General features: G+C 44.6%; 4 protein-coding genes and 2 long non-coding RNA genes across 7 annotated transcripts; 5 read left to right on the top strand and 1 right to left on the bottom strand.

The window, feature by feature from the left end:
- Window positions 1-1147: 1147 nt before the first annotated feature.
- Window positions 1148-20181, top strand: LOC310685912. The gene is made up of 2 exons (XR_014515598.1): window positions 1148-1283; window positions 19868-20181. It is a non-coding gene; the product is annotated as an uncharacterized lncRNA (long non-coding RNA).
- Window positions 20182-23820: 3639 nt separating this feature from the next.
- Window positions 23821-44612, top strand: LOC310714649 (potassium channel, subfamily K, member 16-like). Its single transcript, XM_083520186.1, has 6 exons — window positions 23821-23968; window positions 29649-29849; window positions 31831-31951; window positions 38220-38383; window positions 40005-40167; window positions 44347-44612. The coding sequence occupies exons 2-6, from the start codon at window positions 29655-29657 to the stop codon at window positions 44505-44507; spliced, it is 804 nt and encodes a 267-aa protein (XP_083376312.1). The 5' UTR covers window positions 23821-23968; window positions 29649-29654; the 3' UTR covers window positions 44508-44612.
- A 984-nt stretch (window positions 44613-45596) lies between these two features.
- On the top strand, window positions 45597-61985 carry LOC310714580 (potassium channel, subfamily K, member 16-like). Its single transcript, XM_083519984.1, has 6 exons — window positions 45597-45878; window positions 50279-50479; window positions 53591-53711; window positions 55186-55349; window positions 59762-59924; window positions 61598-61985. Exons 1-6 carry the CDS (start codon window positions 45795-45797, stop codon window positions 61762-61764), a joined length of 900 nt encoding a protein of 299 aa, XP_083376110.1. The 5' UTR covers window positions 45597-45794; the 3' UTR covers window positions 61765-61985.
- LOC310685828 lies at window positions 48972-59268 on the bottom strand. Of its 2 annotated transcripts, XR_014515558.1 has the most exons (4): window positions 59149-59268; window positions 54708-54760; window positions 50229-50368; window positions 48972-49105 (listed from the first exon to the last, which is right to left on the bottom strand). It is a non-coding gene; the product is annotated as an uncharacterized lncRNA (long non-coding RNA). The 2 variants fall into 2 exon arrangements; XR_014515559.1 differs by lacking the exon at window positions 59149-59268 and having other exon boundaries at window positions 54708-54842.
- Window positions 61986-67673: 5688 nt separating the features above from the next.
- LOC310714656 (potassium channel, subfamily K, member 16-like) lies at window positions 67674-84502 on the top strand. Its single transcript, XM_083520193.1, has 6 exons — window positions 67674-67811; window positions 70489-70689; window positions 71925-72045; window positions 81751-81914; window positions 82441-82603; window positions 84237-84502. Exons 2-6 carry the CDS (start codon window positions 70495-70497, stop codon window positions 84395-84397), a joined length of 804 nt encoding a protein of 267 aa, XP_083376319.1. The 5' UTR covers window positions 67674-67811; window positions 70489-70494; the 3' UTR covers window positions 84398-84502.
- Window positions 84503-96565: 12063 nt separating this feature from the next.
- On the top strand, window positions 96566-105828 carry LOC310714640 (potassium channel, subfamily K, member 16-like). Its single transcript, XM_083520162.1, has 6 exons — window positions 96566-96944; window positions 98460-98660; window positions 100513-100633; window positions 102134-102297; window positions 103256-103418; window positions 105329-105828. The coding sequence occupies exons 2-6, from the start codon at window positions 98466-98468 to the stop codon at window positions 105493-105495; spliced, it is 810 nt and encodes a 269-aa protein (XP_083376288.1). The 5' UTR covers window positions 96566-96944; window positions 98460-98465; the 3' UTR covers window positions 105496-105828.
- The last annotated feature ends 6647 nt before the right edge of the window (window positions 105829-112475 follow it).

Genomic DNA, 112475 nt, shown 5'->3' with positions numbered 1-112475 from the left:
TGCTGCAAGGATGTAATCGGCAGAGTTTCCCCCTTTGAATCACGTTTGCATGTCCTAACACATAACAGGGAAGGGCTGCAGCTCAGTGGTAGAACATCTGCTAGCATGCAGAAGGCCCAGGTTTGATCTGTGGTATCTCTGTTCAGTATAGTAATTTAATTCACTAAAATTGTAAATGCTTGTATGCATCACTATGTGTTTAAATTTTGTTAAGTTGTGGGCGAACATAGCAGATGGCAGATGTCCCGGACCCCGCAGACGATTCGATCCATCAGGGCATCGTCTAAGTCTCGGAACTCGCAGTGCATTGCAGTCTGTCGCAGGGCGGTGGTGTAGTTGTTGATTGACTCCCCCTCTGCCTGGTTCCGGTGGTAGAACGCATGGCGGGCAGCAATCTTGGACGGCTTTGGTGCGTAGTGGTTGCGGAGCTTCTCTTGGATCGTGTCCCACGGTGTTGCCTGGACTGCTGCAGGCACAACCAATGCTCGGGCCGTCTCAAACACCTCAGGCCCACAGAGGCTGAGGAATAGGCCCTGCTTACGCTCCTGTGATACTTGCGTCAGCTCGTTGGCTTGGAGGTAGCAGTCGAACCGAGCGAGGTAGGAGTCCCATGATTCAGAGGCTGGCGCAAACGGCGGTAGAGGCACAAGTGAAGCCATGATTCCGATGCCGGAGAGAAGGGCGATGGATGGACACCGTGCTCTAGCCAGAACAGTCAGCTCTGAATTGGTTCTGTTCAGCGATTTTGCTCAGTGATTCAGCTCTGCTCAGAGGGTGGCTGCATCTAGCTGTGCTCTGATGTCCATCAATCCCACCTTTGTCGCAAGAGTTAAGTTGTGGGCGAACATAGCAGATGACACAGTGATTTCTCCAGAGGAGCTCTTTATTGTAAGCTGGACAGAACTGAACAACAAACACCTCAGCCGGCCTGCTTTTATAGGCAGCCGGCTATCAACATTGTAGCAACAACAACCCAGGGTTTCCCGCCTAAAATAACTAACGTGGACCTGAGTGAAAACTATCTACACTATCCCCCTGCTGGCCCAGGGTGAGAACTTTAGTACATAACAAATTTGATTGGCTGGTAACTGAATTCTAGAGAGTTCTCTAGCAGTTCTGGCTAATGTCGCTCACATGGGAGGTATTTCGTGAAGGAGAGACTCCATTTTACGTGAAACAAGATGACTGTGTTTTAGAATCCATTGTGAACACTGCTACGTTGAATAGAGTGTTAGAGAGCATCTTCTCTGCTTGGAAGAAGGAAAGCAAAGCTGCAGGAGAAAGTAAAAGTGGAAAACTCTCATAGGAGCTGCAAGGCATGGCCTAAAATGCTGAGCTCTGGAAAGAGAGGGAAGTTAGAAGAAGAGACCATAAGCCCATGCTTAGAGAAGCATGTGACTGTAAATATCATGTTTTAATTCATGCAGTGCTTTTTTTCCTAAAAAAAAATAATGTTTAGGGGTAGTCTCATTTTCCTACTCAATGAGGCCAAACTGTAATAATAATAATAATAATAATAATAATAATAATAATAATAATAATTTATTCTCCGCCCATCTGGGCGGCTTCCAACAAAATATTAATAACACAATAAAACATCACAGAGCTGCCTTCAGATGTCTTTTAAAAGTCAAATAGTTGTTGATTTCCTTGACATTTGATGGGAGGGCATTCCACAGGGTGGGCGCCACTACCGAGAAGGCCTCTGTCTGGTTTAGGGGTACGTGTACCCGTGCGTACCCCCATTAAAAAAGCAATGAATTCATCTATAGCTATGTTTCTTCAAGTAAAGTTTTTGAATATTATAGTCTGAGTTTTTGAATATTATAGTCTGGTTTAATTTTCAAAGAAGGCTATCAGTCATATATATATGATTTGAGCTTCTCAGCACTGTTTTTGCTACCCTTACTCCAGCCACCTCCAGGTTGGGCTGGGAATGTCCCCTGTCTGAAATCCTGGAGAGTCTCTGCCAGTCATTGTAGGCAATGCTGAGCTATGTGGATCAGTGGTTTGTCTCAGTAAAGTCAACTTCCTGCGGTCAGTTCTGCTCTGGAGATTTTCCTGCTGCCTCTGCCATCTGACCCAAGGTTGGTGGCAGCTGGCGTGAAGCCTTTCCTCTTGTGGCATCCTCTTTCTAGAAAGCGCATCTCACATTGATGTCCTTTAAGTCCCACCTGAAGACTTCATTTCCTCACTCGTTGAGCGTTATCATCTGGTTTTATTGCCACTTTTATTCCACTCATTTATTGGTGGTTTTATGGCGCTTTTCAAAATTGCACTTCTTTGTTTGCAAAGCATTCCAGGGGAAGGTGGCAAGGATATCTAATCAATTGCTCAATCAATGAAGAGTGTGTGGCACAAGGCAAGGTGCAGGCGATAACTCCTAAGAGCCGAAAGCGGTTTGGCACAGATACAACCTTGGTCTAGTTAGGAAGTACCATGTTTTTTTTGTCTGGCCAAGCAGGTTCAGCAGGATTATGCAACACCACTGAAACCTAAAGATCTTCTCTTATCAGAAGAGATACTGGGATGAATGTACGCTAGGTTACCTAAAGGAAGAATCACCTGCAGGTGCCAGTGTGCCTTCTACAGTACCCATGAAAGGTCTTAAGAAATATTGCTTCAAAAAACCACAATGTATGAGGGACTGTCTGCTCCGTTCCTATTTGCACTTTCTCAGCTTCTTGTACATTGAACATGTGACCCACTCCTTGAAAGATTCCATCAATGGTGTCTCCGAAAAATTCTACACATTACCTGGGAAGACAGGCGAACTAATGCCAGTGTACTGGAAGAAGCAAAGATCACCAGTGTTGAAGCGATGATTCTTCAACATAAACTTCGTTGGACTGGTCATGTTGTGCGGATGCCTGATGATCGTCTTCCAAAGCAACTACTCTATTCTGAACTTAAAAATGGAAAGCGTAATGCTGGTGGTCAACAAAAGGGGTTTAAAGACTCTCTCAAGGCAAATCTAAAAAAAATGTAGTATAAACACTGACAACTGGGAAACACTGGGCTGAGAGTGCTCCAGTTGGAGAACAGCCTTTACCAAAGGTGTCATGGGCATTGAAGATGCTCGAACTCAGGACAAAAGGGAGAAATGCGCCAGGACGAAGGCATGCTTGGGACACCCTCACGATGGTCAACTCCTGCCGGAAACCTATGTCCCCACTGTAGAAGGATGTGTGGATTCAGAATTGGCCTCCACAGTCACTTACGGACTCATTTATGAAAGACAATCTTACTCAGCTATGAGTGATCGCCAAAGAAGAAGAAGACATTGAACATGCCCCCCACTCACATTTCAGACAACCACATTGTGAAATCATAGCCTTAAGATGTGGATTCTGTTGTTGTTGTTGTTATAAAAGTTGGGTGCCTCTCCCTCTCTCTGCCAAGCAGTGGCAAGAGCCCAGGAGGTTCCAGGCACACCCCCAGGGTCTGTGGTCCTTTGGAGAATTGAGACACTGAGGAGACTGTCCTTGCTTTAAGAAATCCCCCCCCACACCTATTTACACCTTCAATCTGCATGGAGGGAGTCCAGCTCTTACAGCATGGTCATTTCAAGAGGGGCTTGTACCCCATAGCAGTACAGTCCAAGGCATCTCTCCCAGCCAGCCTGCCCAAGCTGGACCCCATTATTTGTTCTTGTGATGGCCTGGGACTCGGGCTTGGACTTGGAACCAGAGGAGACTCAGTCTGCACTGGATCCTTTGCCTCAGGTGGCATCTGAACCAAGTCAGGGGCCTGATCCTGAAGAGTCCCAGTCTGCACAGGTTCCCCTGCAACAAGCACCAGCTGGGCCAAGTCAGGGGCCTGAGCCTGCCCTGGCTCCAGATGCGGGGATGACCTTGTTGCCTCCAGCTGGGCCATCACTTACAGCTGCTCCACTACCGGTTGGGTCAGGGGAGGCTGAGGTGGCCCCTGGGTCTAGTAACCCACCAACGTCTCCCAAGCTGCAGAGACTAAGGTCTGAGAGAAGGAGAGACCTGAGTACTCGCAGGAGGAGTGCTCACCTTCGGGCGAAACAGGGAGGTGAGTTGCTGGGGGATCAGGACCGGCCCGACAAAGATAAAAGGCTGTTGGACCCTGTCCCAGGTTGTGGGAGCAACATTGCCGTATACTAGATCCTGCCTGACATCCTGTACCGGTCCTTGCCTTGCCTGGTTTCCTGCCTCGTGTCCTGCCTTGGCCCTGTCGGACTGATTCCCAGCAGAACCTTTGGATTCTGGACCGGTCCTGGACCGCATTTCACGGGTTACCCCCGGGCCAAGCACAGTTCTCCCTTCTACCCAGAACACCTTGCTAGAAACTCTTTTCCCCCCTGTCAACTCACACCCACTTACCCTGGCAACCTTTAACCCCCTGTCTCTGTTCACACCTCAGGGCGAGGGGGGAGAGCAGGTCTCTTGCATTGCCAATGGCCTTCAATGGCCCTGTATTGTTGCTTAATGGCCCTAGCTTGGCCAGGTCATTTTGCATAGGCTAGCCCAGGAATTCATCTGCAACTTCTCTTCTTCCTTCACATCCCAAATAATCAAAATCCTACCATCTTTTAATTTCTAGGGTTTAGGGAGGTTCCCTAACAACATCATCATCATTACCATCATTTATTAGCTACTTGCTGCAAAGGAGACTCTTAGTGAAAAGAATGCATTGCAATACAACCATTGCAGTAGCACAGCAAAAAGCAGCAGAACAGAGTTTTCAGGAAACAGAATATTTATCACCATCGGGTCAAATGCCTGGGGAAAGAGGGAGGTTTTTCCTTGGCACCCAAAGGATGTTAATGATGGGGCCAGGCAGAACACGCTAGGGAGAGAGAGCATTCTCTGCTCACCTACAGATCTTATTTATCAACATGCCTGTGCCTAGGAAGGATGCAGATTCCGTCTCTGTCTGCTGAGATTGGATACTGTTAGTTCTTTGTGTGGGCAGCAGCCTAAGGAGGTTGAAGAAATCTTTGCAGTCCGACTGCAGCATAGGGCAGCTCAGACTACAACTCCCATAAGCTCCAAGCAGTATTCCTGGTGCAAGCCCGCCCTTGTCCACTTGCCATTAGCTTGTTAAAGATTAACCTCGAGAAAGATCAGAGTCCAGGGAAGACAGATTCAAGACCGAGGGCTGTATGCCAGGGTCACAAAATGCACGATCCCCTTTCATGCTAAATTATCATCCTCTTGCCCTTAAGGGGCGCAACGGAGGCAGGTTTGCATTAAGGCAAATAGGCTCCGTCCCAGCAACCTTAGCCAGCTGGCAGCTGCTTGCCTTCTTATTTAGAAACAGTCCAGCGGCTGGCACTGCCTGTTGCCTTCCTCCTCTGTTGCCTTGCTCCCTGTCTGCAATAACACAACTACCTAGGAGGTCCTTTGTTGTTGTTTAGTCGTTTAGTCATGTCCGACTCTTCGTGACCCCCTGGACCAGAGCACGCCGGGCACTCCTGTCTTCCACTGCCTCCCACAGTTTGGTCAAACTCACATTTGTAGCTTCGAGAACACTGTCCAACCATCTCGTCCTCTGCCGTCCCCTTCTCCTTGTGCCCTCCATCTTTCCCAACATCAGGGACTTTTCCAGGGAGTCTTCTCTTCTCATGAGGTGGCCAAAGTATTGGAGCTTCAGCTTCAGGATCTGTCCTTCCAGTGAGCACTCAGGGCTGATTTCCTTCAGAATGGAGAGGTTTGATCTTCTTGCAGTCCATGGGACTCTCAAGAGTCTCCTCCAGCACCATAACCCGTTTAAAACTGAAATGTGAAACCTCTCCCCAGGGAGTTTCTCTCAGTGCCTACAGTAGACACCTTTGGGTGCCAGGGGAAAACGGTCCTCTGCAAATGGGTTTTGGGCTGGCTAACATCTTTTATCCTTTTTAATGTGGTTGTGGGAGGCAGCTTATCGGTTTGTTTTGTTCTTATGATGTATTTTGTGTCTTTATATTGTATAGCTTTGCTGTGAACCACCCTGAGATCTCTGGATGAATGGTAGCATACACATTTAACATAGTTTTCCGTGTATAAGACAAAAAAAATTTTGTTACTAAAATAAAAATTGGGGGTCATCTTATGTGTGGGTAGTGCAGAGCGAGGGACGGGCGATTGTTGGCTGTCTGCGTTGAGCGGACAGATGATTGGTGGCTTTGGCAAGGCATGCAATTGGCAGCTGTGGTCACCCCCCCCCCAAAAAAAGCTCAAGAACTCTGGGCAATCTCCCCCATTAATTTGAAGTCTCAAAAAAATAGGGGTCATCTTATACATGGGGGCGTGTTATACATTACAAATTTTGTAATGCAGTTCTCTGGCTGGGTAATATGTACCAAAATGCCCATTTTAGGATTAAGTGTGCATGACCTAGATGGAGCAGTGATCTCACTCAGTATAAAGCAGCTTTTATCCCTAGATTTCAAAGAGCAAAATAAAACTTCACGTGTTCCCAGCCCTGTTTATACCAGTTTTTCATAACTTCACAATTGAACCGATGTTGGGGGGAGGGAGAGAAAGTAACCCAACAAAGACTTAATTGCCCTTCTTTTTTAGCAATTGAGGGGCGTATGTTGAACTAACCCTTTTCAAATAAAGCTGTGCAGCCCAGTTTCAGCTCCTTTTAGTTCAAACAGCTTGCCTGTTTCCTTTCGAACCAAAATGAAGCGGTTTGGACTTAAAAATATTTGCCGAATTTAGATAAGCAGCTTAAAATAGTCCGAAACCCTCTGTGCATGTGGTTTGTGTGTGAGTGTCATTGTGCACAAAACCGCCCGTAATTTGTTCTGGTCCTGTCAAGGAAAAACACATGGAAGAATAAAATCTGAGCTAGGGGGCTTGAAAATGTGCTTATATTTAATCATTGGAGCAACAGCTGGAGCTTGTTAATCTCTAAGCTGGCTCAACCATTCTTATTATTTTATTTATTTGTTTACAAAACAAGGAAGAACAATGATCGCTTAGACCTAAAGACGTGTTGCGACAAAAAGGAGCCTGGGGCTGCTGCAAGGTGTCATCCAACTGTCTTAGGGACTCCACTCCGAATTTGTGTAGGGCTTACTCCCGAGCCTTTTCTTCTCCCAAAGATATTCCGCAAGGCGGCAGAGGTTTAGGATCAGAGTCTTCCTTCTCCTGGATGGTCTCCCTTCCCAGGTGGACAAGCCCCACCTGCCCCTCACTTCCCTCTACAGCACATGCAGAAACCACCTTCTTGACCATCGGACCATTGGTCTTGTCCACTGGAGCCTGTCTTCACATGAAGGGGAAGCCCCTAGCTCACTGAGGGTTTGAGACCCACCAGCTCCCCTCACCTGGTTTAGCCAGCCAGTCGAAACCATTCCCGGGGTGTGGCCACTGGCACATGTTGACAGCTTCTAGGAGCCACAGGTGAGAGCCAAGTGCAGGGTGGAGACCAAAGATGGAAAGACTACTCCAGAAGGAGCACAGTGTATCACCCACCAGAGGTACTACCCCTCTCTAACACCCCATATAACCAATGTAGAATATACAATATGGAAATCATTTAATACATTGGCTCCCAGTACGTTTCCGAGCACAATTCAAAGTGTTGGTGCTGACCTTTAAAGCCCTAAACGGCCTTGGCCCAGTATACCTGAAGGAGCGTCTCCCCCCCATCGTTCTACCCGGACACTGAGGTCCAGCACCGAGGGCCTTCTGGCAGTTCCCTCACTGCAAGAAGCCAAGTTACAGGGAACCAGGCAGAAGGCCTTCTTGGTAGTGGCGCCTTCCCTGTGGAACGCCCTCCCACCAGATGTCAAAGAGAACAACAACTACCAGGCTTTTAGAAGACATTTGAAGGCAGCCCTGTTTCGGGAAGCTTTTAATGTTTGATGTATTATAGTATTTTAATATTCTTTTGGAAGCCGCCCAGAGTGGCTGGGGAAGCCCAGCCAGATGGGCGGGGTATAAATAATAAATTATTATTATTATATTATTATTATAAATAAAACAGGCTGCCGGTATGGAGGACATCATGGCCCTTGAAATCTTTTGAGCAGGACTCAGGTCCAGAGATTACCAGGTTTGCCTCGGTTGGCCCCTGATGTCAGTGCTCAGACGAGGAGCTTCCTCTCTCTCACACAGTCTACCCATGGTCGCGGGTTCAAGTCCCACATTGGGCAAAAGATTCCCGCATTGCAGGAGGTTGGAGCAGATGGCCCTCGTTGTCCCTTCCAACTCTACAGTTCTGTTATTCTCGTGGCCCCTGAAAGACTAGTGGATGTTGAGGGGCACAAACCTTTGTGTAAAAGCATAGCCCAATGCCCTAATAGATCTGTTACTCTTTCAGGGACCAAAAGAAAACATTGCCGATTTCAATAAAGGGAGGATGATGATGTCTGATGAGGAGGCCAAGGAGGAGGATAGATTATAATATAGATGAGAGGCAGTTTCCCCTCCATTCAGTCTCGCACGTACAATTCATTATGTGCAGAGAGAAAAGAGTCTCCATTGCTCCTTATCAGCTCCTTTCTGTGTGCATGACATTTTAAATGCAGCGTGGGACAAGCATATGTCGAGTGATTGATCTGTTTGTGCTACCTACTACAGATGGCTTCTTCCATTGAACGACTGGCCTATTTTTGGATGCCTGCTTTCCACTCTCTCCCCCTCTGTCTGTGTGTCTCCCTTGTTTCTAGCAAAGAGCTCTTTCCCAGCTAAACAAGACAGGAATAGTTTCCATCCGATCACCCAGGATTGGAAGAGCAGCATGGAGGGGGCTGGAGAGAAGAAAGTAAGAGGGACCCCCCCAGACACAGTTTGCATTTCCTCATGCAGACAGACCCCTTGAGATTTGCAACTTTACATCTTGTCAACAGTTAATTGGTTGAAATTATTCTTGGCGGGGGTGGCGGTGTAGATTTTAACTGGATGTGCCTAGAAGGCCACAGAGAACAAATTATTCCCTATGAATAATTCCTGCAAAACATTACCCCCGCCCCCTAGAACATAGCAAAGATCTGCCCACCCACAAGGCTTGTCTTATTAAAGGAAATCAGAATATGGATGAGTGTGTGAAATATAAGGACCTAGGAAGCTGCCTTGTACAGAGTCAAACCATTGGACCATCTAGTTCAATATTGTCTAAACTGACTCCTTGGAGGCTTTTCACCAGAGGTGGGATGGTCATTTGGCATGGATGCTTTAGTTGAGATTCCTGCATTGCCGGGGGTTGGACTGGATTACCCTTGGGGTCCTTTCTAACTCTACAATTCTGTGATTCCTTGATTCTAAGCAGCTGTCTTATGTGGGAAATGCTGGGTTGGAGGAGCACAGGCACACACCTGGCAGGGGGAGGCAGGAGGGCTATAGCTCCTGGTAGAGAATCTGTTTTGCATGCAGAGGGTCTCAGGTTTAAACACCGCCCCCCAGCATCTCCACCTAGATGCCTACTTGAAACCTGGCAGAGCTGCTGCTAGTCAGTGTGGACAATATTGAGCTATATGGCATGAACTGCAGGAAACTCCATTTGCGTGGCGGTTGCAATTTGAGTCATTGCGTGAATTGTGTGCAATCAGAACACCCATTGAAAAAGCCTGCAAACACCTTGTTCTGCCCCCACTCTGCCCCCTTTTATGACATTTGGGGGTCACTTCCTGGTTCAGTGCGATGCATGTGTGTGGTCACCAGAGATTCCTTCTCACCCACAGGATTGTGGGTGCCCACTGCCGCAATGCAGACGAGTGACATCACATGCACTACATTCTTCAACATCAACTTCGTTGGACTGGTCATGTCGTTCGGATGCCTGATGATCGTCTTCCAAAGCAACTACTCTATTCTGAACTTAAAAATGGAAAGCGTAAGGCTGGTGGTCAACAAAAGAGGTTTAAAGACTCTCTCAAGGCAAATCTAAAAAAATGTAGTACTGTATAAACACCGACAACTGGGAAACACTGGCCTGCGAGTGCTCCAGTTGGAGAACAGCCTTTACCAAAGGTGCAGTGGCGTAGCGTGGGGGGTGCCAGTGTTGAATGGTTTCTTTAAATGTAAAGGTTCATCATTGTTCCACTCCATGTGTATGTCTTTAAGGGGCCAGAGCAAGGGCCAGAGCAAGATAACGAGACCCAGCTTTACAGCTGTGTAACATAGCAGGTGCTGCTGAGTTGTATTTGATTAAGGTGTGTCAGCTTTTGGGTAGAGTATATAAGGAGCAGCATCTAGCTCTCCCATTACCCTGGGGGATGGGTTGGTGGTTGGGTCTGGTTTGGTTTGTTGATGTAAATGGAGTTTTTGTTTTTCTTATTAAAACCTTTAAGTTACTTTGAGTCCTTTCTTTTTAATGCATGATCTCCCCAGCAAGCTCTCTGCAGCGTCACTATACTGCAAAAAGCCAACATCTTTGGTTATGGGCCCAGCTGCTGAGTGGATGACTGCATATTTTTGGACTCTGAGAAAGGTTTGAAAACTCCTTCTCCTGTTAGCGTAGTTTTTGTGGGTCTGGAAGAGTTCCAGAATGGTTGACCGGGTTCCTGAAGCTGAGAAGGCTCTGGTCTTCCCACAGCTGACAGATGAGAACTATAGTTTATGGTCTTTTCGGGTGGAGGCGCTTTTGACCTCTAGAGAAGTATGGACCTATGTAACTGATGACCCTCCTAACCCTGTAACTAATGCTTGGTCGAAAGGAGATGCAAAAGCCAGGGCGATAATTAATTTGGCAGTCAGCGACCAGCAAGTAGTCTATATAAGAAATAAGAAAACTGCCAAAGAAATGTGGGACAGTCTTGCAGCAGTGCATGTTAGAAAAGAGTCAGCGTCTGCATTGAAGTTTTTCAAGCAGTTGTACCAGACGAAGTTGCAGCCTGGTGGAGATTTGGCAGCACACTTGAGACGTCTGGAGGCAATACGCGGTGAGTTAATTCGAAGGGACATGGAGATACCTGATATTCAGTATGTTTTTATCATTCTATGTTCCCTTAATGAGGACTTTGATGGTATAGCTAGCCAGATATCTGCCGTTCCACCAGCACAATTAACTGTGGAAGGGGTAACGGCAAGATTAATGGGTGAGTTGGATAGAAGGGAGGCTTGTGCCATAAGCACTCCTGTTTCCAGAAAGAATGAGGAATGCCATATGCAAACCTGTGGTGATACAACTGCATTTAAAGCTGCAAAGCGTTGCTGGTTCTGCAATAAGCAAGGACATTTTGCAAGGGACTGCAGATCCAAAAGAAAGCAAAGTACTCCCAAGCCTGTTTCTGTTCGTCAATCACGGTCGTCAGCCCAGCAGCCGGCATCGTATAGTAGAGACAGAAACGAGCCGCGAGCTTTTCACGCTCAGACTAAAGATCGTAAAAGAATTAAAGATGCCAAGTGGAAGTCTTTTGTTATCGACTCAGGAGCATCGCAGCACGTCTGCAACGATCGAAGCTTGTTTATTTCTTTCGAAGAGGAAATTGGTAATGTACATTTAGCCAATTCACAAGTCTTGCAGTCGCTTGGCAGGGGTACCGTTAAACTTGACTCTTTAAACATTACAATAGCGAACTGCATTTACTGCCCGTCAGTGGACAATTTATTGTCAGTAAGGTGCTTTGCCCGTCAAGGCATAACTGTGCGTTTCTTAAAGTCTATGTGTGAGTTTTTCGAGGGGAACAAACGTCTATTGTATGCCCGGGAATCTGATGGTTTATATAGACTGTATTTTCGCACCTACTCACAATCGCATATAAATTGCAGAGCAGCACAGTCAAGCCAGGAGTTGAGGAATGTAAGGCCACATTCTGGGTGTGTCCACATGGCGCACAGAATTCTGGGACACCTGAATTTTGCTGATGTAATTAAGACAAAGAATATTGTTGATGGCCTCGACTTAAAACCATGCAAATTCTTTATGCAATGTCTATCCTGTTGCAAGAATAAGATTAAGGTTGCACGCAAGGGTAAGTGCTCAGATAAGAAAGTAACTGAGGCATTTGAGCGTGTACATTGTGATTTAGTTGGGCCACTCCCACCATCATTAGGAGGTTCAAAGTACTGGCTTACTCTGATAGACCAGTATAGTAGATATTGTTGGACTTATGCAATAGCTGAGAAGTCCCAAGCATTTGAGAAGTACAAGGTTTTTTGCAACTGGGTAAAAACGCACTTTAACAAACCTATTAAGAACCTATTTTCTGACCGGGGCGGGGAATTTGTTTCTGAGGATTTTGAGAAATTCCTGGAAGCACAGGGGACTACTCATGAGTTATCTTGCCCCCGAAGTCCCTGGCAAAATGGGCTTGTTGAAGTTGTGCAGCGTGACTTGCAGGCAGGGGTTAAAACTTATCTGCATGATGCTAATCTGCCCAAAGACTTTTGGGCTGAAGCGCTCCATGCCTTTTGTTATGTTAGAAATCGCAGTTATCATTCTGGTTTAGATGTCACCCCCTATGAGAAGCTGTTTAAAAAACGCCCTAATCTGAAATACCTACGCATTTGGGGTTCAGATGTAATTATGCATTATCCCGCTAAGCAGAAATTGGGTGAACGTAGTGTTCAGGGAAAATTAATGGGCTACCAGCAGGGGGCGTACAGAATTTACATACCAGCAACTGGCAAATTTCATATTACCAGAAGCATGATACAAACTGTAAATTGGAATGGGGTTGCTGTTTTCCAAGATACTGATGGTATAAATGATACTGAGGAAGAAGAGGAAGCAGCAGCAGCAGCAGGAGGAAATGGTGATTCTGAATTAATAGAAAAAGACAAAAAGCCTGTTGAATCTGATAATTTGTTTGATGATTTAAAGTCACAGGCACCTGAGGGGAGGTTAGATTCTCTTGAGTTTTCTGACCGTGAGCTTAGCCTACAGGCACCTCTTCAGTCTGACAATGATAATTTACAACCTGAAACTAGTAGTTCACTGAGTCCCATTAAGTCTGAGGAGTCTGACTCTCCTTCCGGACTGAGACGTTCAGATAGAAAGAGGCAGAAGCCACAACATTTTGCAGATGAACATTTTAATACTGTGTATGCCAATAAGGTGGTTTTTGAGCCAAAAAGCTACAGTGATGTTCAGAATTTACCTATGCACCAAGCTGTAAATTGGTATAAAGCTATGAACTCTGAGATAGCTTCTTTAAAAGAGCATAACACTTGGTCTCTTGTACCACAAACCCCAGATATGAGACTTATTGATTCAAAATGGGTTTATAGAGTTAAAATGAATGACAAAAATGAAGTTGTAAGGTACAAGGCAAGACTAGTTGCTAGAGGTTTTCAACAAATTCCAGGCGAAGATTATGATTTGTGCTATTCACCAAGTGTAAAATATGAAACAGTTAAGCTTTTGTTAAAAGATGCATCACAACGTGGACATTCTGTTTATCACCTAGATATAAAAACTGCATATTTGTTTGCAGATTTAAAAGAACAAATTTTTATGCGTGTCCCTGAAGGCATAGACGCTGCTGAAGGTTTGGTATGCAAATTAAATAAATCCCTTTATGGTCTGCACCAAAGTGGAAGGAATTGGCACCAAACTTTAGCAAAAGAATTGCTAGATATTGGTTTTTCACAAGGAAAGGCAGACAATTGTGTGTTTATAAAGGAAAGGGCAAACTCTGTAACAAAAATATGTGTGTATGTAGATGACGTATTAATTTCTACAAAAACTAAACAGGAATATGAACAGGTAGTTTCACAGTTACAGAAGAAGTTTGATGTGGTGGAATTAGGCATAGCTAAAAATTACTTATCCATGCAAATTGAGAAAGGCAAAAATGGATCTTTTCTGGTTCATCAAACTGCAAAAATTGATGATCTAGTTGAAATGCTACGTTTAGAAAATGCAAATGGGAAGGAAACGCCTATGGTGTGTGGTTTCACCTTTACAGGTGAAGATAAGCCATTTCCTAACAAAACTTTGTATCGTTCTGCTATAGGCAAGCTAAATTTCCTTCAAAGAATCTCAAGACCAGATATAACTTATGCTTTTCACTTTTTGGCAAAATTTGTGGAAAAGCCCACTACACAATGTTTCTCTGCTCTTAAGAGAGTGGTAATGTATCTTAAACATACCAAACATTATAGGTTGCAGTTTACAACAAGTATTGACAAAGGTTTTGAAATTTTCTGCGATGCATCTCATGGAGTAGAACAAAATAACTGCAGGGGTGTGTCTGGTATGGTGTTTTGTTACAACGGTTGTCCATTTGAATGGAAGTCCCAGACACAAACCATTATTTGTCTCTCCACAACAGAGAGTGAATTATGTGCATGCGTTCAGGCCACTCGTGATGTAGAATGGTATATGCAATTATTTGCAGACCTACAGATGCAAGTAACACTACCAGTAAAAGTTTACCTTGATTCCCAGAGTGGACTTGCTATCCTGTGTTCAGAGACCAATACGCAGCGCACCAGAGTCTTAAGATTACGTTTAGAATTTGTAAAGAAACTAATTGCTGATGAAATGGTTGTATTTAAATATGTTCCAGGTGACAATCAAATTGCGGACATTTTTACTAAAGCACTTCCAAAGGTTACACATGAAAGACATGTACAAAGTATGCTTTATGTTTTGTTCCACAATGATGAACCGCAGGGGAAATGTTGAATGGTTTCTTTAAATGTAAAGGTTCATCATTGTTCCACTCCATGTGTATGTCTTTAAGGGGCCAGAGCAAGGGCCAGAGCAAGATAACGAGACCCAGCTTTACAGCTGTGTAACATAGCAGGTGCTGCTGAGTTGTATTTGATTAAGGTGTGTCAGCTTTTGGGTAGAGTATATAAGGAGCAGCATCTAGCTCTCCCATTACCCTGGGGGATGGGTTGGTGGTTGGGTCTGGTTTGGTTTGTTGATGTAAATGGAGTTTTTGTTTTTCTTATTAAAACCTTTAAGTTACTTTGAGTCCTTTCTTTTTAATGCATGATCTCCCCAGCAAGCTCTCTGCAGCGTCACTATACTGCAAAAAGCCAACAGCCAGGGGTGCCGGCCGCACCGGGCGCAACATCTGGGGGGGCGCGAGTCCAGAGGGAAGGGACAAGTTCCTTCCTCCGCTGGGCTCCCCGCCGCCACCGCCAGCCTTGCGCCCCTAGCGCGCGCGCGCCCCCCGCCGCCGCTGCAGCTGCGCTCCACTCACTGCTCGCAGGAGGAGCAGCCGCTGCAGCAGCGCCGACGCTGCCACCGACGCCTGGCCGGGCACGGGCAGCCTCCGCACCCCGATGCCGACGCCATCCCCTCGGCCCAGCCACAGGCGGCAGCTGCTTCTGCCGACTGGGAGGGAGGAGAGCTCCAAGGGGCCTCACTGCGCCTAAACCCTCCGAGAGGAAGCCGGCGGGCGGGCGAGGGTCTCCCGGCAGAAGGGGGCGCCGCTGGCTCCGGCTCTCAGCGCTGGCTCTCCGGCTCTCTCTTGACTCATGGCTTCCCGGGGCTGAGAGAAGCAGGCTCAGCCTGGAATAATATTGAGTTGGATAATGGCTGGTGGGAAAGGGGTTAGGCAGGGACCCTCTCCTCTACGCTCTGCTGCCCCCCCCCGCCCTTCAGACTGCTCAGGCCAGGTAGAAACCTCCTTCTACTAAGTAAGACATAGGAAATGCCACTAAAACAATTTTGCTTTATCCCAAAGCTGTGGAAACTTTAAAGATATTGTACACTTTATCCAAAAACGGTGTTTTTCTTGACTGAAAGTTACTCTGGCTGCTACTTCGTTCTGCAGCTCTAGCAGCACTTCTTGCAAAGAAACAGCAACGTCTTTTTCTTGTTTATTTCTCTAGGTCACTTCTGTTTTCTTCACTTCTCACTTCTCTCTCTGCCCCCCCCCCAGTCTCGTGCCGTACCCGCCCCATTTACACAATTTTCATCTGTGGCCCCCTTGGAATATCCTGGGGGGAGGGCCCAGGGAGCCATATGGCCCCCAGTTGAGAAACACTGCGCTAAAAGATGGCCAGAATGCAGAAGCCTAATACAAAAAAGTCATAAAAATCCAAATCTGTCAGGAGCACCCATCCCTCTGCCCTTCAGCCTCACTGGAGGCACCTGGCGCACAGAGGGAATAGACACCCCCCTGCGCAAAGCCCGGGTCTGGGGTCTCTCCTCGGTAGCCGGTGGGCATCGTGGGGAGCCCGGAAAGACCCGGTGCAGGATGTGAACGGCCATGTTTATGCTGTGAAGCGCCCTGAGATATATGGATGAAGGGCGGTATACAAATTTAATTCACCGCCACCATCATCTTCGAGGGTGGGGGCTGGGAAAAGAGAGGGGGGTTCTCCCTTTCTAGACCTCTTTAAAATATGCTCGCGATGGCTCCTGGCCACAAAGGCTAAGCGTGGCACTCAGTGGCGTAGCGTGGGGGTGCAGGGGGGGCGGCCGCACCTGGCGCAACATCTGGGGGGCGCGCTCCACGGGTTAGGGGCGCAAAATCCACGGGTTAGGGGGCGCAAATTACTTGCCTTGCCCCGGGTGCTGACAACCCACGCTACGCCACTGCAAAGGTGTCATGGGTTTTGAAGATGCTTGAACTCAGGACGAAAGGTAGAAACATGCTAAGAGGAAGGCGTGCTTGGCAAATCCACACTGTGATTAACTCCCTCCCGGAAACCTATGTCCCCACCGTGGGAGGACGTGTGGATCCAGAATTGGTTTCCACTGTCACTTACGGACTCCTCTTCCTCCTCCACTACGCAGCCAGCTAGGCACCATTTTCCATGGGGAGGAACTTGTGTTTGGAGGCAGACTCTGCCTGGTTTCCTCTAACTTCACTTCTTGCAGTGAAGTAACTGCCAGAAGGCCCTCGGAGCTGGAGCTCAGTGTCTGGGCTGAACGATGGAGGTGGAGATGCTCCCTCAGATATACAGGGCCAAGACGGTTTAGGGCTTTAAAGGTCAACACCAACACTTTGAATTGTGCTCGGAAGCATACAGGGAGCAACGTAGATCCTTTAGGGCCAGTGTTATATGATCACCAGTCTAACTGCCGTTCATTCATTGATCTTTTGTCATTTATATCTCACCTTTTCTCAGCTCAAGGTGGTGGTTCTCTTCTTCCCCATTTCATCCTCACAACAACACTATGAGGCAGGCTACACTGAGAGCCTGCAACTGACCTCAAGGTCACCCAGAGTTGAGCAGGGATTTGAACTCTGGCCACTCAGGTCCTAGTCCAACACTCTGACCACAACACCACAGTAGCTTGGCTGGACTTAAGCAATGGATCCCGAGGTGCTGAGTGTGTTGGAAGCATGAGATGTCTCTTGGAATGTTTTGAGAGGAAAGAATGTCCTGAGGTACTGCCAAGTGAAGTGTGTGTGAATGCATCTCTGGGGAGAAGGGATCTGTGCTTTTGCTTGGGTCACTTTTCCCGTTCCACAGTATTGAGTGTCCAGCCGCCACCAGAAGGAAAAACCCCTTCTGCGTATGCCTACCTTTCCCACCCCACTCTTTTTCATCCCTGAATTTGCAGCCTTTTTAGGGTCCTAGTATAATCAGAGTGAAGTTGAAAATGCGGAGGACAGCCAAGGTCTCTTGGCACTTCTGAATGCTTAAGACCTCGGGCCTCCGCTAGAAGACAAAGAAAAAAGGAAATGAAACACTCCATAAAGAAGATAATCTAAATATAGCTTTGCTATGGAGATATGCGCATATTTGTGCACAGGTGGCAGCAACACACGCTTTGTGCAGAAACAGAAGATGCCCCAAATAAAGGCAATTTAGTAATATGCACACAATCTCACAACTCCACTTGTGATGTGGCTAGCATGGCCAGGAGAGAAAGGCTTGGCGAAGTTGGAATTTGATTTGAAAGTGGCGCTACATGTAATTTCTATAATATCCAGGGAAACACACAACAAAAACATTCTATTAAGGTTACAACACTTTGCAGATGCAAGCCCTTGTGGACGCTGCGTTAAAATGGTTTCTTCTACTTTCCCTTAAAAAAAATATTGGGGGGGGGGGTAAAGAGTTCTAATTTACTTATCCAGGTAAGGAGAGATTTAACCTCAACCAATGCAGAATTTGAACAATGTTCTGTTTCAACCATATTCAAAGAACACTGGTCCACAATATTGAGGGAAGCTGGGCAAGTTACATCCCACATTATTCCCAGCTTCTTGGTAGCCTCCTGGTTCTTAGTGAGATGGAGTCATTCCCATACTCCCCAGCTTTTCTCCAGTGAAAATAGGGACATCCTAAGGATCATATCAAAAACAGGGATGGAAACTTGGAGAGTCTGCATTCCTTAACAAATGCACTCCATTTAGAATGCTTAGGGATACGGGGAGCTGCCTAACACAGAGTCAGACCAGTGGGCCATTTGGCACAATACGGTCTAGACTCTAGACTGACCGCAAGCAGCAATTCAGAATTTCAAACAGGAATTTGGAAATGCTGGAGTTTGAACTCAGGACTCGCTGCCTGCTAAGCAGATGTTCTACCACTCAGTTTGGGAAAGGAGATTCTTCCATCTCAATGCTGATGCTTGGATGTTCAGCTCCCATACAGCTGGAGGCACTCCCACAACGACAACAAGGGGCTGTAGCCAACAATTTTTTTCTAAACCACCTGAAATTAATAGATCTAAGTCCGTCATGTTCCTTAATTTCTTTGTAGGAATAATAGTGAGGTAGGAGAGCTGAGAATAATGCCAATATATTTCACATCTGGCAACCAATGCGCCCCTTGGGTTTCAGATAAATTATGGGCAGACAAGTCTAAGAAGCCTGGGACACAAATTTTCACTGCCCTCTAGCGGCTATGGTGCCTTATTTACCAGAAGTAATGCATTGAGTGTTAACTCTGGGGGTGTATTCTCAATGCTGACTAAACTAAGCCTCCGAAAAGGAGAGTAGCACGTCCCCATGTCCAACTGAGGTTTGTTTGCATCCTGTTGTGCCAACAAAGCTCTGTCTTAGCAGGTCCACATGTGATTCCAAATTCAACAGGCTGGTTTGTGGGTTAGCTTGGAGGCAATGCCCGATTCATCAGGGTCAAGATCTTAAATTTCCTGAAGATTTTTCACTGGTCAGTGTTGCAGCCCTAGACACGTGTGATTGTGGAAAGCCTTTGCCCTGCAAGGAGTTGCTGTAATAAAGCATGAAAGCGGCTCATTGCCAAACAGAACAGATCAAGGTGCTAAGTCTAGTGTCCGTCATTTTTATGCACAGAACGCTTTTCTGTAACTGGAAGACTTCATGGTTAAATGCTACAACCTGCTGTTGGGTTCAGGCATTACACATTCTCTGCCCCATCTCCCTATGTATGTTTTAGTTCACCAAAATAGCTAAATTTCCCCACAGTGTTTTTCATACAATCTTGAACACAATTTCAGGTGGACTACAACTTCTGTCATCGTTGACTTTTGGTCATGCTGCTTATTTGATTATTAATGTAAATCTATTTTGTATAGTTAAGTTTTTACCTCTTTCTTCAGTACATTTTATTTTATATTATTTTATTTTATTGCTATGGCTAGTGGCTGATGCAAATAAAGATTCTTCTAATCTGGGGCAGATGAGAGTCTGCAGGGCCACAGACCTTTGTCCTAGGTATTTTGTGGGAATAGCTTCTGAGTAAACTTTGCAGCTGTTAGGCTGCCAAGCAATCCAATGCACATTTACCGTATTTTTTGCTCTATGAGATGCACTTTTCCCCTCCTAAAAAGTAAGGGGAAATGTGTGTGTGTGTCATGGAGTGAATGCAGGCTGCACAGCTATTGCTGCGCACTGATCCCTCTTGCACTTTTGGCTTCAGGGAGAGCCACACAAAGCCTCCAGAGCTCTCCTTCGCTCAAGAGGTTTTGCGTTGCTTTCTTGTTTCTTGTTTTCCTCCTAGGTGCCTCTTATGGTCTGGTGTATCTTATAGAGCGAAAAATACGGTACTTTGGCTGTAAACAAAGAAGGCTTCCTTCTGAGTAAATATTAATAGTTGTGCTATAAAATTCTGTTTTTCAGATCTCCTTGCTGGCCTTCTGGAGGGTGTACACCAAAAACTATAGCTCTGCAAGAGGCAAACTTCAGTTCCCAGGAGCCTATGAGGGAAGCAGTGTGCTTTAAATGTATGGCATGGACTATCTGATGATAAGCGCCGGCTCCCTCGGCCTGAAAGCAGAGATGTGCACTATACCCCATAGTCAAATTCAACTGGATGTAACCATCCTAGGGTTCTTTACCTTTTACTTTTATTACTTCCTGTGATCTGGACACTATGTTTCTGTTGATGTAGCGTAGAGTCACTTTGGAGAATAGAAGACATGGTGGAAACAGTACTTTAAGAAAAAGGGTTTATTCAGCTATCTACACCTTCGTTCTGCATGGAATCATAGAATCATAGAATCATAGAGTTGGAAGAGACCACAGGGGCCATCGAGTCCAACCCCCTGCCAAGCAGGAAACACCATCAGAGCACTCCTGACATATGCTTGTCAAGCCTCTGCTTAAAGACCTCCAAAGTAGGAGACTCCACCACACTCCTTGGCAGCAAATTCCACTGTCGAACAGCTCTTACTGTCAGGAAGTTCTTCCTAATGTTTAGGTGGAATCTTCTTTCTTGTAGTTTGGATCCATTGCTCCGTGTCCGCTTCTCTGGAGCAGCAGAAAACAACCTTTCTCCCTCCTCTATGTGACATCCTTTTATATATTTGAACATGGCTATCATATCACCCCTTAACCTCCTCTTCTCCAGGCTAAACATGCCCAGCTCCCTTAGCCGTTCCTCATAAGGCATCGTTTCCAGGCCTTTGACCATTTTGGTTGCCCTCCTCTGGACACGTTCCAGTTTGTCAGTGTCCTTCTTGAATTGTGGTGCCCAGAACTGGACACAGTACTCCAGGTGAGGTCTGACCAGAGCAGAATACAGTGGCACTATTACTTCCCTTGATCTAGATGCTCTACTCCTATTGATGCAGCCCAGAATTGCATTGGCTTTTTTAGCTGCCGCGTCACACTGTTGGCTCATGTCAAGTTTGTGGTCAACCAAGACTCCTAGATCCTTTTCACATGTACTGCTCTCAAGCCAGGTGTCCCCCATCTTGTATTTGTGCCTCTAATTTTTTTTGCCCAAGTGCAATACTTTACATTTCTCCCTGGAGGAAGTCCAGATCTTACGACATTGTCAGTTCAAGAGGCAGCAGTACAGGCATACAGCCTCTTTCTTCAAGATGGAGCTCTCCTTCCCCCTTCTTCCTCCCCAAACCCCTTGCCCTCCTCCAGAACAGGTACCATGGCAACCTCCCAAATCTCCAATGTTGATTCACGCCTAGGAGCAAGAGAGAAGTTCCCTTGCATTGTTAATGGCCCCTATTGTACTCTTAAGAGCCACAGATCAGCCAGGTTAATTTGCATAAGCCAGCCCAGGAATTCCCTGTCTGGAACAGCTCTGCAGTTTATGTTTTAATCCATATCCCAATTAATCAAAATACTAGCATTTATTCATTCCTAGGGTTTAGGGGGGACTCCCCCCCAATCTATTACACTAGCACTAGCTTTGCTGCTGCATCACACTATTGACTCATGTTAAGATCGTGGTCCACGCAAACCCCTAGATAATAGAATAGAATAGAATCATAGATCCCAAATCCTACTTCCTTTATCAATTTTTGCATTGTTTGAATAGATATTCTTGGAACTGAAGAGCCCCATATGCATTTTTTATTATTATTTTTATTCAAAATTATAACAAGACATATTATCCAAAAACATAAACATATCATCCTTGTCCCCCCCCCATTTTTCCTTCCTCCCCCCTCCCACACTGTCAGCTTTCCAGCTACTTTGTGTTGCTGCTTTCAGCAGAGAAAGCATTCCAGGCAGCCAGCCATAAATCATAGAATCATAGAGTTGGAAGAGACCACAAGGGCCATCGAGTCCAACCCCCTGCCAAGCAGGAAACACCATCAGAGCACTCCTGAAATATGGTTGTCAAGCCTCTGCTTAAAGACCTCCAAAGGAGGAGACTCCACCACACTCCTTGGCAGCAAATTCCACTGTCGAACAGCTCTTACTGTCAGGAAGTTCTTCCTAATGTTTTTCTTGTAGTTTGGCTCCATTGCTCCGTGTCCGCTTCTCTGGAGCAGCAGAAAACAACCTTTCTCCCTCCTCTATGTGACATCCTTTTATATATTTGAACATGGCTATCATATCACCCCTTAACCTCCTCTTCTCCAGGCTAAACATGCCCAGCTCCCTTAGCTGTTCCTCATAAGGCATCGTTTCCAGGCCTTTGACCATTTTGGTTGCCCTCCTCTGGACACGTTCCAGTTTGTCAGTGTCCTTCTTGAATTGTGGTGCCCAGAACTGGACACAGTACTCCAGGTGTGGTCTGACCAGAGCAGAATACAGTGGCACTATTACTTCCCTTGATCTAGATGCTCTACTCCTATTGATGCAGCCCAGAATTGCATTGGCTTTTTTAGCTGCCGCGTCACACTGTTGGCTCATGTCAAGTTTGTGGTCAACCAAGACTCCTAGATCCCTTTCACATGTACTGCTCTCAAGCCAGGTGTCACCCATCTTGTATTTGTGCCTCTCATTTTTTTTGCCCAAGTGCAATACTTTACATTTCTCCCTGTTAAAATTCATCTTGTTTGTTTTGGCCCAGTTCTCTAATCTTTCAAGGTCGTTTTGAAGTGTGATCCTGTCCTCTGGGGTGTTAGCCACCCCTCCCAGTTTGGTGTCATCTGCAAATTTGATCAGGATGCCCTTGAGTCCATCATCCAAGTCGTTGATAAAGATGTTGAATAAGACCGGGCCCAAGACAGAACCCTGTGGCACCCCACTCTTCTCCAGGATGAAGAGGAACCATTGATGAGCACCCTTTGGGTTCGGTCAGTCAGCCAGTTACAAATCCACTGAGTGGTAGCATAGTCAAGACTGCATTTTACCAGCTTCTTTACAAGAATATCATGGGGCACCTTGTTGAATGCCTTGCTGAAATCAAGGTAGGCTACACCCACTGCGTTCCCTTCATCTACCAGGCTTGTAATTCTGTCAAAAAACGAGATCAGGTTAGTCTGACATGACTTATTTTTCAGAAATCCATGCTGACTATTGGTGATCACAGCATTCCTTTCTAGGTGCTCACAGACTGTTTGCTTAATGATCTGCTCCAGAATCTTCCCTGGTATTGATGTCAGACTGACTGGGCAATAATTATTTGAGTCCTCTCTTTTCCCCTTTTTGAAAATAGGGACAACATTTGCCCTCCTCCAGTCTGCCGGGACTTCGCCTGTTCTCCAGGAATTCTCAAAGATGACTGCCAGTGGTTCTGAGATCACATCTGCCAGTTCTTTTAATACTCTTGGATGCAGTTCATCGGGCCCTGGAGACTTGAATACATCTAAACTAGCCAAGTATTCTTGTACTATCTCCTTAGTTATTCTGGGCTGTGTTTCCTCTGCTGAATCATTTGCTCCAAATTCTCATCAGATGAGAATTTGAAGAATGTGAAGATCCTTTTCATATGTACTGCTAGTAAGCCAGGTGTCCCCCATTCTATATTTGTGCATCTTGTTCTTCCTTCCTATGTGCAGCACCTGACATTTGGGGCACAATGTAGGGTTGCAAAAAAGAGGACACATTTGCCAACTTCTGCTTTTAACTATGGATTGCTATGATGACTCTGCCCATGAAAAAGAGGACGTGTCCTGGAAAAAGAGGACAAATGGTAACCCTACCCTAAATTCTGATTCTTTTTGCTGTGGCATTAACTACCCTCCCAGTTTGGTGCCATCTGCAAATCTGATGAGCATTCCCATTGCTCATCAGAACTTGCTCCCTATACATTTCTAAAATACTGTGGGCTGATCTTCCTACCAGCCTATCAGACCTAGAGGCTGTCAGCAGCCCAGCAGCTACAGAGGGGGTGACCTCACAGAGGACCAGCTAAGCAAAAGAAGGTAATGTACCCATGACCTCATAGAGCCCATGGGGGGGGGGGTTAAGCTGCTCCTCCCAAATAGCTACCCAGTGAAAGGGAACCACTGAGACTCTCCTATCAGATACTGGGAGTTAATGAAGTGGATAATTTAAGAATTGGACTCTAAGGACTCTGGCAGGGTGAGTGAGGAGCCAAGCAAAGACCTCTCCCCTCCTTTCAATTCCCTCCTATAAATGACCCCTGGGCTGGTTACGGATGTGGGAAAACACACTAGCTCCACCATGACAAAGCCTCCTGGTTTTCTCCTTCCATGTTTCCCAATGAACTGTATTTCTTAAGAAACCAAACCAAACCAAACCAAACCCGGAAAGAGAAAGTGTGTTTTGACATGCAGTGTCCTAACACCTTGAACGACTTTCCCAAGCAGTTGTTTTTTCCACAGTCAATATGTGGGTGTCCTTTTAGAAACCTATTCAACATGAATAGGTTTTTCCTAGTTCTTCTAGCAACATATTCACATATGGTTTTGTCCTCAGAGCTTCCTTGCAATGTCAAATTCAAGAGACTTTTTTTTTGGGGGGGGGGAGAAACAGCAGCCGTGTAGAAGGCAGAGTAAAGGGGGGATGGGATGAAAAAACCCCAAAATTCTATACTTTACAGAGTTGTTATTGTATTTTTTTTAAATGATATTTATTAGAGGTTTAATTATTACAGAAAAAAGAAAAAAAACAATAAAAAGTTAAACAGAACAAAACAGTACCTTACAATACATCAAAAATAAAAAAGCAAAAACAATACAGCAGAACAACAAGAAAAACAAAAACATTTAAAAGCACATCCAATATTTCCGTATCTTTACCTTTCATTTACTTGTTTCATCGACCTCCTCACACCTGCCATTTTTGGATTCTAATTCAATTAGCTATTTCAGCAAATCCTTTCCATCTTTCTCAATTTTTGTTCTATAATTTATCTTAACACAATCTAACCTAAAATTTTCCACTTTGACCCATTAACACTCTATTTTTACTTAATTCTTTATAACATTTCTGCTAAAACCATATAACTTCATTCCAGCATCCTTCTAACATTCATAAATTTTACAATATTTCTGTAAATATACTTTAATTTTTTTCCAATCTTCTTCCACCGACTCTTCTCCCTGGTCTCGGATTCTGCCAGTCATTTCCACAGAGTTGTTATTGTAATTCACCAGATCTTAACCTATTAAAGTATTTCCCAATTTTTAAAGACGTTTTCCCCCACAAAGCCATTTTGTCATGGGAGAAAAGGTCAAATTTATATTTTTTTGAACATGTGATGCCATTTTGTTCATACTGATGTTATTTTTTCAATAGTATCTCGAATATTAACATATTTAGACCCGAGTGCCACCCATCTTTCTTGCAGGGCTACATAGGAATATTCCAAGGTAGCCCAATTTGGACAGTTATTTTCAGTTGTGGGTCTCCAGAATTGTGTAAAGGTAAAGGGTAAAGGAACCCCTGACCATTAGGTCCAGTCATGGCCGACTCTGGGGTTGCGGCACTCATCTCACTTTATTGGCCAAGGGAGCTGGCGTACAGCTTCCGGGTCATGTGGCCAGCATGACAGCGCTGCTTCTGGCGAACCAGAGCAGCGCACGGAAACGCCGTTTACCTTCCCGCTGGCGCGGTACCTATTTATCTACTTGCACTTTGACGTGCTCTCAAACTACTAGGTTGGCAGGAGCAGGGACCGAGCAATGGGAGCTCACCCTGTCACGGGGATTCGAACCGCCGACCTTCTGATCGGCAAGTCCTAGGCTCTGTGGTTTAACCCACAGCACCACCCACCTCCCCCAGAATTGTGTACCTGACATTAAATATGCTTGGTGATGCAGTTCTAAATCTGGGATCCCAAATCCTACTTCCTTGATCAATTTTTGCATTGTTTGAATAGATATTCTTGGAACTCAAGAGCCCCATATGCATTTTATATTTTTTTTTATTCAAAATTATAACAAGACATATTATCCAAAAACATAAACATATCATCCTTGTCCCCCCCCCCCATTTTTCCTTCCTCCCCCCTCCCACACTGTCAGCTTTCCAGCTGCTTCGTGTTGCTGCTTTCAACAGAGAAAGCATTCCAGGCAGCCAGCCATAAATCATAGAATCATAGAATCATAGAGTTGGAAGAGACCACAAGGGCCATCGAGTCCAACCCCCTGCCAAGCAGGAAACACCACCAGAGCACTCCTGACATATGGTTGTCAAGCCTCTGCTTAAAGCCCTCCAAAGAAGGAGACTCCATCACACTCCTTGGCAGCAAATTCCACTGTCAAACAGCTCTTACTGTCAGGAAGTTCTTCCTAATGTTTAGGTGGAATCTTCTTTCTTGTAGTTTGGATCCATTGCTCCGTGTCCGCTTCTCTGGAGCAGCAGAAAACAACCTTTCTCCCTCCTCTATATGACATCCTTTTATATATTTGAACATGGCTATCATATCACCCCTTAACCTCCTCTTCTCCAGGCTAAACATGCCCAGCTCCCTTAACCGTTCCTCATAAGGCATTGTTTCCTTTTTTTTCAATAAATTTTTTTAATTGATTTTACAAAATTTTTGAGACAATACAAACATAAAGAAAAAACATACAAACACGTATAAGTTCATAACCTTTTTTTTCATAAACCATGTTTCTCCGACTTCCCCATACCTCCCCTTTCTGCATCCCAGTGTCCAAAAGTTTTTAGCAACTCTAAATATATCCATCAGTCCTCTGTCCTCTTAATCTTTCCTTCAACTTAATCTTATGTCACTGTAACCCTTTCTTGCTCAAAACCTCGACATTCTAACATTCCACAAGTTTATAATAGTCCTTAAGGTAGACTTTAAATTTCTTCCATTCTTCTTCCGCCGTCTCCTTTCCCTGGTCGCGAATTCTGCCAGTCATCTCAGCTAATGTCATATAGTCCATCACTTTCATCTGCCATTCTTCCAAGGTGGGTAGATCTTGTGTCTTCCAGTACTTTGCGATAAGTATTCTTGCTGCTGTTGTAGCATACAAAAAGAAAGTTCTGTCCTTCTTTGACACCAATTGGCCGACAATGCCCAAGAGAAAGGCCTCTGGTTTTTCATAAGGCATTGTTTCCAGGCCTTTGACCATTTTGGTTGCCCTCCTCTGGACACGTTCCAGTTTGTCAGTGTCCTTCTTGAACTGTGGTGCCCAGAACTGGACACAGTACTCCAGGTGAGGTCTGACCAGAGCAGAATACAGTGGCACTATTACTTCCCTTGATCTAGATGCTATACTCCTATTGATTAAATTAAATTTCACTCTTTATTGCCTCCCGACTCAATTACAGGCAGAAATAAACAAAGTGATCCGACTTCCATGACGCCTTGCTCCGACTAGCGTCTTTTCTCCTTCGCTCCCCCCAGCACAGCCATCTGTCCGGCCGTCTTTCCCTGTGACGAGGAGCACTCTTTCTCAGAAGTAGCCCCTCCAGCTCAGACTCACTCTCCTCTTCTCTCTTCTCTGAGGACGAGAAACTGCTAATCAGAGGGGATCGTTCTCTATATCCTCCCTTTCTTTCCTCCCTCATTGCCTGCAGTTCCCTGACACACACAACCCCCCCACCCTCCCCGACTTCCCTCAGTTCCATTCTTTGGTTTCTCTAAGAATGCTGTTTTCTGCATGTTACAAAATTGTATAGATCCTCAAACTATTTAGCTGATTATTATCAATAAAAGGTTTGTGAATGTTTATTCAAAACTGCCAAGGAGTCCAGTTTGCTTCGAAGCGTCTTCAGATACTTTGTAAAGGGTTCCCATTCATCCTTAAAGTCACAGTTATCCTTGTCCTGTAGCTTATATGTCAATTTTGCCAGTTCTGCATAGTTCGTCAATTTTCGTTGCCATGATTCTTTAGTTGGGGTTACTTCAGTCTTCCATCCTTGTGCTACCAGAACTCTTGCGGCAATTGTTGCATACATGAAGATGTTTTTTCAACTTTTTTGGCAGGTCTTTCTCTACAATCCCCAACAAAAATGCCTTGGGTTTTTTAACAAATGTTAAATGGAACTTTTTCTTCAATTCGTTGTAAATCATTTCCCAATTTTTTAAAATTACCTTACAATCCCACCACATATGATAAAATGTCCCCTCCTTTTCCTTACACTTCCAACATATATTTGAACTAGTTTTGTACATTTTCCCTAACTGCACTGGTGTTGTGTACCATCTGTACATCATCTTCATGTAATTCTCCTTCAATAGGGAACAGTCTGTAAATTTTAAGTCAGTTTTCCATAATTTAACCCAATCTTCCATCATAATGTTATGCCCTACATCTTGTGCCCATTTAATCATAACTGATTTTACCTCTTCATCTTTCGTCTCCCATTCTAATAATATGCTGTATGCGGCCTTCAGTAGTTTCACTTTCCCTTCAATCACTTCCGTTTGAAACCTAGATCTAGTATAACTAAATCCTTTCTTGCTGTCTTCTTTATGTGTTTCATATAGTTGTCGATAATGCAACCAACTCTGAAAGTGGTCTTTGATCTCATCATAATCTCTTAATTTCCATTTTCCATCATGTTCCTTTAATAAATCAGCATATGTGAGCCATTTCCCTTTCTTTCCAAGTGGTTTGAGCAGTAATGTTTCATGTGGTGAAAGCCATCACGGGGTCTTTTGTTCCAATAAGTCTTTGTATCTCTCCCATACTCTCATTAGTGATTTCCTGATTATGTGGTTGTAAAAACTTCTATGAACCTTTCCTTTCCCGAACCATAAGTATTCATGCCAGCCAAATCTGTTATCATGTCCTTCTAGTTCTAATGCCTCTTGCTTATCCAATCTCATCCAGTCCCTGATCCATACCAAACAAGCAGATTCATAATACAATTTAAGGTCTGGGAGGGCAAACCCGCCTCTATCTTTTACATCTGTAAGTATTTTATGTTTTATCCTTGGCTTTTTGCCCCCCCTCCCAGATAAATCTTGAAATCTCTTTCTGCCATTTTTTAAAGCATTCATCTTTAAGGATGACTGGTATTGATTGAAAAAGAAATAGCATTTTTGGCAGTACATTCATTTTAATCGCCAATATTTTTCCTAACATTGAGAGATTCATTCTGCTCCATATTTCTAAATTTATTTTTACCTCAAGCCAAATTTTTCCATAATTATTTTTAAATAGGTTTATATTTCTTGATGTTAACCAAATCCCTAAATATTTAACCTTTTTATGGACTTCAATCTCAATGTTTTGTTCTAATTCGGTTCTTTCTTCTTCCTTCAGGTTTTTAACTAATAATTTAGTTTTATTCCTATTTAATTTAAATCCTGCCACTTCTGCAAATGCATTTCCTAAACAAAGATTTAATATTTTGAAAGTATTTGCTTGGTATGTGAATTGGAATTTCTTTTAAGATATAAACTAGGTATTATGTTCAGTTTAAGAGCTTTGACTTTCCCCCACAGGGTCAGGTTCAATGACTGCTGTCTGTCGATATCCATTGATAAGTCATGATACATTTTGTTGATGTTTAACAATGCTAATTTAGATAAATCTTGTGGTAATAATAACACACGGTTGACTCATGTTCAGCTTGTGGTCCACCAAGACCCCTGGGTCTTTTTCACATGTCCTGCTACTTAGCCATGTGTCCCCCATGTGCATCTGGTTCTTCCTGCCTAAGTGCAGAACCTTCCCTGTTGAAATTCATTTGGTTAGCTTGGGCCCAGCTATGGAGAGGGCTCAGCTATGGGGCTGTACTGTTGAGTCTGGGTCAAGACAAATAAGGACTCGCTTACTAAACTATAGTCGCTCTTGTGTCTGCTTCTTCCTTGGCCCTCATTCCCACACAGAACAACATGCGTGTGAGCAGAACACAGGGCCTCCTACTGGTGGCTGGCATCTTGACTTACTTGGTGATGGGTGCCCTCATCTTTGAGCTTCTGGAGAAGGATCACTACCTAAAAATGGAAGATGCAATGTTTCAACTGAAAGAGGACTTTTTTTTGAACTACACCTCTCTCAGCCCAGAAGAGGTGGAATTAGTCATAAAGGTAAGGCATTACTTCAGCAAGACTGAAAGGGATGACCATGGCATGACACCAGAGGTTAAGAGGTCAGAAAGTATACATGGGGGGAATACAGTTTAGGAGGTGGGAATTGAGGTGGAGACAGAATCAGTAGGCAGCATAGAAACATAAGGACTCACCCTTCCTACTAGCCATTATGGCTCTGTTCTGCCTACACTGTTGGAGGCAGCATGGGCTTCTCCACACTGAGCTTTCCTCCACTCTCTCCAGGCATGGTTCGTGTCTGAGCACCATTTCGTTGCTCTGGGGCTTTCCTCATGAAAACCAGCTTGTTAACAGCAATCCATTGAATACCCAAATTGACTTTTGCTCTGATTCAGCTATAAAGAGCAGGTTTTTGTTAGTATTAGTACTGTATTTGTTGGGAAATGTATTTTGCAAAGAATAAATTAGGGAAAGGAGAACATACCCCATGTAGCAGCTGCAAAACAGGTGACTCCAATCAAGGTCACAGAAAAGCTGAATCATTGCCACGGAAAACCCAAATTTACATTTCCTCCAATTCAGCTGTAAAGAGCGGGTTTTTGTTAATATTTGTACATTTGAACCTTGGTTGTGGAACTTAATCTGTTCCGGTAGTCCGTTCGACTCCCAAAATGGTTTGAAAACCAAGGCGTGGTTTCCGATTGGCTGCAGGCAGCGGCGTAGCATGAGTTGTCAGCACCCGGGGCAACGCAAGTAATTTGAGCCCCCTGACCCGGGGCAAGGCACGTAATTTGCGCCCCCCCTACTCCCTAACCTGCGAGTTGCCGCTGGCGCTGCTGCCCAAACGACGCCGCTTGCCCGGAGGAGGAGGGGGGCAGAGAGGCGAGGAAAATGCAACGGCCCAGCAGCTGCAGCAGCAGCGGCAGAGGCGGGGCTGTGAGGAGGGGCTGCCTGGCGCGTGCTCCGTGGCGAGCGCTGAGAGCCGCTGCCTGCTGGGCGCCTTCAGCCGGGCGCCACGAGACATGCGGCTCTGCTACAGCCTGCGCCCGAGGCTCTTCGGCGACTCCGGAGGCAGCGAGCGCGCCCCCCCAGATGTTGCGCCCGGTGCGGCCTGCCCCCCTTGCACCCCCCACGCTACGCCACTGGCTGCAGGCACATCCTGCACTCAATCAGAAGCCGTGGAAGGTGTGCCAGACATTCGGCTTACGAAAAACATTCGTAAACCGGAACACTCACTTCTGGGTTTGCGATATTTGGGAGCCAAAATGTCAGAGTTCCAAGGCATTAAAAAACTAAGGTTCAACTGTACTATATTTGTTGGGACACGTATTTTATAAAAATATATTGGGAAAAGGGGAACATACGTCATGTAGCAATTGCAAAACAGGTGACTCTGTTCAAGGTCACAGGAAAGCTGAATCATTGTCTGGTTAACTGCCTTGAAAAGTGTGTCTTTGTGCCTTAGAACAGAGGGTGGGAGATGGGGTAGTCTCACCATTGTTTTGTTGACTGAAAATATGGGAGAGCCAATACTCCAAGCAGACTCTGTCCAGAAGAATTTATGAAGACAGCCAAGCCAAGGGGTAATGATTTATGCATTGCTACTAAAGTGTATGTTTTTGGAGTGAGAAGACCAAACCCTCTCTTGGGCTCAAGGGAGAGAAACACTTAGTATTGAACGTGAGATATAAACAACACAGCTTGTTATAGTGTTGCCATCAGTGCTATTGGAGTGCGGCCTTTGCCTGGAAAGAGTGGAGAAAACGTTGAGTGTGCATAAGCCCTATGCCTACCAGTTACTGGGGGTGACAAGTGAGGGGAGGGCTGTTGTGCTCAGGTCCTGTTTGTGGGCTTCCCATGAGCATTGGGCTGGCCACCGGGGGAAGAACGTGCTGGACTGATCCACAAGAACGTCCCTTGTGAATGCATAGAGATTTGGTTAGCAGTATCTGGTGATAATCAGAGGAGGGGCTATTCTTATTGTTGGAATATTCAAACTGAGCCTTGCCTTCAATTGCAGAGACTGGTAAAATATGCTCAGAAGGGAGTAGAACCTATAGGAAGACATGATGATGAAGGAAGGGCCGGCTGGGATTTCAGTACTTCTTTCTTCTTCATGGCCACAGTGTTAACCACAATAGGTACTGTCATTTGGTTCTGGCTTCTTCACGAATATAGTATGCAGGGCATTCAACTGCTCTCAGATAAATTGTGTAAAGTCGCAGGCTTTGCTTTTGCTCCTTCATCATCCTTCACATCTCATTTTTGTCTTTCCATTTCTGGCCAAATAAATAGTTCATTTATTATATGCCCAACAAGACCATTCCCTGATTAGTTATTTATTCCCATCCTTCTGGGGCCAACCCATTATTAAAACCACCCTGTGGAAAGTAGTTGGGCTAGGAAATGAGTTCAAGTCCCACCTGGTGCAACTGACCCAATGCCAGGTCTCCCAATGCAAATCCGTCCCTCTCAGCGCAGCCCTATGCATTCAGTGGGACTTGCTCCCCAATAAATTTGCATAGGATTGAAACTTCTTCCCAGTAAGCTACAAAATACACTCAAGAAACTACACACCCTTTACGTCTAGATGAATGCCTTCAATGCAGAAAACCATGCACTGAATGAGTGGGAGAACATACCCTGTTAGCACTGTTTAATCCAGAGCTTTCAAAACTTTTCATGTTGGTGACACACTTTTTATACATGCATCAATTTGTGACACGGTAATTGAGTTTTACTAGCAAGCTGGTGGTTAAACTAAGCCCTTTCCAGCATTGGCATGACCTACACACTGCAGCCAACATGCTAACATGTTGCGACACACAGTTTGGAAAGCTCTGGTTAAGCTTTTTGGTGTGAAGCACAAATTGGGATTCCAAACAACAGATTGAAGAACTAGGCCACAACCAACAAGATGCATTTCAATACGGGCAAATGTAAGCTTCTGCACTCAGGCAGGAAGAACCAGCTGCACATATATAAGATGGGGGACATCTGGCTTACTAGTAGTACATGTGAAAAGGATCCGGGTTTTTGGTGGCTGCATCAACTGAAGTATTGTATCCAGATCAAGGGAAGCAATAGTACCACTCTATTCTGTCTTGGTCAGACCACCCCTGAAATACTGTGTTCTTTTTTGGGCACCACAATTTGAGAAGGATTTTGGCAAGCTGGAACATGTGCAGAGAAGGGTAGCCAAGAAGATCAAGGGTCTGGAAACCAAGCCTTATGAAGAATGGTTGAAGAGACGGACAGAAGATATGAGAACCATCTTCAAATATCTCCAGGGCTGTCACATGGAAGAGGGAGCATGCATGTTTTCTCTTGCTCTGGAGAATAGGACTCGAGGCAATGGCTTCAAAAGACAAGAAAGAGATTCCGACTAAACATCAGGAGAAACTTCTGACAGTAAGAGCTTTCTGATAATAAGGGTCGTTTGACAATGGAACACACTCCATCATGAGGTTGTGGGTGTTAGTTTCTGTGTGTTGCCACTGTGCAGTTGCTTGGAGTCACAAGACTCTGTTTTGCATTCCAGAGATTCCATACTGTTGGAAGTCTCACGGGAGACAGATGTGACATTACTGGTTTCCTGTTCCTTTGTTTGTTCAGGTGCTCTCTGCTCTCACAGAGAGACAATGTATTTCTTTTCTGTCTCCATAGCTTAGTAATAAAACTCTTAGCATGTAGCTCATACTTCTCGTCCTTCCCTGTGCTGGATACTCTGCATAATGGGAATGTGCTTGGAGCCTTATAAGAGGCTCAGGTTGTTAATTACTGTCGGAGGCGATTCCGGAGGAGCTTGGAGGAGCTCGGTCGAACGGAGAGTCCGACATTTTTGGTTTTGGGCCCAGAAGAACAGAATGCAGATTATCTTCTCTGTGTGTCAAGAAGATTGATGGGAGGTAGGTGCTCATTACCCCGGGAAGCCTGCCAGTCCCTAATTAATTGGCAATAAGGGTGGACTTTGAACTTCAAGCCAAAGCACTAACCGGCTGCGGCAGAAGGGTGCTGTTTGAAAAGCAGCTGCTGGGAAACAGACTTAGCTTGCTTTAAAGACACAATGGCCAATCCAAAAGTACAGGAGGCTCTTCAGTTTGCGATGGGGATACCAAAGCTCCCAAAGGGAATTCTCAGGAATGGGTGCAGTATGCAGAAGCCCTGCTAAGAAAAGAGGGTCTGTTTAATGTCATAACAGACACCCCCCCCCAGCTCCAGTTACCCAAGAGTGGGAGGCTAAGGATTCCAAAGCAAGGGGAACTCTAACGCTTATTGTGTCCCCTGAAGAGTTTTGTCTGTTGCGTGACAAGGCCTCACCCAAAGAGATGTGGGACAGTCTCCAACAGTCACATTTAAGAACAGAGGTGGGAGCTTCTTTGTTCTTTTATGCCAAGTTGCATGATATGGCACTTGCTGATGGAGCAGATGTACGTGCTCACCTCATGGAAATGCAGGATCTAAGGCATGAGTTGCAACAGCGTGGAATCACCTTTCCAGAGGCTGTGTATTCCTTCATGATTCTACATTTTTTGGGTTCAAGTTGGGAAGCGATTGCCAGCCAGCTTGCTGTTTTGCCTACTGCTCAGCTCACGGTAGTGCATGTTACTGCTGTGGTGTTGAATGAAGCGGATCGGTGTAGTGCTAGCTGCATAACTAAGGGGGAGTCCTCACAGACATCATCCCAGAATGCAGTGCAACCACTAGATGGTGCCAAAGCTTTGAAGGCAGTGAAATGCTACTATGTGGGCATCTAGGCCACGTGAAGGGGGAATGTAAACATCCCAATGCCAAGGCAACAGAGCAACGCAGCAAAAGTTCAACGCGTGGAAAAGGCAAAGGTCAGAAGTCCAGGACAATGCAACACAAGACCATGGTCTCACGCTACACTCCAAAGGTCCAGAAGACATCTAGATCTTGCTTTATCATAGACTCGGGAGCCACCCGGCACGTCTGCAAAGACAAACACCTGTTCGTGTCCATTACTCTGCAGGAAGGTGCGATTCACCAAGCGGATGACCACATGATCTCCAGTCAAGGCTACGGAACAGTTGTGCTTCACAGTTTGGATGCATCAATATGCAATGTTCTTTTTGTTCCAGATGCTGCACACAACCTATTGAGTGCCTCACAGCTGACTGAACAGGACATAGATGTTTCCTTCAAGAAGAGGAAGTGCACCATCACCAAGAAAGATGACTTTGTATTGCATGCTGATTATGTTGATCATTTGTTTGTATTACATTATGATGATTCTGTTGATGTTGTGCAGGATGAAACTTGTTGTATTGCAAATACTAAGAAGGTTTTGCATGCAGGATGTATTCATGATTATCACAGGAAACTTGGTCATTTAAACTTCGAGGCAGTTTCCAAAATGCTGCCTTAGTTGAAGGTATGACTATTAAACGCTGCAGGTACCACATGAAGTGTAAGGCATGTGCAGCAAACAAGGTCAAAATGACTGCAAAAAGTAAGGTATCTAGTAGACAAGCTACAGAACCATACCAGGTAGTGCATGCTGATCTCGTTGGTCCACTAACACCCTCTTTGGGTGGAGCCAGGTACTTCATGATTCTCATTGATTCATATTCCAGATATATTCATGTGTTCAATCTCAAGCAGAAATCAAAAGCATTTCCTAGGTTCAAGGAATTCTGTGCTTGGTTGAAAAATGTGCATGATAAACAGGTGAAATGTTTATTTACAGATCGAGGGGGAGAATTCACTTCTCAAAAGTTTGAAGCTTTTCTGACTGAGAAAGGAATTCAACATGACCTTTCAAGTCCACGGTCTCCTTGGATGAATGGACTTTGTGAAAGGGTAAATCAAACATTACTTCAAGGCTTGATAACCTTGCTGCATGATGCCAGTCTTACAGAGTTATTGGGCAGAAGTGCTCAGCTGTTTTGTTTATATTTATAATCGCATATTGTCATCACCGATTGGTTGTACCCCCTATGAAAAGATGTTTGGCAAGAAACCATACATCAAGCACATGAGAATTTTTGGTTCTGACATGTGGGTTCACACACCACAAAGCTCCAAGTTAGGCAAACGTGTTTTGCATGGTATCTTTCTAGGATATCAGAAAGGTTCTTACAGAGTAATGATGACTGACTCTAATACAGTTAGGCTCACTAGAAGTGTTGAGTACAATGGCAAGTAGGGGGAGAATGTGGGAATTTTCCAATGTTATCCTGATGACAGTGAAGAGTCTGAGGATAAACAGCAGCAAAGCCCCACACTCACTGATGAAGGTTCTGATTCTGAATCTGAAACTGACTCAAATGATTCAGAGGATTTCAAGAGTGCTAAGGCCTCTCTGTGACCCTCTGAAGGCTCTGATTGAGAATTGGAGGAACCACTGTTCACTATAGGCAGTGGGTTCTGCTTAACTGGAGGTTTTTAAGCAGAGGTTGGATGGCCATCTGATATGGATGCTCTAGTTGAGATTTCTGCATTGCAGAGGGTTGAACTAGATTACTCTTGGGGTTCCTTCCAACTCTGCAATTTTACGATTCTGTGACTATGAATTGCCAGAAGCTTGGTGGTTTTTTCCTCGGAGTTCATTTCCACCTGTGCACAAGATCCTTTCTCCCTATATCTCTGCCATATGTTGATCAGTATTTCCCCCCAAAGGTCCTGTGAATTCTTTAGTCTGGTCTTTCTCTGATCCATTTTCATTCACCATTCTGTGCATCTCATTTCTGAGCTCTTGCAATTGCTCATCCAATAATTGTGGGATGATACTAACAATCAATGGTGCGTTCAGCCGTGTCTTTGCCATATTGAGTTCTGTTCATCACTCCCTTAGCAGCCTCTGCTTTGAAAACTTGTGTCTGTCCCTTTAGGTAAACAGTGCATTCCATTCCAATGGTTTGAGGTTGAATCCAGACAAGACCGAAGTATTTTTTTCTGCGCAACAGGGGAAGCCACCCAGAGTGGCTGGGGCAATCCAGTCAGATGGGCGGCACATAAATAATAAATTAAAATTATATTATTATTCCCATGCTAATGCGTTCAATCTCACTGAAGGGATGGAGAGTTAAAAGTAATATAAGATGAAGATTTTAAACTAACCAGATCATCCCAATCATCCGATAATTCAAGATAAGCTTTTTGCTTTGTTTTTCAGCTTCTTAAATAATGCCTCTTCTTACACCAGCAGCCAATTTGCATTCTGGATAAGAATTAATTAATTAGAAGTAATTGGCAGATAGCCAAGTCTTAATTGAGGCCAATTGCAAAGGAAACTAAAATGGAGGTTTTTCTGAGCAGAAGACTTACCCTGAGGGCTATTATGGGGTATCTGGGCACAATGGTGGTTCCTCTGTCTAAGACACTCCTTGCATGCCCTATTTCATCACCAAAGACATATCATCCCAAATAAAATAAGTTTTCTGTAATTCATTGTTTAATCCAATAACTATAACCAATTTTGAAAAAATGTTGCCCTATTTCATCACCAAAGACATATCATCAAATACATTTCTAAATTTATCCCAAAATAAAATAAGTTTTTGTAATTCATTTTTTAATCCAATAACTGTATCACAAATTTTGAAGAACTGAAAAATCTGAAGGTTAAGCATGTTCCAGTTCACAGGCAAGGCCAGGTCACACTAGAATTGAGAGAAATCCAATTCCTTGAGCATTCTTAAAGTCTTTAGGGGCTTGGGAATTGCAACTTATTTTAGCCATGACGGTCACAAATGGAGGAACTCCGCTCTCTCCTCACTGCAGATCAACCTACATTGGTTTTCATTGTCATGAAAATGCAGTGATCCCCAGATTTTCATGACAAATATATTATCAATCTTTTGGTGTGTTTTTTAAAGGGTTGCCATGATGAGTCTCCATTTCACCCAATGTTTCACAAGGTCTCCGAAGTCATACCTGCACACTTGGCCTCTTCCATTGCACCTTAGGTCAGTTCTTCCACAGTGGGCCTGTCTGGTCCAAGGAACAGGAGGGAGACACTTGAAGCTCCCACATAATTATGCCTGGAGGAAGTTTCTTTGTTTGAAACTGTTAATTGCCCCAAGTGCATTGGCACAAAGGAAGTCAATATGTGCAGTACATAAAATAAATACATTGGGCTGTATCCAAGGCTGCCATTTTGGTCATGCACAGACCTCTGCTTGCACAATGAAGCTTATCCCTCTTCTCCTCACTGCACCCCTCTTAGCACCCTCAAAGTCTGCGCCAGAGGGTATGGGGATCCTCTGGAGCAGATTTGGGGGTTGTACAGGAGAGAGGAAAGGAAGGAACAGTCAGTCTCAATGCACAAGCAGCCCTCCACTGGAAACAACCCTTCGTAGGGACCCTGCTCTGTAACTTCTCTAGGCAATTGTCAAATCGACAGTTGCTGACGTCCTTTGCAACCCTTTCTTAATCTTTCAACAGGCTACGGAAACCTCTGTCCCCAAACAAAAGAAGGTCAGCTCTTTTGTGTTATTTTTGCTCTCTTTGGAATCCCCTTCAACCTCCTCTGCTTTAACTATATTGGCACTTCAATCTCAAGCTTCTTCGAAAGCTGTGCAGAGAAAGTGTATGGGAAAGGAAAGAAGGTAATTCAGCTACCGTATTTTTCGCTCTATAACACACACCAGACCATAACACGCACGTAGTTTTTAGAGGAGGAAAACAAGAAAAAAATATTCTAAATGAAACAGTGGATGTATGATTTTTGTGGTTCATGCTGTGGCCACAGACATGTGATCTGACAGTGAGTTTGGAGTAGCCCAATGCAAAAATCCTGAGGATCCATGTGGATCCATGCTTTGTAACCACGGTTTTTGCACCACTGCGACCCTAGGCCACAGTGGGTGCCTGATTTTTTGGGTGCAGGCTGTAGCCATGGACATGCTATGTTATCTGATGGTGAATTTGGGGTGACCCAGTGCAAAGATCCTGTGGATCCATGCTTTGTAACCACGTTTTTGCACCATTGCAGCCCCAGGCAACAGTGGGTGCATGATTTTTTTGGTACAGACTGTAGCCATGGACATGTAATGTGATCTGATGGTGAATTTGGGGTGACCCAATGCAAAAATCCTGATGATCCATGTGGATCCATGCTTTGTCACCACATTTTAAATGGGGAGGGAAGGAAAAACACAGAAGGGACAAGGAGCACAAGAGGGGTGTGCGGAGAAGCAGCTGGCTAAGAATGCAGGGGAGGGGTTTAACGGGTTGGGGGGAGGAAAGGAAAGCAAAAGTCCCCCCCCCAAGCCAGCCCTCTCTCTCTCTTTCCCACCTGCATGTTTTTCGGCTGCCTGCGAGTCCCTAGAGCATGGAGAGGAGGAGGTGGTGGGCTGGAGCCTGCACGCAGTGTGACTAGGAAAGAATTAGAAGGAAGGACTCGATCCTTTCCTTAACCCTCTACTTGCCAGGAGGGCAGGGGATTCCCTGCTCTTTGTTGAGTTTGAGCAAACGCAGCAACAGAAGCGGGTGGGCAGTAAGACCCTGAGGCAGATTGCAGGAAAGCAGCAGCTTCCGCCTTCCCTCCGCCCGCCCGATCTTATTTTTGCCTGATTTTTGCCTATTTTTGCCCCTGCGCTCCGGCGAGTCAGCTCCAGGGACCACACATTCGCTCAATAACACGCACAGAGATTTCCCCTTACTTTTTAGGAGAAAAAATCTGCGTGTTATAGAGCGAAATTTACGGTACTTTATCTGGAGATAATTTCTAATCTTACCAATCACAAGACTGAGGCCGACATAGACTGCTATAGACATAGACAGCACCCAGGTCCTGTTTGCAGGTTTCCTGTGGGCATCTGGTCAGCTTTCATGAGAACAGGATTCTCAACTAGACGGGCCCTTGCCTGATCCAGCAGGGCTCTTCTTCTATTATATTGCATATACATATGCATATCTGATTAGCTGCCTCTATAAGAGGTGGAAGACAAGGATAAATCAGACATATGCATTATGCCATCTGAGGAAGATAAACTTGAACTGTGCCTTCAATTAGGAATGAAATACCACCATAGAGCTTGACCACCATGAATTGCGACATCAGCAGGAAATTGTGCTCCAGATGAAGTTTAACGGGTGGAATTATTATTATTTATCTGTTAACGCAGCCTAAAATAACAGTGCATGGCTGAAGGTCAAGAGGACTGAGCTCTGTTGCATCAAACCTGCCTTTTTTCTTTTCTTTTCTTTTCTTGCTTTATCTTTCAGAAATCAGCAAGATACATTTTCGTGTTCGTGGTTCTGGGAATTCTAATGTTTCTTATTTTGCCAGCATTCTTCTTTCATTGGATGGAGGGCTGGGCTTATTATGAAGCTATCTATTTTACATTTGTTACACTCAGCACCATTGGTTTTGGAGACTATATAATAGGTAAGGCTTTCAAAATACTTTGATATTGTGGGCTTAACTGATTGTACAGATAAAGCGAGGTCATTTGTGGCCTCAAGGTACTGGTGGCAGTAATAGGTAAACTGTCCCCAATCCCATCCCCACTAATTCCCCTGCCGCACCACCCATTATTCCACCACGCAGCACAAAACCTCCAGATTAAATCCTGGCAAACCAAAGGCTTATACTGCCTAATAGACTTCTAGAAAAATAACAAACCCTTGTCAACACAAGAAATACAAGACAAACTAGAAGATACCCAAATGCCCTGGTTAACACATCAGCAATTGCATACCCTCTTAAACAATCCAGCAGTAAAATCAACAGCAACTAGGCCTCTGACAACCTTCAAAACCTCCTTCTAACAACAAAGGGACAGGTAGAGGAATGGTATCCAGAATATACAAAATACTACTACAAAATCCCACAAACTCCCTAGACGCAATCAAAAAACAATGGGAGGATGACGTAGGCTATGAGATTAACCCCACTCAATGGAACAAAATGTGTTCTAAACCCCCCTTTAAATCCATATCAACAAAAAGAAAAGATCTCACCCTGAAACTCACCTACAGGTGGTACCTAACACCAAGAAAACTAGCTAATATGCCCAGGAACCTCACTAAAATGCTGGAGAGGGTGCACATCCACAGGCACATACCTCTACATGTGGTGGGAGTGCCCCAAAACCCAACTATTCTGGACAAGAACCATATGAGAGATACATAAAATAACCAAGCAAGTATTAGAAACCACCCCAGAATTGGCCTTACATCTTCCAAACAATAATGCCCACTTACACCGCAAAGAACTCATAACCCACCTACTTTAAGCATCCAGAAGCATCATAGCCAGACACTGGAGAGACCTGTCAGGAGTAAGCATGGACCAATGGTACCAAATAGTATGGGAAACAGCCTGACTAGAAAAATTATCCAATAAACTGAAACTGACAAGGGGACAAATAGAAGAAGACACCTTCAACCCGGTATGGCTCCCCTTTATCACGTACACAGCCCAACAAGACAATGACAAAAACCCATCAACAGCATACAAATCAATATGGCTAACCTGATCCAAAACACCCACCCACCCCACTCACACATGAAAACAAAGACCACCACAGCCAACCTCAAATGAATAACCACATCCTAGGCCAACCCCAACCTCTCTCACCACCAAAGGAACACAAGTGAACAGCAAAGAACCTGCACAAGCAATGCTGACACCAAACCCTACATATAGTAAGTAAAAGAGAAACATCACCACCCGACCCCAACCCCACTCATCTTCCTCCCCTTTTCTTCCTAATGTCTCAACAAATGAAACTGATTTGTAAAAATGTTAACATGGAAAAAATACGAGAGAGAGACATTGCACACACTTTTGTAATGTCAATTAAAAGTTTTTAATTAAAAAAAGGGGGGGAGGTACTGGTGGCAACCAATCTGCTATACTGAAGAATATGAAAGCTCAGTTCAGGTTTCATAAAAAATGATGACTTGCAATGATTATAATCTGGAACCCAAACCATATTTTAAGTTTCTCAAGTACAGACCCTCCAAGTATCCCTATTTTCCAGGAACAGTTCTGGATTTACAGAAGCCATCCCAAAGAGTACTCATCAATGGTTCCTCAACATCCTGGAAAAAAGTGACAAGTGGTGTGCCACCGGGTTCTGTTCTTGGCCTGTTGTTGTTCAATGTCTTTATAAATGCTTGGCTGAATGAACTGAGAGGATGCTTCTCAAATGTACAGATGACACCGAACTCGGAGGGGTAGCTAATGTCACAGAAGACAGAATCACAATTCAGAATGACCTTAACAGATTGGAGAACTGGGCACAAGCTAACAAAATACATTTCAATAGGGACAAATGTAAGGTTCTGCGCTCAGTCAAGAAAAACCAGCTGCACAAATATAGGATGGGGGACACCTGGCTTACTAGCAGTACATGCGGAAAGGATCTAGGGGTCTTGGTGGACCACAAGCTTAACATTAGTCAACCGTGTGATGCAGCAGTGTGTGTGTGTGTGTGTATGGGGAGCTAACTCTATTCTTGGCTGCATCTGTAGAAGTATAGTGTCCAGATCAAGGGAAGTAATAGTACCACTCTATTCTGCCTTGGTGAGAACACACCTAGAATACTGTGTCCAGTTCTGGGCACCACAGTTTAAGAAGGCTGTTGACAAGTTGGAGCATGTGCAGAGAAGGGCAGCCAAGATGATCAAGGGTCTGGAAACCAACCCTTATGAGGAATGGTTGAAGGAGCTGGATATGTTTAGCCTGGAAAAGAGGAGGCTGAGATGAGACAAGGTAGCCAACTTCAAATATATCAAGGGCTGTCACATGGAAGAGGAAGCATGCTTGTTTTCTCTTGATCTTTAGAGTAGTATAATGATCTCAGGCAGTCAGATGGCTCCAGTATGCAGTAACGAGCCTCTGGAAAATTCATGTACGTTTATTTACAGGTCAAAGAAACAAAGCGCGGCACACACCAATCATTCTCTGGTAATCAGGTGCTCAGTCTGAGTTTCCGTTCCTCAGACAACACAAGGTTTGACAACGTCTGGCCCTGCTCCTCTGACCCTTACATAGCCTTCTCACCCTCTCCTCCCTCCTGCTGTGAGGAGACCATAGGAACTCCCTCTTTTTGTTCTCCACTGAAGATTCCCCTGAACTCTCTTGCCTTCATGGTTGCCTAGTAACCTCAAGATGTCTCTCCCTTGGGTCTCATTCTCTGTTACTCTGCCAACTTTGTAAGACTGAGAAGGAAGGGGGTCAAGTTAACTCACTCCTGTCCTGCCTGTGATTGTGTTCTCTCATTGTCCAAGTCAGACCCCCTCCCATTCGTCTGACCCTGCTAGATCCCTGACAAGTAGGACTCAAGCCAATGGCTTCAAGTTGCAAGAAAGAAGATTTGGACTAAACATTTGGGGGAAATTGTGACAGTCAGATCTGTTCGGCAGTGGAACAGACTCCCATGAGAGGTAGTGGACTCTCCTTCCTTGGAGGTTTTTAAGCAGAGGTTGGATGGTCATCTGTCATGGATGCTTTAGCTGAGATTCCTGCATTGCAGGGGGTTGGGCTGGATGCATCAAACATGAAAGAAAGGAAAATGCTCAATATGTTTTCCTGGACAGTGATTTTGCACCTTTCTCTTGGTTGGAACTGCAACTCCACCCCCATTGTTCAGCCCGGACACTGAGGTCCATCTCTGCGGGCCTTCTGATGGGTCCCTCACTGCAAGAAGTGAGGTTACAGGGAACCAGGAAGATGTCAAGGAGATAAAGAACTACACAACCTTTAGAAGACATCTGAAGGCAGCCCTGTATAGGGAAACAAAATACAGTGGTACCTCGGGTTAAGTACTTAATTCGTTCCGGAGGTCCGTTCTTAACCTGAAACTGTTCTTAACCTGAAGCACCACTTTAGCTAATGGGGCCTCCTGCTGCTGCTGCACCACCGGAACCCAATTTCTGTTCTTATCCTGAAGCAAAGTTCTTAACCTGAAGCACTATTTCTGGGTTAGCGGATTATGTAACCTGAAGCGTATGTAACCCGAGGTACCACTGTAAAAAAATTCCTTCCAATAGCACCTTAGAGACCAACTAAGTTTGTTATTGGTATGAGCTTTCGTGTGCATGCACACTTCTTCAGATGTATATCAATAACAAACTTAGTTGGTCTCTAAGGTGCTACTGGAAGGATTTTTTTTATTTTGTTTTGACTACGGCAGACCAACACGGCTACCTACCTGTAAATGTACAGTGAAGTTTGTAATGTTGTATGTTTTATAATGTTTTGATATATGCTGGAAGCCTCCCAGAGTGGCTGGGGAAATCCAGTCAGATGGGTGGGGTACAAATATTATTATTATTAAGCAGGAAGTTATAGGATGTGCACAGATTAGGAATGTGGTAGGGCAACCACCCCTAAGCTTTTGCAGGCCAAAACAGCATAATGTGCCCAAACCATCACAAATAGGCAATAATAAGGACATTGGCAGTTTCCTGTGTTCACCTTCCCACAATTCAGTGGTAGAAATGTCTTTTAAATGTATGGTGTGAATGTGAGCTAACGAAGTTTAGATAAACTGAATTGGTGAGTCCTTTAAATCACCTCCTCACACATTATTGTTGCTTTTCTCTGTGTCTCCAGGGATTAAGCAGGACAGGACGTATTTTCCGGGCTACCGGATAGTCGGAGCCGCTTGGATCGTCGTTGGTCTGGCCTGGATAGCTGTGTTGTTTCAACGGGTATCTTCATTCCTGGCACCTGTGGATCCAAAACCAAGCTCACCTAAAAAGAGTAAACGGTGAAGATAACACCACCCCAAAGGAGTCAGTCTGCTACATGTCCACTGGAGAAGAATTTATCATTGCATTCTGGTGGAGACAGACATAAAAATCAGCTAAACTCAAGAACTTCTGCTGAGCTTTTTATAATTGTATGGCAGTGTGACATTTAACTGATTCCTTAAAAACACACTAGCTGCTCTTTAAGTTATGCAGTTCCTAATAAACTGTGAAATAGCCTGGTATTCTGCAGCCAAGGGTGGGAGGGTCGGTCTTACTCGGACTGTGTGCAGAGGAGAGCAACCAAGATGATCAAGGGTCTGGAAACCAAGCCTTATGACGAGTGGTTGAAGGAGCTGGGTATTTTAATTCTGGAAAAGAGGGGATTGGGGGAGATCATAGAATTATAGAGTTGGAAGAAACCACAAGGGCCATCGAGTCCAACCCCCTGCCAAGCAGGAAACACCATGCTCGGGGGTCGCATAACTAGATATGAGAGCCATCTTCAAATATCTCAAGGGCTGTCACATGGAAGAGGGAGCATGCTTGCTTTCGCCTGATCTGGAAGGGAGAACTCAAACCATAGCTGTCAACCTTCCTTTATTTGGAGGGAAACTCCCTTATTCCAGCGCCGTTTCCTGCTGCTACCCCGGATTGTTGATATTGCGTAAATTTCCCGGATTTCAAAGGAAGCAGCTCCTCTCCCTCCCTGCCGGCCAGGGAGGCTCCTCAGCTGCGTTGCTTGGCTGCGTTGCTCACCACTAAGTAGTCTGAGAACCACTGGGGGGTGGAGCTTGCATGCCTTGTGCCGATCAAATCGGCCGCGTTGCCTGGGGACTCGCCTTTGCTCAGCGCTTCCCAGCGGAGAGGTGACGGTGGTTTTTCTTGCTGCATCCCCTTTGCCGGGTTGCTGCGCTGTAGGAACCACTGCTTGAGGCTTTGTTTGGCTGCTGGCTGGGCTTTCTGCTTTTGGGCTATTGGCTCAGAGGGGCTCTACTCTCTCTGTCTGTGTGTGTGCGTGTGCGTATGAGAGAGAGAGTGAATGTGTCACTTAAGCTGATAGCAGGAGTGCTGTAGCTTCACACACCTACCTTCGCACAATGTGTAATTAACTTGGGGAATTTTTTTACCGCAGGATGTGGTGAGGTCAGTACTTTAGATTTACAAGGGGATCTGAGAGATGAATGGGAGATACGGTTTGTCAGTATTAATGGACAGCTAAATAGAAACTTAACCCCCAAAGTTAGGACCAAGATTCAAATCCTGACTAGGTAACTTTGCTCACTAGTAACATTGAACCATGAGGACGAGATGGCTGGACAGTGTTCTCGAAGCTACCAGCATGAGTTTGACCAAACTGCGGGAGGCAGTGGAAGACAGGAGTGCCTGGGACAGGTGAGGCTGCTGATCCCTTATTTTCAAATCTGAAAGTTGACAGTGTCATAAGAGAATCAGGGTCAGAGAGGGGAATAAAGGTAAAATGATCCTAATGATATCATCCTACCCCAAAGACCCACAATAATAATAATCTGTGCCTTAAAGAACGCATTGTTGGGAAGATGCCATCTTACTGTGTCTCTTCACGTATCATTGAATGTAATATAATGTGTGCCTTTTTAATGCATCATCTTAACGTAACGTGCCTGTTGCCATTCCTGTGTACCTCTTTCTCCATGAAGCTATCCTTTTAAAATGTATTCGTGGATGTATCTTTAATGAAATGCCGTACTATGCTGTACTTTTCTGAATGTATCCAAAATGTAGTTTTTAAAGAATGTAACAATCTAAATATTTCAAAATCTATATACTTGACTCAATATTGTATCCAAAAGGCTGCCAAAACTCAATCCACCACACTGCCTCCTACTGGGTCTGCAAACCATACCATGAATACACACAGATATGAGCTCAAAATAAAGCAGTCTTATTTTCCCAAAAAATATGCAAACATCAGGCTATCACACCCGAATTGATAGCAATGCAGAATAGGATTTCACATTAACATTTAAGTCATTTCCTGAACATCTTCTCAAACATCCAGCCTCACATCTGCATGCTGATTATCAGCAGTTGCGGAGGTTTTCCTGTAGATAAAGGAAAAGCCATTTTAAGCAGATCCAAAATTAAATAACACGAAGATCGACACATACCGCCTGAGCCCTTCAGCAAATTGACACCTCCAGAAAGTCTTTCAACATCCTGTTTACCTTATGTTAATCCACTCTTCACGCCCCTCATATCGCTCCCCCCCCACCTCCTTGCTATTGATCTGAATGAAAATCAAAAGGTATAAGAATCCAGGCAGTCCCTTTGTTCAGGGTCTCTGACTCCGTGTCTTTCCGTGAGCGGGGACCCTGTTGCAACAATTTTTTGTGTTGTTGTTTTTCCCCTGTTCTTTCAATAAAGATCAGGCTTTGCTTTTTCCAATCCTGGTGTGGTCTCTGTCTCTTCCCGACCGGTACATAGCCTTCATTTGCGCTCCTTCCAGGGCCCTGGTCCTTCTTCTGAGGAGGGGGCCCCTTGGGGAGGCAATTAAATATTTATTTCAACAGCTATGACTCAAACCAATGGCTTCAAGTCTGTGATGTAGGTATGATGTTTCTGGGGGTGGACTCCAGGGCGGGCAATTTAAAATGTCTATATAAGGGCTTGCACGCATGGCTCGGGGTCCTCCTCCTCTCTCCTGCATTTGAGGGGAGCACCCTGTTGCAACAATTAATAAATATCAGGCTTACGGGCTGCTTTGCTTCTCAATATTCTCTGGTTGGTCTCTGTTATTTTCTCCTACCCACAGAGGGCCTACAAAAGGACTCTGTATGGGCTCTTGGGTACCCCACAAGGGAAAAGGAGCAGTTTTTTTTTTTTACTTATATCACATGGATGCAGCCTCACTACAAGGGGTATCTGATGACAAATGCCGACTCCCTCGGACTGAAAGCAGAGATGTGCGCCACACCCCATAGTTAAATTTGACCGGACTTAACCATCCTCGGGTACTTTACCTTTTATCTTTATTACTTCCTGTGATCGGGACACTATTTCTGTTGATGTAGCCTAGAGTCACTTTGGAGAATAGAAGAAATGGTGGAAACTGTTGTACTTTAAGAAATAGGGTTTATTCAGCTATTTACACCTTCAGTCTGCATGGAAGGAGTCCAGATCTTATGGCATGGTCAGTTCAAGAGGCAGCAGTGCAGGCATGCAGCCTCTCTCTCCAAGATGGATCTCCCCCCCCCCCCACTTCTTTCTCCTAGAAACCCCTTGCCCTCCCCCAGAGCAGGTACCCTGGCAACCTCCCAAATCCCCAGTCTTTGTTCACACCAAGGGTCAAGAGGGAAGTTCCCTTGCATTGTTAATGGCCCCTATTGTACTCTTGATAGCCTTGGGTCAGCCAGGTTGATTTGCATAAGCCAGCCCAGGAATTATCTGTCTGGAACAGCTCTGCAACTTATGTTCTAATCTAATCCATATCCCAATTGATCAAAATCCTAGCATTTATTCATTCTGAGGGTTTAACAATAGCATTAGCTTTGCTGCTGAATTGCACTATTGACTCATGTTCAGCCTGTGGTCCACCAAAACCCCTAGATCCTTTTCACATGTACTGCTAGTAAGCCAGATCCCCCCCCCCCCACATTTGTGCATCTTGTTCTTCCTTCCTAAGTGCAGAACCTGACATTTGTCCTCATTGAAATTCATTTTGTTAGCTGGGGCTCAATGTAGGGTTGCAAAAAAGAGGACACATTTGTTGACTTCTGCTTTTAGCTATGGATCACTATGACTCTGCCCATGAAAAAGGGGACATGTCCTGGAAAAAGAGGACAAATGGCACCCCCAATCCTGATTCTTTCTTCTGCGGCATTAGCTACCCCTCCCAGTTTGGTGCCATCTGCAAATCTGATGAGCATTCACATTGCTGGATGTAACAATAGATCAAGCTTGCTCCCTCTAAAATATTGTGGTCTGATCTTCCTACCAGCCTCTCAGACCTGGAGGCTTTCAGCAGCCCATCAGGTACAGAGGGCATGACCTCACAGAGGACCAGGTAAGCCAGTCCACAAAAGAGAGTAATATACCCATGACCTCATAGAGTCCACGGTGTGTGTGTGTTAACTGCTCCTACCAAATAGCTACCCAGTGAAAGGGAAGCACTGAGACTCTCCCATCAGATATTGGAAGTCAAAGAAGTGGATCATTTAAGAGGATTTGGAATCAAAGGACCCTGTCAGGGTGAGTGAGGGGCCAAGCAAAGACCTCTCTGCTCCTTTCAATTCCCTCCTCCAAATGACCCCTGGGCTGGTTATGGATGTGGGAAAACACATTAGCTCCAACATGACAAAACCTCCTGGTTTTCTTCCTCCGTGTTTCCCAATGAACTGTAGTTCTTAAAAAAACCTAAAACAAACCTGGAAAGAGAAAGTGTGTTTTGACATGCAGTGTCCTAACATTCCGACCAACTTTCCCGGGAAGTCAGTGAAGCAGTCTTGATTTTTCACAGTCAATATAATCTTTTATTTTGTTGTTGTTTAGTTGTTTAGTCCTTTAGTCCTCTCTGACTCTTCATGACCCCATGGACCAGAGCACGCCAGGCACTCCTGTCTTCAATCTTTTATTTTAGACGCCTATAAAACATGAAGCACATTTTCCCCTAGTTTTTCTAGCAACATATTCACATATGGTTTTGTCCTCAGAGCTTCCTTGCAATGTCATATTCTAGAGACATTTTGGGGGGGAGAAACAGCAGCCGTGTAGAAGGCAAAGTAAAGGGGGAGATGGGGTGGAAAAAAACACAAAACTCTATACTTCACAGAGTTGTTATTGTAATTCACCAGATCTTAACCTATTACAGTATTTCCCGATTTTTAAAGACGTGTTTCCCCACAAAGCCATTTTGTCATGGGAGAAAAGGTCAACTTTATATTTTTTGAACATGTGATGCCATATCGTTTGAACCAATGTTATTTTTTCAATAGTATCTTGAATATAAATGTATTTAGACCCGAGTGCCACCCATCTTTCTTGCAGTGCTACATAGGAATATTCCAAGGTAGCCCAATTTGGACAGTTATTTTCAATTGTGGGTCTCCAGAATTGTGTACCTGACAGTAAATATGCTTAGTGATACAGTTCTAAAGAACATTGTCTTTCCCCTACAAGGTCAGGTTCAATGACTGCTATCTGTTGATATACATTGATAAGTCATGATACATTTTGTTGATGTTTAATAATGCTAATTTAGATCAATCTTGTGGTAATAATAACACACAGTTGACTCATATTCAGCTTGTGGTCCACCAAGACCCCTGGGTTCTTTTTGCATGTACTGCTACTTAGAAGAAGAGTTTGGATTTGATATCCCGCTTTATCACTCCCCTTCAGGAGTCTCAAAGCGGCCAACAATCTCCTTTCCCTTCCTCCCCCACAACAAACACTCTGTGAGGTGAGTGGGGCTGAGAGACTTCAGAGAAGTGTGACTGGCCCAAGGTCTCCCAGCAGCTGCATGTGGAGGAGTGGGGAAGCGAACCCGGTTCACCAGATTACGAGTCCACCGCTCTTAACCACTACACCACACTGGCTCTCCCATCTTCTATTTGTGCATCTGGTTCTTCCTGCCTAAGTGCAGAACCTTACATTTGTCCCTGTTGAAATTCATTTGGTTAGCTTGGGTCCAGCTATGGAGAGTGCTCAGCTATGGGGCTGTACTGTTGAGTCTGGGTCAAGACAAATAAGGACTTGCTTACTAACCTATAGTCGCTCTTGTGTCTGCTTCTTCCTTGGCCCTCATTCCCACACAGAACAACATGCGTGTGAGCAAGGCACAGGGCGTCATACTGCTGGCTGGCTTCCTGACTTACGTGGTGATGGGGGCCCTTGTCTTTGAGATTCTGGAGAAGGATCACAACAAAAAAGTAATAGATACAGTGTTTCACCTGAAACATGATTTTCTTTTGAACTACACCGCTCTCACCCCAGAAGAGGTGGAGTTATTCATACAGGTAAGGCATTATTTCAGGAAGACTGAAAGAGATGACTAAGGCATGACACCAGAGGTTAAGAGGTCAGAAAGTATATATGGGGGGAATACAGTCTAGGAGGTGGGAATTGAGGTGGGGGCAGAATTGTTGTTGTTTAGTCGTTTAGTCATGTCCGACTCTTTGTGACCCCATGGACCAGAGCACGCCAGGCACTTCTGTCTTCCACTGCCTCCCGCAGTTTGGTCAAAACTCATGCTGGTAGCGGGGACAGAATTAGTGGCCAGCATAAAGCCATAAGGACTCACCCTTCCTTCTGCATGTGAAATTTTATCCTCATGGAGGGTTAGGCAAATTGATGGAGGATAAGACAAGGAATGACTACTAGACATTATGGCTCTGTTCTGCCAACACTGTTGGAGGCAGCACGGGCTTCTCCACACTGAGCTTTCCTCCACTCTTTCCAGGCCTGGCCATGATTTAAAGCTCCGTGTCTGAGCACCATTTCGTTGCTCTGGGGCTTTCCTCGTGAAAACCAGCTTGTTAACGGCAATCCATTGAAAACCCAAATTGACTTTTGCTCCGATTCAGCTATAAGGAGCAGGTTTTTGTTAGTATTAGCACTGTATTTGTTGGGAAACGTATTTTGCAAAGAATAATTTAGGGAAAGGAGAACATACGTCATGTAAAAATAAAAAAAATCCTTCCAGTACAAACCTTAAAGACCAACTAAGTTAGTTCTTATACGTCATGTAGCAGCTGCAAAACAGGTGACTCCAATCAAGGTCACAGAAAAGCTGAATCATTGCCACGGAAAACCCAAATTTACGTTTCCTCCAATTCAGCTATTAAGGGTGGGTTTTTGTTAATATTTGTACATTCAAACCTTGGTTGTTGAACTTAATCTGTTCTAGTAGTCCGTTGACTCCTGAAACGATTTGAAAACCAAGGCATGGTTTCTGATTGGCTGCAGGCACATCCTGCACTCAATCAGAAGCCACGGAAGCTGCGTCAGACCTTCAGCTTATGAAAAACATTCGCAAACCGGAACACTCACTTCTGGGTTTGCGAATGTTCGGGAGCAAAAATGTCCGAGTACCAAGGTGTCCAAGAACCAAGGTACGACTGTACTATATTTGTTGGGACACGTATTTTATAAAAATATATTGGGAAAAGGAGAACATACGTCATGTAGCAACTGCAAAACAGGTGACTCTGTTCAAGGTCACAGGAAAGCTGAATCATTGTCTGGTTAACTGCCTTGAAAAGTGTGTCTTTGTGCCTTAGAACAGAGGGTGGGAGATGGGGTAGTCTCACCATTGTTTTGTTGACTGAGAATATGGGAGAGCCAATACTCCAGGCAGACTCTGTCCAGAAGAATTTATGAAGACAGACAAGCCAAGGGGTAATGATTTATGCATTGCTACTAAAGTGTATGTTTTTGGAACCCAAACCCTCTCTTGGGGTCAAGGGAGACAAACACCTAGTATTGAACTTGAGATATAAACAACACAGCTTGTTATAGGGACGCGGGTGGCACTGTGGGTAAAACCTCAGCGCCTAGGACTTGCTGATCGTATGGTCGGCGGTTCGAATCCCCGCGGCAGGGTGAGCTCCCATCGTTTGGTCCCTGCTCCTGCCCACCTAGCAGTTCGAAAGCAATCTTAAGTGCAAGTAGATAAATAGGTACTGCTCCGGTGGGAAGGTAAACAGTTTCCGTGTGCTGCGCTGGCTCGCCAGAGCAGTTTCGTCACGCTGGCCACATGACCCAGAAGTGTCTCTGGACAGCGCTGGCCCCCGGCCTCTTAAGCGAGATGGGAGCACAACCCCAGAGTCGGTCACGACTGGCCCGTATGGGCAGGGGTACCTTTACCTTTACTAAAGTGTATGTTTTTGGAGCAAGAAGACCAAACCCTCTCTTGGGCTCAAGGGAGAGAAACACTTAGTATTGAACTTGAGATATAAACAACACAGCTTGTTATAGTGTTGCCATCAGTGCTATTGGAGTGCGGCCTTTGCCTGGAAAGAGTGGAGGAAAAGTTGAGTGTGCATAAACCCTATGCCTACCAGTTACTGGGGGTGACAAGTGAGGGGAGGCCTGTTGTGTTCAGAAGCTTCTGGAGAACGATCACCACAAAAAAGTAGAAGAGGTGGCAACATTTCACATGAAGGAGGAATTTTTTTGGCGCTACACCAATCTCAGCCCAGAAGAGGTGGAGTTATTCATACAAGTAAGGCATTACTTCAGCAAGACTGAAAAGAGATGACTGTGGCATGACAACAATGGTCGAGAGGTCAGAAAGTATATATGGGGGGAATACAGTTTAGGAGGCGGGAATCGAGGTGGGGACAGAATCAGTGGCCAGCATAGAGCCTTCCTTCTGCATGTGGAATGCTATCCCCATGGAGGATTAGGCAAATTGATGGAGTGTATGTTTTTGGAGGAAGGAGACCAAACCCTCTCTTGTGGTTAAAGGAGAGAAACACTTAGTATTGAACTTGAGATATAAACAATACAGCTTGTTATACAGTTGTCATCAGGCTATTTTTCTAGGAAAAGAGGTATCGGAAGTTCCCGGAACTCACCATGAACACCTCCCTCCTTCTCCTATAATGGCAAAGGCTTAAGAGGTGCCAGAACTGAGTTCCAGAGAGTTCCTGCTGAAAAAAGCCCTTGTTGCCATCCTGACCAGTCAAGACTTGTTTTCAAGTCTTGTGTAAGGAGTCTACTTTATCACTAAGCTTTGAGGGTGAAACCACTGCATCACTCTCAACAACCCATACATAGACCACAGTTTTCACTGGGAAAGCTTGGTGCAAACCACAACAAGCACCCCTTGGAGTGTGGACCCTTGCCTGGAAAGAGTGGAGAAAACGTTGAGTGTGCATAAGCCCTATGCCTACCAGTTACTGGGGGTGACAAGTAAGTGAGGGGAGGGCTGTTGTGCTCAGGTCCTGTTTGTGGGCTTCCCATGAGCATTGGGCTGGCCCCTGGGGGAAGAACGTGCTAAACTGATCCAGAAGAACTGCCCTTCTGAATGCATCGTGATTTGGTTAGCGGTATCTGGTGATAATCAGAGGAGGGGCTATTCTTATTGCTGGAATATTCAAACTGAGTCTTGCCTTCAATTGCAGAAATTAATAAGATCTGTTCGGAAGGGCATAATTCCAGCAGCAACCCACCCTTCAGAAAAATTCAGCAACTGGGATTTCGCTAATTCTTTCTTCTTCGTGGGCACTATGTTAGCCACAATAGGTACTGTCATTTGGTTCTGGCTTCTTCGCGAATATAGTATGCAGGGCATTCAACTGCTCTCAGATAAATTGCGTTAAGCAGCAGGTTTTGCTTTTGCTCTTTCATCATTCTTCACATCTCATTTTTGTCCTCCCTGTTCATTTATTGTATGCCCAACAAGACCATTCCCCGATTAGTTATTTATTCCCCTCCATCCAGTAGTTGGGCTAGGGAAACGAGTTCAAATCCCACCCGGTGCAACTGACCCCATGCCAGTCTCCCAATGCAAATCTGTCCCTCTCAGCACAACCCTATGCATTCGGTGGGACTTGCTCCCCAAATAAATTATCATTGATAATTTAAGACAAGCTTTTTGCTTTGTTTTTCAGCCTCTTAAATAATGCCTCTTCTTACACCAGAAGCCAATTTGCATTCTGGATAAGAATTAATTAATAAGTATTAAATTGGCAGATAGATCAGCCAAGTCTTAATTGAGACCAATCGCAAAGGAAACTAAAATGGAGGTTTTTCTGAGCAGAAAGCTTACCCTGAGGGCTATTATGGGGTATCTGGGCACAATGGTGGTTCCTCTGTCTAAGACGCTCCTTGCATGCCCTATTTCATCACCAAAGACACATCATCCCAAAGCAAATAAGTTTTTTGTATTTCATTGTTTAATCCAATAACTACCACCAATTTTGAAAAACTGAAAAATTTAAAGGTTAAGCATGTTTCAATTCACAGGCTGGAATTGAGAGAAATCAAATTCCTTGAGCATTCTTAAAGTCTTTAGGGGCTTGGGAATTGCAACTTATTTTAGCCATGACGGTCACGAATGGAGGAACTCCGCTCTCTCCTCACTGCAGATCAACCTACATTGGTTTTCATTGTCATGAAAATGCAGTGATCCCCAGATTTTCATGACAAATATATTATCAATCTTTTGGGGTTTCTTAAAGGGTTGCTATGATGAGTCTCCATTTCACCCAATGTTTCACAAGGTCTCTGAAGTCATACCTGCACACTTGGCCTCTTCCATTGCATCTCAGGTCACTTCTTCCACAGTGGGCCTGTCTGGTCCAAGGAACAGGAGGGAGAAGCTTGAAGCTCCCACATAATTATCCTAACACCAAGTGCATCGGCATAAAGGAGATCAGTGAGTGCAGTACATAAAATAAATACATTGGGCTGTATCCAAGGCTGCCATTTCCATTGTGCACAGACCTCTGCTTGCACAATGAAGCTTATTCCTCTTCTCCTCACTGCACCCCTCTTAGCACCCTCAATGTCTGCTCCAGAGGGTATGGGGATCCTCTGGAGCAGATTTGGGGGTTGTACAGGAGAGAGGAAAGGAAGGAACAGTCAGTCTCAATGTACATGCTGCTCTCCACTGGAAACAACCCTTCGTAGGGACCCTGCTCTGTAACTTCTCTAGGCAATTGGCAAATCGACAGTTGCTGACGTCCTCTGCAACCCTTTCTTAATCTTTCAACAGGCTATGGAAACGTCTCTCCTCAAACGAAAGAAGGTCAGATCTTTTGTATTATTTTTGCTCTCTTTGGAATCCCCTTCTGCCTCCTCTGCTTGAACTATATTGGCTTCTTAGTCTCAAGACTCTTTGAAAGCTGTGCAAGGAATGTGTTTGGGAAAGGAAAGAAGGTAATTCAGTTACTTTATCTGGAGATGATTTCTATTCTGACCAGTCAGACTGAGGCTCCGGTCTGGTGGAACGCTCTGTCTCATGAGACCAGGGCCCTGCGGGATCTGATTTCTTTCCGCAGGGCCTGTAAGACAGAGTTGTTCCACCTGGCCTTTGGCTTGGAGTCAATTTAATTCCCTCCCCCTCTTTCCTTTTCCTTTCTCCTCCTGTGAAGAGGCTGCATCTTAATGTTTTAATGTTGTATTTTAATCTTGTTTTTTAAATTGTGTTTTAATCAACTTGTTTTTATTATCGGTTGTTAGCCGCCCTGAACCAGGTCTTGGCTGGGGAAGGTGGGGTATAAAAAATATTTATTATTATCATCATCATCATCATCATCATCATCATCAGGTCAGCTTTGATGAGAACAGGATTCTCAACTAGACGGGCCCTTGCCTGATCCAGCAGGGCTCTTCTTCTATTATATTGCATATACATATGCATATCTGATTAGCTGCCTCTATAAGAGGTGGAAGACAAGGACATGTGCATTATGCCATCTAAATAAGTGAGGAAGATAAATTCAAGCTCTGCCTTAAAATAGGAATAGGAGAAGCTCGCCAAATTATTTGTTGTAAGAAGCTCAAGATGGCGGCGCGCATAGACGCTGCGGCTTAATGCTCTCCCTTAGCGTTTTGCTTTGTTTTTATTATTTTATTTGGTCTGAGTATGTCTGGCCGGGCAAGAAAGATTAACAGCAGGCAGATTTACAGCAGGCAAGAACTTTTGAAGGTCGGGTTGCAGTGTGAACAAGCTGTAAGAGCTGATTACTTTCGCCCAGATAACGTTCCTGTGGGAGTAGCCAGGCCGCCGGGCTCTCCATGGATTACTATGCCTCCAGGGAGGAGGCGAAGGCGGCGTAGAGACAGGAGGCAAAGGCGGGGTTGTCGGGCTGGTGTCCTGGTAAGACTACAGAGGAGTCCATCTAAGCCACCACTCCCTAGCATATTTCTTGCTAATGTGAGATCTCTTGCCAACAAGATGGATGAATTGAGGCTGCAGGCAGCAAAGAATAGCCTTGTAAAAGATTGCTGCGTTTTATTTGTCATTGAGACATGGCTTCAACCGTCCATACCAGACACAGCTATTCAGTTGGAAGGCTGTGCGGTACATCGTCAGGACCGAGGAATGGACTTCGGAAAAACCAAAGGAGGGGGGCTGTGTGTATATGTGAACAAATGCTGGTCCAATAATTCTAAGATTGTGGGCAGTCACTGTTCACCGGATTTGGAATATGTGGCTGTTAAATGTAGACCAGCCTATCTCCCTAGGGAGTTCACAGCTGTTATGCTAACTGGCGTGTACGTGCCACCAGATGCCAATGCCAACTTGGCTTTGGGATGCCTGCAGAGCCTTATCAGCAGTCAGCAAGACAAGTACCCTGAAGCTGTGCACATCATTGCGGGAGACTTCAACCATGTTGAACTTAAAACAGTGCTTCCAACGCTCTATCAGCATGTGAAATGCCCCACAAGAGGGGATAAGACACTGGATAAAGTTTATTCGAATGTAAATCACGGCTATAGGGCTTTACAGCTGCCACACTTGGGCCAGTCCGACCATATGTCTCTGTTCCTGGTGCCAGCATATATCCCACTCAGGAAACGGGCTCCTACAATATTAAAATCTGTTAAAATCTGGCCTGAAGGTGCTATTCACCAGCTGCAGGACTGTTTTGAGAGAACCAATTGGGATATTTTCGATCGTTCGGACCTGGAGGAGTACACGGCGGCAGTTCTGTGCTATATCAATCACTGCACAGACACTGTCACAGTAAATAAATCCATCCGGTTTTATCCTAATCAAAAACCCTGGATGAATGGAGAGGTCCAGTGCCTGCTGCGGGAAAGGAACAGGGCTTTCAGGTCGGGCGAGGTGCAGCTTTACAGTGTGGCAAGAGCAAACTTGAAGAGGGGTATTCGACGGGCAAAACTGGATTATAGGCAGAGGATTGAGGATAATTTAAGGAGCAACAACATAAGACAGATGTGGCAGGGGATTCAGCATATTACCAACTACAAACCTAACCTTGGCGCTGTCGACGGTGACCCTTTGCTGGCGGAGGAGCTTAACCTCTTCTTTGCTCGCTTCGAGAAGGAGCCACCTGAGACGCCGGTATTACAGCCACCAGCCCATAGGGGCCCCTCATTCACTGTAGAGGAGCACGAGGTGAGACAAGTATTGAGGATGGTGAATCCGAGGAAGGCGGCTGGACCTGATGGCATCACTGGAAAGGTGTTGAAGGGCTGTGCGGATCAGCTGGCGAGGGTCTTTACTAAGATCTTCAATAAGTCCTTACACCAGTCTATTGTCCCACCCTGCCTGAAGTCGTCAACTATTGTCCCTCTGCCTAAAAAATCCACAATCAGTAGTTTGAATGACTACAGACCAGTTGCACTGACTCCAATCATCATGAAGTGTTTTGAGAAACTGGTGCGCCGTCATATTATTTCCTGTCTTCCATCAACTTTTGACAACTACCAGTTTGCATACAGGGCAAATAGATCCACAGAAGACGCTATCACCACCACTCTCCATGCTGCTCTGTCCCATCTGGAGCAGCCGGGGAATTATGTGAGGCTGCTGTTTGTGGATTTTAGCTCTGCTTTTAACACTATCCTCCCCCATAGACTGGTGTCCAAGCTAGAGACGATTGGACTCCCCAACTCCACCTGCCTCTGGGTTTTGGATTTTTTGTCAGAACGTTCTCAGAGGGTTAGAGTAGGGTCACATGTGTCCACAGCCCTTAGCCTTAACTCCGGCTCACCACAGGGTTGCGTGTTGAGTCCCCTGCTCTATGCTCTCTATACGTATGACTGTACAGCCATCTACTCCAGCAACAAAATCATCAAGTTTGCTGATGATACTACGGTGGTGGGGCTCATTTCAGGAGGGGATGAGTCCGCCTATCGGGACGAGGTGGAGCGGCTCTGTGTTTGGTGTGGAGAGAACAATCTGGCTCTTAATACGGCTAAGACCAAGGAATTGGTGGTGGATTACAGGAAAAAAAAGGCGGACATTCAGCCCTTGTATATCAACGGGGAACGGGTGGAGAGGGTGGCGGAATTCAGGTTTTTGGGATTACGACAGACCAAGGCTTTTAGTTACTTGCCTGTTTCTAAAACGAAATCCTTTTCCCCCAAGCATCTTATCCTATCCGTTCTATCTTCTTTACTCAGCATTTCCCCCTCACACTCCTGGTCTAGTCCAACAATAATTTTTAAATAAAGTCCATTCAGCCTCAATGGGGTGGGGTAGGGCATAGTAAAACCTTGTTAAATTCCTTATTAAGCATAAATCAAAGCCTCCCCTTTCTTTTCCTGGGTAACAAAGTACCATAGCCACGGCTACACACAATTATTCCATTTTTGCAGGGGAGGACAAGAGAGAAAAGAATCATTTGGATGAAAGCACAAAGTGCTTTGTCCTCCCCTTTCCTTTTTGGCTGCTGTAAGGAATTTCAAGCTTCAGGAAAAAAAACATTCAAATACCTTCGAAGAACCAAATCCCATCCTTTCGGCAACTGATTGATTGCAGCCCGTTATCATATGCCATTTCAGGAGTGCCTCATGATTAACGGCAATATTCCAAACTGGTGATCACAAATCATGCCAGAGATGGAGGTTCGTCCATGGCAAGGACACCCTTCCCAGGGCACACCCGTTCTGCCTTTCAAGTTGGCAGAAACGGGCTTAATTGACACGGCGGGATACAGTGAACTCCCCAGAACCATCTGAGGAGCATTGCCAGGAATCTTACCTCATAAATCCTGGCTTTCCCCTGCCTGAACAGCTCCTCTGCCCCAGAGGGCAGTAGAGCCTGACCACCATAAATCATGACATCAGCACCAAACCATGCTCCAGATGAAGTCTAATTAGGGTGGAATTATTATTATTATTTATAGGGATGCGGGTGGCATTGTGGGTTAAACCACAAAGCCTAGGACTGGCCAATCGTAAGGTCGGCAGCTTGAATCCCTGCGACGGGGTGAGCTCCCGTTGCTCGGTCCCTGCTCCTGCCAACCTAGCAGTTCAAAAGCATGCCAAAGTGCAAGTAGATAAATAGGTACCACTCTGGCGGGAAGGTCAACGTCGTTTCTGTGCGCTGCTCTGGTTCGCCAGAAGCGGCTTAGTCATGCTGGCCACATGACCCAGAAGCTGTACGCCAGCTCCCTTGGCCAATAAAGCGAGATGAGCACCGCAACCCCAGAGTCGGTCACGACTGGGCCTAATGGTCAGGGGTCCCTTTACCTTTTTATTATTATTTGTTAATGTAGCCTAAAATCATTGTGCATGGCTCAAGGCCAATAAAACTGAGTTCTGTTCCATCAAACCTTTCTTTTTTTCTTTTCTTTTCTTGCTTTATCTTTCAGAAAACAGCAAGATACATTTTCGTGTTCGTGGTTGTGGGACTTCTAATGTTTCTTATTTTGCCATCGTTCCTCTTTCAATGGATGGAGGGCTGGACTTTTTATGAAGCTGTCTATTTTACATTTATTACACTCAGCACCATTGGTTTTGGAGACTATCTAATAGGTAAGGCTTTCAAAATACTTTCATATTGTGAGCTTAACTGGTTCTTGGGGTGTTATCCATGAAGAACTTTAAAAAATGTTGAAAGCATCTATACAAAAGAAACCAGAGGCATACCTCAGAAAATGAAAGGAATTTTCTTATATGCTACAGCAGCTGCCAGGATAATATACGCTACCAAATGGAAAGTGAAGCAATACGCACGAAAGAAGAATGGTTATACAAACTAACTGAATTCATAGAAATGGCAATGCTAACTGCCTATATAAGAAGGCTGACAAACCAAAACAGAACATGTTGATATGCTTAGACTAAAGGAGTTAAGAGGAAAGGATAAAACCAATTAGGATGCAAAAAAGGAAATTAAAATTCAATAACATAAAGATTGTACTGAAATTAAAAGTTAAGGAAGTTGACGTGTGGTGGAGGGGAGTGATATGGGAATTCATGGGGGGTATAGGTTTATATATGTTTATATGTTTTTTCTTTTGTATTGAAAGGGTATCTTACCTTTTTCTTTTATGTAGTATGAAAATTTAATAATAATAATAATAATAATAATGGCCATCCCAATGAGTACTCATCAATGGTTCCTTGACATCCTGGAAAAAAGTGACAAGTAGGGTACCACCAGGTTCTGTTCTGGGCCTGTTGTTGTTCAACGTCTTTATAAATGCTTGGTTGAATGAATTGAGAGAATTGATGTATAATAATTTATACATCATAGATAATTTTTTAACTTCATTATTCAATACTTCTCGTTGAAACCTAGATTCTTTTTCAAAATTGCCTCTTTCTGTAACCTCTTTTCTAAACATTTCATTAATCTGAAAGTAATGCACTTCTTCATATGGTTTCATTTTCCACTTACTTCCCTCTTTCTCAATTAAACTTCCATATGTTATCCACTTCCCAGTCATATTGATCTTTTTAACACTCATCACCTCTAATGGTGATAACCAGTGTGGTATTTTGGGTTCAAGTAGGTTTTTGTACCTACCCCATACCTCATAGAATCATAGAATCATAGAGTTGGAAGAGACCACAAGGGCCATCGAGTCCAACCCCCTGCCAAGCAGGAAACACCATCAGAGCACTCCTGACATATGGTTGTTGTTAGCCGCCCTGAGCCTGGCTTCAGCTGGGGAGGATATAAATAAAATTTATTTTTTATATTATTATTATTATTATTATTATTATTATTATTATTATTTTAAATCCAAAGGGGATAAAAGGATGCAGCACCTCTAAACCAAAACCCAAATCAGGCAGAACACAACTGTTATAATGTTTTCAATTTTAACTGGCCCTGCTCTTGTCTTACTACTTGGTTATATGTTGCCCAATTCCCTGGCATCTTTATTTTTTATATTTTTTAAATTGAAAACGCTTCTAATGGTGGCAGCCACCATGCTGTATATGGTTCCAGGAAGGGTTTGCAAGTGGTCCAAAAGCCTTCACAGGCTCAAACATCATCATGAGCCCAAACCATCATGAATAGGCAATAATAAGGACATTGGCAGTTTCCTGTGTTCATCTTCCCACAATTCAGTGGTAGAAATGTGTTTTAAATGTATGGTGTGAACACAACCTAACAAAGTTTAGATAAACTGAGTTGGCTGGTCCTTTAAATCACCTCCTCACACATTATTGTTGCTTTTCTCTTGTGTCTCGAGGGAGGAACCATGACAGGAGCTATTTTGTGGGCTACCAGCTGCTTGCAGCTGTTTGGATCGTCATCGGACTGGCCTGGATAGCTGTGCTGTTTGAACTGTTTTCATCATTACTGGCACCTGCGGATCCAAAAGCAACCACAAAAAAAATGAGTAAAATGCAAAGATAACAGTGCCCAAAAGGAGTCAGTCTGCTGGATTTCCACTGGAGGAGAATTTATCATTGCATTCAGGTGGAGTCTGACATAAAAATCAGTTATACTCAACAACTTCCATTGAGCTTTTTATAATTATATGGCATTGCAACATTCAACTGATTCCTTAAAAACTGGCTAGCTGGTCTATAAATTAGTAATTCCTAATAAACTGTGAAATAGCTGGGTTTTCTGCATCAGATTATAATGCCTCTTCATTGCAGGATATGTACTGTGTTTTAGCAACAAGGAGAGAAAGGAAGGGTCTTACTTGGATTCTCAAAACTGGAATGTGTGCAGTGGAGAGCAACCAAGATGACCAAGGTTCTGGAAACCAAGCCTTATGAGGAGTGGTTGAAGGAGCTGGGTATTTTTGTTCTGGAAAAGAGGGGACTAGGGGAGATATGAGAGCCGTCTTCAAATATCTCAAGGGCTGTCACATGGAAGAGGGAGCATGCTTGTTTTCCTCCTGCTCTGGAGGGGAAGACTCAAACCAATGCCTTCAAGTCACAAGAAAGGAGATCCCAGCTAAACATCAGGAAGAACTTTCTGACAGTAAGAGCTGTTCAGCAGTGGAACCGTCTCCCTCGGAAGGTGGTGTCTCTCCTTCCTTGGAGTTTTTTCAGCAGAGGTTGGATGGCCATCTTCCTGGATGCTTTAGTTGAGATTCCTGCATTGCAAGGGGTTGGACTAGATGACCCTTGGGACCCCTTCCAACTTCTGTGATTCCATGATTCTAAGGGGCATTTTCGTCCAACATCAGGACAGACAAAGGGTCCCACGTATAGTGGGAGGGAGGTGGTGGAATTTTCTGGCTTGAGGACCACACTGGCCTTTGCCTTCGAGTGGACACTGCACACCCTCACATGTGTGAACGCCTACGTGTGCACACACACAGGCAGAAACGCACAAGGACCCCCACACACAACCCCCCCATGAGAGCAGTGGAGATCAGCTTAGGTGGAGGTGGCAACTGCACCCCTACTCATCAAAAGATAGATGGGCATTCAAGCTCCCCCCTCCCAGGACATCCCATAGAATAATCGAAGCGAAGTTGAAAATGCGGAGGACAGCCAAGGTCTCCTGGCACTTGTTTGGACAAAGAGCGGGGAATTCTGAATGCTTAAGACCTCAGGCCTCCACTGGAAGACAAAGAAAAAAGGAAATGAAACACACCATAAAGAAGATAATCTAAATATAGCTTTGCTATGGAGATATGCGCATATTTGTGCACAGGTGGCAGCAACACACGTATTGTGCAGAAACAGAAGATGCCCCAAATAAAGGCAATTTAGTAATATGCACACATTCTCACAACCCCCTTGTGATGTGGCTAGCATGGCCAGGAGAGAAAGGCTTGGCGAAGTTGGAATTTGATTTGAAAGTGGCGCTAAATGTAATTTCTATAATACCCAGAGAAACACACAACAAAGCCATTCTATTAAGGTTACAACACTTTGCAGATGCAAGCCCTTGTGGACGCTGCGTTAAAATGGTTTATTCTACTTTCCCTTAAAAAAAATATTGGGGGGGGGGGACAATTTACTTATCCAGGTAAGGAGAGATTTCGTCTCAACCAATGCAGAATTTGAACTATGTTCTGTTTCAACCATATTCAAAGAACACTGGTCCACAATATTGAGGGAAGCTGGGCAAGTTACATCCCACATTATTCCCAGCTTCTTGGTAGCCTCCTGGTTCTTAGTGAGATGCAGTCATTCCCATACTCTCCAGCTTTTCTCCAGTGAAAATAGGGACATCCTAAGCATCATATCAAAAACAGGGATGGAAACTTGGAGAGTCTGCATTCCTTAACAAATGCACTCCATTTAGAATGCTTAGGAACATGGAGAGCTGCCTTACACAGAGTTAGACCAGTTACAGATAGGTAGCCGTGTTGGTCTGCCATAGTCAAAATAAAAAAATTCCTTCCAGTAGCACCTTAAAGACCAACTATTTAGTTCTTGGTATGAGCTTTCGTGTGCATGCACACGAAAGGTATCTGAAGAAGTGTGCATGCACACGAAAGCTCATACCAAGAACTAAATACAGTGGTACCTCGCAAGACGAATGCCTCGCAAGACGGAAAACCTGCAAGACGAAAGGGTTTTCTGTTTTGGAGGCACTTCGCAAGACGAATTTCCCTATGGGCTTGCTTCGCAAGAAGAAAGCCCATAGGGAAATCTCCGGGGACCTCTTTTAAATGCTGGTGGTGGGGAGCAAAGCCTTTCCCCCCTCCGGCCTTCAGAAGTGGTCCAGGAAGGCCGGCGGGGGCCGAAAGGCTTTGCTCCCCACCGCCAGCATTTTAAAAGCAGTCCGGGATAGCAGGGAAGCGCTTCCCGCTATCGCGGACGGCTTTTGAAGGCAGGCGGGGGGGGGGAGCAAAGACTTTCGCCCCCCGCCCGCCTTCAGAAGAGGTCCAGGACCTCTTCTGAAGGCGGACGGGGGGCGAAAGTCTTTGCTCCCCCCTGACTGCCTTCCCGGGAGAGCGGAGAAAGGCAGCGCGTTTCTCCGCTGTCCCGGACGGCTTTTGAAGGCAGGCGGGGGGGGGCAAAGACATTCGCCCCCCGCCCGCCTTCAGAAGAGGTCCAGGACCTCTTCTGAAGGCAGGCGGGGGGCTAAAGTCTTGCTCCCCCCTGCCTGCCTTCCCGGGAGAGCGGAGAAAGGCAGCACGTTTCTCCGCTGTCCCGGACGGCTTTGGAAGGCAGGCGGGGGGGCAAAGACTTTCGCCCCCCGCCCGCCTTCAGAAGAGGTCCAGGACCTCTTCTGAAGGCGGGCGGGGGGCAAAAGTCCTTGTCCCCCCTGCCTGCCTTCCCAGGGGCTTTTACATCGCCCCGGACAGCGGAGAAGTCCTCCGCTGTCCCGGGCGATTTTAAAATGCCGCCCGCCAGCATTTTAAGATCGCCCCGGACAGCGGAGAAGTCCTCCGCTGTCCCAGGTTTTTTAAAATGCTGGGAGTGGGAAGAAAAGCCCTTGTTTCCCCCCCCCCCCAGCCTTCAGAAGAGGTCGGGGGACAGACTGTCCCCGGACCTGGTCTGAAGGCGGTTTCCATAGGAACGCATTAATTGATTTTCAATGCATTCCTATGGGAAACCGTGCATCGCAAGACGAAAAACTCGCAAGAAGAAAAAACTTGCGGAACGAATTAATTTTGTCTTGCGAGGCACCACTGTAGTTGGTCCTTAAGGTGCTACTGGAAGGAATTTTTTTATTTTGAGAGTTAGACCAGTGGGACATTTGGCACAATACTGTCTAGACCAGTGTTTCCCAACCTTTTTTGGGCAAAGGCACACTTGTTTGATGAAAAAAATCTCGAGGCACACCACCATTACAGCCCCGTGACATCAGCGTGCAGCGTCACGCCGGGAGGGACGCACGAAAGTGTAAGTTTCAATTTTTTTCCCTCCCCCTTGCCGGGGAACCTCCAAGCTTTGGAGGTTCTTTCTTTCTTTCTTTCTTTCTTTCTTTCTTTCTTTCTTTCTTTCTTTAACATTCAACACATATTTTCACAACAATATTAAAGGTAAAGGGACCCCTGACCATTAGGTCCAGTCATGGCCGACCCTGGGGTTGTGGCGCTCATCTCACTTTATTGGCTGAGGGAGCTGGCCTTTGTCATCAGACAGCTTCCGGGTCATGTGGCCAGCATGACTAAGCCTCTTCTGGCGAACCAGAGCAGCGCACAGAAACGCCGTTTACCTTCCTGCCGGAGAAGTACCTATTTATCTACTTGTACTTTGACGTGCTTTTGAAGTTTATTTTATCTTTCTTATCTTTATTCTTTACATCTTATAGAGCGAAAAATACAGTAAAGCACCACTCCCCTCTTTTTTGTTTGGTCTGAGGATATAAATTCTACTTCTAGTTTGGGATTTATCAATATTCTCTTATGTTTTCTTTTTACATATGTTTCTTGTATGCAAATTATATCCAGTTTTTGTTTAATCACTATATGCTCTACTTTGTTTCTCTTCTTTTTGTCGTTCAAACGATTTACGCTCCATGTAAGTATTTTTAAAGTCACCCTTTATTTTTAAAAACAGAACAGAGAGGAAAATTACGGTGATTAAGTCCTAGTGAATTAAAGAACATAGAAATGAAGAAAAGAGAAAAAAAGGGGGAAAGAAAAAATTCCTACAGGGCATGTTGTGTTGCTTACTCACTCTCACTTTCACGATCTGAAACCACCTGTTTAATATTGGGATCTCCCTCTATTGGCTGTCTTTCCCCTCCTAACTTCTTCCAATATTTCCTCCAAGAAATATTAGCCTCCTTAACTGACTCAAATATTTGTTTCTTCCCCTTGATGTTGAATGATATTCCTTCCAGAAACTCCCACTTATAGTTTATTGGTTTGGTTTTCAATGCTTTAGCCAGAAATTGGAATTTGTCTCTTTTTTTCAATAGACGTGGCGGAATTTCTTTCAGGATTATAATCTCTTTTGCCTTGATTCTAAATTTTCTTTGATCCCTAGTCTGCAAGATTTTATTCCTTAGTTTATTGGTGGTGAAAGTTATTAGACAATCTCCTGGCTATTTATTTGCTTTTGCTTTTTTGGAGTTTACTCTAAATACATTCTCTGTGTTACTGTTGATGTAGCCTAGAGTCACTTTGGAGAATAGACGACACGGCGGAAACTGTCGTACTTTAAGACGACACCCAATTTTGAACTTTATTGGGGGGGGGGAATATACCAGTAGTCTTATACATGGAAAAATAAGTATTTACACCTTCAGTCTGCATGGAAGGAGTCCAGATCTTACGACATTGTCAGTTCAAGAGGCAGCAGTACAGGCATCCTGCTGCCTCTCTCTCCAAGATGGACCTCTTCTTCCCCCCTCCTTCTTTCTCCCAGAAACCCCTTGCCCTCCCCCAGAACAGGTACCATGGCAACCTCCCAAATCTCCAATGTTGATTCACACCTAGGGGCAAGAGAGACGTTCCCTTGCATTGTTAATGACCCCTATTGTACTCTTGATAGCTGTAGGTCAGCCAGGTTAATTTGCATAAGCCAGCCCAGGAATTCCCTGTCTGGAACAGCTCTGCAGTTTATGTTTTAATCCATAACCCAATTAACCAAAATCCTAGCATTTATTCATTCCAAGGGTTTAACAATAGCATTAGCTTTGCTGCTGAATCATACTATTGACTTATGTTCAGCCTGTGGTCCACCAAAATCCCTAGATCCTTTTCACCTGTACTGCTAGTAAGCCAGGTGTCCCCCATCCTATATTTGTGCATCTGGTTCTTCTTGCCTAAGTGCAGAACCCTACTGAAATTCATTTTGTTAGCTTGGGTTCAATTTAGGGTTGTAAAAAGAGGACACATTTGCCGATTTCTGCTTTTAACTATGGGTCACTATTAGATTCAGGCAGGTAACTGTGTTGATCTGACGCAGTCGAAATAAATAAAAAAATGGCCCAGTAGCACCTTAGAGACCATACTTAGTTGGTCTCTAAGTATGTTCTGGTTATAAGCTTTTGTGTGCATGCACACTTCTTCAGAGCTTCACCAAAGCTTATACCCAGAACATACTTAGTTGGCCTCTAAGCTGCTACTTCTTTATGGATCGCTATGAAGACACTGCCCATGAAAAAGAGGGCATGTCCTGGGAAAAGAGGAGAAATGGCAACCCTAAATTCTGATTCTTCTGTGGCATTAGCTACCCCTCCCAGTTTGGTGGCATCTGCAAATCTGATGAGCATTCCCATTGCTTGACAATAGATCAAGCTTGCTCCCAGTACATTTCTAAAATACTGTGGGCTGATCTTCCTACCAGCTTTTCAGACCTAGAGGCTGTCAGCAGCCCAGCTGGTACAGAGGGGGTGACCTCACAGAGGACCAGGTAAGTAAAAGAGGGGAATGTACTCATGACCTCATAGAGCCCTTGTGGGAGGGGGTTAAGCTGCTCCTCCCAAATAGCTACCCAGTGAAAGGAAGCCACTGAGACTCTCCCATCAAATACTGGGAGTTGATGAAGTGGATAATTTAAGAAGAATTAGAATCAAAGGACCCTGTCAGGGTGAGTGAGGGGCCAAGCAAAGACCTCTCTGCTCCTTTCAATTCCCTCCTCCAAATGACCCCTGGGCTGGTTATGGATGTGGGAAAACACATTAGCTCCACCATGACAAAACCTCCTGGTTTTCTCCCTCCATGTTTCCCAATGAACTGTATTTCTTAAAAAACCCCAAACCAAACCCAGAAAGAGAAAATGCATTTTGACATGCAGTGTCCTAACCGACTTTCCCGAGAAGTCATTGAAGCAGTCTTGATTTTTCACAATAAAAAAATTCCTTCCAGTAGCACCTTAAAGACCAACTAAGTTAGTTCTTGGTATGAGCACACGAAAGCTCATACCAAGAACTAACTTAGTTGGTCTTTAAGCTGCTACTGGAAGGAATTTTTTTTATTTTGACTATTGCAGACCAACACGGCTACCTATCTGTAACTTGATTTTTCACAGTTAATATAATCTTTTATTTTAGACACCTATACAACATGAAGCACCATTTTCAAAATACTCACTTTTTCTAGTCTTTCTAGCAACATATTCACATATGGTTTTTGTCATCTGAGTGCCACACTTTTATTTTTCCAATTGATCAGTATTCATCTTTTTGCCGTGGTAAGGGCATGGAGAGTCCCTTCGTAAGGTTTCATTTCCTGGGTATATAATTCAAAAGGATATTTTACACTGTAAATGTCAGATTATTCCGTACAGTTCTGTTGATAGCTTCTGTTACCTTCTGCCAAAAATCTTTCAATATAGGACAATGAAAAACACATAGGTTTTGGGGAAGCATTTTACCCGAGTGCATCTCCAACAGTTAGATACCTTAGATAGCCCTTTACTAAACAAATGTAATGGGGTCCAGTATATTCAAAATTTTATTTTTTGTTGTATGAGCCTCAATGTAAGGTACAGAGATCCCCTGTTAAGGCACTTAAAAGAGTTTCCCACTGTGAGGTGAAAATTGAGGTCTCTAATTCTTTATCCCATCCCTCCCTCAGTACCTGTATATAAAATTGATTTATATATGTTGATGGCCGTTTTTTGCTGCATAAGAATGAATCAACTGCTTTCTTATCTCTGGGGTCTCTGAGGCTGTAAAAGTAGCTGTTCCGTAGATGGTGGTTAGCAATATCAGGAGATATTGCCATTGTAGGTAGTCTGTATTTGTCTCTTCAAAAGGAATATGTATAAGATACATCCTCTTCATTTATCAGCTGGTCTGACATTAATATACCCAAATTCATCCACCTCTTCCATACAACCATTTCTTTCCCGATTTTTAAAGATGGGTTTCCCCACAAAGTCATTTTGTCATGGGAGAAGAGGTCAAATGTATATTTTTTGGGCATGTGATGCCATATTGTTTGAACTGATGTTGTTGTTTCAATAGTACCTCGAATATTAACGTATTTAGACCCGAGTGCCACCCATCTTTCTTGCAGTGCTACGTAGGAATATTCTAAGGTACCCAATCTAGACAGTTACCATATTTTTCACCCTATAGGACGCACATTTTCCCCTCCAAAAATGAAGGGGAAATGTGTATGCGTCCTATGGGGCGAATGCAGGCTTTCGCTGAAGCCTGGACCCCTCTCGCTCTCCAGGCTTCAGGAAGCTCTGCGCAACCCTCAGGAGACCGGCTCCGATGGCTGCGCAGAGCTGCCTGCAGTCCCTGGCTCAGTGCAGTTCTGCGCGGGCATCGGGACCGGGGCGCGCAGTCCCGCCCGGCTCCCGGTGGCAGCGCAGAGCTGCCTGCAGTCCCGGGCTCAGCGCAGCTCTGCACGGGCATCAGGAGCGGGGCGCAAAGTCCTGCCAGGTTCCCGATGGCTGCACAGAGCTGCCTGCAGTCCCGGGCTCAGCGCACTTCTCCCCATCGCCAGCCCCACAAGCTTGGGGGACAGCGGGGAGGCAGTGTGCGCCTTCCCGCTGTTCCCCGACCTGGTTCTTCCAGCCCCGCACCTGGGGGGGGGATTTTTTTTTTTCTTTATTTCCCCCCCAAAAAACTAGGTGCGTCCTATGGGCCGGTGCGTCCTATGGGGCGCAAAATACGGTATGTTCAGTTGTGGGTCTCCAGAATTGTGTACCTGACAGTAAATATGTTTGGTGATACATTTCTTAATCTGGGATCCCGAATCCTCCTGTTTTATGAATTCTTGGAACTGAAGAGCCCCAAATGCATTTTCTAAACAAAGATTTAATATTGTGAAAGTATTTGCTCAGTATACGAATTGGAATTTATCTTAAGATATAAACTAGTCTAGGTATTATGTTCAGTTTAAGAGCATTGACCTTTCTCCACAGGGTCAGGTTCAATAACTGCCATCCCTTGATATCCATTGATAAGTCATGATACATTTCATTGATGTTTAAAAATACTAATTTAGATAAACCTTGTGGTATTAACAACGCACGTTCAGCTTGTGGTCCACCAAGACCCCTGGATCCTTTTTGCATGTACTGCTACTTAGCCATGTGTCCCCCATTTTCTATTTGTGCATCTGGTTCCTCCTGCCTAAGTGCAGAACCTTCCCTGTTGAAATTCATTTGGTTAGCTTGGGTCCAGCTATGGAGAGTGCTCAGCTATGGGGCTGTACTGTTGAGTCTGGGTCAAGACAAATAAGGACTCGCTTACTAAACTATAGTCGCTCTTGTGTCTGCTTCTTCCTTGGCCCTCATTCCCACACAGAACAACATGCATGTCAGCAGGGCACAGGGCGTCCTACTTCTGGCTGGCCTCTTAACTTACGTTGTGATGGGTGCCTTCGTCTTTGAGCTTCTGGAGAACGATCACCACAAAAAAGTAGAAGAGGAAACGTTTCACATGAAAGAGGAATTTTTTTTGAACTACACCGCTCTCACCCCAGAAGAGGTGGAGTTATTCATACAGGTAAGGTATTACTTTAGCAAGACTGAAAGGGATGACCGTGGCATGACACCAGAGGTTGAGAGGTCAGAAAGTATATATGGGGTGAATACAGTTTAGGAGGTGGGAATTGAGGTGGGGACAGAATCAGTGGCCAGCATAGAGCCTTCCTTCTGCATGTGGAATGTTATCCCCATGGAGGATTAGGCAAATTGATGGAGTGTATGTTTTGGGAGGAAGGAGAGAAACACTTAGTATTGAACTTGATATATAAACAATACAACTTCTGACAGTGTTGCCATCAGTTCTATTTTTCTTGGAAAAATGGGGCCTGGAGATCTTGGAACTCACCATGAACACCTCCTTCCTTCTCTGATAAATGCAATGCTGCCCACTTGAGAGCTGACGGAACTGAGTTCCAGAGAGTTCCGGCTAAAAAAAAGCCCTAGTTGCCATCCTGACAAGTCAAGACTCGTCTTTTAAGTATTGTGTAAGGAGTCTACTTTATCACTAAGCTTTGAGGGTGAAACCACTGCATCACTCTCAACAACTCAAACATAAATCACAGTTTTCATTGGGAAAGCTTGGTGCAAACCACAAGCCATGGCCTCGGTCCAGTATACCTGAAGGAGCATCTCCACCTCCAACGTTCTGCCCGGACACTGAGGTCCAGTGCCGAGGGCCTTCTGGCGGTTCCCTCACTGCGAGGAGCCAAGTTACAGGGAACCAGGCAGAGGGCCTTCTCAGTAGTGGCACCCGCCCTGTGGAATGCCCTCCCACCAGATGCCAAAGAGAAAAATAAGTACCAAACTTTTAGAAGACATCTGAAGGCAGCCCTGTTTAGGGAAGCTTTTAATGTTTAATAGGTTATTGTATTTTAGTGTTTTGTTGGAAGCCACCCAGAGTGGCTGGGGAAACCCAGCCAGATGGGCGGGGTATAAATAATAAATTATTATTATTATTATTATTATTATTATTATTATTATTATTATTATTTTGAAAAGTTGAGTGTGCATAAGCCCTATGCCTACCAGTTACTGGGGGTGACAAGTAAGTGAAGGGAGGGCTGTTGTGCTCAGGTCTTGTTTGTGGGCTTCCCATGAGCATTGGGCTGGCCACTGGGGGAAGAACGTGCTGGACTGATCTAGAAGAACATCAATGAATGCATCGTGATTTGGTTAGTGGTATCTGGTGATAATCAGAGGAGGGGCTATTCCTATTGTTGGAATATTCAAACTGAGTCTTGCATTCAATTGCAGAAACTGGTAAACGCTGTTCGGTCGGGAATAGATCCAGTAGGAACCCATCCTCATGAAAAACACAGCAGCTGGGATTTCACTCATTCTTTCTTCTTCGTGGGCACTATGCTATCCACAATTGGTAATTTGGTTCTTTCTTTCTTTAAATAATATTTATTAAATTTCCATTTTAACAATCCAATCAAACCATATTATATATTCCAAATTATACAAATTATCCAGTAATCGAACAGTTCCAATATTATGCCTAATTATAAATTTTGAGCTGACTTCCCATGCGTCGAGATCTGAGGGAATCCTAATCACCTCATAGTTCTGCTGCTTTTCATAATCATTACAATAATTCCCATAATTCATTCTGATGTTAATCATTATTTTCAACAGCCTCTGCGTTCATTCTGCAAGTGAGTTAAGTGAAGACAATATATTTCTGTGTGGGTTTTATGTCCCCCCCCCCTTCTTCTTCTTTATGCTCCCAATCTGTAATCCAAGCTTCCCCTCTGTAAATTCACATCCTCTCTTCTCAAGATGGTGTTTCTGCCAAATCAGCCCAGGAGACTTCCACTGTAGGCGGCTGCCATATTGACACGCAGTCCAAATAGAATCAAATCATGGCGTCTTCCCTATGTTGTTCCTTAAACAACTGCTATTCAAACATTAGGACGCGGGTGGCGCTGTGGGTTAAACCACAGAGCTTAGGACTTGCCGATCAGAAGGTTGGTGGTTCGAATCCCTGCGACGGGGTGAGCTCCCGTTGCTCGGTCCCTGCTCCTGCCAACCTAGCAGTTCGAAAGCACGTCAAAGCGCAAGTAGATAAATAGGTCCTGCTCTGGCGGGAAGGTAAACTGTGTTTCCGTGCGCTGCTCTGGTTTGCCAGAAGTGGCTTAGCCATGCTGGCCACATGACCCGGAAGCTGTACGCCGGCTCCCTCGGTCAGTAAAGCGAGATGAGCGCCACAACCCCAGAGTCGGTCACAACTGGACCTAATGGTCAGGGGTCCCTTTACCTTTACCTTTATTCAAACATTAGCTTTTCCCGGAGGGACTTTACCAAGTAAATCTGGAAATACAAGTATCGAAGAGTAAAATATTAGATGTTTACAGCTTCCAGATTAATGCTGCGTCACAAACCTCCCAGGCAAATATCCAGAACTCTTTGGCATCTCTCCAGTTGTTAATGAGAAGTCGCTTCTACTCCAATATAATAAATCAGGGAGTCTTTTGATCTTCTTCCAGGAAAACAAGAGTTGAAAACCTTGATTTTCCTCCCCCCCCAGTCATTTCCATACAGTTAGTAATTATTAGAGTTGTTAAAACCTTATATATAATGATTTTATTGCATTAGCCATGCGGCCATAGCATAATATACATAGAAATAACAACATAAAATGGGGGTGGGGAGATAAAAGTGTATGCCGTTCTGGGCGAATACTTTGAGAAAATGGGGATAACAAAGGTAACGGGAGATTTAAAACATTGAGTGACAGAGAATACAAAAAACAGGTTCGATTGTGCGGCGTATCGACTACATCTGTGGTATTGAGGAAGGAGTTGGTGCCGCTTTCCTCTTCATCACACTAAGCAGGAAATTAGCTGTCATCTCGGTAATCCAACGGTCAGAATCCTGCAGAAGAAGGGACACTATCCAAGGCTGGATTGGGAGATGAAGCTTGTTCACGAGAGGAGTTAGGAACCGAGATCTTTCATCTGTCCAGTTGGGACAGAAGAGCATTACATGTTCCATAGTCTCCAGAACCGTGTCATTGCAGGAGCATGTTCTATTTGCGCTGGGAACTCTGGAGTAACGACCCGACAGAACTGCTGTAGGAAAACAGTTGAGACGGGCACAGGTAAAGGCCCTTCGTTTAGCCTCCGAAGGAATTGTAAAGCAGTATAGAGGGATCCCTTCAGGGGGCGGAATAGCTAGGGCTAAGCCTGAACACGGCCCTCTTGCATGGGAAGCTGTGTTAGAGAAGTCAAGTTGCTGCAGCTTCTTTTTGATTAGAGGTAGGGCTGCCGGGCTTATACACTCTAAATTAAAAACAGTTTTGCGGTTCAAATTGAGAAGAGAGCGGAATTTGAGATTAATTGTAGTTTTCCAAGGAGAATTATGAATATCTCTTAGGATCAGATTGGAGAAACCACCTCTAATTCGAGCATCCGATGGTAGTAGGTGGGAGCTGTAGGAAATGGCTCGACTCCATGCTCGTTTTACAATTGAGGGCTGGGAGAACTCAAGACGTAAGGCTGCACCTGAGACACATCTTGGGACGCCGGAAAGAGATCTCAGAAACATGTGAAGTGGGCGATCCAAGTTACCTGATATTGCTGTAGTCCATACTTCGCAGCCATATAATAGTTTAGGGACAACTTTGGCATTAAACATTTGAATTGCTGCTGGAAGGTGTTTGCCGCCCTTCTGGTGATAAAATCGGACAATGGCATTAGAGGTTGTAGTTGCAGCAAGAGAGGCAGATTGTAGATGGGTGGTCCAGGAGAGATTATAAGTAAATATTAAGCCTAGATATTTAAAGGCTTTGACCTTTTCTAAGTAGCCACCTGTGATCTTAAGCGGCTCCAGCTTGAGTTTGCGGGATCGAGTGAAGTGGAGAACTTTCGATTTTTTATAATTAATACTAAGAGCTTCCGCCTTACAATAGGCGATAAATGCATTAACTGCATTTGCTAGGTCCGCAGCTGTTCTGGATAAGATGACGGCATCATCCGCATAGAAAAGGGAAGCAACGGGGTGGCCTGCTAAGTGAGGAGGGTACTTAGTTGCTAGCTTCAAAGGGGAAAGGGCGTCATGAAGATAAAGATTAAACAGTAAAGGGGCCAAGAGACAACCTTGTCGGACGCCCCTGGCCGTTGGGAATGGGGTGGTAAGGTAGCCGTTGGGACCAATTCGAACGTGAGCTGTGGTGTTTGAATAAAGGGAAATAATTAGGGAAAGGAGGTGTGGATCAATTCCCAAATGGGCAAGTTTGGACCATAATCTCTGTCTAGGAATGGAATCAAAGGCGGCCTCCAGGTCCATGAAAGCGGCAAACAGGTGGCCTTGCCTTGGTGCAGTGTATTTACTGGCAAGGTGATAAAGAGTTAGACAGTGGTCCATGGTTGATGCTGACTTCTGGAAGCCAATCTGTTCTGGCGGTAGAATGTTTCTCTCATGGACCCATGAAAGAAGTTCTTCCAGTAAGACAGCGGCAAATATTTTCCCCGGAATAGATAGTAAGCTGATGGGGCGATAGTTCCTAGGGATGTTTGGCTGGCCGCCTTTGAAAATCGGGACTATTGTAGCTTCTCTCCAGGAGTCGGGGATGTCTAAGGCGGAGGAGATAGCGGTGAATACAGAAGTCAGCTGTTCACTCCACCAGAGAGGATCAGTCAGGAAAAGGTCCAACGGGACCATGTCTGGGCCGGGGGCCTTATTCCTACGCATGGACATTATGATGTTGAAGATGCGGGTTGAGGTAAAATTTACTGAGGAGGTGGAGCTAGGAGAACGGGAACAGAGGTCCGACGGGGATTGAAGGTGATCTGTAAGATTATTTGGAGAAGCGAAACTGGCCGAATAATAAGCGATCCATTCGTCAGCGGAAATCAGGATAGCTGAATTGGGTGGTGCCGAAGGCCTAACTAAGCGCCAAAAGGAGCGGGAGTCATGCCTCTCTACAGCTGAACGAAGAGTGGACCAAACCTCAAGGATGTGTTGCTGTTTCTTGCAATGAATCATGTTTCTGTATGTCCTTTTAGTAACTAGAAGCTCTGCACGGGTTTGGGGGTCGTTGGAAAATTTGATGATTCTGACCATTTTCCTAATTCGCCTTCTTAGGACTTTACATTCCTTGTCAAACCAAGGCGATTCAGAGAAGAGGCGTTGGTGGGTAGGCGAGGTGGTGGTTATGTAAGTTGTTGAAAAAGCATCAATTAATTTCCGGTATTGGTCAGCGGGCGGAATTGAGTCAGAAAGAACTGTAGGCATATCAAGTGATTTTTGTATGTCCAGGGCAAGAGAGGAGCTGAGGCTTGTCCATTTCTTTGTTTTATATACAGGGTAGCTTTGTACGGTGGAACTATAGTTCGAGGGGACTGAGAATGGCTCTATTAGGCTTAACATTAAAGTCAATGGAAGGTGGTCACCACCAAAATATTCAGCCACTTCCATTTTTGTAGAAATTGAGAATAGCTCCGGCGTCAATAGAATGTAGTCGACAACACTGGTCCCCCGGGAAGAGATGCACGTTAACTGCTGCGAGGACAAGGGAGTAACGTTGCCATTTGCGATGCAAAGATCGTTTTCGATGGCCAATTGGGCCATCAGCCTCCCCGACGCATTTGTTATGGGATCAAGAGAGCATCTATTTCCCCAGGGGTGCTGCAGGGGATTGTCCAGAAGTGCTGCAGAAGATAATATGGCATCGTCGTTGGGACCTATTCTTGCATTAAAGTCACCTAAGAGGATTTGAGGAAGTCCTGGGTTAGTTGTTTGAAGGTCATGAAGCCAAGACGAAAGTTCAGACCACCTTTCATTACAGTCGGAATCATTAATTGCTGGAGGCAGATATACTGTAGTTATCAACCATGGGCTTTTGGTCTTTGGAAGTTGGATCTTTATAGTGAGAAAGTAAGGGGAAGATTTAAGTTCCTCGCAGATAGTGAGGGATAGGCTGGTTGAGATAAGACAGGCGAGGCCAACTTGAGGGCGACCCCTGTTAGCTAGTTTGCGAGCACAGGAGCTAAAGGAACAATAATATGGGAGAGTGATACTTTGTTGGGGCCAGGTCTCTTGGAGGCACACAATGTCAAAAGAAGAGATAAAGTTTATTGCCTCAGGATCCATTTGCTTTGTCGCCCAGCCGTTAACATTCCAGGAGACAATTTTAAGGCTCTGGGGTGGGTTGGATGCGCCTTTCAGGGAAAGAACTACTTTTGCTTGGTTTGTAGGTAAGGATTGAGCCTGTTTGTTTCTAATGGTGTCGAATTTCCGCGGAGATAGGGAGCCGGCTGGCGTTTGCCTCTGGTCTGATCTTTGTCAATTATTTCCCAAGGAACTTTTAGGGATTACTCTTTTATGAGCCGGCCCATTGTTTTCCGGGCATGGCAAACTGGCCAAATGTTCTATAGCTTCGGCTGGTAAGTGTTGAATACTGACATTAGTGGTCACCGGGCCTTTGAAGTATGTTATCTCTTTCTGTAGGTGTTTTTCCGGGACTTGATTGTGGCCTAACTCTGCCTCATCTAGGTACCTCAGTTTGTCCCAAGAGCCTGGTGAGTTCACCTTGGGGATGGTTCTCCCTATTGGAGGTGATGTAGTGTACTCTTCGGTGTACTGGGCCTCCTTGATTGGGAGTAGATTAATTTCAGCCATTGTCTGAAGGTAACGTGGCCGACAGGCCGCCGGGTTTTGTTCTTGTATAGAGTTCAAATTAAAGAGAGTCTGGTCCTTTTTGTGGGCGGCCACATTGATTTCCTTATTTATATCTCTCCCAGCCAGCTTAATTCTTAGCAAGTCTAATCTTTCTAATATTTCAGTTTGTATTGAAGATGGAAATTGGCAAAATTGCCTGATTAAGGTATTTTCTTCCACAGAGAAGGGGTCCTCATCTTCGTTCGCTTGGAATTGCGGGTCTTGCAGGTGAACGTCTTTCCTTTTTAGGTTTAGAGGCACTTGTTTCTGGGGACCAGGCTGGGTTTTGGGAGGTTGTTTCTCCTTACTAAGGTTTGCGTGCTTAGCTTCCAGAAGGGGATTCAGTGGTGCCTTATTTTCAAAAAATCTGAGAATTTGTATCTGGGCCTTTAAGAATATATATCTTGATCTGTAAATAAACTTGGCCAGGTTCAGGTCTCTAAATGTGATCATTATTATATCAACAAATGCAAAATTTTTAATCTCACTTGCTTTCATAAAAAAAATCCGCTAGCTGTTCCTTCCAGAGGGGATTTGCCAAATGTTATCACGCAGGCAAATATCGAAGTAAAGTAAATAAAGGCTCACCCCCACTTTCTGTCCCGTCAGACTGGCACCTCAGATGATAATCCCTTTTCCATTCAAGTCTTCTAAGTCTTCAGAGGCTGAATTAATTGTTTAAATCCAATTTTTCATCTTAAGAAATGGAGACTTGTTGCTCGTCGAGACAGCTTCAGAGAGTGACAGAATCGTGTGGGGGCTTTCCATCCAGCACCCCCAGCCCCTTATTCCTTCCGGATTTGGGGCCAGGTGTTGGGCGACCGCAGATGAGACTGCTCCCTCCGGCCCTGGAGGGGTTTAGGAGGCTGATTACTCCCATCTCAGCCTCTGATTACCCGTGTGAAATGGAGACGATGGAATTTTCAGCCATCTTCCGTAGCAACTAGCCGGAAGTGACAATTTGGTTCTGGCTGGCTTCTCCCCGAAAATAATATGCAGGGCATCCGACGGGTCTCGCTCAGATAAATTGTGTTAAGCTGCAGGCTTTGCTTTTGTTCTTTAATCATCCTTCAAATCTCATCTTTGCATAGGATTGCCACTTCTTTCCAGTAAGCTACAAAATACACAAAAAACCACACACCCTTTTTGTCTGGATGAATTCTTTCAATGCAGAAAACCATGCACTGAATGAGTGGGAGAACATACCCTGTTAGCACTGTCTAATCCAGAGCTTTCCAAACTTTTCAGGTTGGTGACACACTTTTTATACATTTTGTGACACAGTAATTCAGTTTTACTAGCAAACTCGTGGTTAAACTAATTCTTTTCCATCCTTCGCGCGACACATCTACAAACTGCAGCTGAAACACTAATGTGCTGTGACATACAGTTTGGAAAGCTCTGGTTAAGCTTTCTGGTGTGAAGCACAATTCTACTATTCTGCGATTCTATGAATTGCCAGATGCTTGGTGGTTTTCCCCTCTGAGTTCAATTCCACCTGTACACAAGATCCTTTCTCTCTCTATCTCTGCCATATGTTGATCAATATTTCCCCCCAAAGGTTCTATGAGTTTTAAAGAATTCTGGTCTTTCTCTGATACATTTTCATCCCCCATTCTGTGCATCTCATCTGTGAGCTCTTGCAATTGCTCATCCAATAATTGTGGAATGATACCAACAATCAATGTCTTTGCCATAATGAGTTCTGTTCATCTCTCCCTTAGCAGCCTCTGCTTTGAAAACTTGTGTCTGTCCCTTTAAGTAAACAGTGCATTCCATTCCAACGGTTTGAGGCTGAATCCAGACAAGACCGAAGTATTGTTTCTATGGGACAGGGGAAGCCACCCAGAGTGGCTGGGGCAACCCAGTCAGATGGGCGACACCTAAATAATAAATTAAAATTATATTATTACTATTCCCATGCTAGTGGATTCAATCTCACTTTTATAAGCAGCACCAGGATGGAGAGTTAAAAGTAATATAAGATTAAGATTTTGAGCTAACCAGATCATAGAATCATAGAATCATAGAATCATAGAGTTGGAAGAGACCACAAGGGCCATCGAGTCCAACCCCCTGCCAAGCAGGAAACACCATCAGAGCACTCCTGACATATGGTTGTCAAGCCTCTGCTTAAAGACCTCCGCTTAGCCGTTCCTCATAAGGCATCGTTTCCAGGCCTTTGACCATTTTCCCTTATCTGTTGACCATCATCCTTATCTGTTGGGAAACGTTATAGATCATCAATAATTTAAGATAAGCTTTTTGCTTTGTTTTTCAGCCTCTTAATTAATGACTCTTCTTCTTCTAGTATATAGATCAGTCAAGTCTTTATTGAGTCCAATCTCAAAAGAAGCTAAAATGGAGGTTTTGCTGAGCAGATGCTCTGAAGGCTTACTCTGAGGGCTATTATGGGTATCTGGGCACAATGGTGGTTCCTCTGTCTGATACGCTCCTTGCTTGCCCTATTTCATCACCAAAGACATATCATCAAATACATTTCTAAATTTATCCCAAAATAAATATTTTGGAATTCGTTTTTTAATCCAATAACTGTATCACAAATTTTGAGGAAGTGAAAAACCTGAAGGTTAAGGATGTTTCAATTCACAGGCCAGTCTGGGGCACACAGATCAGGTCAGGTCACACTGGAATTGAGAGAAATCAAGTTCCTAGAGCATTTACGAGTCTTTTGGGGCTTGGAAATTGTAACTAATTTTAGCCATTGCTATGTGCCGGCGAGGTTGCTCGAGAGCGAAGAGGCAAGACTCCCACTGGTCTTCTCCAGGCTTTATTATCGGTACAAAAACATTTACAGTGCAGAGCGTCTCAAGTCCATGTCTGCTCAGTCGCTAGCAGAATCTGGGAGTGGGCGGTCCTTAAACTTTCCCCAGCATAACAGTCTTTTGACCCCCATCCTTCTCCTCCCCTCTCTGCGCGTAAACCGACTGCGCAGAGAGGGCGTTGGCAAAGGAGGACTTGCCTCCCCCCCGCTTTGCTCAGGCTCGGTGTTGCGGCTCTCTCTAACATCTTCCGATCCCTGCATCCCCTCCCCACTGGAGGCGGGGCTTCCCTCCTTGCTGGAGGAAGAGCTGCTTTGCACGATCTTTGGAGGCTCCCTGTAACCCAACTGCCCTTCCACCTCTCGGCTCTGAGCACCCCATGATGGGGACAAATGGAGGAACTCCGCTCTCTCCTCACTGCAGATCAACCTACATTTGTTTTCATTGTCATGAAAATGCAGTGATCCCCAGATTTTCATGACAAATATATTATCAATCTTTTGGTGTGTTTTTTAAAGGGTTGCCATGATGAGTCTCCATTTCACCCAATGTTTCACAAGGTCTCCGAAGTCATACCTGCACACTTGGCCTCTTCCATTGCATCTCAGGTCAGTTCTTCCACAGTGGGCCTGTCCGGTCCAAGGAACAGGAGGGAGAGACTTGAAGCTCCCACATAATTATCCTAACACCAAGTGCATCGGCATAAAGGAGATCAGTGAGTGCAGTACATAAAATAAATACATTGGGCTGTATTCAAGGCTGCCATTTCGGTTGTGCACAGAACTCTGCTTGCACAATGAAACTTACCCCTCTTCTTCTCTCTGCACCCCTCTTAGCATCCTCAATGTCTGCTCCAGAGGGTATGGGGATCCTCTGGAGCAGATTTGGGGGTTGTACAGGAGAGAGGAAAGGAAGGAACAGTCAGTCTCAATGTACATGCTGCTCTCCACTGGAAACAACCCTTTGTAGGGACCCTGCTCTGTAACTTCTCTTGTTGTTGTTTAGTCGTGTCCGACTCTTCGTGACCCCATGGACCAGAGCATGCCAGGCACTCCTGTCTTCCACTGCCTCCCGCAGTTTAGTCAAATTCATGCTGGTAGCTTCGAGAACACTGTCCCACCATCTCGTCCTCTATCGTCCCCTTCTCCTTGTGCCCTCCATCTTTCCCAACATCAGGGTCTTTTCCAGGGAGTCTTCTCTTCTCATGAGGTGGCCAAAGTATTGGAGCCTCAGCTTCAGGATCTGTCCTTCCAGTGAGCACTCAGGGCTAATTTCCTTAAGAATGGATGCGTTTAATCTTCTTGCAGTCCATGGGACTCTCAAGAGTCTCCTCCAGCACCATAGGAGTGTGGTGGAGTCTCCTTCTTTGGAGGTCTTTAAGCAGAGGCTTGACAACCATATGTCAGGAGTGCTCTGATGGTGTTTCCTGCCTGGCAGGGGGTTGGGCTCAATGGCCCTTGTGGTCTATTCCAACTCTATGATTCTATGATTCATAATTCAAAAGCATCAATTCTTCGGCAATCAGCCTTCTTTATGGTCCAGCTCTCACTTCCATACTAACTTCTCTAGGTACGGTAATTGGCAGATCGACAGTTGTTGACGTCCTTTGCAACACATTTTTCATTTTTCAACAGGCTACGGAAACCTCTGTCCCCAAACGAAAGAAGGTCAGCTCTTTTGTGTTATTTTTGCTCTCTTTGGAATCCCCTTCAACCTTGTCTGCTTGAACTACATTGGCTCTTCAGTCTCAGGAATCTGCGAAAGCTGTGCAGAGAAACTGTCTGGGAAAGAAAACAAGGTAATTCAGCTACTTTATCTGGAGATGGTTTCTAATCTTACCAATCACAAGACTGGGGCCGACATAGACTGCTATAGACATAGACAGCACCCAGGTCCTGTTTGCAGGTTTCCTGTGGGCATCTAGTCAGCTTCGATGAGAACAGGATCCTCGACTAGACGGGCCCTTGCCTGATCCAGCAGGGCTCTTCTTCTATTATATTGCATATACATATGCATATCTGATTAGGAAGACAAGACTAAATTAGACATGTGCATTATGCCCTCTAATTAAGCGAGGAAGATTAACGCTTGCTCCGCCTTCAAATAGGAATAAGTGTAACTACCATAGAGCTCAACCACCAAAAATTGTGACATCAGCGGAAAACTGTGCTCCAGATGAAGTCTAACTAGGGTGGAATTATTATTATTATCTGTTAATGCAACCTAAAATCACAGTGCATGGCTGTAGGTTGAGAGAACTGAGCTCTGTTGCATGAGAACTGCCTTTTTTCTTTTCTTTTCTTTTCTTTTGCTTTATTTTTCAGAAATCAGCAAGATACGTTGTCGTGTTTGTGGGTGCGGGAATTCTAATGTTTCTTATTTTGCCATCGTTCTTCTTTCAATGGATGGAGGGCTGGAATTATAGTGAAGCTATCTATTTTACATTTATTACACTCAGCACCATTGGTTTTGGAGACTATCAAATAGGTAAGGCTTTCAAAATACTTTCATATTGTGGGCTCAACGGGTTCTACAAATAATACTAGGTCATTTGTGGCCTCAAGGTACTGGTGGCAACCATTCTGTTGTACTGAAAAATATGAAAGCTCAGATCAGGTTTCATCCAAAATGATGGCTTGCAATGATTATAATTTGGAACCCAAACCGTATTTTAAGTTTCTCAAGAACAGATGATCAAGGGTCTGGAAACCAAGCTTTATGATTAGTTGAAGGAGCTGGGTATGTTTAGCCTGGAGAAAAGGAGTCTGAGAGGCGATACGATTGCCATCATCAAATATCTCAAGGGCTGTCACATGGAAGAGGGAGTATGCTTGTTTTCTCCTGCTCTGGAGGGGAGGACTCAAACCAATCTCTTCAAGTTACAAGAAAAGGGATGCTGACTAAACATTTGGGGGGAAATTCTGACAGTAAGAGCTGTTCAGCAGTGGAACAAACTCCCATGAGATGTGGTGGACTCTCTTTCCTTGAAGGAGTTTAAGCAGAGGTTGGATGTCCATCTGTCCTGGATGCTTTCCTTAAGATTCCTGCGTTGCAGGGTGTTGGGCTAGTTGCAGCAAACATGAAAGAAATAAAATGCTTTCCTGGACGGTGATTTTGCACAATTCTCTTAGCTAGCAACTGCCACAACTGCTGCCTGTGATCAACAACTGGAGCAAACATAGAATCATAGAATCATAGAGTTGGAAGAGACCACAAGGGCTATCGAGTCCAACCCCCTGCCAAGCAGGAAACATCATCAGAGCACTCCTGACATATGGTTGTCAAGCCTCTGCTTAAAGCCCTAAATGGCCTCAGCCCTGTATACCTGAAGGAGCGTCTCCACCCCCATCGTTCAGCCTGGACTCTGAGGTCCAGCTCTGAGAGCCTTCTGGCGGTTCCCCCCCTGTGGGAAGTGAGATTACAGGGAACCAGGCAGAGGGCCTTCTCAGTGGTGGCACCCTCCCTGTTGAACACCCTCCCTTCAGATGTCAAGGAGATAAAGAATTACTCAACCTTTAGAAGACATCTGAAGGCAGTCCTGTATAGGGAAGTTCTTAATGTTGTATGTTTTATAATGTTTTGATATATGCTGGAAGCCTCCCAGAGTGGCTGGGGAAACCCAGTGAGATGGGTGGGGTAAAAATAATAAATTATTTTTATTGCACAGAATTTTGCTTAATGGTTGCCACCAATTTGATTTTAATTAATTTTTATAATGAAATGTTTTTAGAATGTTGGATTATTTGACTGTTGTTAGCCGCCCTGAGCCCGGCTTCAGCTGGGGAGGGTGGGATATAAATAAAATTTATTATTATTATTATTATTATTATTATTATTATTATTATTATTAAGCAGGAAGTTATAGGATGTGCACCGATTGGAAATGTGGTAGCACAACCAGGCTCAAACAGCATCATGAGCCCAAACCACCATGAATAGGCAATAATAAGGACATTGGCAGTTTCCTGTGTTCGTCTTCCCACAATTCAGTGGTAGAAATGTGTTTTTAAATGTATGGTTTGAAAATGACCTAATGAGATTTGGATAAACTGAGTTGGTGGGTCCTTTAAATCACCATCACCTCCTCACACATTATTGTTGCTTTTCTCTGTGTCTCCAGGGATGAAGCATGACAGAACCTATTTTCCGGGCTACCAGATGCTCGCAGCCGTTTGGATCGTCGTTGGTCTGGCCTGGTTAGCTGTGCTGTTTGAACTGGTATCTTCATTCCTGGCACCTGTGGATCCAAAACCAAGCTCACAAAAAGACAGCAGAGGGTAAAAATAACACCGCCCCAAAGGAGTCAGTCTGCTACATGTCCACTGGAGAAGAATTTATCATTTCATTCAGGTGGAGACTGACATAAAAATGACTTGCACTCAAGAATTTCAACTGAGCTTTTTATAATTTTATGCCATTGTGTAATTCTGCTGATTCCTTAAAAACTCACTACAGTGGTGCCTCGCAAGACGAAAACAGTGGTGCCTCGTCTTGCGAAGCAAGCCCATTGACGGATTAGCGGATTAGCGCTATTAGCTATTCTCCAGTGAAAATAGGGACATCCTAAGGATCATATCAAAAACAGGGATGGAAACTTGGAGAGTCTGCATTCCTTAACAAATGCACTCCATTTAGAATGCTTAGGAACTGTTGGGATACTGCCAGGGAGACAAAGTCCATCATGGCCCCCAAGCCGGCTGCCGGACGATCCATCGATCTCCCGTAGATACAGTATCAGCAATTAGCGACACGAACTTCCAGAAATAGCTTGCCACATTCCAGAGCTCATGCACACTCTATCAGCAGATAATGCACAGCAAAAGTCGCACTCAGGAGAGCATTATTTACAAGTTTTATTCAGCGTTGATCAGAACAAAAAAAACATGACTGCCTGCTTCAGTGTCTCCAGACACAGAGAGCGAAAACAAAAGACACAACAGAAACATCCTGTGAAACAGGAAATACGCAGACTCTGACTCACAAAGCCTGCTCCCTTTTAAGGTGGGACGGAAATATCCTAACATCCTCCCCCTTTCCGTGTAACCTGTAGTACCTGTGGTTCAGCCCAATTGGAACCTCTGTACATAAACCTTAAGTTGTTCTCTGTTAACAACCTTAGACAACAGATCAGCAGGAATTTCATTTCCTGCCATGTAGGACACCTGAATGAGTCCTTTCTGAATACACTCTCTTGCACGATGTAGCTTAATCTGCAAGTAATTGGTTCTTTGCTTGCAACTCTCCGAGTTTAGCAAAGCCAAACGGGATCTATTGTCTTGATACACTTGTATAGGACATTTCACAGAAACTCTGATGGCCTTAAACAATTGCATCAACCATTCACAATCCATGAGTGAAAATGACAAAGCATTGAGTTCTGCTTCACAGGAACTTAGGCTCACTGTCGTCTGCTTCTTGCACAGCCAGTCAAACAGACAGTTGTTGTACATGTAGCACACTCCAGAAGTGCTTGTACCATCCGTGGTGTCACTTCCAAAACTTGCATCTGCAAAGATTTTAAGACCTCCAGTCTTCTGACTGGTGAATCTCAGCCTGTAGTGCAAAGTCCCTTTCAAATAGCAGGCTATGCGCTTCAGAGCTTTCCAATCCTGAACAGTAGGATTATTCGCATGTCTGCTAAGCAGGTTAGTGCTTACAGCTATGTCAGGCCTTAAGCATCTAGCAATGAAATTCAACTTGCCTAGAATGCATCTGTACAGCGTAGTGTCAGAAAACGCTTCAGCAGTACTGTCTACCTGGTAACCTGTCACCATCGGTGTGTCTGCTGGGTTTGCATCAACCAAATTCAACCTGGTTAATACATCAGCAATTTTCTGTGTTTGGTGTACCAGAAAATTACCTGCTTGGTCCCTCTCCACCTGCAGAGAAAGATAGTTGGATACCTCACCAAGATCCTTCATATCAAAGCGCTCCTTCAGCTGAGCTAGGGTGCTTTGGTACAAAGCCTGATTCTTCCAAAACATCAGAAGATCATCAACAAAACACAAACAATACAGTTTCTTTTGCCCCTCCTCCTTGACAAACACACATGGATCAGCTTTGCCCTGGTGAAAACCTAGAGAAAGCAATGTCTCAGTGAGTTTTGTGTTCCAACACCTGACACTCTGCTTGAGACCATATAAGGATTTCTGGAGTTTACAGACCATTCCCTTCTGTATCTGCATTCCATCAGGTGGAAGCATAAACAGCTCCTCCCCCAAAATCCCGTACAAAAAAGCTGTATTAATGTCATGATGGGAAACATGCAGTTTCTCCTCTGCAGCTATCTTGAGCATCAGCCAAATGCTCTCATACTTGACGGTGGGTGAGTAGGTCTCGTGGTAATCCTGTCCTGGTACCTGTGAAAAACCTCTGGCAACCAATCTGGCTTTGTGTCTGACAACCTTGCCATTCTGGTCTGTCTTGGCCTTGAAGACTCATTTGCTGCCAACCAGTCTCATTCCTGGGACTACCGGTACCAGCTCCCAAGTTTGGTTCCTGTTCAAGGAATCAACTTCAGCCTTCATGGCATTAAGCCAAGGCTCAGCATCTTTAGAGGTTAACTCCTAAACCTCTTTGAAGCTTGAAGGTTCCCATACCTTCTCTGAGCTACTAAAAACAGCAGTTGCTGTCTTAGCAAACTCATCAGCAAATCTCTTTGGAGGTTTGCCCTTCGTCGCCCTTTCAGACCTGCGTACTAGACGCAAGTCTTCTGGACTCATCTCCTCCTTCTTAGGAGAAAAGTGACCAATGGTGAACAGTCGTTCTTCCAGTTCATTGTCAGACGCATCAGATGGTCTGACTGAGGCCTTTGCGCTCTTGTAGTCTGCTGTGTCATCACTGTCGCTGACACCAGCAGCAGCACCACCCACTGGGCTGGAATCCGAACTCTGTGTTACGGAAAAGGAGCAATGCGGCAGCGAGCTGCAGCTGGCTGGAAAGCAAAACATGATAGGAATGTTTGGGACTGTACCGTGAGAACAAAGGGGCAGTCTATTCACTGTGCTGAGCACCGGATGTTAGCTCAGAGTGTCATTTGACCTGTACAGGAAGTACAGGAGGTGGAGTTTGTCTCTCTGCTGTTGGTGTCTGAAGAGAGCAGACGCGTTTCTCTGTAATGTTGCAAAGACAGAAATAAAGGCATGTAAATACATTTCTGTCTATCTCTTTCCCCTCCCTGGGGGGAAGCAGGGAGCAGGGAAGAGTGGTGTGTTCTTCTCACGCTTGAGGATCGCCGATCGTGTCAGGAAAAAGCAGCAATGCGAAAGCCAGCTGCAGGTGTCTGGAATGCAAAACAGGATGTTGGTGTCTGGGACTGTACTATTGGAACAAAGGGGCAGTCTATTCACTGTACTGAGCACCGGATGTTAGCTCAGAGTGTCATCTGACCTGTACTGGAAGTACAGGGGTGGAGTTTCTCTCTTCTACTGTTGGAGACTGGAGAGTGCAGACACGTTTCTCTGTACTGCTGGAAAGACAGAAATAAAGCAATGTAAATAGATTTCTGTCTGTCTCTTTTCCCCTCCCTGAGGGAAGCAGGGAAGAGGGAGGAGTTGGTGTGTCCCTCTCACGCTGAGTGGGATCGCCGGAAAGACCTTGCCTGTATCCTGCCAGGAGACGCAGACGGGGAGGTCAGCCAGGATCTCAGCCGAATGCCTGGAGAAAGGCCAGTAACCTCTGACCAAGGCCGAGAATCCTACATCTGGTAGCACTGCTGGTGGTTATGATCCATCGTAAATCTGCATGAGAGGTTGATGGATTGTTCGTCATCCTCTGCACCAAGGGAGGAGATAACTCTGTGTGCAGCTGGAAGATGGAAGCCACACAAACGGCTGGGCATCGAGACGCAGTGAAAGCCAAGCAACGGAGCCCCAAGGTATGGAAAATTTATGGCTGTAAAGTGAACGCGTTAAGAGGCAGTCTTCGGTTCACAAAAAGTGTCTGCGTTTTAGAGAAACCAGCACTGAAGGAGAAACAGCCGACATACCTTGCATACCTTAGATAACGATGGTATGCACAGTTGCTAAGCAACGAGAAGTCAGTGAAATGAAGTTCAGTGGAAACTTACTGGCTAAAAAGGGGCTGGGAACACAGAGAGTGTTTTGACTATCTCCCTGCTCTGTGCAAGGACATTTTATGCAGCTTGCGGTTTATCTGCCAAGTGAAGAGAAGGCAGAAAACAACTGTTGGATTTTACAGGCAAGAGAGTGAAAGCTGCAGCTTGGAGTCAAAATGGATGCCAGGAAGGGGGGAGGCTTACCTTACCCACCTCCCCTGACTAATGACAATTACTCATCTTGGTCTATAAAGATGAAAGCCCTGCTGCAGAATCAGAGGCTTTTTGGGGTGATTGAGAACCCCATTCCACAAGCACCAACGCCAGGTTGGAATTCACAGAATGTGAAAGCCAGGACGGCTATAATTCTGTGTGTCTCAGATGAGCAACTTGTGCATATCCGGGATTTATTGAACGCACGAGAGATTTGGGAAACGCTACGTAGAACACATCAGAGGGATGCTGGTTCTTCAGCGTTGCTGTATTTTGAAAAGCTGACCAATCTGAGGCTTGCGCCTGATGGAGATGTCCAAGCGCATTTGACTGAGATGAAGTTCCTGCATCAGCAGATGGAGGAGTGCAATTTCCGTCTACAAGAGGAGGTCTTTTGCTTCATGATTATCAACAGCCTTAATCGGACTTACAAAACTGTTGCCAGTCAGCTTGGTTCCCTACCGGCCGCCGACCTGACCGCGGAGAGAGTGTGTGCGGTGGTCCTTAATGAACACGACCGCCTTGCTGCACTGGATGTGAAGGACAGGGGGAGAGTAGCAGAGGGTTCTGACTCCCCCACTGCTGAAGCTACTGAGGAGCGTGCTGTAGCTTTGAGCGCTGTCCGATGTTACAATTGTGGACAGACTGGGCATCTTCAGTGGAACTGTAAGAAGCCACATCAGCAGAAAGGAGCCAAGGGGAGCTCTGCGAAGCCTGAGGCGTCAGGCAAAAGTCGTACCAAGCCCCAGGTAAAACCTGCAAAGGCTTTGATGTCGAAAGGAACCACGCCAGAGGTGGAGAACACGTTTGTCATTGACACGGGTTGTACTAAACACATGACCCCACACAGAGGTCTGTTTTCGATGTTTAAGAAGCAAAACTTCACTGTGAAGCAGGCCAACGGTCAGGAGCTGAAAGCGACCGGGGTTGGAACTGTGTATCTTGAGAGTCTGAACTTGACTATTAACAATGTGTACCTGGTTCCTGAATTGAAGTTCAATCTGCTGAGTGTGTCGCAGATTGCAAAGAAAGGACTAAGGCTGTCCCATGATGATAAGAGCTGCAAGATCTTCAAAGATGGAGAGCTGTATCTTTCTGCCAGAGAGAAAGATGGACTGTATTTGTTGACTTTTGATCAAAGTGATTACATGAAATGTAATGCATTTGATACTAACGAAATATCTCTTGCAGGTGTGACCAAGAGCGCCTGGAAGGTGGCCAGGGTCGACAGAGCATTTCAGCGGGTGTATGCTGATGTGATTGGTCCTCTAGCACCATCTAGAGGCAATGCAAGATATTATCTTGTGTGTGTGGATTGTTTCTCTCATTATGTGTGGGTATATACATTAGAGAGACCTAAACAAGCCTTAGAAAGAATAAAAAAATTCCTTCCAGTAGCACCTTAAAGACCAACTAAGTTAGTTCTTGGTATGAGCTTTCGTGTGCATGCACACTTCTTCAGATACTTCTTGATATCTGAAGAAGTGTGCATGCACACGAAAGCTCATACCAAGAACTAACTTAGTTGGTCTTTAAGGTGCTACTGGAAGGATTTTTTTTATTTTGACTATGGTAGACCAACACGGCTACCTATCTGTAACTGAAGCCTTAGAAAGGTTTAAGGAGTTTTGTGACAAGGTTAAGAATGTGCATGATGCTAACATTGATTGTCTCTTCACAGACGAGAAGCCAATTTTTCTGTTACAGGATTTTCAGAAGTTCCTGGATGAAAAAGGGATAAACCACCAGGTTGCTGTTTCAGCGGAAGCATGGAACAGAGGTGTCTGTGTACGGGTGAACAAATAATTGCAAAAGGGGATGAATGCGCAATTGCTTAGTTCACATTTGCCACATGAATATTGGGCGGAGTCGTTAATGTCTTATGTTCACACGTGGTTAAGAAAGGTCTCAAAAGAGTTGGGAAGTTCTCCTTTTGAGAAGCTGTTCCATAGAAAACCTTCTGTTGCCTATTTTAAGGTTTTTGGGTCTCAAGTGAGAACAGAAGCTCCAGGTGGAGTAAAGAATGCCAGAGGCATTTTTGTGGGATATGAAAAGGGTCTCTACAGAGTAATTTTGTCTGAATCTGGTCAGGTGATTCTCACAAAGTTTCTAGAGAGTGAGAGAGAGTAATTGTTCACACATTTCCCACTGAGGGCAATTCAGATGATGATGATTTTACTGATTACAGTGGTGGTGATGACAGTGATAGCTCACAGAGCTCAGTTGACACAGTCATTGAGAGGAAGTCTTACACAATGGATAGACCTTAACAGATGAAGGAAGAACCACTGTTTACAATTGGATCTGGTTCTCCTAAGAGTCAAGAGGCTGAACCAGTGAGCAGAGAGGATCAGCACCTCATACGCAGGTCTGAGAGAAGTACAAAGGGTGTACCACCCAAGAGGTATTCCAAAGAGTTTGCTAACTTAGCTGTTGCATGTGTTGCTAATGTTAACAACTCAAAACAGGTTGAAGCTGTGTCTAAGTCAGAGACAAAGACACAACAGAGAGTAGGAAGCCAAAGTAATGCAGATGCACTCATTCCTTGGAAGCCAGACAACCAGAGAGGTACACTGGGGAAACCAGTGGCGGGGAGTTCCAAGGGTGGAATTGAAACAACAGGGGACTGTTATATGTATAACAACTGTTTGTTTTCTTCTCTGGATTGTGTTTTGCTCGCAACGCCCATTGATGCTTTTGGGGGAGGATGTCAGGAAAAAGCAGCAATGCGAAAGCCAGCTGCAGGTGGCTGGAATGCAAAACAGGATGTTGATGTCTGGGACTGTACTATTGGAACAAAGGGGCAGTCTATTCACTGTACTGAGCACCGGATGTTAGCTCAGAGTGTCATCTGACCTGTACTGGAAGTACAGGGGTGGAGTTTCTCTCTTCTACTGTTGGAGACTGGAGAGTGCAGACACATTTCTCTGTACTGCTGGAAAGACAGAAATAAAGCAATGTAAATAGATTTCTGTCTGTCTCTTTTCCCCTCCCTGAGGGAAGCAGGGAAGAGGGAGAAGTTGGTGTGTCCCTCTCACGCTGAGTGGGATCGCCGGAAAGACCTTGCCTGTATCTTGACGGAAAACGCAGACAGGGAGGTCAACAAGGAGATCAAGCCTGGTGCCTGGAGAGTGGCGAGTTTCTATGATAAGGCTTGAAATCCAACACTCTGATCATCATCCTCAGCTTCCTCTTCTGCCTCAACATTATCTGCTTTCTTCACATCACCTTTATCCTCCTCTGGGTAACTCTGGAAAATTCCCACATTCCCCCCCCCCCACTTAGGATTGTACTCAACACTCTTTGTGAACTTAATGGACTTAGAGTCAGTCATCCATACCCTGTATGCACCTTTTTCATACCCCATGAACAAACCATGAGCCCCACGCTTCCCAAGCTTGTTGCTTTGTGGTGTGTGTACCCACATGTCAGAACCAAAGATTCTCATGTGCTTGACGTTAGGTTTCTTACCAAACATCTTCTCGTAGGGAGTACAACCAATAGGTGATGACAATCTGTGATTATAAGTGTAAACAAAGGTTGACAGAGCCTTCCCCCCAATACTTATCAAGGAGATTGGCATCATGCAACAATGTTTTCAGTCCTTGCAGCAATGTTTGTGTTGCTCGCTCCGCAAGTCCATTCATCCATGGCGATCTAGGCATTGACAAGTCATGCTGGATTCCGTTCTCAGTCAGAAAAGCTTCAAACTGCTGAGAAGTGAATTCCCCGCCTCGATCAGTAAAGAGACAGCTGATACGTTTACTGTGAACATTCTCCAACCAAGCACAGAATGCCTTGAACTTCGGAAACGCTTGCGATTTCTGCTCGAGCATAAACACATGAATGTACCTGGAAAAAGAATCAATTAGAACCATGACGTACCTTGCTCCACCCAAAGAGGGCGCAAGTGGACCAACCAGGTCTGTGTGGACTAGCTGGTAGGGTTTGGAAGCCTGCCTGCTAGACTCCTTGCCTTTTGGAGCAACCTTCACCTTGTTCTCTGCACAAGATACACATTTCATGTGAAACTTACAGGGTTTGATGTTCAAACTTAGGCATCTTGGCCAGCGCCTGCCAAGACATGTGACAAAATCTTCTGTGTGCATCATGAATACATCCTGCATGAAGAACTTCGTTAGTTTGTGCAACACAACAAGAATCAGCATTAGACACAGCAACAGCACCATTGTCATCATAAGTTATACAGAACAAACCATCTATAAACTTTGCATGCAAAATGTGCTCTTTGCCTTTCCTGATGACACAGACGCTCCTCTTGAAGGAAATCTCAAAGCCACGCCCAATAAGCTGTGGGACACTGAGCAAGTTGTCTGCAGCACCTGGAACAAAAAGCACACCTTTGATGGTTGTGTGCAGACTTGCCAGTCTCACAGTCCCTTCTCCTGCGATTCGCAACGTCTTTCCGTCAGCCAGGTGGATCTCACCTTCTTGAGGTTTGAAGGAGATAAAGAGATGCCGGTCTTTTGTCACATGCCGGGTGCATCCCGAATCAATAATAAACCTGGCTTTGGCCCTTGGAGCAGCTTTTGCAGCGAGCAAAACCTTGTTTTCCACCGGCGTGGGCTTTTGCTGCTTGCCCCCCTGCTCCTGGCCATCAAACTTGCCTTTAGCCTTTGGTGAAGCTGTGCCAGCAAACAAAGCCTTGTTTTTCCCTGGCGTGGGCTCTTCACCCCCCCTTCTGCCTCGGGCCATCTGCAGGCATCTGCCTCTGTTTACCTCTGGCCTTCCGGCCTCTGCAAAGGCAATGACCTTGGTTCTCACGAGAAACAGAGTTCTCAGCTGCCGACTCCTTGGCTCCCCCTGGAGGCTGGAATGCTGCCTGGGATGACATCACAGTCAGCTCCCCCTGCAGCTTGCAAACGGTGCCCTCGGCATCCCTGCATTCACTCTCATTCTGGAAAACAGCCAGGACCTCCGATGCAGTCAAACTCTGGGCTGGGATGACTGGCAGATGGGCTATCTTCAAAGCATTCCACATCTGACGTGGAGTCGTGTTGCCAGCTAGCATGGCAATTTCCTCCAGAGAGACGGACAAGACTATTACGTCCATGGCCTTCTGATTCTGGGCCAGACATCTATCTGTCAGAGGAACTGGAGGGGCTTCAGATACAGTATGCCACACTCCAAACTGACGCAGCAAACTTTCTTTCTTTTTTTATAAAATTTTTATTGATTTTACAAAGTTTTTATAAACAATACAAACAGATAAAAAGACAAAACAAACATGTATAATTTCTTCTCCTTTTTTTCATAAACCTCACTTCTCGGACTCCCCCAAACCTCCCCTTTCTACATCCCAATTTCCTTAATCGTTTCAGCAAATCCTAAACTTAATTTTGTCAAATTTGTCCCTTATTTGTTCTTTTCATTTACTTAATCTTTTGTCGCTGTAATCTCCTTTTCTTACTAAGAACCTCAACATTTTAACATTCATTAATTTTATAATATTTCTTAAGGTAAATTTTAAATTTCTTCCAATCTTCATCCGCCGTCTCTTTCCCCTGTTCACGAATTCTGTCAGTCATTTCGGCCAGTGTTATATAGTCTATCACCTTCATCTGCCATTCTTCCAGAGTGGGTAGATCTTGAGTCTTCCAATGCTTTGCGATAAGTATCCTTGCTGCTGTAGTAGCGTACATAAAAAAAATCTGTCTTTCTTCGACACCAATTGGTTAGCGATGCCCAAGAGGAAGGCCTCTGGTTTCTTAGGGAAAGTACATTTTAGTACCTTTTTCATTTCATTATATATCATTTCCCAGAAAGCCTTAATCTTCGGGCACGTCCACCAAAGGTGGTAGAAAGTACCTTCAGTTTCTTTACACTTCCAACACTTATTATCAGGCAAATGATAGATTTTTGCAAGCTTGACTGGGGTCATGTACCACCTATAGATCATTTTCATAATATTTTCCTTTAAGGCATTGCATGCCGTAAATTTTATACTGGTGTTCCACAACCATTCCCAGTCAGCAAACATAATGTTATGACCAATGTCCTGTGCCCACTTAATCATAGCTGATTTAACCGTTTCGTCTTGTGTATTCCACTTCAGCAACAAATTATACATTCTTGACAAATTCTTAACATTGGGTTCTAACAATTCTGTTTCTAATTTTGTCAAACTGACGCAGCAAACTTTCACACCATTTTGCCCAGGTCTCATAATTGTGCCGATTTAACTTTGGGCACTCTCTAGCTTCAGAAGCTTGGAAAAACTCCATTTCAGCTATTCACTTGAGCTGTGAGTCTTTTTCACTTCAGAGACTCCTTATCTCGGCAGCCATAAATCACGAAGCTTGCTTGGTGCAGCTCCCAGACCAATTAGGCCAGCCGGACATCAAAGAGACTCTGCCGCGGCAACGAAAAGCCTCACTTTCGCTTTCCCTCCACATACCTCTCAGCAGTCCGTCGCAATCTTACTCTCCTGTAAGTGCCGTGAATCTGGGCCCATAACCTGTTGTTGGGATACTGCCAGGGAGACAAAGTCCATCATGGCCCCCAAGCCGGCTGCCGGACGATCCATCGATCTCCCGTAGATACAGTATCAGCAATTAGCGACATGAGCTTCCAGAAATAGCTTGCCACATTCCAGAGCTCATGCACACTCTATCAGCAGATAATGCACAGCAAAAGTCGCACTCAGGAGAGCATTATTTACAAGTTTTATTCAGCGTTGATCAGAACAAAAAAAACATGACTGCCTGCTTCAGTGTCTCCAGACACAGAGAGCGAAAACAAAAGACACAACAGAAACATCCTGTGAAACAGGAAATACGCAGACTCTGACTCACAAAGCCTGCTCCCTTTTAAGGTGGAACGGAAATATCCTAATAGGAACATGGGCAGCTGCCTTACACAGAGTCAGACCATTGGGACATTTGGCACATACATACATCACAGAAGGGGTGTAACTCCTCTGGTCTCACACCGCCATAGTGCTACAATATTGTGATAGGAATTTTATGGTCTTAGATATACGGTAATGTTCATAAACGTACCAACCAAGCCCGTACATAGATCAGCACAGGAAGACCGACCTGGAACCATTTTGATTCCTAAAGTGAGCAAATGTTTTCTCTGCAAGGTCAAAGTGGGAAGCCTCCCATTGTCTCTTTCCTCACAAATCCTGTCTTAAGGGCACATTTAATATATGAATAGGGTGTGAGCCTGTGACTTGGCCCAGGAACTAAGTATTTATCATTACAAAAGAATGGCCAGGCTCCCCAGGAAATCCAATCAAGTAACCTGGCAGACAGGAGATAAACAACGACAGGAGAAAAACAACATTCAAATTTCGACCGCCTTTTCTTTGATGTAGGTATGAGGTATCTGAGGGGTGGTCTTAGGTTACACCCCTTCTGTGATGTATGTATGATGTTTCTGGGGGTGGTCTTGATCTACAGGGTGGCAATTTCAAAAGTCTTTATAAGGCCTTGCACACCATTTTTTGGGGTCCCTCCTCTCTCCTGCGGGTGAGGGGAGTACCCTGTTTCAACAGATCAATAATGATCAAGCTTACTTGTTGCTTTGCTTCTCAATATTCTCTGGTTGGCCTCTGTTATTCTCTCCTACCAATAGGGAACCTATGTAAGGACTCTATATGGGCTCTTGGATACCCCATAAGGGAAAAGGGCAAATTTTGTTTACAACACCTTCCATTGTTAATGGCCCCTATTGTACTCTTGATAGCCTATGTCAGCCAGGTTGATTTCAATAAGCAGGCCCAGGAATTCCCTGTCTGGAACAGCTCTGCAGTTTATGTTTTAATCCATATCCCAATTAATCAAAATCCTAGCATTTATTCATTCCGAGGGCTTAACAATAGCATTAGCTTTGCTGATGCATCACACAATTGACTCATGTTTCGCGTGTGGTCCACCAAAACTCCTAGTTCCTTTTCGCATGTACTGCTAGTAAACCAGGTGTCCCCCATATTTGTGTATCTTGTTCTTCCTTCCTAAGTTCAGAACCAAAAATTTGTCCCTATTGAAATTCATTTTGTTAGCTGGGGCTCAATGTAGGGTTGCAAAAAAGAGGACACATTTGCCAACTTATGCTTTTAACTATGGATCGCTATGATGACATTGCTCATGAAATAGAGGTCGTGTCCTGGAAAAAGAGGACAAATGGCACCCCCAATCCTGATTCTTTCTTCTGCAGCATTAGCTACCCCTCCCAGTTTCGTGCCATCTGCCAATCTGATGAGCATTCCCATTGCTGGACGTAAAAATAGATCAAGCTTGCTCCCTGTACATTTCTAAAATATTGTGGTCTGATCTTCCTACCAGCCTCTCAGGTTGGAGGCTTTCAGCAGCACAGCAGGTACAGAGGGGGTGACCTCACAGAGGACCAGGTAAGCCAGTCCACAAAAGAGAGTAATATACACATGACCTCATAGAGTCCACGGTGTGTGTGTGTTAACTGCTCCTAACAAATAGCTACCCAGTGAAAGGGAAGCACTGAGACTCTCCCATCAGATATTGGAAGGTGAAGTGGATCATTTAAGAAGAATTGGACTCGAATGACTCTGTCAGGGTGAGTGAGGAGCCAAGCAAAGACCTCTCCCCTCCTTTCAATTCCCTCCTCCAAATGACCCCTGGGCTGGATATGGATGTGGGAAAACACATTAGCTCCACCATGACAAAACCTCCTGGTTTTCTCCCTCCATGTTTCCCAATGAACTGTATTTCTTAAAAAACCCCAAACCAAACCCAGAAAGAGAAAATGCATTTTGACATGCAGTGTCCTAACACTCCAAACGACTTTCCCGAGAAGTCATTGAAGCAGTGTTGTTTTTTCACAGTCAGTATAATCTTTTATTTCAGACACCTATACAACACATTTTTCAAAATACTCCTTTTTTCTAGTTTTTCAAGCATCATATTCACATATGGTTTTGTCATCTGAGACCTTCCTTGAAATCATTTTCTAGAGACAATTTTTTTTAACCATGTAGAAGGCAAAGTCATATTGTCCTTTTGTAAGGTTCCATGTGCTGGGTATACAATTCAAAAGGACATTTTGCACTGTAAATGTCAGATTATTCCGTACAGTTCTGTTGATAGTTTCTGTTACCATCTGCCTAAAATCTTTCAATATAGGACAATGAAAAACACATAGGTTTTGGGAAAACATTGTACTGATTGCACCTCCAACAGTTAGATACCTTGGATAGCCCTTTTTTAAACAAACGTAAAAGGGTCCAGTATATTCAAAATATTATTTTTTGTTGTATGAACCTCAATTTAAGGTCCAGAGATCCCCTGTTAAAGCAATTAAAAGAGTTTCCCACTGTGAGCTCGAAACTGAGGTTCCTAATTCTTTATTCCATCCCTCCCTCAATACCTGTATATCAAATGGTTTGCTAGTAACAGAGATTTATATTTGTTGATGGCCCTTTTTTGTTGCAATGAGAATTAATCAATCTGGAGATATTGCCATTGAGCATTTGTAGGTAATCTGTATCTGTCTCCTAAAACAGAATATATATAAAATACAGCCTCTTTGTTTATCATCTGGTCTAACATTAATATACCAAAATTCATCCACCTCTTCCTTACAACCATTTCTTGGTATGTGAGTTGGAATTCCTCTTAAGATATAAACTAGTCTAGCTATTATGTTCATTTTAAGAGCACTGACTTTCCCCCACAGAGTCAGGTTCAATGACTGCCATTTGTCGGTATCCACTGATACCTCATGATATATTTTGTTGATGTTTAATGAGGCTAATTTAGATAAATCTCATGGTATTAATATCACACTGTTGACTCATATTCAGCTTGTGGTCCACCAAGACCCCTGCATCCTGTTCACATGTACTGCTATTTAGCCATGTGTCCCCCATCTTCTATTTGTGCATCTGGTTCTTCCTGCCTAAGTACAGAACCTTCCCTGTTGATATTCATTTGGTTAGCTTGGGCCCAGCTATGGAGAGTGCCCAGCTATGGGGCTGTACGCTTGAGTCTGGGTCAAGAAAAATATGGACTTGCTGACTAAACTATAGTTGTTCTTGTGTCTGCTTCTTCTGTGGCACTCATTCTCACACAGAACAACATGCGTGTGAATAGGGTTCAGGGCACCCTACTGCTGGCTGGCTTCATGACGTACGTGGTGATGGGTTCCTTCGTCTTCGAGATTCTGGAGAATGATCACCACAAATTTGTAAAAGAGGAAATTTTTCGCCTGAAAGAGGAATTTTTTTCGAACTACCCCAATCTCAGCCCAGAAGAGGTGGATTATTTCATACAGGTAAGGCATTGCTTCAGCAAGACTGAAAGGGATGACCGTGGCATGACTCCAGAGGTTAGGAGGTCAGAAAATATATAAGGGGTGAATACAGTTTAGGAGGTGAGAACTGAGGTGGGGACAGAATCAGTGGCCAGCATAGAGCCATAAGGACTCACCCTTCCTTCTGCATGTGGAAATTTATCCCCATGGAGGATTAGGCAGATTGTTGGAGGATAAGACAAGGAATGACTACTAGACATTATGGCTGTGTTCTGCCAACACTGTTGGAGGCAGCATGGGCTTCTCCACACTGAGCTTTCCTCCACTCTTTCCAGGCATGGCCATGATTTAAAGCTCCGTGTCTGAGCACCATTTCGTTGCTCTGGGGCTTTCCTCGTGAAAACCAGCTTGTTAACGGCAATCCATTGTAAACCCAAATTGACGTTTACTCTGATTCAGCTATAAAGAGCAGGTTTTTGTTAGTATTTGTACTGTATTCGATGGGAAACATATTTTGCAAAGAATAATTTGTTGTTGTTTAGTCGTTTAATCGTGACCCCCTGGACCAGAGCACGCCAGGCACTCCTGTCTTCCACTGCATCCCGCAGTTTGGTCAGACTCATGTTTGTAGCTTCGAGAACACTGTCCAACCATCTCGTCCTCTGTCATCCCCTTCTCCTTGTGCCCTCCATCTTTCCCATCATCAGGGTCTTTTCCAGGGAGTCTTCTCTTCTCATGAGATGGCCAAAGTATTGGAGCCTCAGCTTCACGATTTGTCCTTCCAGTGAGCACTCAGGGCTGATTTCCTTAAGAATGGATATGTTTGATCTTCTTGCAGTCCATGGGACTCTCAAGAGTCTCCTCTAGCACCATAACTCAAAAGCATCAATTCTTCGGCGATCAGCCTTCTTTAAGAATAATTTAACATACGTCATATAGCAGCTGCAAAACAGGTGACTCTGTTCAAGGTCACAGGAAAGCTGAATCATTGTCTGTTTAACTGCCTTGAAAAGTGTGTTTGTGCCTTAGAACAGAGGGTGGGAGATGATGTCGTCTCACCGTTGTTTGGTTGACTGAGAATATGGAAGAGCCAATACTCCAAGTAGACTCTGTCCAGAAGAATTCATGAAGACAGCCAAGCCAAGGGGTAATAATATATGCATTGCTACAAAAGTGTGTTTTTGGAGCAAGAAGACCAAACCCTCTCTTGGACTCAAGGGAGAGAAACACTTAGTATTGAACTTGTGATATAAACAATACAGCTTGTTATACAGTTGTCATCAGGCTACTTTTCTAGGAAAAGAGGTATCGGAAGTTCCCGGAACTCACCATGAACACCTCCCTCCTTCTCCTATAATGGCAAAGGCGCCTACTTGAGAGGTGCCAGAACTGAGTTTCAGAGAGTTCCTGCTGAAAAAAAAGCCCTTGTTGCCATCCTGACAAGTCAAGACTCATCTTCAAGTCTTGTGTAAGGAGTTTACTTTATCACTAAGCTTTGAAGGTGAAACTGCTGCATCCCTCTCAACAACCCAAACACTCTCAACTAGGAAAGCTTGGTGCAAACCACAACAAGCACCCCTTGGAGTGTGGGCCTTTGCCTGGAAAGAGTGGAGGAAAAGTTGAGTGTGCATAAGCCCTATGCCTACCAGTTACTGGGGGTGACAAGTGAGGGGAGGGCTGTTGTGCTCAGGTCCTGTTTGTGGGCTTCCCATGAGCATTGGGCTGGCCCCTAGGGGAAGAACGTGCTGGACTGATCCACAAGAACGTCCCTTGTGAATGCATAGAGATTTGGTTAGCAGTATCTGGTGATAATCAGAGGAGGGGCTATTCTTATTGTTGGAATATTCAAACTGAGCCTTGCCTTTAATTGCAGAAACTGATAACAGCTATTCAGATGGGAATAGATCCAGTAGGAACCAAACCTCATGATAAACAAGGCAGCTGGAATTTCGCTAATTCTTTCTTCTTCGTGGGCACTATGTTATGCACAGTAGGTACTGTCATTTGGTTCTGGCTTCTTCACGAATATAGTATGCAGGGCATTCAACTGCTCTCAGATAAATTGTGTAAAGCTGCAGGCTTTGCTTTTGCTCCTTCATCATCCTTCACATCTCATTTTTGTCTTGCCCTTTCTGGCCAAATAAATAGTTCATTTATTGTATGCCCAACAAGACCATTCCCTCATTAGTTATTTATTCCCCACCCTTCTGGGGTCAACCTATTATTAAAACCACCCTGTGAAAAGTGGTTGGGCTAGGAAACGAGTTCAAATCCCACCTAGTGCAACTGACCCAATGCCAGTCTCCCAATGCAAATCCGTCTTTCTCAGCACAACCCTATGCATTCAGTGGAACTTGCTCCCCAATATATTTGCATAGGATTGCAACTTCTTTCCAGTAATCTACACAATACACAAGAAACCACACACCCTTTTTGTCTGGATGAATGCCTTCAATGCAGAAAACCATGCACTGAATGAGTGGGAGAACATACTCTGTTAGCACTGTTTAATCCAGAGCTTTCAAAACTTTTCATGTTGGTGACACACTTTTTATACATGCTTCAAATTGTGACACAGTAATTCACTTTTGCTAGTGAACTGGTGGTTAAACTAACCCCTCTCTAGCATTCACATGACACACTTGAACACTGCAGCCCACACACTAATGTGTCACGACACACAGTTTGGAAAGCTCTAGTGAAGCTTTCTGGTGTGAAGCACAAACAGTTGATTCAACTGTGCTAGGGATAAACTAATCTGTACTTTGAGTTCAGGCCATAAAGCTGCAGCTTCTGAGACCCAAGAAAAGGGCTTATCTGTTTCTCAGCTTTTGAACTTGAGGTATCCCAGGAGGCTTCATTTCTTGGCTCTGTCCACTTGTGAATTTGGATCAGTAGATATTATTAGTTTTCTAATTGGTTCTCTAATTATTACTGGTGCTTGGCAAAATCTTCATAGGATCTCAGCTGAAAACAACTCAGTCTGCTCCTTACAGATACATGGAGCCTGTTGCTTATTTATTGAAACTTTTCAACATACAATGCAATAAAAAACAAACCAATATAAAGAAAAAGTAAACAGGAAACAGAGAGAGAGAGAGAGAGAGAGAGAGAGAGAGAGAGAGAAATCATATTCTTAGAGCATTCTTGAAAGTCTTTAGGGACTTGGGAATTGCAACTGATTCTAGCCATGATGGTAACGAATGGAGGAACTCTGTTCTTTCCTCACTGCAGATGCCCTGGTGACTTACCTTTAGGGCTATTATGGGGTATCTGGGCACGATTGGGGTTCTTCTATCTAAGATACTCCTTCCTTGCCCTATTTCATCACCAAAGACATTTCATAATTTATCCCAAAAGAAATAAGTATTTTGTAATTCATTTTTTAATCCAATAACTGTATCACAAATTTTGAAAAATTGAAAAATCTGAAGGTAATTGGCAAATTGACAGGTGCTGATGTCCTTTTCAACTCTTTCTTAATCTTTCAACAGGCTATGGATACCTCTGTCCCCGAACGAAAGAAGGTCAGATCTTTTGTGTTATTTTTGCTCTCTTTGGAATCCCCTTCTACCTCATCTGCTTGAGCTATATTGGCTTTTTAGTCTCAGGGATCTTTGAATGGTGTACAGAGCAAGTGTATGGGAAAAAAAACAAGGTAATTCAGTTACTTTATCTAGAGATGGTTTCTAATCTAGCAGTCACAAGACTGAGGCCAACATAGACTGCTGCTGCACTCAGATCCTGTATGCAGGTTTCCTGTGGGCATCTGGTCAGCTTCGACGAGAACAAGATCCTCAACTCGATGGGCCCTTGCCTGTTCCAGCAGGGCTCTTCTCTTATCTATTATATTTCACAGCAGGAGGCCTCATTAGCTAAAGTGGTACCTCAGGTTAAGAATGGTTTTGGGTTAAGAACGGATCTCCGGAACGAATTAAGTTCGTAACCCAAGGTACCACTGTATAATTAGCTGCTTTTATATTAGGAGGAAGACAAGAATAAATTAGACATGTGCATGATGCGATCTAAATAATTGAGGAAGACAAATTTGAGCTCTGCCTTCAAACAGAAATGAGAGAAACTCATGGGTTCGTGGGTGTGAGGGTATATGCAACAACGTACAACTGAACAAAAATTGAATCGTCACCATTTTTTTCAAGGTTTAGAAAATCAAGTTTGCCATGTTAACACAGGATTACGACAGACCACGGCTTTTAGATACTTGCCTCTTTCTAAAACGAAGGTTTCTGTTTTGTTTACAGCTTGTGGTTTGTCTGGAGGAGGCACAAACAATGAGCCTGAGTTTGGACAACATGCTAAGCCAAACCATGCCTTCGTTTGTGGCCAAACCAGCCACCATCTCCTCTCCTGGAGCCTGTCTTGGAGAAATTTAAAAGGAGCTTCCTAGATTGGAAGTTACCCACACAGCAAACCAAGAGAAAAGAATGCAGGCTCCAAGTGAGAAGATGTGAGCCAAGCAATTGCATGTGAACAGAGAACTGGGTATTGTGCTCCAAATGAAGTCGAAATCCCTATGCATGGCTGAAGGTCGAGAGAACTGAGCTCTGTTGCATCAAAGCTGCTCTTTTCTTTTCTTTTTTTGCTTTATCTTTCAGAAATCAGCAAAATACATTTTCGTCTTCGTGGTTCTGGGACTTCTAATGTTTCTTATTTTGCCATCATTCTTCTTTCAATGGATGGAGGGCTGGGCTTATTATGAAGCTGTCTATTATACATTTATTACACTCAGCACCATTGGTTTTGGAGACTATCTAATAGGTAAGGCTTTCAAAATACTTTCATATTGTGAGCTTAACTGGTTTTAGAGATAAAGCTAGGTCATCTGTGGCCTCAAGGTATTAGTGGGAACCAATCTGTTCTACTGAAAAATATGAAAGCTCAGTTCAGTGACAAGTAGGGTGCCACTGGGTTCTGTTCTGGGCCTGTTGTTGTTCAACGTCTTTATAAATGCTTGGTTGAATGAATTGAGAGGATGCTTCTCAAATGTACAGCTGACACTGAACTCGGAGGGGTAGTGTCAGGGAACTGTCATCAGTGTCCGAGGGAGAGAGCAAGCTCCAAAGGGATCCCAGAGAGCGTCCCGGGAGTGGGAGAGGCAGCCCGTCTTCTGGGGAAGAGAATCAGCATAGCTCCAGTGGAGAAGGGGGGCAGATGGGGGAATCGGCGAGGCGGTCCCATGACTCCTTGCCGGGGACCAGCGGGGAGAGGAAGGGTCCTCCGCTGCCTACGCCCTCCTTGCACAGAAGGCTTCTGCGCAGGGAGAGTAGGAGGAGACTTGGCATCAAAGAGCTTCTTTGCTGGAAGAAGTTTAAGAAACGCCCACTGACGGATTCTGCCAGCGACTGAGACAGTCACGGGCGAGTGGCTGCCTGGACAGGAAAGGTTCACTCAGGCAACCCAGCCAGAGGTTGGGACAAGCTTACGCACGAGCAGCCCCTAGAATCATTACAGGTAGCTAATGCCACAGAAGACAGAATCAATTCAAAATGACCTTAACAGATTGGAGAACTGGGCACAAGCTAACAAATGCATTTCATCAGGGACAAATGTAAGGTTCTGCGCTCAGTCAAGGAGAACCAGCAGCACAAATACAGGATGGGGGACACCTGGTTTACTAGCAGTACATGTGAAAAGGATCCTAGGGGTCTTGGTGGACCACAAGCTTAAAATGAGTCAAGCGTGTGATGCAGTAGCAAAAAAAGGCTAACAGTATTCTAGGCTGCATCAACAGAAGTACAGTGTCCAGATCAAGAGAATAGTACTTCTCTATCCTGCCTTGGTCAAACCACACCTAGAATACTGTGTCCAGTTCTGGGCACCACAGTTTAAGAAAGCTGTTGACAAGTTGGAACATGTGCAGAGAAGGTCAGCCAAGATGATCAAGGGCCTTTCAGACAGAAAGAGCGGTTCGGCTGTGCAATAGACTCCCATGAGAGGTCGTGGACCCTTTCCCTGGGGGATTTTAAGCAGAGGTTGGATGGCCATCTGCCATGGATGCTTTAGCTGAGATTCCTGCATTGCAGGGGGTTGGGCTGGATGCATCAAACATGAAAGAAAGGAAAATGCTCAATATGTTTTACTGGACAGTGATTTTGCACCTTTTTCTTGGTTGAAACTGCAACTCCACCCCCATGGTTCAGCCCAGACACTGAGGTCCATCTGTGGTGGGTCCCTCACTGCAAGAAGTGAGGTTACAAGGAACCAGGAAGATGTCAAGAAGATAAAGAACGCCACAACCTTTAGAAGACATCTGAAGGCAGCCCTGTATAGGGAAGTTTGTAATGTTGTAGTTTTATAATGTTTTGATATATGCTCCGGGAGTGGCTGGGGAAACCCAGTCAGATGGGTGGGGTACAAATAAAATTATTATTATTGTTATTACTATTATTAAGCAGGAAGTTACAGGATGTGCACTGATTGGAAATTTGGTAGTGCAACCACACCAAAGCCTTTACAGGCTCAAACATCATCATGAGCCCAAACCGCCACGAATAGGCAATTATAAAGACATTGGCAGTTTCCTGTGTTCATCTTCCCACAATTCAGTGGTAGAAATGTCTTTTAAATGTATGGTGTGAATGTGAGCTAACAAAGTTTAGATAAACTGAATTGGTGAGTCCTTAAATCACCTCCCCACACATTATTGTTGCTTTTCTCTGTGTTTTCAGGGAGGAAGCATGACAGGACGTATATTCCGGGCTACCGGACGATCGCATCCTTTTGGATCGTCATGGGTCTGGCCTGGATAACTGTGTTGTTTGAACTGGTATCATCATTACTGGCACCTGTGGATCCAAAAGCAAGCTCACAAAAAGACAGTAGCGGGCAAAAATAACACTGCCCAAAAGGCGTCAGTTTGCTACATTTCCACTGGAGGAGAATTTATCTTTGCATTCTGGTGGAGACGGACATAAAAATCAGCTATACTCAAGAACCTCCCCTGAGCTCTTTATAGTTATATGGCATTGTGACATTCAACTGATTCCTTAAAAACTGGCTAGCTGGTCTATAAGTTAAAGCAATTCCTAATAAACTGTGAAATAGCTGGGTTTTCTGCATTGGATTATAATGCCTCTTCATTACAAAATATATATTGTGCTTTGATAATTATTTTAGCAACAAGGAGAGAAAGGGGGGGTCTTAACTGGATTCTCAAAACTGGAATGTGTGCAGAGGAGAAGAACCAAGATGAGCAAGGGTCTGGAAACCAAGCCTTATGAGGAGTGGTTGAAGGAGTTGGGCATTTTTATTCTGGAAAAGAGGGAACTGGGAGAGATATGAGAGCTGTCTTCAACTATCTCAAGGGCTGTCACATGGAAGAGGGAGCATGCTTGCTTTCGCCTGATCTGGAGGGAAGGACTCAAACCAATGAAAGGAGATGAAACACACCATAAGGAAGATAATCATATTTTTCTGGCTAAGGTCTCTATCACCAAAATAAATAATAATGGTGACAGGGGGCACCCTTGCCTTGTCCTTTTCATTATTTTACATTTTTCCGTAATCTTATTATTCACAATCAGCATAGTTTGTTGGTCTGAGTAAATTGTCTCCATACCTCTACCAAAAGCCTCCCTGAAGTTCATCATTTCTATCTTCTTCTTCATAAAAGCCAATTAAATATTATCAAAGGCCTTTTCTGCATCTATGAATGTTAAAGCTGCTTGTTTCTCATTCCTGACCTCTAGATAGTCTATGATATCAATGATATTTCTTATATTATCTTTCATCTGGTGGCCTGGCAAGAAATCTGCTTGATCTTGATGAATTAAGTCCACTAAAACCCTCTTCATTTGGTTAGCATGTTGGCAGATAATTTATAATTATTATTTAAAAAAGAAATTGGCCTATAATTTTTAACTAAAAGTGAGCCAGCATTTTTCTACAGAATCAATGTGATATAGGCCTCTTTTCAGAACTCTGGTGTTTCCCCAGTCACTGGTATCTCATTCATTAACTATTTAAGTGGCTGTACCAGTAGGTCCTGCAATTTTTTAATAGTACTTTGCTGACAGTCCATCTAGCCCTGGCGTTTTAACTATTTTAGCTTCTGTAATTGCCTCTTGTACCTCCTATCTCAATAATGGTGCATTTAGAAAATCTATTTTTTCTTTTGGATTTTTTTTGTTTTAAATATTCTTTAATTTTCTCTTTATTTTCAGAACTCGCTCGGTACAGTTCTGTATAATATCTTACAAATTGCCTTTGTGCATCTTTCGGATTACACTGGGCAACAATTTTTTACTTTTTGAATGTTGTCTAGATTTCTACAACTGATTTAGGGTATTTTTGCACTGCTGAATCAGGAAATGGCATCCGTTTCTCTCCATCAGGTCAGGTTTTCTGTAAACTGAATGGTGGGCATTGATAAAGGTAAGTACACGTAAATTGCATGTTGCTTCACCATTTTTCAAACTTCAGGGCTTGAACTTCTGTTTCTTGGAACTCCTGGAATGCTCAGCAGCATGGAGGTCTCTCTTCAGAGTCCAACAGTAGTTAGCCATCATGACTGTGTCCCAGCGACCCTGATACCTGGTCTCCATCTCTTTCATGTCCTGATGGAATCTCTCCCCCTGCTCGTCACTCATTGAACCCAGGTTCTCAGGAAACCGGTCCATATGTGAAAATAGGTAGTGCATCTTGACGCTCATGTTGCAGCCCAGGTTTCTGAAAGCAGTCAGCATGTTGTTGACAAGTTCTGCATAGTTTCTGGCCTTATTGTTGCCAAGAAAGTTCTTCACTACCAGAACAAATGCCTTCCACGCTTCCAGTTCCACTTCGTTCATTGAATTTCCGAACTCTGGATCTCTGATGAGCTGACGGATCTGAGGACCGTCAAAGATGCCAGCTTTCAACTTCTCCATGGTCAATCCTGGAAAAGCCTGGCACAAGTAAATGAAGCAGTCACCATCCTTGTCCAGAGCCTTGGTGAACTGCTTGATTAAGCCGAGCTTGATGTGCAGCGGTGGGAAGAGTATTCTGTCTCTGTCCACCAGAGGGTCATTGATGACGTTCCTTTCTTTGCAAGGCACCAATTCCTCCCGCACAGGCCAGTCCTTCTTCGTGTAATGCTGAACACGGTCCCTACTATCCCACATGCACAGAAAACATGGGTACTTGGTGAAGCCAGACTGTTGTCCCAACAAAAAGTTCACCATCTTCAGGTCAACACAAATAAACCACTTATGCTGATCATAACCAATTTTCTCCAGCACATACTTCACCGCTTCATAGTTCTCCTTCAGTGTACTCGAGTGAGCCAGGGGTATAGAGGCAAACTGGTTGCCGTTGTGTAGCAGAACACATTTCAGTGATCGCTTGCTGCTGTCAATGAACAGTCTCCAATCTTTGGGTTCGTACTGTGGCACTCCAAGCTTGAGCAGAAGCTGCGCAATATCTGCACAGTACACCAAGTCCTTCTCTTCCGAGAAAAAACGGAGGTACTCTTGATGCCTGTTGCTCAAGAAGCTGATGTGAGCACTGTCAGAGAGGAGGTTTTTTCCCTTCAATCTGGATGCCAACAGTTCGGCAGAGTCCTTTGACAAGCTGAGGTCGCGAACTAGATCATTCAACTCCTTTTGGGAAAATGGATGTGGAGCATCATCTTCAAGAACCACTTCTTCTTCATGTCCTTCAACACTGTAGGCATCTTCGTCACTAATGTCAGGAAGTTCTCCGAAGATAGGCACTGGAATTTCATCACAATGAGCTACAGGACGACGTGCTGATTGAAGATCAGGATACTTCGTGGGGTGGCTGCCCCATTAACTTAGTTTTGATCCCCCAACTTTATGCTTTGCTGGACCAATTTATGGGAGATTTCGAGGTTTTATGACTTCAAACTGATCCCTTTTCGACGTAATCACCCAGAACTATCGGACCTGAATACTTCTTGTCATTAAAATAATCATTTCCAATCAAAACAATTATTTGACAAGGCATTTTACCCCTACCAACTTCTTCTAAAATGCTCCACACAAGCGTACATGTGAACAAAAACGTAAAAAAAGACATGTGGCCATAGCTCAAAAACTTGACCTGATTGAGCAAAACCAATGTGATTTTTGGATTCAGTGCATCAGATTCATCCTAAATCAGCTGAAAAAACGCAGACAACAACTTTGTTGTTGACCAGTGTTATCTTTTACTTTCCCCACTACATTTAATTTATTAATTAAATTTATGCTGTTTTCTCCTTAACTGCCATGCCAGTAATTTACCTGGCTTATTAGCATATTAAAAAAAAATCTGTTTCATCCTTTTTATTTTCTATTCTATTCCTTGAATTATTATAACTGAATATTGTGTTTGTAACATATTTACTGTTTGTTTGTTTGTTTTATTTAATTTTGATGTTACAGAAAGAAAAAAAAGAAAATGAAAGAAAATGAAATACATAGATAGGCAAAAATAAATGAGTCTTTACACGAACAAAAGTCATTCCCACCCCTGTGACTACCCATCACCACGCCCCACCACTTCCCTCCATCACACCTCAACTACCACATATTTCGAGTTTGGTATAAAACATTGCAATCTTTTAAGTTTTATATTTTGATCTCTGGAAGGTGTTGCCATAATAAAGCCTGACAGAGGCTCATTGCAAAGCAGAACAGAACAAAGTGCTAAGACTAGTGTCTGTCATATTTCTGCACAGAACACTTTTCTGCAACTGGGAGTCTTCATGGTTAAATGCTACAACCTGCTGTTGAGCTCAGGTACTGCACATTCTCTGCCCCATCTCCCTGTTGTTTAGTCATGTCCGACTCTTCGTGACCCCATGGACCAGAGCATTCCAGGCACCTCTGTCTTCCACTGCCTCCCGCAGTTTGGTCAGACTCATGTTCGTAGCTTCGAGAACACTATCCAACCATCTCGTCCTCTGTCAACCCCTTCTTATTGTGCCCTCAATCTTTCCCAACATCAGGGTCTTTTCTAGGGAGTCTTCTCTTCTCATGAGGTGGCCAAAGTATTGGAGCCTCAGCTTCACGATCCGTTCTTCCAGTGAGCACTCAGGGCTGATTTCCTTCAGAATGGAGAGGTTTGATCTTCTTGCAGCCCATGGGACTCTCAAGAGTCTCCTCCAGCACCATAATTCAAAAGCATCAATTCTTCAGTGATCAGCCTTCTTTATGGTCCAGCTTTCACTTCCATACATCACTACTGGGAAAACCATAGCTTTTACTATACAGACCTTTGTTGGCAAGGTGATGTCTTTGTTTTTTAAGATGCTGTCTAGGTTTGTCATGGCTTTTCTCCCAAGAAGCAGGCGTCTTTTAATTTCATGGCTGCTGTCACCATCTGCAGTGATCATGGAGCCCAAGAAAGTAAAATCTCTCACTGCCTCCATTTCTTCCCCTTCTATTTGCCAGGAGGTGATGGGACCAGTTGCCATGATCTTCGTTTTTTTGATGTTGAGCTTCAGACCATATTTTGCACTCTCCTCTTTTTAAAGGAGCTTTTACTTCACCAAAGTAGCTAACTTTCTCCACAGTATTTGTCATACGATCCTGAACACAATTTCAGGTGTTCTTCAACTACAACTCCCACCATCGTTGACCTTTGACTGGTTATTTGATTATTAATGTGAACCTCCAAAATGAATTTTGTATAGTTACGTTTTTACTTCTAGCTTCAGTACTTTTTATCTTATTTTAATTTATTGCTATGGCTAGTGGTTGACGCAAATAAAGATTCTTCTGATCTGGGGCAGATGAGAGTCAGAGCCCAAGGAAGTTTGGAGGGCCACAGACACCCAATCTTCATTCTAGGTATTTAGTGGGAGTCACTTCTGAGTAAAACGGCGCAGCCTTAAGGCTGCCAAGCAATCCAATGCACATTTACTTTGGGCGAAAACAAAGAGTGCTTCCTTCTGAGTAAATATTAATAGGATTGTACTATGAAATTCTGTTTTTCAGATCTGCTTGCTGGGCTTCTGGAAGGTGTACACCAAAACTGTAGCTCTGCCAGAGGCAGACTACAGTTCCCAGGACCCCTTGAGGGAAGCAGTGTGCTTTAAATGTATGACATGGATGCAGCCTCACAACCAGGGACCCAGCAGCTGGAGTGGGGAACCCTGAGATCAATCAGACCACCACCACACCTTGTTTCATGCTGTTAAGGCGCTGCGAGGTTCCTTGTTGCCTTCCCTGGAAACAGAATGGGGAAGCAAGCCATCTTGGGGTGTCGATGATGTTCTTAAGAGTACAGCACAGCACTATTTTCATTAGTGGGAATGGACAGCTGAAAATAATATGCCAATATATTTCACATGTGGCAACCCTTGGGTTTCAGATTGTTACATGGGTAGACAAGTCTTAAAAGGCCAGGACACAAATTTTCACAGCCTTCTAGTGGCTAGGGTGGCTCATTTGCCAGGAGCAATGTATTTAGCATCAACTCTGGAGGTGTATATTCAATTCTGACCAAACGAAGCCTCCTGATGTATATTATGCTCTAGGAGCAAAGCTATAACCAAAGGGGCACATTTGTTGCCAGATGTGATTCCCCCCCCCAGCTCTCCTACTACACTCCATTTTTTGTGATTTCTTGCTGTTTCCGCAAGGGTTGAGGCACAGAGCCTGATGATCATAAGGTAGAGGCAATGGCAAAACTGAAGCAAAGCTGTGTCCTTCACACAGGGTTTTAGCAAACCCCTTTGGGTGGGCATTTCTCTGTTGAATCCCTCCTCTCAATCATGAGGAGGAAGGAAAGCAACGGCGACACATCCCAAAGAACAGAGCTCAGCTTCTTGCAGTTAGGGTCGCTTACATCCTGCTTTACTCAAGAGATGAGGAAGGGTCGCAGTTCAGTGGCAGGAAATATGCTTTAAATGCTAAATGTTCCAGACTAAAAAAACCTGGAGAACTTCTGCCAGCCAGTGTAGGTGATGCTCAGTTAGATGAGCCAATGATCTGACTTGATTTAGGTCAGCTGTTTTCTATGGTCTGTCAGCTGACGGGATTTAGGACAGACGTCCCAACTTCTAGGGGCAGAAGGGTCTTCAGCCCCCTCCATATTTGCTGGCAGACGGCTGGGTATCCTCTCTGTTGAGCATAGTTAAATGGCTGGCTCCTCCTGAATGTGAAGATGGCTCTCATATCTCCTCCTGTTCAGAATAAACACACCCAGCTCCTTCAACCGTTCCTCATCAGGCTTGGCTTCTAGATTCTTGATCTCTTGATACATTTATTACTTCCCATGATCTGGGCACTATGCTTCAAGAGTCGCTTTAGAGAACCGAAGACACGGAGGAAACTGTTGTACTTTAAGAAATAGAGTTTATGGAGCTATTTATATCTTCAGTCTGCATGGAAGGAGTCCAGATCTTACGGCATGGTCAGTTCAAGAGGCAGCAGTGCAGGCATCCTTCTGCCTCTCTCTCCAAGATGGATCTCTCCTTCCCCCTCCACCTTCTTTCTCCCAGAAACCCCTTGCCCTCTCCCAGAGCAGGCTCCCTGGCAACCTCCCAAATCCCCAGAGTTTGTTCACGCCTAGGGGCGTGGTTCGAAACCCTGTGACGGGGTGAGCTCCCATTGCTCGGTCCCAGCTCCTGCCAACCTAGCAGTTCGAAAGCACGTCAAAGTGCAAGTAGATAAATAGGTACCCCTCTGGCAGGAAGGTAAATGGCATTTCCGTGCACTGCTCTGGTTTCACCAGCAGCGGCTTAGTCATGCTGGCCGCATGACCTGGAAAAACTGTCTGCGGACAAATGTCACCTCCCTCGGCCAGTAAAGCGAGATGAGTGCCGCATCCCCAGAGTCATCCGCAACTGGACATAACTGCCAGGGTTCCTTTACCTTTAGGGGCAAAAGG

The sequence above is a fragment of the Podarcis liolepis genome (genome assembly GCF_965112155.1).
Source record: "Podarcis liolepis genome assembly, chromosome: 1".
Lineage (NCBI taxonomy): Eukaryota > Metazoa > Chordata > Lepidosauria > Squamata > Lacertidae > Podarcis > Podarcis liolepis.
This window is presented reverse-complemented; position numbering and strand designations above follow the sequence as displayed.

Coding starts and splice junctions, on each gene's coding strand:
- LOC310714656 (XM_083520193.1), top strand. CDS start 70,495: ATGCATGTCAGCAGGGCACAGGGCGTCCTACTTCTGGCTGGCCTCTTA. Junction 72,046..81,750: donor CACTATGCTATCCACAATTG/GTAATTTGGTTC, acceptor ATTTTTCAACAG/GCTACGGAAACCTCTGTCCC. Junction 82,604..84,236: donor TTTTGGAGACTATCAAATAG/GTAAGGCTTTCA, acceptor CTGTGTCTCCAG/GGATGAAGCATGACAGAACC.
- LOC310714649 (XM_083520186.1), top strand. CDS start 29,655: ATGCGTGTGAGCAGAACACAGGGCCTCCTACTGGTGGCTGGCATCTTG. Junction 29,850..31,830: donor AGGTGGAATTAGTCATAAAG/GTAAGGCATTAC, acceptor CTTCAATTGCAG/AGACTGGTAAAATATGCTCA. Junction 40,168..44,346: donor TTTTGGAGACTATATAATAG/GTAAGGCTTTCA, acceptor CTGTGTCTCCAG/GGATTAAGCAGGACAGGACG.
- LOC310714640 (XM_083520162.1), top strand. CDS start 98,466: ATGCGTGTGAATAGGGTTCAGGGCACCCTACTGCTGGCTGGCTTCATG. Junction 98,661..100,512: donor AGGTGGATTATTTCATACAG/GTAAGGCATTGC, acceptor CTTTAATTGCAG/AAACTGATAACAGCTATTCA. Junction 103,419..105,328: donor TTTTGGAGACTATCTAATAG/GTAAGGCTTTCA, acceptor CTGTGTTTTCAG/GGAGGAAGCATGACAGGACG.
- LOC310714580 (XM_083519984.1), top strand. CDS start 45,795: ATGGCTGGACAGTGTTCTCGAAGCTACCAGCATGAGTTTGACCAAACT. Junction 45,879..50,278: donor GACAGGAGTGCCTGGGACAG/GTGAGGCTGCTG, acceptor ATTCCCACACAG/AACAACATGCGTGTGAGCAA. Junction 55,350..59,761: donor TGTTTGGGAAAGGAAAGAAG/GTAATTCAGTTA, acceptor TTTATCTTTCAG/AAAACAGCAAGATACATTTT.